The sequence below is a fragment of the Hypanus sabinus genome, chromosome 19 (assembly GCF_030144855.1).
Source record: "Hypanus sabinus isolate sHypSab1 chromosome 19, sHypSab1.hap1, whole genome shotgun sequence".
Classification (NCBI taxonomy): Eukaryota; Metazoa; Chordata; class Chondrichthyes; order Myliobatiformes; family Dasyatidae; genus Hypanus; species Hypanus sabinus.
In genome coordinates, this window is record NC_082724.1 from 48,252,875 (window position 1) to 48,397,053 (window position 144,179).

General features: G+C 41.9%; 1 long non-coding RNA gene across 1 annotated transcript; it reads right to left on the minus strand.

Moving 5' to 3' along the window:
• Positions 1-46,654: 46,654 nt before the first annotated feature.
• Positions 46,655-100,183, minus strand: LOC132377907 (uncharacterized). The gene is made up of 6 exons (XR_009506837.1): positions 100,058-100,183; positions 99,120-99,463; positions 75,430-75,541; positions 56,780-56,839; positions 53,682-53,763; positions 46,655-47,772 (listed from the first exon to the last, which is right to left on the minus strand). It is a non-coding gene; the product is annotated as an uncharacterized LOC132377907 (long non-coding RNA).
• Positions 100,184-144,179: the final 43,996 nt, after the last annotated feature.

Here is a 144,179-nt window from a genome sequence, read left to right on the forward strand (position 1 = left end):
AGGTAATTAGTTTGGAGATGGTGGCCAGAAAGATTAACACATTCTGGTGTAAAATCCTCAGTTTTGGTGGGATTTGCACTTGAAAATGATAAAATGACTGTTCAGGCACTTTGGGAGACAGAAGCTAGGACGCAAACCTTTTAGATCAAACATGTAATGCATAGATATGTGTTTTGGAGCGAATAAAATATAACTTGATAGTGCATCTGTGAACGCACCTGTACAAAGTAATGCTCCGTGGGAGCACAAGAAAGCTACTGTTCTATCTGAATGAGATTTACATTTGGTTTGCAAATCTCTCGACACAGAGGAAAACAAGTTATTTTGTTCAGCAAAGCAACACCGAAGTTACAAGCTTATTTCAGCAATACATTATCAGGGCAGCTCAATCACTTACCAAGAGTATGGAGACTCTGAAAATAACTATTCAGGTGCAACCCTCGGTTCTAGGGGATGATAGCCCCCAGCCTGGCCAAGTTTAAGAAATCTTCTTTGGGTGGATGTTGCATGATGTGTCACCTGTTACAAATCAGTACCACAGAAGTAATGCAGACAAGTGTGAGGTGTTGCATTTTGGAATGACAAATCAAGGTAGGACATACACAGTAAATGGTAGGGCACTAAGGAGTGCGGAGGAACAAAGGGATCTCGGAGTTCAGATACATAATTCCCTGAAAGTGGCATCACAGGTAGACAGGGTCGTAAAGAATGCTTTTGGCATCCTGGCATTCATAAATCAAAGTATCGAGTATAGGAGTTGGGATATTATTGGGAGGTTTTGTAAGACATTGGTGAGGCCAAATTTGGAGTATTGTGTTCAGTTCTGGTCTCCTAACTATAGGAAGGATATCAGTAAGATTGAAAGAGTGCTGAGAAGAATTACTAGGATGTTGCTGGGTCTTCAGGAGTTGAGTTACAGGGAAAGATTGAACAGGTTAGGACTTTATTCCTTGGAGCGTAGAAGAATGAGGGGGGATTTGATAGAGGTTTGCAAAATTATCAGGGGTATAGACAGAGTAAATGCGAGTAGATTGCGAGTAGTAAATGCCCTGTCCACTTAGATTAGGAGAGAAAAATACAAGAAGACATGGCTTCAGGGTGAAAGGGGAAAGGTTTAGGGCAGTGGTGGGCAAACTTTTTGACTTGAGGGCCACAAAGGGTTCTAAAACTTGACAGGGGGGCTGGACCAGGAGCAGATGGACGGAGTGTTTTGGTAATACACCTCATAAGAGAAAATAAAATATCATGGGATATGTAGAAAACATGTGCTTTAATTTCAATTGAAAATGAACAAATGCATTACAACAAAATATCTGTCTTTGAAGTCCCATGGTATTTAGCTATTTATTGAAATGTCTTTTAAAACACTGAAAATTAAATGAATAAAATACAGCTTTTTTAATAGTAACAGTTATTATTTTAAAGCACTGAAAATTCTGTTATCCTTCAAGATATTATCATCATCACTCTCCTCCTGACTGTCTTTATTTCAAAAACGGTAGGAGATGCAGGTCTACTTGTCCTGTTCCTTCTTATTCAATTGTCCCCTGTGCCAAAACTCAACAACGACCCGCACAATTGCAGAACAGTGAGAGCGCACCAATATGCGGAGCTCTGTGCTCGCAAATCCCCGCAGGCTATCTCCCTTAGCCGGAACGCTGGCTAATTGTGAGCCGGTTCGGATGTGCCAGGAAATGGGTCGCCACAAGGTCACAAAGTAAAGCGCAAATGCGGAGTAATACGCTGCACCTCAACAAAGGTCAATGTATATAGAGTGCGTCATCTATTGGGAAGACGCCAGAATTGCGGGGAATAAACGTTAACAAGGTTTATTAATATAATTTCATCAAGTTCTGCAGGCCGGATTAAAAAGCCCGCGGGCCGTAGTTTGCCCATGCCTGGTTTAGGGGGAACACTAGGGGGGACATCTTCACTCAGAGAGTGGTGGGAGTGTGGAATGAGTCACCATCTGACGTGGTAAACTCTTAAATTTTAAGAATAAATTGGATAGATACATGGATGGGAGTTGTCTGGAGGGTTATGGACTGGGTACAGGCCAATGGGACTAGCAGAATAGAAGGGCCGAATGGTCTGTTTTCTGTGCTGTTGGTGTTCTATGTTCTATGGTTCTAATAACAAATGGTACACATCATGTGATTAAATGATTGTGCTTTATAATTCTTAATTTGACTATATGGTTAGTAAAGAAACAAATAAAAGAAAAGGGCCCATTCTCATGAAACAGACTAATACACAAACATTGGAGCTCACAGTTTCATCCATTTGTTCCCATCGACCTCTCTGAGTGTAGCGGACCCTTGGACCCTCACTCCTCAGTCCTCTCCATCCGGCGGTCTTTCAGCTCCCTCCATTTGCGTCCTCTCTCTTCATCTCTCCCTGACAAAAGACTGCAAGATGCCTGCTCCCAGACCCGCAAGAAAGAACAACATCTCACTCATTGGCTAACACACATTCTGAAGGCCTCGTTATCTCTCATCATAACCCAAACATTGCGGCTACAAAGAAGCCATTACCTTAAAAGTGGAACATTACAGAGCGGTCATTACATTAGCAGGGAAACCTTACAGCATGTTACACAGGCAATCGATTAGACACAAAAGAAGTAATTTATCATGAGTTATAATAGTTGGAAAATTTAACTACTAAAGAATGTCTCTGATTATACTGATCAAATAACACTAATGAGCCAGGTCTGGAAAGACATGCTGCATAAGGATACTACTGAATCAGAATCAGGATCAGTTTTATAATCTGTCAGATGATGTGAAATTTGTTGACTTGCAGCAGCAGTATACTGTAAAGACATAAAAATCAATAAATTATGAAAAGAAAAAAAGATAACTGGGTTTATGGACCATTCAGAAATCTGATGGGGGAGGAAAAGAAGCTGTTTCGATTTCATGGGCCTTCAATCTCCTCCCTGACAGTAGTAATGAGAAGAGAGCATGTCAGGGATGGTAAGAATCCTTATTAATGGCTGACATCTTCTTGAGACATAGTCTCTTGAAGATGCCCTCTATGGTCGGGGGGGATTTGATAGAACTGGCTGAATATGTAATGCTGTGCAGCCCCTTGCATTCCTGTGCTTAGGAGGCTGTATCTAGACTGCAAAGCAATGAGTCAGAATGTTCTCCACCATATAAAATCTTTTGGTGACTTACCAAATCTCCTCAATTTCTACTGAAGTTTAAGATGACAATATGTGATCTGTAATCAATCAGTGATCAATAACCTGTAACTTCTCTTTCAGAGTTGAGCTTTTAAACTGCTGAAACAACTTGGCATTTTTGCGGTGAGAACTGGTCTCGATGATGCAAGATGGTTGCAGCGTGTTGTATACAGGCCAAATGAAGGCAGCAGGGCCTGGACCAGAGAGTCAGAAATAAGCCAATGTTTAGCCATTGCTGGAGTGGACTTGCAGGCGATTTGATGTGGCAGAATGGAGGCAAGATAGAATTAAAGTGGCAGGGCTCAGGCCTGGGTCCAAGAGTGAGGAAAGACCTGAGTTTTAAGTGCCTGACCGAATTAGGAAGGTCAGGTATGGGCTGAATTGAGGCATCAGGGCCCAGGCCTGAGAGAATATCGATGTGGTAGGGCCCAGGTCCAAGTGTGAGGAATGACTCCATGTTTGAACGATTTAAGAACAGTGCCAGATTGAAAAGTTCAGGGGAGCTGGAGGCGAGGGATGGGCCAGTTCAGCTCGCTGGTCTGCAAGGTTTACTCACCTCTGCACCGAAGTGAGGCTGTGGCCTACAACTACTGGGTTCCTGAATTGCCTGCAATAAAAACTGCCCTTGTGACTGTGGACTCACTTTCATGTACTTCAGTTCTGAATGTTACTTGCTGACTTTTATTGTTTGCACAAAATTTTTTTTCTGCACATTTGGCATTTGTTGCTCATTTTTCAATTGGATCTATTGGGATTCTGTGTTTTAAGAACATTCTGTGTTGTAAGAAGACAAATTTCAAGGCTGTACTGTATATAGTATGCATACTTAGATAATAAATGTACTTTGAACTTAGAATTGCAGCCACTACTGTGTCTTCTTCATGGTTGCCTCAGTGTGTTGGGCCCAGACGTTTTACCAACAACAGTGATGTCATTGACAAATGTATATGTGGCATCTGAGCTGTGCTTAGCCGCACAGTGATGGGTGTAGAGGGAGCAAAGCAGTGGGGGCTAAGCACATATCATAAGATCTATTTATCGGCAGGAGTTACGGTAATTCTGTCACTAAATGGGATTGGTCATATACATATGCTCAGCTGAATTTTATAAAGGGATACAACAATATCTGATAATTAGTACATCTGAGGACCTGACTCATACTCAAAAATAGTTTGTGGAATGAAATCATCACCAAAAACATTTCAAACAACAACATTCAAGATCCTTTAAGTTATGATCTATTTTGAGAACAATTGAAATATTGTACTAATAAGATAAAGCACCAAAGAAGAAAATCTTGAATTATTTGATGTGGGAGCTACCTGAAAAAATGTAGTGCAATGCGATCACTCGAGTCAAGAATGATATTCTCCTTGAGAATTGTCTATTGGTGGGCCGTCCGGTCAATCTAGAATCCACATATTCTGGTGCAGTGTGGGCAAGATTATAAGACCATAATATTTAGGAGCAGTATTAGGCCATCTGGCCCATTGAATCTGCTCTGCTATTTCGTCATGGTTGATCCACTTTCCCTCTCAGTGCCAATCTCAAGCCTTCTCCCCATATCTCTTCATGACCTGACCAATCAAGAATGTATCAACCTCTGCCTTAAATATACATACAGACTTGGAATCCACTGCTGCCTGTGGCAATGAATTCCATAGATCTACCACTCTGGCTGAAGAAATTCCTCCTCATCTCCATTCCAAAAGGATGGCCCTCTGTTCTGAGGTTGAGTCCTCCGGACTTAGACTCTCCTAAAGGAAGCAATACCTTGACATTCACTCTATTAAGACCTTACACCATTGAATAGGTTTCAATTAGGTCGCCACTCATTCTTCTGAATTCCAGTGAATAATGGCCCAGAACCATCAAACGCGCTTTATATGTGTGGTAAACTATGTATACCTGTCTGGACACGCCCCTCTTCTGACTGCTCCTGTGGCTCTTCCCACAGACCCCTGTATAAAAGCGATTGGAGGCACTGCTCCCCCCTCAGTTTCCGAGATGCCGTGCTCCGTTTTGCTGCTAATAAAAGCCTATCGTTCACCTCCCGTCTCTGAGCGTTATTGGTGGTGCATCAATATGACAAGCCGTTGAACCACAGAACCATTGAACCATAGAACATTATAGCACAGAAACAGGTCTTTTGACCCTCCTTGGCTGTGCCGAACCATTTTTCTGCCTAGTCCCCCTGACCTGCACCTGGCCCATATCCCTCCATACACCTCTCATCCATGTACCTGTCCAAGTTTTTCTTAAATGTCAAAAGTGAGCCCACATTTACCACTTCATCTGGCAACTCATTCCACACTCCCATCACTCTCTGTGTGAAGAAGAGAACACCACCCTAATGTTCCCTTTAAACTTTTCATCCTTCACCCTTAACCCATGTCCTCTGGTTTTTTTCTCCCCTGGCCTCAGTGGAAAAAGCCTGCTTGCATTCACTCTATCTATACCCATTATAATTTTATATTCCTCTATTAAGTCTCCCCTCACTCTTCTACACTTCAGGGAATAAAGTCCTTACCTATTCAACCATTCGCGGTATCTCAGTTTCTCAAGTCCTGGCAACATCCTTGTAAAACTTCTCTGCACTCTTTCAACCTGATTAATATCCTTCCTGTAATTCAGTGACCAAAACTGCACACAATATTCCAAATTTGGCCTCACCAATGCCTTATACAACCTTACAACCATTTCAACTCTTATACTTAATACTTTGATTAATAAAGGCCAATGTACCAAAGGTTCTCTTTACTACCCTATCTATCTGTGACGCCACTTTTAGGGTATTTTGTATCTGTATTCCTAGATCCCTCTGTTCTACTGCACTCCTCAGTGCCCTACCATTTACCTTGTAAGTTCTACCTTGGTTTTTCCTTCCAAAGTGCAATACCTCATACTTGTCTGTATTAAACTCCATCTGCCATTTTTCAGCCCATTTTTCCAGCTGGTCCAGATCCCTCTGCAAGCTTTGAAAACCTTCTTCACTGTCTACTACACCTCCAATCTTCGTTTCATCACAAATTTGCTGATCCAATTTACCACATTATCATCCAGATCATTGATATAGATGATAAATAACAATGGACCCAGCACTGTGGCACACCACTATGGTTCTATGGTTCTATGGTTCTGAATTCCAGTGAATAATAGCCCAGAACCATCAAACATTCTTTATATGACAAGCTGTTGAAACCTGGAATCATTTTTGTGAACCTCCTTTGAACTCTCTCCAGTTTCAGCACATCCTTTCTGAGATAAAGGGCACAAGCCTGCTCACAATACTTCAAGTGAGGCCTCACCAGTGCATTATAAAGTCTCATTATAAAATCCTTGTTTCTTATATTCTAGTTCTCTTGAAATGAATGCAAACATTGCATCTGCCTTCCTTACCACAGACTCAAGCTGCAAATTAAACTTTAAAGAATCCTGCACAAGAACTCCCAAATCCCTTCACACCGCAGTTTTTTTTTCTTTTTTCTCTCCATTTAGAAAATAGCCAACCCTCTCATTACTTCTACTGAAGTGCATGACCATACACTTCCTAACACAGTATTCCACCTGCCACTTCTTTACCCATTCTTCTAATCTAAGTCTTTCTGTAGCCTCTCTATTTCCTCAAAGCCACCTGCCTCTTCAGCTTTCTTCATAGCACTTGCAACATAGCCATCAATTCCATCATCTAAATCATCAGTAATTTTAAAAGAATCAGTTCCAACACAGGCCAATGAGGAACACCACTAGTCATTGGCAGCCACATGGAAATAGCTCCCTTTATTCCCACTTTTTGCTTCCTGCCAGTTAGCCATTGATTTATCCATGCTGGAATTTTTCTTGTAATACCGTCAGCTTGTAACTTGTTAAGCAGCCTCATGTGTGGCAACTTGTCAAAGACCTTCAGAAAATCCAAATATACAACATCAACTGATTCTCCTTTGTCTATTCTGCTTGTTATTTCTTCAAAGAATTCTAACAGATTTGTCAGGCAAAATTTACCCTTCAGGAAACCATGCTGACAACAGCCTATTTTATCAAATGCCTCCAAGTATCCTGAGACCTCATCCTTGATAATTGACTTGAACTTCTTCCTAACCACTGAGGTTAGACTAACTGGCTTATAGTTTCCTTTCTTCTGCCTCTCTCCCTTCCTGAAGAGTGGACTGATATTTGCAAGTGTAAGTAGTTACCACAGTTAGTGGTTGAGTCTTTGGTTTGTTTAGCCTCTCCATTCGCAGCTGCTGCTGGTTCTCTGTGGCACAGCGAAGGTCATTCTAATGTATCACAGCTGCCTTTAGAACAGATTTCCTCCAGGTGTATCTGTTGAATGCACCATCTCCACAATTTTAGATGTAATTCTGAATTTCTTTAGGCTGATCTTGATGTTTTCTTTGAAGCGATTCCTTTGCCCACCAGGGGCTCACTGACCTTCCATCAACTACATTCTGGCTTCCTTCAAGCTAGATTCATCTTAGATTTGACAGAAGTATTGACACCATTAAGTCAGTTATTGAAGAAGCTCAGAAAATGGAATTAGGTGAAAGAACAGCAAATTGATAACTAGTTCAGCAGCTGAAGTCTGAGAGGTGAATGGCAACTGAATGAAGGCACCTTGGAACGCCAATCTGAATGCCTCAATATTGCAGCAGAGGATGGATCTGAATAAACAGGAAGAATGCTTTACCCTTGCAGAAGGCAGGGTGGGTGAATGTATAGTTGAGATAGCTGTGGGAGTCTGGTGCCTGTTTTGTTGACATGAAGGAGCCACAATACAGTCATTTCCTACAGCTGAAGGAGGGATCCGACTGAATTGAAACAAGAACTGCCCCATCTATTCTTCATAGAGACATGCCTAACTTGAGCCCGGGCATATTTTCACAGCTACTGCTTTGATTTAGACTCCTCCCTCTATTTACACTCCCTTAAACATATCAGCAATGATTAGCAACTATCGATCACCCTCCGGGGTGGCATTTCTGGATGGAGAGCAACTTTGGTCTCTGTCCTGTCACAGAAATTCCTTTTAATGTTACCATCACTTCCAATTTCAGCAACTTGAAATGTGCTTATTCTCTTATTTTATCTTTTCATATAACCAGCCACTGAGCCATAACAGTAACTCTGTTTCTACACAGATGCTGCCAGAATGCTTGCTGTCCACCACATTTTCTGGTTTGCAGCATGTGCAGTATTTTGTTGTTTGACCTAATAAGTATTTGATTCACTACAATGATGCTTCAAATTATGGATAGAAACTCTAGTCAGTCATTCAATAGAGAAGGAAAAAAATGAGACATTCAATTTACATTCATTAAGACAGAGTAACAAAAGCTATCAATTTGAGGAAGAGACATTAGGAAAGCTCTTTGCAGTGAGGTAGTTTCATCATTTCCTATTGGGCCTTCATTAGTAGTTCAAGACCTTGAATCAGGATTACTGACAATGGATCTGGTGAGAATATTTTTTCCTTATCAGAATATGAACACACAATGTAAAATAGAACTTCAAAAGAAAATAACTTTGCATGAAAATTCAGCAAAATTATTCATACTGAAAGTAGGGAGAGATGGTTTTCCAGTTACAACAATGGAGATGGTGAAGATCATTTACAATAATACTAATCTGAAAGAAATGTACACAGAACTTTGAAAGGCTTGTCTGAATCAAGCGAATCTGAGAATAAGATATCAGAGTGTATGGCAACAAAAAATGAAATGAGGTGTTGACTGAGCAAGATTGTACAAAATTAGAATGCAGGGTTGTCATATTGAAAAGACTGATTTGGTAAGGAATTTAGGCTGAATATTCTGGCATTGTGAGCATGACGACATCAGGATCAGGATTCAGTTTATTGTCATTTAGAAACCACAAATGCAATGCAGTTAAAAAATGAGACAATGGTCCTCCAGAATGAAATCACAAAAGCACATGACAAAACAGACTACACCAGAAAATTCACATAACGTTTGGCAATCCCCAATCCAGAGTCCGGAGAGGCTGCTGCATATTAATATCGCGCTACCATCTTAATGCGTTCCCCGGAAAGGAGCTCCAAGACCAAAAACTAAAGCTACAAGACCTGCACAAAACCACATAGTTACAACAGTGCAAACAATAGCATAATTGATTAAAAAACAGACCATGGGCACAGTAAAAATAGTCCAAAGATGTTAAAAGACTATAAGTTCGAAGAAACCACCACAGTTTCCACAAGTCCTCAGAGTCCCAATAGACTTGTCATCCCACGCAGGCGGCAGAAGGGAATACCCCCGCTATGGACTTCCACGGTGCTGCGGGACTCAGCTTTGCAGACGTAGCATACAATGAAAGCTCCATTGAACCCAGCCTCACAGACACAGCACACAGTGAAAGCGCCCTGACCACAGCGGACTCCGAGTCCATCGAACCTCCGAGCCTCCGACCATCCCCTCCGGCACAGCTTCTCCCAGCACCGTCCTCTGCCGAGCGTATTAAGCCCCGGCCAATGGCCACCGGCAATGCAACCCTGAGGACTGGGGGACTGTTCTTCTCAGCAGAGACCTGGACTTCACAGCAGCTGTAGCAATGATGAGGACCCTCCTGGAGATTCCCAGATGTTCCTTCATGCTCCCATGTCCGTTTATCATCAGATTAGGATTGTGCACGGCACCCCGCTTTACAAATACCAGATATCAGCTCCGGAGTGGCCACTGCAAACTGCGTCGCGCCACCATCTTGGCGTGAGAGTCAATAATTTTGTTAATTGGCCAGAATTAAAAATAGATCACGAAGGATTAGTAAACAAGTATTAAATAGAACTTAGGGCACAGAACAGTACAGCAAAGGACCAGGTTCTTTGGCCCAACTAATTCAATTAATAAAAAAAAAGCCAATTAAACTAATCCCTTCTACCTCCCTATTAACCTTTGTAGTGACTTTCAGGCAACTATAGACTTGAACCCCAGCAACATAATGTAGTTTCTTCTCTCCAAGAGAATCCAAACACACATTGGATGACTGCTTTGTAGAGAACCTGTAGTCACTCTGCAGAGATGACACTGAGCCTCCAGTTACTTTTCATTTTAAACCCTCATTAACCTTATTCTTGACTGATCTGTCTATGGGCTCCACATGGTTGCATCCATGCCCAACATAATCTTGAAGAACAGCTCTTCATTTACCATCAGGGAATGTTGCAGCCTTGTGGACTCAATATCAGATGCAGTAACCTGAGGTAACTTACCTTTTCTTTTGTAACAAAACTTGTAAAAAATTGTCTAAGTTATTCATCTGTAATATTAACCAGTTTTTTTTCCTCTTCACCTGATCTACTAGGCATTTCTTTGCTTCAGCTGAGGTGTTATATAAGCTTTTTTTAAACCTAGTTTATAATTTAAATGTCTGAATATCATGCCTCTCTGTTTTGAAAAGCAAGCATCCTGATTTTGCACATCAAAAAGATTATGAAAATTAATATTCTAAGAGCGTGGGCTTGTTGGGTTGATAGGGCCTGTTTCTGTGCTGTGTCTATAAATAAATAAATAAACCCACCTGAGCATTTCTTGTTCAATCACTTGTATTGCTTTTCCCTGTTTGTCTTACAGCTCCAGTTTTTCTTAAGTGGCTGTTGAGGCCCGAGGCGAGGTATGGGCCGGTTTGGATTGCTGTATACTCATCTCTGTGCTGAACTATTGAACTCTCTTGTGGACTTCAGTTCAGACGTGCTATTTTGCTTGTGGTTACCGTTTGCATGATTTTCTTTCTTCGGCGTATATTGGGCATTCAATGGGTCTTCTTTTTCATGGGTTATTTTATTCTTTAATTTTTTATGGTTCTTTTTTTAAGGGCATGATATGGTTTAAAGTAAAACTCTAATAATCCAGCATCCTCAGTGATTTGGGTTTTTCAGACTATTGGATATTCATTCTATAATTGTCCCAATACCCTTACAGTTCACTTTCTTTTAAGTGTTACATGGAAGTATAATAGATTTTCCAGTGATCTGGGTAATTTCTAAGAAAGAACAGGATTATGTGAATGTGACCCTGCTGAGTTTATAAAGAGTATGCAATGGTGGGAGGGAAACATAAGTAGGTCAATCAGATCCTGAACCATCAGACTTTCTGAACAGTGGAATAGCAGAGTATCAGAGTTTTATTGTCATCCTATTATGTTTGGTCAGTGATCACAATTGTTTGTCTATGTCTTGAGCACTTAACTCACATCGAGCTACATATGATAATGAGTGGACAAGTAGAAGGGAAAACCCCTTTAATTTTGGATACAGCATTTACTGAAGAAAACCTTGCATTCATTAAATGAGATATAAAGAACATTGAACTGGACATCAGGCACTAAAGACTGCTTTGTTAACAGATTTATAAAAGCAGGTTTATTTTTAAATGAATAGATGGCATGATTGAAACCTTGAAAATGAAAACATTTAATGATGGCTTTGCAACATTTTCTTAACTCTAATTGTAATTATAAGATGAGGCAATATGGATTTCAAGTGATGTTGTGCCTCAGATGTCTATCAAGGTCAGTTGGCCCTAATTCACTGAACTCTCAGAAGAAGATCTAACATAGATACATAAATTTAACAGTTACAAAGCAATTGTATTTTGTAAGAAGATGACATAGAAATAGAACAGAGTAAGTGGTTGTCTGTTTTATGGAAGCTTTTAGAAGATTAGCTTTATTTGTCACATGTACATCGAAACATCAACATTGAAATGTGCATTTTTGCACCAAATCAAATCAGCAAAGATTGAGCTGGGGACAGCCAGCAATTGTCACCACGCTTCAGGTGCCAGCATAGCATGTCCACACTCTCTAACCCTAATTCTACATCCTTGAGATGTGGAAGGAAACACAAGCACCCAGAGTACAGCCCGCTAGTCACGGGGCAAATGTATAAACTCCTTACAGACAACGGCAGAAATTGAACACCAATCGGTGATTACTGGCGGTAGAGGGCAATAGCATTAATTGCTATGCAACTTTACCAGGTAAAAATCAGACATTTAAAGGTATCTGAAGGATTTTCAAAAGAATTACACTGAAAAATTCTGGCTTGCTGAGCTTGCAGTGCATTGACTGAACAATCCTCTAATTTTTAATTCCATCTGATTACATGAGATAATGAACGATAAACAAAGCTCAGCTTTATTACATATCTAGAATATGTTGCTTGGTGGTCCATCTTTGCTGGTTTCCCGTCTGGTTACCCGCACAACCAGACCCACGTTTGGACTTAAAAGCCCGATTCACTGGCCCTCCAATTTGGTATCAAATCTCGAGACCAGGCACCACGTTGTTACGAACCCCGTAACTGGGTGACTTACCAGCAAAGATAGGGACATCCGTTGAAGTCTGATGATACTATTTTTAACAGTATTTATTAGTAAAAATACACAAAAATAATATCAATGCAAACACACAGATAATATACGTCGTCAATACTAAGACTAAAAGTGCGGGTATAATAATAATCAATAAGAAATAAGCTCTATCGTTGTCTAGGGGATAATGAATTGTCCGATGGAAATATAAAGTTCGTTTCAGTTCACACAGGCTGCAGCCTTTGGTCGATCACTGGTGAGATTGTTGGAGAGAGAGAGAAATAGAAAAACTTGCCGGCTTTCCTTGTCACAATCTTTATTCGTATTCGTCCTTTAGCGAGGCCGTTCCGTGGAGGACTTGTCATCCAGGCAAGGATGGACACACACACACAAGCCCCCACCGGTCTCATATGTTTCTCCTGGTGTGTCTAAAGGGGTTGTTCCCCAGACCCTCTTTTATTCTTACTCACAGGGTCTCAGGTGTCAATCAGGTTGGGATGATGCAATCCCTCAACCAGCCCACCCTTGTCGTCCCCTGAGGGCTTCAATGAATAGTACAGTACTCAGTACACAATTCCATCTCCAAGAGATAATGGCAGTAATCAATGGTTCTGTCCCGCTTTTGTTAGGAGACATTCCCCCTACCTTGTGTATTCTGCGTTGTCTATGGCAACTGCCAGGGCTGTGATGTGGTGTCTCGCTCTCTCTCATTATTGCCATGATGGGTATTTCTCTCATTTCTTGGGTCCCAGACCCGAATTAATAGCGATCTTGCGATTCTCAGAAAGGAGGGTGCGACTTTGTACCCTTCAGCCCCTCAGAGTTGTGGCACATTCGTAACAGTGGGAGGAGATAAAAATTAGCAAGGGACCAGTAGTGAAGTTACATGTGAATCTTCAAGCTCTGTAGAAGACTAAATTGATCTGAAAAGCTTGAGCACAATGCTCCAGCATGCTCTTGGGAGCGAGTGGATGTTCTTCAAGTAAATGCAGTTTTAAAGAATGCACAGAGAGGAGAATGGATGTAAATATGCCATCATTACATCATGCCTTCCAAGTAAGTACAATTCTGGCAGTAGGTTAGAAACCACTGTCCATCTTGTCTGGAGTGCAGCGGTGTTCTGGGTTCAGTTTCTGCCCTGGACTCTTCCCAGGAACCCTCACATGGCAATGATCAGTCAAGGGTGACAGTATCTTGATGGTCAAGGTTGGCTGACCTAAGTGGAAAAAACATTTTTCTTCTGCACAATTGAGCAAACCAAGCATTTGCCAATTTTCTTTGGGAGTCGGACTCCATTGGCCTTCTCAAAGGCAATCCTTAATTGCCTTTGAGAAGGTATTGGTGACAAACCAACTTCTTGAAGTTTTGCAGTTATGTGAAGATGCTGAACCAATGCTATCAGACAGGAACTTCCAGGATTCAGACTATGCGGTGGTGATAGATTGACAAAATAGTTCCAAATCATGGAATCTACATTAGATGGTTTTCCAAATTCACTTGCTGCCTTGTCTTGGTGACAAAAGTTGCATATTTGATATGTGCTGTCAGAGAATAACTGCAGTGCTATTTGGAGATGACAAACACTGCAACCACTGTGTACTGATTATGGAAGGAATGAATGTTAAAGGTAGTTGATAAGGTGAACCAGTCTGAGATAAATCAAGCAGGCTGATTCATCCTGGATAGTATCAAACCTCTTGATAGTTGTGGAGTTGCACTCAACAAGGTAAGTAGAGATTATTCCATCACAGTTCTGACCTACCTTGTAAATGGTGGAAAGACCTTGGGTGTCAAGTGGTGAGTTATTCACCACAGGATTCACAGCCTTTGCGAATGACTGTCCCATTGGGGTTCTGCTCATCTGTGACCTCAGGATATTGAAGCTGGGAGGTCTGGCAACGATCATATTATTGCATTCATGGATGAAGGATTAAAATATTCTTTGTCAGAAATAGCCATTGCCTAGTGTGTGCATTATCATGTGATGCCTGAAAGCAGCCGAGGTCTTGTTATGTGCAGGCAAGGACTGCATCAGTTGTTGGGGTGTTGGAAAGGAGTTGAACTTTGTGTAATCATTGGCAAACATGCTATATTCATTTATAATCTTATGAGAGATGAAGTAATTGAATTTAGCTTGGCCCAGGTCCAGATCTAATGAACTTTTGTGGTTTGGATGATTGACTACCAACAACTATACCATCCTTCTTTATTCAAGATGGGACTCTAACCATTGGAGGATTGTCCACTAAATGCCCAGCAACTTCAGGTTTTCTAGGATCATTGACTTTACACTTCGTCAATTGCTGCCTTGATTTCAAGGGTGCCCCTATCATTTTACCTCTAGAATTTAACTTTTTGGTCTATCTTTGAACCAAGACTCTGACAGGGTTGGCAAAACCCAAACTGAGGATCAGTGAGTAGATTATTGTTCAATGATTGCTACTTAAAAGATGGTCAAGCCCTAAGATTGTTCAGAATTCGAGGCTCAATGGCCGGAGCCCCAAGTCCATAGGAGGCTGAAGGCTGAAGCCGCCTGTAGTGGGGTTGAAAGACTCTTTGTGTACACAGGCGAGTGGAAAGGAGAGAAGGCTGAAGCCGCCTGTACTGCGGTTGAAAGACTCTTTGTGTACACAGATGAGTGGAATGGAGAGAAGAACTGGGCTTCCTTTGCTGTTGTGATCATTTTTGTTGTGTTCTGTGCTGTTCCGCCAAATATGTCAGGCATGCTATGATGTGCCAGAATGTGTGATGATGCATGTGTGCTGCCCTGGAGGGATTGGTTGTTAATGCAAATAAGGAAGTTCATTGTATGTTTTGATGTATATTTGTTAAATATACCTGAATCTGAATCTGAATTTGATACACCTTTGGACAAACAGTCCAGCACTTTATGGATGATTAAGAGTGCTTGGTCATATTCTAGGGTTAGGGCATATAACAAATATTAATGTCAACAGTAACCAGTCTTGCGTAATGTAGATTGAATTTAAAACTCAGCTCAGAATAGTGGCCTTTCTGGGGCTGCAGACTGGGGTTGATCCACCTGAGATGTCTGCATATGCATGAACAAAGCTAGAGGGAGTCGATAGGAATTAACATTCTTTTTTGGGTGTCTCGAGGTGAGGAAGGAGGTGTTTGGAAATTATATATAATTTGAAGGAGGCATTGTAGCTATATTGTGACCATTGAATTTTCCTGCTGTTACCTTTGATCTTTAGCATATACAAATGTCATGTAATACTGATGCACCATCAATAACTCTCGGAGTCTGGAAGTGAAGAAAAGGATTTTATTAGCAGTGAAAAGGGAGCACGACATCTCGGAGACTGAGGGAGGAGCAGTGCCCCAGTCACCTTTATACAGGGGTCTGTGGGAGGAGCCACAGGAGCAGTCAGCAGAGAGGCATGTCCAGACAGGTACACATGGTTTACCACATTCGCCCCTTTTTGTTTTAAAAGAGAGTCCCCATGGGGCAAGGTTTCTTACAAGTATATTTACAGGTTAAGTCTATCAGGTGGTCGAGTCTGTCGCAGCGATCTACGTAGACAGTGGTTGTGCTAACTCCGGCCTAACTTGAGGTGCCAGCCCGTTAGGCATCAGTAATCCCTCATGCGTGTGTGAGGCACCCGGTATGGGAGTGTCGTGAGGAGCCTGTGTAGGGCTTGGCGTGTGCGGTGTCTCGTGCGTACATACATCAGTGTGTACGGGGTTCATAGTCCCCGTGGAGTGTTCGGGGTAGGGGTCTGGTGCTCCTGCGGGCACCAGGTCGCGGACGGAGACTGAGTCCTCCCGCCCATCAGGTAAGACCACGTAGGCATACTGGGGGTTCGCATGAAGTAGGTGAACCCTCTCGACCATCGGGGAATATTTATTGCTCCTCGCATGTTTCTGGAGCAGCACTGGCCACAGGAGCAGTCAGCAGAGGGGCGTGTCCAGACAGGTATACATAGTTTACCACAAATACCTATTTATCAAAAGTGGGTATTGAATATGGTGTCTGTGGCTTGTTTTTGCTGAATAAGACTTGGATCTCCATTAGCTTCAGTGTCTTTCCAATGACAATTACAAGAAAGTGTAGACTGATAAATAACCAATCAGACTGGATTATGTTGTAAGCAGGACAACATTCTACATTGTCAGTTAGATGGAGCAAAGGTCATCAGCATTTTAGCCAAGCATTACCAGGTCCCATAACTTTCATTGTATTCAGTTCCCTCAACCATTCCTCGAAATAATGTTAACAACTCAATAGTTTTACAAAAGCAGGGATCTTTGTAGGAAGTCAAGATGGGTCATCTATTTAGTATTTCTAAGGACAAGGCTGAAGTGTTCACAATATTGTTGACCTTTTATTCTAACAGCAGCCTATCCTCACTTAGGGCGAGGGTAAATTCAAATGCAAAGGACTCAATGAATTATTTTGCATTTGTAGATTACCTTTAAAACCAGGTTTATATCAGGTGTTAAGATGAAAGCGTTCATTGAAGTATGCTTTACTTAATAGGTCAACCTCTGACTATTCATTTTCGTATGCAGCAATGTCCACTAAAGAGAAAGGGAGGAAGATAAAAGGGAGGGGGTATTGGCATTGCAAATCAGGGAATAGGTGTTGTGGAGGAATCGTCTACTGAATCAGTGCTTGTGGAAGCAGGAACGGGGGGGGGGGGGGGGTAATCACTCTATTTGTAAGTATTGTATAGACCTTCTCCGATTAGCAACAGGGACACTGAGGAGCAGATAAATAGGCAAATTTCAGGAAGTTACAAACATAATAGTGTTGTTGTCAGCTTCTCTAATTGGCACCTTCTAAGAGCAAGAGGTTTAGATGAGGCAGCACTTGATTGGTGTGTTCAGAAAGGATTCCTGACATGATATGTGAACAGGTAGACAATAGAAGAGGCCACACTGGATGTAGTATTGGGCAATGAAACTGATCAGGCGACAGTGTTACTGGTGGGTGAGCATGTTGGAGATAGTGACCACAGTTCCCCGACCTGTAACAAAGACACGGACAAGGACAGGAGCAGACAATGTGAGAAAGCATTTAACAGGGGAGGGCTAATTATGATGGTATTATGCAAGAATTTGGAAGTGTAATCTGGGAACTGATAGTCTCAGGAAAATGTACGGCAGAAATGTGAGGATTATTTAGAGAGCACTTGCATGAGGTTCTGGATAAACTTGTCTGAATGAAACAGAGAAAGGATGTAAGGTAAAAGAACAATGGATGACAAGAGAGTTGGACCATTTAGTGAAAAGGAAAACAGAAGCATTTTTGGATTCCAGACCTAACCAGTTCCCCTCCACAACCACTCTCCACCATCTGGTGGAATTAGTCCTTACTCTAATAATTTCTCCTTTGCCTCCTCCCACTTCCTCCAAACTAAAGGTGTAGCCATGGGCACCCGTATGGGTCCTAGCTATGTCTGCCTTTTTGTTAGCTTTGTGGAGCAGTCCATGTTCCAAGCCTATACTGGTATCTGTCCCCCACTTTTCCTTCACTACATCGATGACTGCATTGGCGCTGCTTCCTGCATGCATGCTGAGTTTGTTGATTTATTAACTTCGCCTCCAACTTTCACCCTGCCCTTAAATTTACCTTGTCCATTTCTGACACATCCTTCCCATTTCTTGATTTTCCTGTCCCTATCTCTTGAGACAGCTTATCTGCTGATATCTACTATAAGCCCACAGACTCTCACAGCTACCTGGACTATTCCTCTTCCCACCTTGTCTCCTGCAAAAATGCCATCTGCTTCTTGCAATTCCTCTGTCTCTGCCGCATCTGCTCTCAGGACGAAGGAGCTGTCTTCCTTTTTTAAAGAAAGGGGCTTCCCTACCTCCACAATTAACTCTGCTCTCAAATGCATCTTTCCCATTTCACACACATCTGCTCTCACCCCATCTTCACACCACCCTACTAGGGATAGGATTTCCCTTGTCCTCACCTACCACCCCACCAGCCTCAGGGTCCAACATATAATTCTCCATAACTTCCGCCACCTCCAACAGGATCCCACCACCAAGCACATCTTTCCCTCCCCCCCCCCTTTCTGCTTTCCACAGGGATCACTTACTATGCAACTCCCTTGTCCATTTGCAGCCCCATCCCTTCCTGCCAATCTCCCTCCTGGCACTTATCCTTATAAGCACCTGCCCTTACACTTTCTCCCTCACCACCATTCAGGGCCACAGACAGTCCTTCCAGGTGAGGCAACACTTCACCTGTGAGTTGGCTGGTGTTATATATTGTGTCCGGTGCTCCCTGTGTGGCCTTCTATTTATTGGTGAGACCCGACGCAGACTGGGAGACCATTTGGCTGAACACCTATGCTCTGTCCGCCAGGATCTCCCAGTGGCCACACATTTTCATTCCAAGTCCCATTCCCATTCTGATATGTCTATCCATTGCCTCCTATACTGTCAAGGTGAAGGCGCACTCAGGTTGGAGGAACAAGGCCTTATACTCCATTTGGGTAGCCTCCAACCTGATGACATGAACATTGATTTCTTTAACTTCCAATAATGGCCCTCCTCCTCTTCTCTTCCCATCCCTTATTTATTTATCTATCTATTCCCCCCTTTTTTTCTCTCTCTGTCCCTCTCACAATCACCCCTTGCCTACTCTCCATCTTCCTCTGGTGTTCCCCTCCCCCTTTCTTTCTCCCTAGCCCTCCTGTCCCATGATCCTTTCCCTTCTCCAGCTCTGTGTCCCTTTTGCCAAACAACTTTCCAGCTCTTAGCTTCATCCCTCCCCTTTCTGTCTTCTCCTATCACTTTGGATCTCCCACTCCCCCTCCCACTTTTAAATCTCCTGCTATCCTTTCTTTCAGTTAGTCCTGATGAAGAGTCTTGGCCCGAAACGTCGACTGTACTTCTCCCTATAGATTCTACCTGGCCTGCTGCTTTCCACCAGCATTTTGTGTGTGTTAAAAGGAAGCAAACTTAAAGTTTGGGAACAACAATCAGATAGGGCTCTTGAGAATAGGGCTCTTGTAGTAGGAAAGAGCTTAAAAAGGGACTCAGGAGAGCCAGAAGGGGACATGAAAATGCTTTGTTGAGTAGGATTAAGGAAATTCCGAAGGCATTCTTCACATAGGTGAAGAAGAGGAGGATGATTGGTTAATTAAAGTGAGTGTATGATCGATCAGGGTTAAAGAGGGAATCCTGTGCTAGGAGTCGGAGAAGGTAGGGTAAATTCATAGTGAATACTTGATTTCAGTGAGATCAATGAGCTGGCCGTGGATGACTCTGAGGTCAGTGTAGAACAGACTAAATGCTGGAGCTTGTTGAAGTTAAGGAAGAGGTAGTGTTTGAGCTTCTGAAAAACAGTAGGGTAGGTAAGTCCGCAGAGTTGGACAGGAAATACATCAAGTTACTAGAGGAAACAAGTGAATAAATTGCGGGGGCATTGGTGATGATCTTTCTGTTATCCCTGGGCAAAGGCGTGTACGAGAGGATTGGAGGATGTCAAATATCATTCTGCTTTTCAAGAAAGGTAAGAGGGATAATCCTATTTAATCCTATAATCAGAGGTCAGCACAATTACATAGCAGTTAGTGTAATTCTATTGTAGTGCTAGCAACCTGGGTTAAATTCTGTCCAAATCTGTAAGGAGTTTGAACTTTCTCCCCTTGACTGCACGGGTTTCCTCAAAGTGTTCCAATTTGTTCCCACATTCCAAAGATGTATGTGTTGGTCGGTTAATTGGTCACATAGGTGCAATTGGGTGGCACAGGCTCATTGGGCCAGAATAGACTGATAGATAGATAACAATCCTTGGAATTATTGCCCAGTGAGTCTTACAGTAGTGCTGAGCAAGCTATTGGAGAGGTTTTATAGGGACAAGATTTATAAGCATTTGGAGAAGTATTGTCTTGTTGGAAACAGAATCGGGTTTATTATCACCGGCATGTGATGTGACATTTGTTAACTTAGCTGCAGAAATTCAATGCAATACATAATCTAGCAGAGGGAGAGAGAGAGAATAATGTTAAAAGATAAAACATAATAAATAAACAAGTACATGAATTATATATATTGAATAGATTATTTTAAAATGTGCAAAAACAGAAATACTGTCTAAAAAAAGTGAGGTAGTGTCCAACGCTTCAATGTCCATTTAGGAATTGGATGGCAAAGGGGAAGAAGCTGTTCCTGATTCAATGAGTGTGTGCCTTCAGGCTTCTGTACCTCCTACCTGATGGTAATAGTGAGAAAAGTGCATGCCCTGGGTGCTGGAGGTCCTTAATAATGGATGCTGCCTTTCGGAGACACCGCTTCCTGAAGATGCCCTGGGTACTTTGTAGGCTAGTGCCCAAGATGGAGGTGACTAGATTTACAACCTTCTGCAGCTTCTTTCGGTCCTTTACAGTATCCCCTCCATACCAGACAGTGATGTAGCGTGTCAGAATGCTCTCTAAGGTACAACTATAAAAGCTTTTGAGTGTATTTGTTGACATGCCAAAACTCTTCAAACTCCTAATAAAGTATAGCCGCTGTCTTTCCTTCTTCATGACTACATCAATATGTTGGGACCAGGTTAGAGATCTTGACACCCAGGAACTTGAAGCTGCTCACTCCCTCCACTCCTGATCCCTCTATGAGGATTGATATGAATTCCTTCGTCTTACCCTTCCTGGTCCACAATCAGCTCTTTCGTCTTACTGACGTTGAGTGCCAGGTAGTTGCTGCGGCACCATTCCACTAGTTGGCATATTGTGGTAACTATGTATACCTGTCTGGAACTGTCTGGACACACCCCTCTGATGACTGCTCCTGTGGCTCCTCCCACAGCCCCCTGTATAAAGGTGATTGGGGCACTGCTCCTCTCTCAGTCTTCAAGATGTCATGCTCCCTTTTGCTGTTAATTAAAGCCTATCGTTCTCTTCCAGTCTCTGAGTGTTCTTGATGGTGCATCAATTTTATTAACAGCAATTTTAAAACATGGACAGCATTTTACGACCCTACAGATTGGATCTCGACCCTCAATCCCAGGAAACCGGCGACGCTTTCGAACTCTGGCTAGCATGCTTCGAATCGTACCTGGGGGAGATTCACGTGACCGATCCTGCCACGATGCGCAGAGTTCTCCTCTCCAGGGTCAGTCCAAGGGTTTCCTCCATGATCAGGGACCAATCGAACTACCAGGGCACACTGGATGCCCTCAAAAGACAATACCGGCAGCCGGTGAACACCGTCTACGCAAGACATAGCTGAGCAAAATGGCAGCAGCGGGCCAGAGAGTCAAGCGCTGAGTTTGTCCGGGCCCTACAGACACTCGTGCGGGCCTGCGACTGCAGGGGGCTGACTTCGGAACAGCATGCGGAGCTCCTCGTAAGAGACGCCTTCGTTACGGGGATCAGGTCAGTGTACGTGCGCCAGCAGCTGCTGGAACACGCCGATCTTACCTTACATTCGGCGATCGAGGAGGCTGCTCTGCACAATGCTGACGCTGTCCAGGCGCGCGATCTCCCGCCGGCCTCATGGACACTGAAGACCCCGCAACCCGCCGGTGAGTCAACCTCCGCTGCTGCCAGTTGCGAGTCCATGAAGTCCCTACAATCCGCCAGCGAATCGACCTTGGCTGCTGCCAGTCGCGAATTCGGGAACTGTTACTTCTGCGGACTTGAGAAGCACCCCCGAAAACGCTGCCCGGCCCAAGAAGCGACCTGATCCAGCTGCGGAAAAAGGGGCCACTTTGCCAAGGCCTGCAAGTCCAAACTGTGAGTGGGATTGAGCAGCGCCGCGTGCGAGGCATGGGGGCAGCCATCGTGATCACTGCTATCTTACCTGCCCCTTGAGTGCAAGGCATGGGGCGGCCATCTTTGTCGGCACCACCTCACCCCGCCTCTGATCCACGGGTGCTTACTGGGCACCAAGATGGTGATGCCACTCTGGCCTCCGTGACCCTCGACCAGAGCGTTCCACACCAGCTCGCAAGCCCTGGTGGAGGGGCACAGGACTAGCTGCCTGTTTGACACGGGCGGCACAGAGAGTTTTATTCACCCAGACACGGTGCAACGCTTCAGACTCGTGACACAGCCGGTAAGCCAGAGAGTCACCATGGCTTCTGGATCCCATTGCATAGACATCCGGGTGGGTTGTGTAGTGACATTGTTGGTGCTGGGCACAGAATATCGGAACTTTGCGTTACTGGTCATGCCTCAACTGTGTGCCCCTGTGCTATTGGGGCTCGACTTCCGGAGCCACCTGAAAAGTGTGACAATGGAGTATGACGGGCCCCTCCCACCAATCACTGTCAGAAATCCTCAGTTTTGTGGGAATTCATCACATATCCTGCTACTGTCCACACACACACACCGATCCACACGTCCCACCCAACACCATGCCAACAGCCGTGCTACAGACACCACTTGCAGCCTCTCCACCCTCAAGATCCCTCCCCCACCACTGTTCGCCAACCTGACCCCCGACTGTAAACCTGTGGCAACTAAAAGCAGGAGGTACAGCGCTGGGGACAGGGCCTTCATTCAGTCGGAGGTGCAGCGGCTGCTCAGGGAGGGGATCATTGAGCCAAGCACAAGTCCTTGGTGGGCCCAGGTGGTCGTTGTTCGGACCGGGCAGAAAAATAGGATGGTCGTGGACTATAGCCAGACCATCAATAGGTTCACACAGCTTGATGCGTACTCCCACCCCGCATCGCGGATATGGTCAATCAGATAGCCCAGTACAAGGTGTACTTGACCATAGACCTGAAATCAGCTTACCATCAGCTCCCCATCCGCCCGGAGGACCGCCCCCTACACTACCTCCGAGGCGGGCGGCGGGCTCTATCACTTCCTGCGCTTCCCCTTCGTTGTCACGAATGGTGTCTCTGTCTTCCAGAGAGAAATGGACTGGATGGTGGACCAGTGCCAACTGAAGGACACGTTCCCATATCTGGATAACATCACCATCTGCGGTCACGACTGGCGGGATCACGACACCAACCTGCAACGATTTTTCCAAGCGGCCAAAGCTCTTAACCTCACCTATAACAGGGACAAGTGTGTGTTCAGAACCACGCGACTTGCTAACCTTGGGTATGTCATGGAGAACGGAGTCATTGGCACTGACCTCGACCATATGCTGTTGGAACACCCTTTTCCCACCACCCTCAGAACCCTCAGACAGTGCCTGGCCTTCTTTTCCTATTACGCCCGATGGGTTCCTCACTATGCAGACAAGGCCTGTCCCCTGGTTAAGTCCACCACATTTCCCCTCTCAGCCGAGGCCTGCGTGGCCTTCAGCTGCATTAAAGGGGACATTGCCAAAGCAACGATGCATGTGGTGGACGAGACCATTCCCTTCCAAGTAGAGAGTGATGCCTCCGATTTTGCGCTGGCTGCTACCCTCAATCAGGCTGGAAGGCCAGTAGCATTCTTCTCTCGTCCCCTTCAAGGCCCTGAAATTTAGCACTCCACGGTGGAGAAAGAAGCCCAGGCCATAGTGGAAGCAATTAGGCACTGGAGGCACTATCTCACCAGCAAAGTTTCACCTTGCTGCCCGACCAGCGCTTGGTTGCATTCATGTTTAGCAACCAACAGCAGGGCAAAATCAAAAATGATAACATTTTGCAGTGGAGAATAGAACTCTCCACCTACAACTACGGCATCCTGTAACGGCCTGGAAGGCTCAATGAGCCCCTTGATGCCCTATCCCGGGGAGCGTGTGCCAGTGCGCAGGGCGACCGGCTATACATCCTCCATGCAAATCTTTGCCACCCGGGGGTCACCGGACTTTACCATTTCGTGAAAGCACGGAACCTGCCTTACTCGCTTGAGGAAATCAGGACGATGACCAGGGACTGCCAAGTCTGCGCTGAGAGCAAACCGCACTTCTACCTTTCTGAAAAGCCACAACTTATCAAGGCCACCCGCCCCTTTGAGCGACTGAGTGTCGACTTTAAGGGCCCCCTTCCCTCCACCGACCGCAATGTGTACTTTCTCAACATAATTGACGAGTACTCGCGGTTCCTCTTTGCCATCCCCTGCCCCGATACCACTGCCACGTCCGTCATAAAAGCCCTGTGCCAGCTCTTCACTCTGTTCGGATATCCCTGCTATATCCACAGTAATAGAGGATCCTCCTTTATGAGTGACGAGCTGCGCTAGTACCTGCTAGCAAGGGGTATTGCTACTAGTAGGACCACGAGCTATAATTCTCGGGGAAATGGACAGGTGGAGAGGGAGAATGCCACTGTGTGGAAGGCCACACTCTTAACACTTAGGTCAAAGGGATTGCCAGTCTCTCGCTGGTCGAAGGTCCGCCCCAAGACACTGCACTCCATCCGCTCCCTGTTATGCACGTCCACCAATGCCACCCCTCATGAGCGACTCTTTTCTTTTCCCAGGAAGTCTGCTGCTGGGACCACCCTACCGGCTTGGCTGACGTCCCCAGGGCCAGTGCTGCTCCGGAAACATGCGAGGAGCAATAAATACTCCCCGATAGTCGAGAGGGTTCTTCTACTTCATGCGAACCCCCAGTATACCTACGTGGTCTTGCCTGATGGGCGGGAGGACATGGCCTCCATCTGCAAACTGGCGCCCACAGGAGCACCAGACCCCTACCCCGAACACTCCATGGTAACTGTGAACCCCGTACCCACCGAGATATATACCCACGAGACACCGTGCACGCCAAGCCCTGCACAGACTCCTCATGACACTCCCATACCGGGTGCCACGCACATGCATGAGGGGTTACTGATGCCTAATGGACCGGCACCTCAAGTCAGGCTGAAGCCAGCACAACCACCGTCACTGGTGCAATCATCACCGGTGCTACGTAGGTCGCAGCAACAGACTCGACCACCTGATAGACGTGATGTGTAAATATACTTGTAAGAAACTTCACCCCGTGGGGACTCTCTTTTAAAACAAAGGGAGGGTGATTGTAGTAAACTATGTATACCAGTCTGGACACGCCCCTCTGTTGACTGCTCCTGTGGCTCCTCCCACAGACCCCTGTATAAAGGTGATTGGGGCACTGCTCCTCCCTCAGTCTTCGAGATGTCACGCTCCCTTTTGCTGTTAATAAAAGCCTATCGTTCACTTCCAGTCTCCTAGAGTTATTAATGGTGCATCACATATCTTACTCTTATACACCCTTCTCGTCAGCACCTGTGATTCTACCAACAATGGTTATATTGTCCACAAATTTGTAGATGGTATTTGAGCTATCGTAGCCACACAGTTGTGTGTATACAGAGAGTAGAGCAGTGGGCTAAGCACACACCCCTGAGGTGCCCCAGTGTTGATCGTCAGCAAGGTGGATATGTTATCCCAAATCTGCACAGGCTGTGGTCTTCCGGTTAGGAAGTCAAGGATCCAATTGCAGAGGGAGGTACAGGGGCCCAGGTTCTGCAACTTCTCAATCACGATTGTGGGAATGATGGTATTAAATGCTGAGCTATGGTCAATGAACAGCATTCTGACATTGGTGTTTGTGTTGTCTAGGTGGTCTAGAGCTATTGAGATTGCATTTGCTGTTGACCTATTGTGGTGATAGGCAAATTGCAATGGGTGCAGGTTCTTGCTGAGGCAGGAGAGGTAACCAACCTCTCACTGTAGATGTGACTGCTATCAGGCGATAGTCATTATTATTCTTCAGTCCAGTCCACCAATTCAAAGCAGTCCCCTAGGTGCTCTTGTGCTTCTATTGTCCATACTTCCTTGGTCCTCACTATTGGTGCTGCAGTCTTCAGTCTCTGCCTATACTCAGGGAGTAGAAGTAAAGCTAGGTGTTCAGACTTCCCCAAGTGAAGGTGTAGAATACCACTGCAGGCATTCTTGATGGTAGTGTAACGATGATCCAGTGTGTTGTTTCCTCTGGTATTGCAAGTAATCTGTTGATGATAGTTGCTTAGTGATTTTTTTCAAACTGGCCTTGTTAAAATCCCCCGAAACAATGGTGAAGGGATTAGGGTGTGCTGTTTCGTGCATGTTGATCCCATTGCTTAGATCATCTAAAGTCTGCTTGACCTTGGTCTGAGGTGGAATATAAACTGCTACCAGAATCACCCCAGAGAACTCCCATGGTGGGTAAAAATGGCGACACTTTACTGCTAGATAACCCAGGTCTGGTGAGCAGAATTGAGACAGCACTGATATATTTGTGCACCAAGGAGAGTTCATCACGAGCCATACTCCTCCAACTCTGCTTTTGAGAGACTCTATAGATCTACCCTGACGGTGTATAGTAAACCTGTTGATTTGAATCGCAGCTTCCGGTACGGAAAGGGTTAACCAGGATTCCATGAAACAAAGGACACACGTGGTCCTAATATTCCTCTGATAGAGCACATTGGCTCTGAGATCAACAACTTTATTCACCAGAGACTACATGTTCACCAGCAAGATAGTGGTATTGGGAGTTTAAAACCCCCGTTTTCTTAAATGCACTTGTAATCCTGATCTTCGCCCACTCTTCCTCTGAGGTTTTCTCCGTGAGCACTTCCGACCACAGACTGCATTGTTTCCATTGGTTTTAAGCAGCAATAGTTCATATAAATGCAATAAGACATCTTTTTTGACTGTATTGACCTTGGAAGCAGTTGTGCTTTTTAGCTGTATCAGGCTGAAATGGGAATATTTAATTGTATCCATTGAGAGTTCTGCTGCTACTTGAGTTGCCCCTAGGCACCACAAAATAATCAAAATAGTTTACTGAGAGGCAGATCATGCGTCACAAGCCAAAGATTTTTTTTGGTGGAGGTGACAGAACAAATTTATGAAGGAAGAGCAATGATGTAATGAATGTGGATTTTAGTAAGGTGTTTGATAAGGTTTTCCATAGTATGTGCATCCATAATGTCATGAGGCATAGAATGTATGAAAAGATAACTGTATGAATTTGGAATCAGCTTACCCACAGAGGGTGGTAGTAGATGGAGTATATTCTACCTGAAGCTTGGTGTTCCACAGAGATCTCTTCTGGGACTGCTGCTCTTTAAGACTTCTATAAATGACTTGGATGAGGAAATGGAGGAGTGTATTAGTTTGCAGACACAAAAGTTGGAGGTGTTTTGGATAGTGCAGAAAATAGTAGATTACAATAGGATATAGATTAATGCAAAATTGGATGGAAAAGTTGCAGGTGGAGTTTACTTTCCAGAAAAGTATGATGATGTCATACAGTACTGTGCAAAAGTCTTAGGCACATATACAGCATACAGCTGGGGGATCTCAAACTTATGCAAGGTATTGTTTAACAATATTAACAAAAACTCAAGATTCACAGATTTTGCTGATTCAAGGGCAAACTAAGAGAGAATGGAGATAGATGAATTTCCACCACGTGCTTCAAATCTAGTCAAAATTAACCCACACAGGAAATGACAGCTTACAGTACTGTGTCAAAGCCTTAGGGATGGTATTTATATACCGTATATGATCCTAAGACTTTTACACAGTACTGATCACTTTGGAAGATCAAACTTGAAGGTGGCATACGTGATTATGGCATGATTCGTAGCAGCGTGGAGGAGTAGAGAGATATTGCGGTCCAGGTCCATATATCCTTCAAAATTACCTTGAAAATCGGTAGGGTGATTAAGAAGACACATGTGTGCTGGTATTCATTAGTTGGCGTATTGAGTTCAAGGGCCACAAGGTAATGTTGCGGCTCGATGAAACTCTGGTTAGACCACACTTGGAGTGTTGTGTTCAGTCCTGGTATTTCATGATAAAAAGAATGTGGAAACTTTAGGCTGAGCACTGTGGAGACTTACTAGAATGCTGCCTAGATCTGATAACATATTTTACAAGGGAAGGTTGAGCAAGCTGGGGCTTTTTTTTCTCTCAAACAACAGAAGATAATATGCAACTTAGTCGAGGTGTGTAAGATTATAAGATACATACAGCAAATAGAGTGGATAGCCAGCATCTTTCTTCAAGACAGCATTAGCCAATATCAGCTTAAGTGACTGTAGGATAGTTTAGGGGAGATATTAAAAATAATATTTTTATTCAGTGAAAACCTCAAGTGAGTGGAGGGTACATGGAACAACTGCTAAGGGCGGTGGTGGAGGCTGATAAAAAAAAAGGAGCATTTAAAAGGATCTTAGGCACCTGGATGCAAGAAATGAGTTGAGCAGGAAGAAAGGGGTAAATTGATCGTGGAGTAGGTTTATATAGTTTGGCAGAGCATGATAGGGTGAAGGGCCTGCACTGAGCTGTACTGTTCTATGTTTTATATAAATTAATTGCCATGATTTTGCAGTTTATGTTCATCAATCTAATAGGTTTGTAGCATATGATCAACACAAGAACCTTTACATTTTGGTGTATCTAATGTAGTAACATTCTCCTTGTTTCAGGCAAAGTCTGTCCTCTATTACACTTCACAAATGAACGAGCAAAGCCTTTTGTGAACATTTCATTGCAGATATTGCTATAATAATGAATTCCATTCTTCTCTAGTCCCTCTAGTCTTCTTTATCTGTGGTCAGGCAAGTAAAGTGATTAATTTGTCTGATTCAATCCAATGAATGCAGACTGAAGATTCAGTTTAGTCGCTGTAGTTTACTAATTATTTCTGACAGTATTGAGTGAATGCATTCATTAGGATGAATAAGAATAAAATCCAAAATCATGCTCAGATAAATTCTTCCATGTAATATTATAATCAGTATTCATCAGTATAATGGATCTGCATCTTACAGATAAATTCCAGGTCATACAATATGTATTTAGAGGTGGTAATATTATTGATGAAGTCTGCTTTTTTGACTTATTTTTAATAATTAATGTTCCTTGTTCTTACTGATAACAGAATAGCAGGAAGTATATGAAAAATATAAATTAGTCTGAAATATTAATTATATTCCTCACATCATTATAGAATTTGTTAAATTGTCTAACAGTAGAACATCATATAGAACATCAACTCTTTGAGCTGGATCTCTGCTCCAATCACATTTTCTGTTCTGTCTGTTGTTTCTATTTCCTGGATTATGGATGCTTAGGCTATCATTATTAGATTGCAGATACTCAATATATTAATTATCCAGCTGTTGAATTAATTTTAATCTATCATTCAGTTTAATGCATGCATATATTGAGTGCTGCAATTTTAAATAGTGATAATTGCCATCCATGTTATGAAATTGCAGAATGATGTAGACAGGTGTGGTGTGGTGTGACGGTAGGTTATAATGCTTTTCTTTTTCCACAGAGCTAGAATCAGAGAGTGGAGAATGAGGTCCTTTGGCCCAACCACCAAGCACAGAATTTTAAAGTTCATAGTTCAAAGACAATTTATTATCAAAGTATATGCCACTATATAATACACTACGATTCACTTTCTTGCAGGCAAGAAATTGAATTAACCCTAAATTTAATTTTATTCTAATCTGATTTTACTCTCCCATGTTCCATATAACCATATAACATATAACCATATAACAATCACAGCACGGAAACAGGCCATCTCGGCTCTCCTAGTCCGTGCCGAACTCTTAATCTCACCTAGTCCCACCTACCCACACTCAGCCCATAACCCTCCACTCCTTTCCTGTCCATATACCTATCCAATTTTACCTTAAATGACACAACTGAACTGGCCTCTACTACTTCTACAGGAAGCTCATTCCACACAGCTATCACTCTCTGAGTAAAGAAATACCCCCTCGTGTTTCCCTTAAACTTCTGCCCCCTAACTCTCAATTCATGTCCTCTAGTTTGAATCTCCCCTACTCTCAATGGAAACAGCCTATTCAAATCAACTCTATCTATCCCTCTCAAAATTTTAAATACCTCGATCAAATCCCCCCTCAACCTTCTACACTCCAATGAATAGAGAACTAACTTGTTCAACCTTTCATTGTAACTTAAGTGCTGAAACCCAGGTAACATCCTAGTAAATTGTCTCTGCACTCGCTCTAATTTATTGATATCTTTCCTATAATTCGGTGACCAGAACTGTACGCAATATTCCAAATTTGGCCTTACCAATGCCTTGTACAATTTTAACATTACATCCCAACTTCTGTACTCAATGCTTTGATTTATAAAGGCCAGTGTTCCAAAAGCCTTCTTCACCACCCTATCTACATGAGACTCCACCTTCAGGGAACTATGCACTGTTATTCCTAGATCTCTCTGTTCCACTGCATTCCTCAATGCGCTACCATTTATCCTGTATGTTCTATTTGGATTATTCCTGCCAAAATGTAGAACCTCACACTTCTCAGCATTAAACTCCATCTGCCAACGTTCAGCCCATTCTTCTAACCGGCATAAATCTCCCTGCAAGCTTTGAAAACCCACCTCATTATCCACAACACCTCCTACCTTAGTATCATCAGCATACTTACTAATCCAATTTACCACCCCATCATCCAGATCATTTATGTATATTACAAACAACATTGGGCCCAAAACAGATCCCTGAGGCACCCCGCTAGTCACCGGCCTCCATCCCGATAAACAATTATCCACCACTACTCTCTGGCATCTCCCATCTAGCCACTGTTGAATCCATTTTATTACTCCAGCATTAATACCTAACGACTGAACCTTCTTAACTAACCTTCCATGTGGAACTTTGTCAAAGGCCTTGCTGAAGTCCATATAGACTACATTCACTGCCTTACCCTCATCAACATTCCTCATAACTTCTTCAAAAAATTCAATAAGGTTTGTCAAACATGACCTTCCACGCACAAATCCATGCTGGCTACTCCTAATCAGATCCTGTCTATCCAGATAATTATTAATACTATCTCTAAGAATACTTTCCATTAATTTACCCACCACTGATGTCAAACTGACAGGTCTATAATTGCTAGGCTTACTTCTAGAACCCTTTTTAAACAATGGAACCACATGAGCAATACGCCAATCCTCCGGCACAATCCCCATTTCTAATGACATCTTAAAGATCTCCGTCAGAGCTCCTGCTATTTCTACACAAACTTCCCTCAAGGTCCTGGGGAATATCCTGTCAGGATCTGGAGATTTATCCACTTTTAAATTTCTTAAAAGCACAAGTACTTCCACTTCTTTAATTGTCATAGGTTCCATAACTTCCTCACTTGTTTCCCACACCTTACACAATTCAATATCCTTCTCCTTAGTGAATACCGAAGAGAAGAAATCATTCAAAATCTCTCCCATCTCCCTCGGCTCCACACATAGCTGACCACTCTGATTCTCTAAGGGGCCAATTTTATCCCTCACTATCCTCTTGCTTTTAATATAACTGTAGAAACCTTTCGGATTTACTTTCACCTTATTTGCCAAACCAACCTCGTATCTTCTTTTAGCTTTTCTAATCTCTTTCTTAAGATTCCTTTTACATTCTTTATATTCCTCAAGCAATTCCTTTACTCCATGTTGCCTATATCTATTGTAGACATCCCTCTTTTTCTGAACCAAATTTCTAATATCCCTTGAAAACCATGGTGCTTTCAAACCTTTAACCTTTCCTTTCAACCTAACAGGAACATAAAGATTCTGTACCCTCATAATTTCACCCTTAAATGACCTCCATTTCTCTATTACATCCTTCCCATAAAACAACTTGACCCAATCCACTCTCTCTAAATCCCTTCGCATCTCCTCAAAGTTAGCCTTTCTCCAATCAAAAATCTCAACTCTAGGTCCTGTCCTGTCCTTCTCCATAATTATATTGAAGCTAATGCTATTGTGATCACGGTACCCGAAGTGCTCCCCAACACATACATCTGTCAGCATTCCCTAACAGGAGATCTAACACTGCCCCATCTCTAGTCGGTACTTCTATGTATTGTTGCAAACAACAATCCTGCACACATTTCACAAACTCTAAACCATCCAGCCCTTCTACAGAATGAGCTTCCCAGTCTACGTGTGGAAAATTAAAATCTCCCACAATCACCACCTTGTGTTTACTGCAAATATCTGCTATCTCCTTACATGTTTGTTCTTCCAACTCACGCTCCCCATTAGGTGGCCTATAATACATTCCCATCAGTGTTACTACACCTTTCCCATTCCTCAATTCCACCTAAATAGCCTCCCTAGAGGAGCTCTCTAATCTATCCTTCCAAAGCACCGCCATAAGATTTTCTCGGACAAGCAATGCAACACCTCCTCCTCTGGCCCCTCCTACTCTATCACACCTGAAGCAACTAAATCCAGGAATATTTAGTTGCCAATCACACCCTTCCTGCAACCATGTTTCACTAATAGCTACAACATCAAAATTCCAGGTATCAATCCACGCTTTAAGCTCATCCACCTTTCTTACGCATTTCCTAGCATTAAAATAGATACATTTAAGATATTCTCCACCTCCTCCTCTCTTTTCATCCCTAACAATGCATTCAAATTTATTATCCTTTCCTTTCTTCTCCCTTACATCTTTGGGCTGAGCACATCCCTTGTCCATCACCTGCCTTTCCTCCCTCACACACTGTCTACTTACTTGCTCTACTGGTGAACTAACCTCCTCTCCCATAGTTTCCTCAAATTGATTCCCGCCCCCCCATCTTACTAGTTTAAAGTCTGCCCTGTAGCCCTAGCAAACCTCCCCACTAGGATATTGGTCCCCCCAGGATTCAAGTGTAACCCGTCCTTCTTGAACAGGTCACGCCTGCCCCAGAAGAGGTTCCAAAGATCCAGAAACTTGAATCCCTGCCCACTGCTCCAATCCCACAGCCACACATTCATCCTCCACCTAATTCCATTCCTACACTCACTGTCGTGTGGCACAGGCAGTAATCCCGAGATTACTACCTTTGCGGTCCTTCTTCTTAACTGCCTTCCTAACTCCTTATACTCTCGTTTCAGGACCTCTTCCCCTTTCCTACCTATGTCAACAATTCCCTTGTCTCTCAGATTCTACTTTTCATGAACACCATCAGAGCAGTTTAATGCAGCCATTTAACCTACTAACCTGTACATTTTTGAAATGTGGGAGGAAATCAGAGTATCTGGAAGAAAGCCAAGTGATACTAGAGAAACCACGTAAACTCCACAGAGACAGCACCTGAGGTCAGGATTGAATGTGAGTGTTTTCAGATGTTAACTTTTTTAAAATTTTGATTTTCAGCAATCTTTGCTTTTGTAAGCATTTTAATTGACTTAAACATGCTAATTTTTGGTATCTTTGAAATGCCATTGAAACTAATTTTGTGGAAGGACTAAAACAGTCAAATCACTGTCCAGTTCCATTTTAATTAATTTATTTATTACTTCTGGTGTAAGCCAAATTACTTATCTGTTTTTAATTTTCACCTTGTAAATCCAAGGCTACACAGTCCGGGTGTCATTCTTATCAGATTTTTCATTGACAGGATGCAGATTAGTGCTTATTTTGAAACTGCAACTTCACTTTTTTTTTACCAGTTTCTCTTCCTGTGCATTCCATTTAGTTTTGCCTGTCCAACATGCTTTTTCTATGTGCCCCAATTTGCTGCATTTTCTACAATTTTCACCTTTAAATTTGCATTGATCTGGAGTATGTGAGCCCCTGCTACAATGGTAACATAACTGTTTGACCAGGCCACTTTCTGTTTAGACATTTCAATTTTGTTCATGCTCACTTTCATTCCTGACTGCAACTCAATTGTGTCTCTGCAGTTTTCATCGAATCAGCAGTTTCAACTACTCTCTTAAATGTAAGCTGTGCTTCAGTTAGGAGCTATTTTTGAATGTTTTCTTGTAAGATTCCACAAACTAAATGATCTCTTAGTGCATTATTAAGACTGACAATGCTCAGATAATCACTTTGTTTTCCCTTTTTTTGGTTCTGCTTATGAATTCTGTGAAACATTTTGCAATCAACAATTGTTTGGGTTCTAAATGTTACTGCATTACTTCGATTATATCTGCAAAGACCATTTCTGCTGTTTGGTTGGAGCAATGAAACTTTGAGGTAAGTGGCCTTTAAACCCAATACACTCAGCAAAATTGGCACTTTTTTCTCATTGGCTATTTCTTTTGCTTCAAAATGCTGTTCAATCCATTCAGTGTATTAAATTCAGTTATCTATTGTGTAATCAAACACATCAATCTTTCTGATGTAGCCAGCCATTTCTGCTGTTATTTTATGAGTATTATCATCTCGTACTCAGTCTTTATGAACCATGAATTCTTCTGTTACCGGCTTTTTTTTTAAAACTTGATTTGGCCTTCTCTTCTGACGGACATGGGCTGCATGACTTTTTTTTTCAACTCAGCTGTCTCTACATATACTGGGTTTCTTTTCACTCACCATTTCTTGCTGTATTTTCTTTAGCTTGAACATTTCACTGCGCTTAACAGGATGATAGCTGTCTGGGTTAATTTTGAATATAACTTGTTGCCAATGTTATGTTTTGTAATTTCAAAAAAATAAACTAATTCAAAGGAAGACCAGGTCATATGAAATGTGTGCACATATCATATGGTTGCATGATGATATATGTAATTCAATGTTTTTACATATAACCCATAATTAATTATTTAAACAAACAAGAGTCTTTAATCAAACAATATATATGTATACAAAATATTCAAGGATTACTAAAATATTAAATACACACTAAAAAATTACAGTGTAAGATAAGTAAATTCAGAGCAAGAGAATTTTTCCCGCATCTCACAGATGAGCCAGTTGGTGGATTGCTGTAAATTGCCCCTGGGTGAGTGGCAAAATCGGGGGGATGTTGAGAAGAATGTGGGGGGAGAATAAATAAAGCAGAAACAAAATGGAGAACAAGATTGACGATAATGCTCTGTTGGGATCAGGAATGGATCCATGAGGCCAAACAGTAAACTCCAAGCAAAGACTTGGGATCACAGCTACTGTGCACTCTCAACAGAATGGTGTGTGCTTGGAATGGGCTGCCACAAATAGTGGTGGAATGAGATATGATACTAATATTATAAGGACTGTTAGTTAAACAAATGAATAGGCAGGGAATGGAGGGATAAGTGAAGACAAAAGAGCTTTAGTTTAATTCACTGTGAAATGGGACACCTCTTTTTTCCCTTTATTAAGGAGAGAGAGATCCTTTGGTATATCAAGTTGTTGGATGAATGATTAGTTTTTGTTGCACTGCAGATCATGGTCTTTTTGAGGGCTTTGCCTTTGCTTGCTTGGTGGGAGGAGGGTGCTGATGCTTCTTTCCAGTAGTAGGTGGGGGTGGGGGAGGGCTGATGCTTTGGCTGCTGCTTCTACATGGGGAGGGGATATGGGAGGCTTTGGAGTTCTAACATTTTGACAATCACTCATTCTTCGGGGCACTCTGCAAAAACAAGAATTTCAGGATATATAATGCATACATTTCTCTCTTTAAATTGAACTATTGTTATACTCAGCACATGCATTGTGTAGCTTTTATATAGTAAACTGCCTTACCTTTGTCCCTCTCTTTTCTCTGTTTCAATTCCACATATCGTTTGCTGGCACTTACACCAACCCATCCTTTACCCTCTCTATACATGCTATTTCCTTTCTTTGTTTTAAGCCAGATGAAGAGACTCAGCTTGAAATGTTGCCTGTCCATTACAGATGCTGCCTGACCTGCTGAGTTCCTTCAGCTTCTTGACTTTTTTTTGCTACTGCTGCTCAAAGCTCGAGTGTCTCAAGTTCAATCGCAATCTCCAGCACTGACTTTTTGAGGTTTGTATGATCTCCTTGTGACACCTTTGGTTTCCCCTGGGGCTTCAGTTCCTCCCACGTCCCCCATCACCTTCTGGCTTGTAGTTTAATTCACCATTTTAAATTACCCCTAGAAGATCTGAGTGGTACAAAAATGAGGGCAAAGTCAACAAGCGTATGAGATAGAATAGCATGCAAGGAGGAATGTAGTTGATGTTATGACTTAAAGATCAAGTTAAGAAAAAAGTGCCTCTGACTGCCTCTGTTTGTCAATGGAGTAGCTGTAATTCTGTGCTGCTCGTAGTTTTCTCTCTCTCCCCCCAGCTTAAATTTTGAATGTAAATTTTTTAATTTCTGATTCTTGAAGGGAAGTAATATGTCTGAGTCTATGAGAAGTGGGAAGAATCCACATGAACCTACTGACAAAGGTAATGGGAAAGGGAAGGTGCTGAAGGAAAGATCTGATGAAATGCCATCATGGGCTGAAGATATCGTATGGACACGGAATTCAATTCAAGATCAGAATAAGGCAATTAAAGATCAACTGGAAAAGAATAATAATGAAATGAAGTTATTTCTGGGAAAACTTAAAGATGTGGAAACTCAAGTTACTAAACATGAAGAGGAATTGAAGTTAACTATGCAAAAACTGTCTGAAACTACAACCCATTTGGAAAAATATCATAATAAGATTATTGATCCGGAAACTAGGTCTCGCCAAAAGAACATTGGATTGCAAGAAGGAGCTGAAAATGGAGACTTAACTGTTTACTTTGGTAAGATCTTTCATAATCTATTTCCGACTATTTTATCACAGCCGCCTGCTATTGAAAGAGCATACAGACTGTCCACCTCGAAATCTAGAGATTCAAACAGACCAAGATTTATTTTGGTTTTTTTTCATCACTTTAAAATTAAAGATCAAATAATGCGACAGGCAAGAAAACTGAGTTTTCAGATTCAACGAGTCTGAGCTCCGTTTTTATGAAGATTATCTGAAAGAAGCAATGGAACAAAGATCAAGATTTGCTGTGGTAATGAAACAAGCATATGATAAGAAACTATTTCCCTCTTTGAGTTACCCGACAAAGATGAATTTTTTTTCTCCTAATTCTTCCCCACGTACTTTCTTTGACCCAAAAGTCATGCTGGATTTTGTTCAGGCTATACCTGTCACTGTCACTGATGTTACTACCAAATTAACTATCTGAAAAGCTGTTTGATTATCTGTATATTACTCACATTTCGAAAAGAAGATATATGATGGTTATTTGGATAGGTCATTGACAGATTAGTAAAAGAAGATAAAAAAACCTGCTCATTATTACATCCTATTGGATTTGGTTTTTGGAAAGAAGAGTTGCGGTTCAAGTTTGACTATTTAAATGGTTAATTACATATTTGGCTGAGAAAAGAGGATAAAAGGATTTGTTCCTTTTTTTTGATTTTATTTTATTTGATTTGATGTTTTTTTTGTTGTTTCTTAACTTACTAACTGGTAGTTTTTTTCCTACTAATTGGGTTTCTTTCTAGGAGGGTTTAGTTACTATGATATTACTAATTAATATTTTTGTAAATTTAGTTTGGTTAAATATACTATTAACTTTTTTTATCTGTTTTATTATAGCGCCCTATAACTGAATTTAAAGTTTTCTTAAGGATTTAAAGCTAAACTTAAGATGGCGCTGGTTTTTCTCTCTGAGAGGTTATATTATTTTGGTTCTTTTTTTGTTTAGTACATGATGGAATGTAAACACTCTCCTTTGTTGAGACGTTACTCTCTTTCTTGCAAGGTAATTTTATTTTTTTGTGTACTGTCTGGAGGGAGGGAGAGACAAGTCTGACAGAGCGGCCCATGGTTTCGCATCTATCTTAGTTTGTTTGCCTTTTTTTCGGGATTTTGGGAGGGTGGGTGGGTTTAGATTTAGGAGTTTTTTCCAATTGGGTGGTTCTGGAGCATGCGTGTTTTCTATATGGTTGTATTCTTCATCACCGCCATCTTTGACAATCCCGTACTGGTATGTGTTCTGCGCATGTATAAAGCAAATTGGAATAAAATTATAGTATGGCAGTTAAATGGATTAATGTAATAAGTTGGAATGTACGTGGTTGGAATCATCCTATTAAACAAAAAAAGACTTTTTAAATTATTAATCGATTCCTACCTGATATAAATTTTGCTCAGGAGACACATGTCAGGGTGGGAGATCAAAATAGGTTTTTTCGCTGGTGGAATGGAATACAGCTCCATGTTACTTCAAACAGCAAAACTAAGGGCATATTAATCTTTATTAAATCTAATATATTTACTCAAGAGGATATTGAATCAGATTCTAATGGTAGATTTTTAATTGCTAAAGGAGTGATCTGTAATAGAAAGGTTGTTTTGGATAATTTGTATGGTCCTAATTTAGATGATCCTTCTTTATTAAAAAAGTATTTGCTTTATTGCCAGATTTAAGTGAGTATATGTTGATAATGGGTGGGGATTTTAACTGTTGTTTAAATCCTGTGATTGACAAGAGCTCAACTAATCAGTGACTTCCAAATCATTCTGTGTCAGTTATTAACTCCTTTTTGACCGATCTTGAGTTGATCGAACTATGGAGGCATTTACACCCTGATAACAGAGAATATTCCTTTATTCACATGTTTATAAAAAATATTCATGGATTGATTATATTATAATTGATCGCTGCCTTTTGCCTCATGTTAAAAACTGTGAATATGACGCTGTTGCTATATCTGATCATGCACCTTTGAGTTTGTCCTTTGAATTTGACGATGTCATTTTTGCCCGTCCACCATGGCGCATGTCTCAGACTTTATTGCAAAACTCTGAATTTATCAGTTTTATTGAAAGCCGGATAAAATAATTTTTTTCTTTTTAATGATATAGGAGGTATGTCTGAATTAATTATATGGGATACATTCAAAGCATTTTTATGTGGTCAGATTATTTGTTATTCAGCTAAACTTAAAAAAACAGACTAAAGCAGAATTAGATAAAATTTCAAAACAAATTAAAGAGTTAGATAACATCTATGCGACTTCACCTAATATTGGCTTATCTTGTTGAAATGGAAGGATATATCAGCTCCTACTTTGTCATAGTGGTTCTCTCAAGTGATGCTGTGTCTTAGCCTGGAGAAAATTAGAAGTCGAACCTTTGAACCTTTATTTGATTTTGAGAAGAGATGGGGCTCACTTGCTCGTTATTATCATTTCAGTTAACTGATAGATTTCCTCCATGATCTAAATGTAATTTTTTTTTGATATATATTTTTTTCTTGTTGGCTGTTTGATGTTTATTTTTAGAAGCTTTCTGTATGACGCATGGCTCCAGGGTTGTACCTCCAATGGGTTTTTTTTCTTCTCACCTGTCTTGCTTAGTAGGGATTTTTTATTCACAAAAATTTTCAGTCTTTAAGATAAGTTCTTTTTTGAGGCATTGTAAGTGTTGTTACTTTGATGTACTTGTGCTACTTTTGAATAATAATAATAATAAAGATCTGAAAAGAAGAAAAAAGTGTACTATCCAAGTGCATGTAATTGACCATATATAACACTGAGATTCATTTTCTTGTGGGCATTCACAGTAGACATAAAGAAACAAAAAAAACAATAAGTAAACAAGCAATAAAATATCAAGAACATGAGATTAATGAGATTAATAATCTTTGAAAGTGAGTTCATGGGTTATGGGAACAGTTCAGTTTTGGGTTGAGTGAAGTTGGGTGAAGTAATCTCCTCTAGTTCAAAAGCATGATGGTTGAGGGGTAATAACTGTTCCTGAACCTGGTGGTGTGAGTCCTAGGAAAACTCCTGTACCTCCTTCCTGATGGAAGTAGCAAGAAGACAGTATGGCCTGGATGTTGGGGTTCTTGATGATGGATGCTGCTTTCATGTGACAGTGCTCCACGTAGATGGGGTGGAGGGCTTTACCCGTGGTGGACTGGACTGTATCCACTTCTTTTTGTAGGGTTTTCCACTTGGGGCATTGGTGTTTTCATACTAGGTCATGACGCAACCAGTCAATATACTCTCCACTGCACATCTACAGTATAGAGGCTTGTCGAAGATTTAAATACATTTGGCCCTCCTTATCTGCGAGTTCCGCATGCGTGAATTCAACCAACCACGAATCGAGAAAACCCAGAAGTGCTCTTCCAGCGCTTGTTGTTTGAGCATTATAGATTTTTTTCTTGTTATTATTCCTTAAACAATGCAGTATAACAATTATTTTACAAACGTTGTACATAGTATTTACATTGTATTAGGCATTATAAGTAATCTAGAGATGATTTAAAGTACGTATATGGGAAGATATGCGTAGGTTATCATTGAACGGGATCGGAAAAAAAAATCAGAAGTTCTCTTACTATGTAAGTCAGAACAGGTACATTCGGAATTATTTAGCGTCAGTTAGTCAAATGTTTGTCTTAGTATATAGTATATATTTTACCTTTCTATGCATATAAAACACTTAAGAAGGATTGTTTCAGCGCCTAGCTCGGGAAGTTCCCGAGTTCGATCCAGTGACAGACAACTTCCGAGCGCGCTCTCCATCCGTGCCGGGTTGATGTGGAGGATCAAAAACCCAAAATCCCAAAACCCAATAATTAAACCACTGCGTTGCTTAGTAATAATTGTAGCTTTCATCGGGCAGGGCCTTTCTCACTTTATCCTTTAAAATTGTTCCGATCATTGACTGACTGTAGCCTTACACTTTTCCAATGACTGATGGCATTTCACGTCTTTTTGATCGCTTTGTTATTTCCATTTTATTTTCAATTGTGATCATGATTATTTTCATGAACAGAAACACTGTGGATTCAGAGCTCCGCCACTGGGTCCTAATATTCACCGCACTGAGACAGGTTAAATAACGTCTGGGGTTCCACTGGGTCCTAAGGTCCACTGCATTGAGATAGGTTGAATAAGGGACTAGAGCGTCAGCAGTTTTTGGTACCTGTGAGGGGTCCCAGAACCAATCCCTCGCGGATAAGGAGGGTCGATTGTACTATAACATATCTTCACAAGTTTCTAAGAAAGTAGAGGTACTGTTGTGCTTTCTTCATAATGGAACTTACTAGGGCAGATCCCCTGAAATGATAACACTGTGGAATTTAAAGTTGCTGACCCTTTCCACCTCTGATTCCCCTGATGAGGACTGGTTCATGGCATCAACTCAATAGCCACTTCCTATTTCATATAAGATAGCATTTTATTCTAAATCTCAATAAATATAATGTTTCCTTATATTGAAGCTGAAATACAGAAGCACAACAGGACTAGCATTAACCATAATAATTAATTTTTCAGAATTTCTAATATAAAAATTATTTACAAGAAGCTGTCCTTGATTTGGGTCTACTCTTCACATTAGAAATAACGAAATTGAAGCACTTTCTGTCAGGTTTTCCCAGTTTCTACAGTCCTGACCTGCTTCTACCCTATTGACGAATATACCTTCATTAGATACTGAGATCAGACATCCCCTGTGATAACCGGTGGTGATAATTAAGAACCTGGCAGAGGAAATGTCATTGAGATGTAGATGCCAATTTCTAACTATAGCAGCCAATGACTCTCTCTCCTGTCACAGCTATAGGAAGATTCATAGATCCCATCCTTTACAGTACATTCAAGTCTGCTGCTTTCATTTTATCGTTCCCTCATTTATTTTTGCTCCATAGGAAAGCAGGTGTCACATCTAATGCTTACCACATTCAATGCTGAACTTCCCCAAGGATTCTGACACATAGGTTCTCTTGAGTCAGAGCAATTAACTTTGTTTTGAACAAAGATATTCAGGAGAATGGGTTTGAATATATATACTTCTTATATTTCATTGGGGCTTGTAAGTGGCAAAGTTCTCTGCTTCTTTCTTGACAACAGACCCAGTCACCTCCTCTCCACCATCACCCTCCCACAAATGTCTGGCCAAGCCAGGCTATATGGACCTTCCTGAAGAACCCTATCTCTGGAGAAGTTGCTCCCCAAAGAGCACAATGGGACATCATTGTGACCTGCATCATTAATATTTCAAGCCAGCCCAATCTGCCTGTGACTTAACACGCAATATCTCAGGCCCACTTCCATTTATAGCTTTCCACATAAAAGATATTCCTATGACCTCAAGCTATTCTAACAGTACCCTGTCAAAGTTCCTAATTCTGCCCCAGCTTTCTCAGCTCGTCTCTTTAAATCATCTTCACCAATCTTAGTCAGCTTTTGATATGATTTAATTTACTTCATGATCATTGCTAGTTTCCAAAGCTGAAATCTGAGATCAGTGATTAATTTGAAACCAGTTTTAATTTGTTGCAGTTTAAAAGAATGAAAATGAAAATAAATGTTTATATTGCAAAACCTTCCTCATTATGAACAATACTAACAATCTGTACGTCATCTACAAGCTTGATAATAATATCTTCTACTCTTATATCCAAATTGTTGAAGTATATAACATACATTACGGGCCCCAGACTTGACTCAGTGGTACAACTAATCACAAAGCAACCATCCATCATCATCCTTTGTTTTCTGCGACTAAATTTCTGCGTACTATTTCCTGGATATTTATACTACCGGAGCCTATAATTGTATTAGGATATATGATATCTGTTGAAAAGATGGAAGTTTTTTGGAGGGATGCAGGAAAAATTATTTGTATAAACACCTCAAAAGTAAAGGATTAGAGGAATCTCTGAGCAGATTGATTTGAGTGTTAGTATCCTTGATTTAAAAAAATTACAATCAAATCTCCAGGCAAATATGCAATAGGAAGGATTTGTTGGCTAACTGTAGAGTCACATGTAAAGCTAAGGATATCATCAAGCATGTATAAATCTTGCCCGATTCATAAGACTGTTGAGCGAGAAGGGAACCTCGGAGTTATATCTCTCTTTAATACACTTGTGGTTTATGAATCGTATTGCAATACAAAAAGCTAATCAAACCTAAGGAGTTATAGCTTATGAAATTCAATATTAATAAACAGTATAGGTCCCAGAAAGAGATGTAGGCTTATTTTCTTCTAGCTTACCATGTCTAGTTTTGGTCCTCCAGCAGATTAGCTGATTTAAAAACCCTGAAAATAGATTTGCACCGAGCTTGGCTACACATGCTCAGTGAGACAGGTTTTTAACATAAGAAAACTGAATGCCTGTTAAAGAATATATGCACCTAAAATCATAAAGATTAAAATCCAATGGATTTGACTAACTAGCTTCACCAGATTAGTGAAGAATTAATCTCATTACATTTTACATCATGAAGTGGCCATATACGCTAAAAAAAAACAGCAGGTACTTGAGATGCATTTCTGGTGAGATTTGCAGTGAAAAGATAAGGTCTCCCCATCTGCAGAGTTCCACTGTTATGCTCTCAGATTGATTGCCTGGAATAAAGAAAACAGCAAAGATACAATTCTATATCCATCCAAACTCACCTGTCACTGTGTAAAGTGACAGATCAGGGTAAACCAAAGGCTCAGCCAAGCAAAGAGCTCAAAAAATAAATCAGAGTTTTTCCTTTCATTGTGTTTTCTATAAAACTGAATTATCAAATAAAGCAAAAAAAAAGCATCATATTTGAACAGTTAACACTGGCTCAGATTTTTCTGGGAACTGCTGACACTTGCCATAATTGCTGAAATTTGTCCCATGTAAGTGTTTGGAAGTTTTATTTAATTTGTTTAGATATACAGTATAGAACAGGCCCTTCCTGCCCAGCAAGTTGCACTGCTTGGCAACACACCTATTTAACCCTAGACTAATCACAGGATAATTTACAATGACCAATTAACCACTAAGCAGTACGACTTTGGGATGTTGCAGGAAACTGGAGCACCCAAAGAAAATCCATGTGTTCTCAATGAGTAATGTACAAACTCCTTACAGATGGTGTCGGAACTGAACTCGGAAGTCCGACGGCCTGAGCATTGCACTAACTGCTATGTTACTGATGCAGTTCAAGAATGTAAAATCTAAACATCTTGATAAGTGTGTAATTGCCAGGAATTATCTGCTGGGGAAAAGTAAAAGTATGTGAGTTTTCATTCATAATGCTGGGCACTTGGTCATCCCCAGCTCCTTGCCTCAACCCCCATCAACTCTCACTTCCTCTTTTCCCCTCACTCCCCGTGCCTGACCCCCATTTCTCCCAGAGGAATCTACAGCAAGTCAGATCTGGTACAAATTCCACAGCTCCATTCATTTCAGGAGAAAGGAATGTCTGCAAGGGACCAAGGTAAGAATTGAGTCATTTATTTTCTTTTTAGATCTACCGAATGTTGAAAGGACTAGATAATGTGGATGTATTGAGGATTTTGCCTCTGGTGGGAGTATTGAGGATAAGAGGAACCAGCCTCAAAATTGAGGGGTGACTCAAGAACAGAAGTAGGGAGGATTTTTTTTTAGCTGAAGTGTGGTGAATCTGTGGATTGCGATGCCACAGACTGTGGCGAAGGCAATGTCCGTGGGTATATTTAAAGCAGAAGTTGATAGATTCCTGATTGATTAGATGACAGGTGTATGGAGTTGAGTGGGATCTGGGATAATAGACAATAGACAATAGGTGCAGAAGTAGATCATTCGGCCCCTCAAGTCTGCACTGCCATTCTGAGATCATGGCTGATCATTCACTATAAATACCCAGTCCTTGCCTTGTCCCCATATCCCTTGATTCCCCTATCCATCAGATATCTATCTAGCTCCTTCTTGAAAGCATCCAGAGAATTGGCCTTCACCGTCTTCCGAGGCAGTGCATTCCACACCTCCACAACTCTCTGGGAGAAGAAGCTCTTCCTCAACTCTGTTTTAAATAACTGACCTCTTATTCTCAATCCATGCCCTCTGGTACTGGACTCTCCCAACATCTGGAACATATTTCCTGCCTCAATCCTATCAAATCCTTTAATTATCTTAAACGTTTCAATCAGAACCCCTCTCAATCTCCTCAATTCCAGGGTGTACAAGCCCAAACTCTCCAATCTCTCTGCGTAAGACAACCTTGCCATCCCAGGAATCAACCTAGTGAATCTACGCTGCACTTCCTCAATTGCCAGAATGTCCTTCCTTAAACCTGGAGACCAAAACTGTACACAATATTCCAGGTGTGGTCTCACCAGGGCCCTGTACAAATGCAAAAGGACATTCTTGCTCTTGTACTCAATTCCCCTTGTAACAAAGGCCAACATTCCATTTGCCCTCTTCACTGCCTGTTGCACTTGCTCATTCACCTTCATTGACTGGTGAACTAGGACTCCTAGGTCTCTTTGCATTTCTCCCTTACCTAACTCTACACTGTTCAGACAATACTCTGCCCTCTTGTTCCTGCTTCCAAAGTGGATAACTTCACATTTATTCACATTGAATGACATCTGCCAAGTATCTGCCCACTCACTCAGCCTATCCAAGTCTCCCTGTATTCTCCTAACGTCCTCTTTGCATGTCACACTGCCTCCCAGTTTAGTATCGTCAGCAAACTTGCTGATATAGTTTTCAATGCCCTCATCTAAATCGTTGACATAAATCGTAAAGAGCTGTGGTCCCAATACAGTCACCTCCAGCCAGTCCGAGAAACACACATTCACTGCTACCCTTTGCTTTCTATCTGCCAACCAGTTTTCTATCCATGTTGAAACCCAGCCCCCAATGCCATGAGCTCTGATTTTACTCACCAATCTCCTATGTGGCACCTTATTGAATGCCTTCTGAAAATCTAGGTACAGAACATCCACTGGCTTACCCTCGTCTAACATCCTTGTTACACCCTCAAAAAACTCCAACAGATTAGTCAAGCATGATTTGCCCTTGGTAAATCCATGCTGGCTTGGCCTAATCCTATTTCTGCCATCAAGATGTGCCACTATTTCGTCCTTAATAATGGACTCAAGCATCTTAGTTCTCCGTTTTCTCCTTCCCTCCCTTCTTGAAAAGTGGGATAACATTAGCCACTTTCCAATCTTCAGGAACTGATCCTGAATCTAAGGAACATTGGAAAATGATTACCAATGCATCCGCAATTTCCTGAGCAACCTCTTTTAGAACCCTCGGATGTAGACCATCTGGACCCGGGGATTTATTAGCCTTCAGTCCTACCAGTCTACTCATCACAGTTTCTTTCCTAATGTCAATCTGTCTCAATTCCTCTGATATCTTATGACCCTGGCCCATCCATACACCTGGGAGATTGCTTGTGTCCTCCCTGGTGAAGACAGATCTAAAGTACACATTAAATTCTGTTGCCATTTCCCTGTTTCCCATAACAATTTCTCCCAATTCATTCTTCAAGGGGCCAACATTGTTCTTAACTATCTTCTTTCTCTTCATATAGCTGAAAAAGCTTTTGCTATCCCCTTTTATATTCCTGGCTAGACTGAGCTCATACCTGATTTTTTCTCTCCGTATTGCTTTTTTAGTTAAGATCTGCTGTTCCTTAAAACTTTCCCAATCATCTGTATTCCCACTCATCTTAGCCCTGTCATACTTCTTTTTCTTTAATGCTATACAATCTCTGGCTTCCTTTGTCAACCACTGTGGCCCCTTCCCCCTCTTTGAATCCTTCCTTCTCATTGGAATGAACTGCTTTTGCATTTTTTGTATTATGCCCAAGAATATCTGCCACTGCTGATCCACTGTCTTTCCTGCCAGGGCATCCGCCCATTTAACTTTGGCCAGCTCTTCCCTCATGGCTCCGTAGTCTCCTTTATTTAATTGCAACACTGACACCTCTGATCTGCCCTTATCCCTCTCAAATTGTAGATAAAATCTTATCATGTTATGATCACTACTATGATCTGCCATAATGAAATGGCGGAGCAGACTTGAAGGGCTGAATGGCCTAATTCTGCTCCTATGTCGTATAGTCTTATGGACTAATACAGTCTCCTCAATCTTCCATTGGTCTTAATTATTTGAAACAATTTTAATTGTCTTATATACTTTATTAATTAGATATTTTTAATGGCTTAATTAATTTTTAGTGACCAGAGCTTGTCATCACTGGCTCACTGACATTACCCCTTTTTCCCGATCTGATGATGTTTACTTGCTGATTGATAGATAGATAGATAGATACTTTTTTGATCCCAAAGGAAATTACGGTGTCACAGTAGCATTACATGTGCACAGATATACAAATATTAGAAGTAAGAAAGAATAAAATATAAGTTATCTCAAACAGTCTAATAGGAGGGGGTCATCTCTTCCCCGCCTGTATTTTGACTCATTATAGAGTCTAATAGCCAAGGGTAAAAATGACCTCATGTCACGCTCTTTGAAGCAGGACAGTTTTCTTAGTCTATCACTAAAAGTGCTACTCTGTTCAGCCAAGGTGGCATGCACAGGGTGAGAAACATTGTCCAGAATTGTCAAGGATTTTCTGTAGGGTCCTTTGTTCTATCACAAACACCAGTTTGTCCAGTTTGACTCCTATAACAGACTCCTTTGACTCCTTTCTAATCAGTTTACTGAGCCTCTTGGCATCAGCTGTGTTGACGGGTTGTCCCAGCACACCACCGCACAGAAGATATAATCTGATTCAAAGCGGATTCATTGATCTGATCCAAAATGGTGAGGTTGCTGTAACATAGTGCCATGCCTCTTCGGTTGTGGTGGGGGAAACCAATAAAACAGCAGCAAGCACAAAGAAAAAACTGCAAATACTGGAAATCTGAAATACAAAAAGAGAATTCTCAGAACATGCAGCAGATCAGGCAGCATCTATAGATATATAGATAATTAACTTTTCAGGTCCAGAACACTTTATTAGGAAGGCCCCAAACCTGAAATGTAACTACTTTACTTTCTGCATATGCTTTAACAGACAACTAAGTTATACCTCAGTGTTCTGCTAATTACCAGAAATATCAGGGACTTCGACTGTCTCTGCAGTCAGTACATCCAAAAACTGTTAAACATTTACCAAAATTGTTAGCTTTCAGAAAATCTGATGGTAGAGCAAATGAAAATTAAACTGTTAGCTGTGGTCACTTTATTAAACCAGAAAACTGGGAAATCATTAATCTGATTGTGTATCTGACTACCTACATGTAAACAAAACAATTATGTACATAATCTTGGCGTTTGGGCAATATCCTCCTATTATTATTAATATTATTATTAAATAATGGACATTCCTGAAAACACAGCAATATAGACCATGATTCAATAACAGGACAGTCACTTGCATTAGTTTTTTTTCAGTTAAGACAATAACAAATTTTGCACTCATAATAGATGACTACATGAGAGATTAAATAATTATTAATTAGACAGATGCTTTTTTACAGGATTTTGGCACAGCTGCCTGGCAGTTCAACTACATAAAGCAGTGATTTGTGACATTTCCTACAACTTCAGGCTGTGCAGATTAATTTGATTATGACAACAGACAGAAAATAGGAATTCTGAAGTTTATAATAAAACTGCAAGGAGGTTCAAGATAGTGGTTACAATTGTGTTTTCATCCCAGATTTGAGTGTTTCACAATTTTTGCATAGAACAATTATGACTGCACATTTTCATTATTGAATGACATTGAGTGGAATGTAACAAAAAGTTGAGGGCTCTGTCACCCCTAGTGGTACTAACTTTGAATTATAAAAGCTGCAAGCAACAGATTGTTGCATTGGGGTGTAGAATTCTTCTTCTTCTTGTAGTTTATATTTTTATACAATCATCTTCAGTATGTACATGTAATTGTCTGGTGAATGTTCCAGTAATTAGGGTACAGTTGCTTTTGGTTTTTTCGAGAAACTTAGTTTTCGGTAAAACATGCCATACTACTTAAATCTGGTTATTTTGTTGGTTAACTGTTATCACAGAAATTTTCTTTAACTTGAGTCTAAGTCTGAGACCAAAACTACCTTTTCCTTTGATATTTTCTTCTCTCTCAGGTTTCACTCTCTCGTTTATTTTCTGCTCTTGTAACACTTAATAAAAAGAGCACGTGCAATAACTTTTATAACTCATTCTCAACTTCCAATATGCTCTTAGATCACAAAAGCATCAGGATCCAACAAGACATGATTTTCTGAATTTATGGAGGTTTGCTAACATTATTCTGTGGAATTAGCAAACTTTATGTTTCTGAATTTAATGTATTTGAATACTTCTAAGTGTTTGTAATTCCTTTACGTTTTTCATTTTTTAAGTTGTTATTAGTTTTTTAGAAATTTTGAATTGCTTATTAATTGTTTTTAAGGCACAAGACTGTTTACACACAAGGCCAGATCAACTACACAAAAGAAATTCCACCTACAGTGGTATCATAGCTGAATATAAATTCTCCCTAATTTTCAACCCTCAAAGACTATGAAATGAAAATGATGCAAACACGAGGAAGTCTGCAGATGCTGGAAATTCAAGCAACACACACAAAAGGAACGCAGTAGGCTAGGCAACATCTGTAGGAAGAAGTACCGTCGACGTTTCGGGCCGGGACCCTTCATCAGGATTAAGTCCTTCGTTAGTCCTGATGAAGGGTCTCGGCCCAAAACGTCGATTGTACTTCTTCCCATAGCTGCTGCCTGGCCTGCTGTGTTCCACCAGCATTTTGTGAGTGTTGAGTGAAATGAAAATGAGTTGCTTCCAAGTGGATGGTTGATAAGGACTTTACAACAGCAGTTTCAATTCACATCGCTGCCTGTAAGGAATTTGTACATTCTCCCCAGGACCACATGGGTTTCTTCTAAGTGCTCCAGTTTCCTCACGTGCTCTAAAGACTAGTGTTTGTGAGTTTTCGCCATGCTGTGTTGGCTCTGGAAGCACAGTGACACCTGTGGGCTGCTCAGCACAATCCTTACTGATTTAGTTTGATGCAGAAGATATATTTCACTGTACTGCATGTTTCATGTACATGTGATAAATGAAGCTAATCCCTTTAATCTCTTGCTTCTGTCTACAAGAGTTGCTTATGGACTCTACTTGGGCTGCTTTTCCACTGGCAATTATTCCTAATAATTCAGTGAAAGTGTCAAAACGTTTCAGTCAATAGTTAAGCACAAACTAGTTCCAAACTATCAAAGCATAATACTGCAATACAGTAAGTGCACATATTAAATAATTAAATTAAATAAGTAGTGCAAAAATAGAAATAAAAAAGAAATGAGGTAGTGTTCATGGGTTCAATGTCCATTCAGAAATAGGGAGGCAGAGGAGAAAAAAGCTGTTCCTGAATCACTGAGTGTGTGCTTTCAGGCTTCTGTACCTCTGTGACAAAAATGAGAACAAGGTATGGCCTTGTGAGAGGGGTCCTTAATGATCGATGTCGCCTTTTGGAGGCATCAATCCTTCAAGATGTCTTGGATACTACAGAGGCTAATACCCAAGATGGAGATGGATAATTTTACAACTCTCTGCAACTTATTTCCATCCTGATGATGCATCCAGTTAGAATGCTCTCCATGGTATGTCTGTAATGTCTCTTGTGACATACCAGAACTCCTCAAACTCCCAATGAAATATAGCCGCTATTGTGCCTTCTTTGTAGCTACATCAATATGTTGGGACCAGGTTAGGTCCTCAGAAATATTGACATCCAGGAATTTGAAATGCTCACTCTTTCCACTTCTGATCCCTCTATGAGTACTGGTGCGTGTTCCTTTATCTTACTCTTTTTGAAGTCCACAATCAGTTCTTTGGTCTTACTGACATTCAGTGCAAAGTTGTGGCTGCGATGCTGCTCAACTAACTAATATATGTTGCTCCTGTACATCCTCTCGTCACCATCTGAACTTCTGCCAACAATAATCAGAATCAGAATCAGGTTTATTATCACCGGCATATGATGTGAAATTTGTTAATTTAGCAGCAGCAGTTCAATGCAATACATAATCCATCAGAGAGAGAAAAAAATAATAAATAAAACAAAACATAATAAATAAACAAGTAACTCAATTACATATATTGAATAGTTTATTTTTTAAAAATGTGCAAAAACAGAAATATTGTATATTAAAAAAAGTGTGGCAGTGTCCAAAGCTTCAAAGTCCATTTAGGAATCGGATGGCAGAGGGGAAGAAGCTGTTCCTGAATCACTGAGTGTGTGCCTTCAGGCTTCTGTACCTCCTACCTGATGGTAACAGTGAGGAAAGTGCATGCCCTGGGTGCTGGATTGTAGCATCAGCAAATTTATAGATGACATTTGAGCTATGCCTAACCACACAGTCACAGGTGTAGTGGGAGTAAGCAGTGGGCTAAGTGCACACCCCGAGGGGCCCCAGTGCTCACTGTCAGTGAGGTGGAGATGTTATTTCTGATCTGCACAGATCATGGTCTTCCCATTAGGAAGTCAAGGATCCAGCTGCAGAGGGAGAAACAGAGGGACAGGTTCTGAGGCTTTTTTGATCAGAATTATAGGAATGATTATGTTAAATGTTGAGCTGTAGACAATAAACAGCTCCTGACAAAGGTATTTATATTGTCCATGTGATCCAAGGCATAAGTCATTAGCTGCCACAAAACCATTCATACTTGTTTTTCATTGATAGGATACGAATTGTTTATTAGATTTTCTTTCAACCAAAGTAGGAAGGTAAACCTTACAGGCCTTTACTAACTTCTGATAAACTCTAAAAAAAAGATTTTGGGGAAGTGGCTATAGCAAGGCAAAAGCAAGACAATGCACGATCAAAGAAATGAAGGAGGAGCATTTCAAGGCATTGATCAAAAAGATGTAAAGATTGGTCGTAAATGCTCCTAGTTATTTAATTTATTTGTGGTAATCTTACTTTTGTGTGTGAGTGATATGTACTGTGTTGTGCACCTTGGTCAAGAGTTTTGTTTGGTGATATAAATGAACATGGTTCAATGACATTAAACAGAGCTTGAACTTGCTCTTGAACTAAAGAGGGAGAAGTAGATAGAGAGAGAAGGTGAATGTATTCCAAATACAAATACAAATACTTTATTGTCACCGAACAATTGATACTAGAGTGTACAATCATCACAGTGATATTTGTTTCTGCTCTTCGCGCTCCCTGAAATACAAATAAAAACAGTGAAGACATGGTCATTAATACAAACTGAGCTGTTGATAGCATGCAAGGAGCAAAGTTCACATCTTTTGAGTGGCAGAAAAAATTATGCCAAGCTCTGTATTCACTGCCAGTGCTTTAATTATTCCTTCATTTCTGTAGTTTATTGGACATTGCAAAAACCTGCTGGCAGAGTCTTGGAGCTGAGTCCTGATCTGTGAAATACTGCTACTGATCATGCCAACAGGTTGTGATGACAGGGAAATCCTGACACTGTCATTTCTGGGTGAACCTTTGGCCACTTCTCCTGACATCTCCTCCTTTGGCTCAATGCAAACCTTTGCCTACTATGTGTGCTGTAAAGGGGCAAGAGAGATTTATCACATTCTACTACAAATGACTTCAGTGAATTGGCTGCATGGGTGATAATGGGGAGGAAAATTCAAACTGGAATAGAGTGCTGCAGTGGTGCAGCCTCACTGACAAAGGCTCAACTGTGACTGCATTGCTGTCCACGTGGAGTTTGCATGTTCTACCTTTGGCTGTATGTGTTGCTTCCAGGTCCTCTGGTTTCCTCCCACATCCTAGAAATGTGTTGATTCATAGGTTAACTGAGTAGCATAAACATTGTCCCTGATCTTTCCCAGTGAATTGTGAAAGCTGCAGGGAAGTTGATCAGAATGTGGGCAGCTTAAGACTGAGATGCTTATGAGGGGGCATGGACCAGATAGGCTGAAGGATATGTGCTTGTACCATGTGACTTCATCATCAAGGTCGTGCAGTTGAGCAATGGATTTCAAACAGGACGAGTGTGAAGTGACGTACTGGGGCTGGTGAAATGAGGGAGCCGGAACAAGCCAAGTGAATAGAGAACAAACAGGATAAATAGAGGGATCTCCCAGATACCTGAAGGTTTCAGCACAGATCAATAAGTGATGGTTAAAAAGGCAATATAGAGTATCTTTCTTTATTTGTCAAGATACAAGTGGTTAGGTTATGCTGGAAGATTATACAATACACGTCAAACCACAGTGAAAGTGCTCCATTCATTTCTGGTCACAATATTACAGGAGTCACATGATTGTTCCTCAGAGCATGTTAAGGAGTTGGACAAGCACTTATTTAGGAATGGAAAGTATTAGGAATGAAGAGCTCTTGTTACTTCTTTGGACAGAGGAAACTGAGGTGTATAAGATTATAGATTAAATAATGATTGATTTTCCTTCGAAGATTGTTCAAAAGCCAGAGGACGTGGATTTAAGCTATCAGAAGGGTTAGGGTGGATATAAGCACTGAAGGTGAGAAGGGTCCAGAAGTCACTACGTGAAGGATGGTAAAAACGTTACCAGATTTAATCAGTACATGGTTACAAATGACATGAAAATCCCACTTCATACAAATTCTCCCATATACTGTATGTTTAAATTATTTGTTCAAGCTAGTAATAACAATAATAATTAATAACAATGTTTCATGGTATGCATTAATTACCATGATCTCATTTAATCATTAGAATAATTAACCAATTAAATGAATCAATTATAGCAAGCGTATATCGAGTGAAACAATATTGATAGCTACAGGAGAAAATGGTATTTCTGACCTTATGGATAGCTCTCAGGAGTGGAATCCTTATGTAACCCGGAAACTGCCTGCACTTGGAAGTGTACACAAAGAGTTGTGATCTGCAGGATAGGGACAAAATGCGAGAAGATGGGATCACGTTACTTTGTTCATTTTCCACCAAAATCTAAGTTCAAAGTTAAAAGTAAATTTATTATCAAAACACATTTATGTCCCCATGTACAACACTATGAGTAATTTTCTAGTGGGCATACTCAATAAATCCATAATAGAATAATATCCATTATAGAAACAATGAAAGACTACAGCAACTGGGCAGAATATGTTGAATGGGCTCCTTACCTACTGCATTGATTCTGTGAATTTTGCTGTATAAATACAAGTTATCACAATTGGAGCAATAACACAATTGATATTCTCAATGTGATGTTACTAAGCATTTTACTCCTATGCCTTAATTTTGTGATCTACATCTCCTTTTCTTCATGTGAATGATTACATTTATGTATAACTCTTTTAATATTCTATTTACCATTATGTCTTCTGAGCATATGGACAGACCATAGAAGTCTCTTATTGGTATTGCTCCTGTCTTTAATTTATTAATATTTTCCTCTTTTCTACATAAAATGCAGAATTGACCTACCTTACAAAATGTCCTTGCTTTGGTCTATTAGTTAGAGCACATTGGGCAAAATTCTGCTTGGCTCTGGTGTGCTCCTTTCAATAATCTGTGGAAATTATTGTTGCAGACACTTTGTGAATGCCTGCAAACTTCTCTTTGCTCCTGACAAACTCCTACCTCCTTTGTAGGTTGCACAGACTCAACACATTTGAGTCAGTATTAGAGAAAACCATAAAATTTTCCATAAGCATGCAATGTTGAAGCCAAAGATAAATGTTTGTCTCCATAAAATTCATATAATATTTAATGGTGAAATAAGAACCTTGTTGCAACTTGGGCTTAAATATTGTTTTTATAATCATATGCATTCCACTTTATTTATGTACAACCATATGCAAAATCATGTGGTATAAGTTAATGAAGGGTATATGGGAAGGCATATCAGCACGTTATCTCAGATCAAATTTTTCGCTTAATAAACATCAGAGGAAATAAGCAGATTAATTGGAAGTCACTATATTGATGTATAGGTGTTTAGTGTGTGTTAGTGTTTTGCTGAGTTTCCTGTGTTTTGAATCTGCTTTACAAATTCAAGTCTTTTCTGTGCATGTGAGATGATGTTTCACCTTCCAATTTTAGCAGATGCAAACTTATTTTTAAGAGTATATTTTAGGCTAAGACAACTAGAAGTACAATGTTCTTGGTTCCACTAATTAATTACCCCTTGGGTGTTCCTTTACTTTTTCTATTTGAAAACAAAACAAACACTGTTAGTGTATGATCCAAAGGTACCATTCGGATTGATTATTTTTTAACTTCTGGAAAGGTTGGGTTTGGGCCAAATTGAGGCAGTGGGTTCTGGGCCTGCATGCATATCGAAGCAGCAGGGCCTTGCTCTGAGAGCGAGGAACCACCCACTCCTTGGCCGGGTTAAGCAGTGGGGTAGATTGAAAAGGTCAGGGTGTCAGGGCCAGAGGCAAGGGATGCACTGGTGTTCGGCTTGTTGTTCCAAAAGTTTTACTTATTTCGGCCCTGAACTATACCTGAATCACAATCAGAATCAGGTTTAATGCACCGGCATATGTCATAAAATTTGTTACTTTAGTGGCAGCAGTGTAATGCCCTATGTGATAAAATAGAGAAAAATTAAATCAATTACAGTAAATATGTATAAAATAGTTAAATTGACATAGTGCAAAAACAGAAATGATATTAAAAAGTGAGGTAGAGTCCATTTGTTGAATGTCTATTTAGGAATCAGATGAAAGAGGGGAAGAAGATTTTCCTGAATGACTGAGTGTGTCCCTTCAGGCTTCTGTACCTCCTTCCTGATGGTAGCAAAGGTAAGCAAGTGTGTTGAAGGTGATGGTGGTCCTCAATAATGGACACTGCCTTTCTGAGGCACTGCTCTTTGAAGATGTATTGCATACTATGGAGGCTAGTACCCAAGATGGAGCTGACTAATTTATCTACTTTCTGTAGCTTGTTTTGAACCTGTGCAGTAGCCCTCCATCCCCCTCCTCTCATACCAGACAGTGATACAGCCAGTCAGAATGTTCTCCACAGTACATCTGTAGAAGTTTTCAACAGTTTCAGGTGATAAACCAAATCCCTCAAACTCCTAATAAAATATGGTCACTGTCTTGCCTTCTTTATAGCTGCATAAATATGCTGGGACCAGGTTAGAGCCTCAGAGATCTTGATACCCAGGAACTTGAAATTGCTCACTCTCTCCACTTCTGATCCCTCTGTGAGAATTGGTTCATGTTCCCTCATCCTATCCCTCCTGAAGTCCACAATTAGCTCGTTGGTCTGACTGATGTTGAGTGTAAGGTTGTTGCTGTGACACAGCATGGTATTTGATGGTATTTATAGATGGTATTTGAACTATACCTAGCCACACAGTCATAGGTATTGAGAGAGTAGAGCAATGGGCTAATCACAGATCCTTGATATGTGTCAGTGTTAATCGTCTGTGAGAGGAGATATTATTACCAATCCGCACAGAATGTGGTCTTCTGGTTAGGATGTTGAGGATCCAATTGCAAAGGGAGGTACAGAGACCCAGGTTCTGTGGCTTTTTAATCAGTACTGTGGGAATAATGGTGTTAAATGCTGAGCTATAGTCAATGAACAGTATCCTGCCAGAGGTGTTTGTGTTGTCCAGGCGATCTAGGACTGTGTGAAGAGCCATTGAGATTACATCTGCTGTAGACCTACTGTGCTGTTAGGCAAATTGCAGTGGGACCAGGTCTTTGCTGTGGTAGGAGTTGATTCTAGCCATGACCAAACTCTCAAAGCCTTTCATCACTGTAGATTTGAGTGATACTGGATGATACTCATTAAGGGAACTCACACTACTCTTCTTGGGCACTGGTACAACATAATTGTCCTTTTGAAGAATATGGAAACTTACAACTTTAGCACTGAGAGTTTGAAAATGTCCTTAATTACTCCCACTATTTGGTTGGCACAAGTTTTCAGAGCCTTACCAGGTACTCCATCAGGGCCTGCTGCCTTGCGAGTATTCACCTTCCTGACAGATCAGCCTCCTATCAGAAATCACAGGGTCAGCGGGTGCAGCAGGGATTGTCACAGTTATAGTTACATTCTCCTTTTCAAAGCGGACATAGAAGGCATTGAGCTTGTCTGGGAGCAAAGCATCACTGCCATTCATGATGTTGGGTTTCACTTTATAGTAAGTAACGTCCTGCAAATCCTGCCAGAGTTAAGGGGCATCCAATGTCACCTCCAACCTCACTTGAAATTGTTTCTTTGCTCTCCAAATAGCCCTCTGCAAATCATACCTTTATTTTAAGCCTGGGTCACCAGACTTAAATGCTATCGATCTGGCCCTCAACAGACAACAGTTGGTTTGAGAATGTACAGTAAGTTTTCATAGGCACACACTCATCCACACAGGTTTTAATGAAGTTGGTAACTGATGCACCATCAATAACCCACTCTGAGATGTAAGGCGAGATATTGGCTTTTATTGACTGGAAGAAGGAACCAGAAGTGAGTGACCATCATACTACGTCCTGGAGACTGAGGCCGAGCATCAGGCCTCAGATCGCCGTTATACAGGGGCCTGTGGGAGGAGCCACAGGAGCAGTCAGCAGGGGCCGTGTCCAGACAGGCACATGTAGTTCACCACATTCACCCCCCCCCCCTTTGTTTAAAAGAGTCCCCATGTGGCGAAGTTTCTTACAAGTCAAGTCTATCAGGTGGTCGAATCTGTCGCTGCGATCTACGTAGCACCGGCTGTGATTGCACAGGTGCCGGCGGTGGTGATTGCACAGGAGACGGAGGTTGTGCTTGTTCCAGCCCACTAGGCGTCAGTGATCCCTCACGCATGTGCGAGGCGCCTGGTATATATGTGTACAAAACGCCCGGTATATAAGTGTCGTGAGGAGTCTTTGTAGGGCCTGGTGAGCACAGTGTCACCTCAGGTGCAGGGTTCATAGTTGCCGGAGAGTGTACAGGGTAGTGGTCTGCTGCACCTGCGGGCGCCAGGTCGCGGATGGAGACCGTGTCCTCCCACCCATCAGGTAAGACCACGTAGGCATACTGGGGGTTCGCATGTAGAAGGTGAACCCTCTCTACCAGCGGGGAGTATTTATTACTCCTCACATGTTTCCGGAGCAGCACTGGCCCCGGGAACGTCAGCCAAACTGGTAGGGTGGTCCCAGTGACAGACTTCCTGGGAAAAGAGAATAGGCGTTTGTGAGGCGTGGCATTGGTGGACGTACATAACAGAGAGCGGATAGAGTGGAGTGCCTCAGGGAGGACCTCCTGCCATCGAGAGACCGGCAACCCTTTTGACTTAAGGGCTAAAAGTGTGGCCTTCCACACTGTGGCATTCTCCCTCTCCACCTGTCCATTTCCCTGGGGATTATAACTCGTGGTCCAACTAGTAGCAATGCCCCTAGCTAGCAGGTACTGGCGCAGCTCGTCACTCATAAAGGAGGACCCTCTATCACTGTGAATATAGCAGGGATATCCGAACCGAGTGAAGAGCTGGCACAGGGCCTTTATGACGGATGTGTCAGTGGTGTCGGGGCAGGGGATGGCAAAGGGGAACCGTGAATACTCATCGATTATGTTGAGAAAGTAGACATTGCGGTCGGTGGAGGGAAGGGGGCCCTTAAAGTCAACACTCAGTCGCTCAAAAGGGCGGGTGGCCTTGACAAGTTGCACCGTGTCAGGACGGTAGAAGTGCGGTTTGCACTCAGCGCAAATTTGGCAGTCCCTGGTCATCGTCCGAATGTCCTCCAGAGAGTACGGCAGGTTCTGAGCTTTCACAAAATGGTAAAATCGGGTGACCCCTGGATGACAAAGTTGTGCATGAAGGGCGTACAGCTGGTCGAGCTGTGTGCTAGCACATGTTCCCCGGGATAGGGCATCAGGGGGCTCATTGAGACTGCCAGGCCAGTACAGGATATCATAGTTGTAGGTGGAGAGCTCTATTCTCCACTGCAAAATCTTATCATTTTTGATCTTGCCCCGCTGTTGGTTGCTGAACATGAACGCAACTGAGCGCTGGTCGGTCAGCAAGGTGAACCTTTTGCCAGCAAGATAGTGCCTCCAGTGCCTAACAGCCTCCACTATGGCCTGGGCTTCTTTCTCCACTGTGGAGTGCCGAATTTCAGAGCCTTGGAGGGTGCGAAAAAAGAATGCTACTGGCCTGCCTTCCTGATTGAGGGTAGCAGCCAGAGCGAAATCGGAGGCGTCACCCTCCACTTGGAAGGGAACGGTCTCGTCCACCGCATGCATCGTAGCTTTGACAATGTCCTCTTTAATGCAGCTGAACCTCAGCAGAGAGGGGAAACATGGTAGACTTGACCAGGGGGCGGGCCTTGTCTGCGTAATGGGGGACCCATTGGGCGTAATAGGAAAAAAAAACCCAGGCACCGTCTGAGGGCTTTGAGAGTGGTGGGAAGAGGGACCTCTAACAGGGGGCGCATATGGTCGGGATCAGGGCCAATGACCCTGTTTTCCACGACATACCCAAGGATAGCAAGGCGGGTGGTTCCGAACACACACTTGTCCCTGTTATAAGTAAGGTTCAGAGCTGCGGCCACTTGGAGAAATCGTTGGAGGTTGGCGTTGTGATCTGGCCAGTCGTGACCACAGATGGTGATGTTATCCAGATAGGGAAATGTGGCCTGCAGTTGGTACTGGTCCACTATCCGGTCCATTTCCCTCTGGAAGACAGATACCATTCGTGACACCGAAAGGGACGTGCAGGAAGTGATAGAGCCTGCCGCCTGCCTCCAAGGCAGTGTAGGGGAGGTCCTCTGGGCAGATGGGGAACTGGTGATAAGCGGATTTCAGATCTATTGTCGAGTACACCTTGTACTGAGCTATCTGGTTGACCATATCCACGACGCGGGGTAGGGGGTACGCGTCAAGCTGCATGAACCTATTGATGGTTTGACTATAGTCCACCACCATCCTATTTTTCTGCCCGGTCCGAACAACAACCACCTGGGCCCTCCAAGGGCTTGTGCTTGGCTCAATGATCCCCTCCCTGAGCAGCCGCTGCACCTCCGACTGAATGAAGGCCCTGTCCTCCGCACTGTACCTCCTGCTTTTAGTTGCCACAGGTTTACAGTCAGGGGTCAGGTTGGCAAACAGCGGTGGGGGAGGGACCTTGAGGGTGGAGAGACTGCAAGTGGTGTCGGTAGCGCAGCTGTCGGCATGGTGCTGGATGGGACGTGTGGGCCCATGTGTGTGTGTGGTCAGTGTGTGACTGAATGAAGTCCCACAAAACTGAGGATTCCGGACAGTGAGTGGTGGGAGGGGCCCGTCATATACCATAGTCACACTTTCGAGATGGCTCTGGAAGTCCAGCCCCAATAGCACAGGTGCGCACAGTTTAGGCATGACCAGTAGCGCAAAGTTTCGATATTCTGTGCCTTGAACCACCAATGTCGCTACACAACCCGCCCGGATGTCTGTGGAATGCGACCCAGAAACCAAATGGATCTTCTGACTAACTGGCCGTGTTGCGAGTTCGCAGCGTTGCACCGTGTCCGGGTGAATAAAACTCTCAGTGCTGCCTGTGTCAAATAGGCATCTAGTCCTGTGCCCCTCCACCAGGATGTCCATCATGGACCTTGCAAGCTGGTGTGGGGCGCTTTGGTCGAGGGTTACAGTGGCCAGAGTTGAGCCGTCGGGGTACCCGGTAAGCATCGGAGGATCGGGGGCGGGGCATGCTGACTCCGACAAGGATGGCCGCCCACATCCGGACATGCAAGATGGCGGCCCCCACGTCTCATCTGCAGCGCTGCACTCCGCTCATAGTTTAGACTTACAGACCTTGGCGAAATGGCCCCTCTTTCCACAGCTGGAGCAGGTCGCTTCTCGTGCTGGACAGCATTGTCGGGGGTGCTTTTTGAGTCCACAGAAATAACAAAGCACGGGCTTCTGACGGGCCGCAGCCGTGGTCAGGTTCGGGGAGCTCGTGGAATCGCGACTGGCAGCAGCATTGGCGAATTCGCTCCAGGGAGCCGCCGGTGGTGGGGTCTGAGGTGTCCACGGAACCAGCGGGGAATCGCGCGACTGGACAGCATCAGCATTGTGCAGAGCAGCTTCCAGAGCGTTGGCCATCTCGATCGCCGAGCGTAAGGTCAGATTGGTTTTTTCCAGCAGCCACTGGCGCATATACACTGACCTCAGTCCCGTCACAAAGGCATCTTGCACCAGCAGCTCCGCATGCTGTTCTGCCGTGAGCATCTTGCAGTCACAAGTTCGGACAAGAGTCTGTAGGGCTCGGAGAAACTCAGCGCACAATTCGCCAGGCCGCTGTCACCGGGTAGCTAAACGATGTCTTGCGTAGATGGTGTTCACCGGCCACAGGTACTCTTTTGAGGGCATCCAGTGCCCCATCGTAGATTGGCAGGTCCCGGATAATGGAGTAAACTTTTGGGGTGACCCTTGAGAGGAGAATTCTGTGCATAATGGCGGGTTCAGTTGCACGAACCTCCTCCAAGTATGATTGGAAGCATGCACGCCAGAGTTCAAAAGCTTCAGGGTCGTGAGGGTCCAAATCCAACCTTTCCGGACGTAAAACGGTTTCCATGTTTTATGCACCATCAATAACCCACTCTGAGACGTAAGGCGAGATATCGGCTTTTATTGACTGGAAGAAGGAACCAGAAGTGAGTGACCATCATACTACGTCCTGGAGACTGAGGCCGAGCATCAGGCCTCAGTTCGCCTTTATACAGGGGCCTGTGGGAGGAGCCATAGGAGCAGTCAGCAGGGGGCGTGTCCAGACAGGCACAAGTAGTTCACCACAGTAACAACTATGGCATACTCATCCAGATTTGATGATGAATCCCTGTACACAGTTCTGTCCACTGATTGCAAGCAGTTCTGTTGGAGCTCCTGTGCTTCCTTTGTCCATACTTTCTTGGTCCTCACTACTGGTCCTGCAGTCGTCTGTCTCTGCCTATACTCAGGGAGTAGAATTACAGGCAGGTGATCAGACTTTCTGCAGTGCAGGTGTGGAATAACACTCTTGACGGTGTTGTAACAGTGTGTTGTTTCCTCTGGTATTACAAGTGATTTGCTGATAGTAATTATTTAGTAACTTTCTTAGGTTGGCCAGGTTAAAATCCCCCAAAATGGTGGTGAAGGCATCAGGGTGTGGTGTTTTGTGCATGTTGATCTCATTGCTCAGATCATCTAGAGCCTCTTTGACATTGGCTTGAGGTGGAATGTACCCTTCCACCTCAGTAATTGCTGAAATCTCCCACAACAGGTAAAATGGCCGACACTACACGGTGCAAAATTCTAAGTCTGATGAGCAGAATTGGGACATCATTGACATATTTGTGCACCAAGAGAGCTGATCAGGAGGAATATGCCTCTACCTGTGTTGAACACAGAAGCACCACAGCGATCGGTACTTAGCTCCCTGCTCTACTCATTTTACATCTATGACTGTGTGGCTAAGTACAGCGCCAACAGTATGTATCGGTTTGCAGATGACACCTCTGATGTGGGATGTCTCAAAGGCAGTGATGAATCAGCATACAGGATGGAAATTAAAAAATTGGCTGAGTGGTGTAATAATAGAAACCTCTCACTCATTGTCAATAAGACCAAGGAACTGACTGTAAACCTCAGGAGAGAGAAACCAGACGTTCATGAGCTAGCAAGCACCAGAGAATCAGAGGTGGAGAGAGTCAGTCACTTTAAATTCATGGGTTTCACTATCTCAGAGGACCAGTCCTGGAGCCATCACATAAATATTACTGTGAAAACAGCACAACAGCACCTCTACTTCCTCAGGCACCTGCGGAGGTTTGGCATGTCATTGAAAACCTTGGCAAACTTCTAAAGATGTGTAGTAGAAAGTGAGCTGACTGGCTGCATTATGGCCCCGTATGGGAACACCAATGCCTTTGAGTGGAAAATCCTACAAAAGGCAGTGGTTTTGTCCCAGTACATCACAGATAAAACCCTCCCAACCACTGAGCACATTGACATGAAACATTGCGATATCATCAAAGACCCTCACCTCTCAGGCCATGCTCTTTTCTCGCTGCTGTCATCAGGTAGAAGGCACAGGTGCCTCCGGACTCACACCACCAGGTTCAAGGAACAGTTACTACCTCTCAATCATCCAGCTCTCAAACAAAGGGGGATAGCTACACTCATTTAAGAACTCTGTTATCTTGTTATTTCATGCTCGCCATTTATTTATATCTGCTTTTGCAGTATGCTTACAGTTAACATTTCCTGATGTTTGCAGTTTACAGTTACTGTTCTATAGATTAGCTAAGTATGCCTGCAGAAAAAGAATCTCAGGGTTGTATGTGGTGACATATATGTACTCTGATAATAAATTTTACTTTGAACTTTGAATGAAGATTCACATCATGAACTCATCTCTGTAGCATCATGTTCATTTAGGAAGAAAGACATGCATTTTGTAGCATCTGTTATGATCTTATTAGTATATTCCCAAGTGCCCTATAAGGCAATATTTTATGAAGTGTAACTATTATTGCAATATTGTGAATCAACAGCCAGTTTGTTTACAGTGAGACTCCAAACACAGTGATGTTAAGATGGCCAAATAATTTTGGTGATATCACTGAAACACACCAGCCAACTAAATAAGATGCTAATATTGTTTGTATCACCCACTGAAAATAAGTAAAATGCTGAGGGCTTTTGTACCAAATCTCATTGTTTAATTTGTTACACAATGCAGAAATGCTGCTGTCTCCCATCTTCCATCTGTTGGAGCTCATTGGTAATATGTTACCCTTTCTCTGCCAATTTGGCATTTTTACGTTTCCTTTGGTTGTTTGACATCTGAAGGTATAGGCCTCAGATTTGACAATAGACAATAGACAATAGGTGCAGAAGTAGACCATTCAGCCCCTCGAGTCTGCACCGCCATTCTGAGATCATGGCTGATCATTCACTATCAATACCCAGTCCCTGCCTTGTCCCCATATCCCTTGATTCCCCTATCCATCAGATATCTATCTAGCTCCTTCTTGAAAGCATCCAGAGAATTGGCCTCCACCGTCTTCCGAGGCAGTGCATTCCACACCTCCACAACTCTCTGGGAGAAGAAGCTCTTCCTCAACTCTGTTTTAAATAACTGACCTCTTATTCTCAATCCATGCCCTCTGGTACTGGACTCTCCCAACATCTGGAACATATTTCCTGCCTCAATCCTATCAAATCCTTTAATTATCTTAAATGTTTCAATCAGATCCCCTCTCAATCTCCTCAATTCCAGCGTGTACAAGCCCAATCTCTCCAATCTCTCTGCGTAAGACAACCCTGCCATCCCAGGAATCAACCTAGTGAATCTACGCTGCACTTCCTCAATTGCCAGAATGTCCTTCCTTAAACCTGGAGGCCAAAACTGTACACAATATTCCAGGTGTGGTCTCACCAGGGCCCTGTACAAATGCAAAAGGACATCCTTGCTCTTGTATTCAATTCCCCTTGTAACAAAGGCGAACATTCCATTTGCCCTCTTCACTGCCTGTTGCACTTGCTCATTCATCTTCATTGACTGGTGAACTAGGACTCCTAGGTCTCTTTGCATTTCTCCCTTACCTAACTCGACACCGTTCAGACAATACTCTGCCCTCTTGTTCCTGCTCCCAAAGTGGATAACTTCACATTTATTCACATTGAGTGACATCTGCCAAGTATCTGCCCACTCACCCAACCTCCCTGTATTCTCCTAACGTCCTCTTCACATGTCACACTGCCACCCAGTTTAGTATCGTCAGCAAACTTGCTGATATAGTTTTCAATGCCCTCATCTAAATCGTTGACATAAATCGTAAAGAGCTGTGGTCCCAATACAGAGCCCTGTGGTACCCCACTAGTCACCTCCAGCCAGTCTGAGAAACACCCATTCACTGCTACCCTTTGCTTTCTATCTGCCAACCAGTTTTCTATCCATGTTGAAACCCTGCCCCCAATGCCATGAGCTCTGATTTTACTCACCAATCTCCTATGTGGCACCTTATCGAATGCCTTCTGAAAACCTAGGTACACAACATCCACTGGCTTACCCTCATCTAACATCCTTGTTACACCCTCAAAAAACTCCAACAGATTAGTCAAGCATGATTTGCCCTTGGTAAATCCATGCTGGCTTGGCCTAATCCTATTTCTGCCATCAAGATGTGCCACTATTTCGTCCTTAATAATGGACTCAAGCATCTTCCCCACGACTGACGTTAGGCTAACAGGGCGATAGTTCTCCGTTTTCTCCTTCCCTCCCTTCTTGAAAAGTGGGATAACATTAGCCACTCTCCAATCTTCAGAAACTGATCCTGAATCTAAGGAACATTGGAAAATGATTACCAATGCATCCGCAATTTCCTGAGCCACCTCTTTTAGAACCCTCGGATATAGACCATCTGGACCCGGGGATTTATTAGCCTTCAGTCCTACCAGTCTACTCATCACAGTTTCTTTCCTAATGTCAATCTGTCTCAATTCCTCTGATATCTTATGACCCTGGCCCATCCATACATCTGGGAGATTGCTTGTGTCCTCCCTGGTGAAGACAGATCTAAAGTATGCATTAAATTCTGTTGCCATTTCCCTGTTTCCCATAACAATTTCTCCCAATTCATTCTTCAAGGGGCCAACATTGTTCTTAACTATCTTCTTTCTCTTCATATAGCTGAAAAAGCTTTTGCTATCCCCTTTTATATTCCTGGCTAGACTGAGCTCATACCTGATTTTTTCTCTCCGTATTGCTTTTTTAGTTAACATCTGCTGTTCCTTAAAACTTTCCCAACCATCTGTATTCCCACTCATCTTAGCCCTGTCATACTTCTTTTTCTTTAATGCTATACAATCTCTGACTTCCTTTGTCAACCACTGTGGCCCCTTCCCCCTCTTTGAATCCTTCCTTCTCATTGGAATGAACTGCTTTTGCATTTTTTGTATTATGCCCAAGAATATCTGCCACTGCTGATCCACTGTCTTTCCTGCCAGGGCATCCGCCCATTTAACTTTGGCCAGCTCTTCCCTCATGGCTCCGTAGTCTCCTTTATTTAATTGCAACACTGACACCTCTGATCTGCCCTTATCCCTCTCAAATTGTAGATAAAAACTTATCATGTTATGATCACTACTTCCTAATTGCTCCTTTACTTCAAGATCACTTATCAATTTCTGTTCATTACACATCACCAAGTCCAAAATAGCCTCGTTCCTGGTTGGCTCAAGCACAAGGTGTTCCAAAAATACATCCCTTAGACACTCCACAAACTCCCTATCCTGGGGTCCAGCACCTACCTGATTCTCCCAGTTCACCTGCATGTTGAAATCTCCCATAACGATCACATTACCTTTAGCACATGCCAATGTTAACTCCCTAATCAACTTGTACCCAATATCCACGCTACTGTTTGGGGGCCTGTACACAACACCCATTAGGGTCTTTTTACCCTTACTGTTCCTCAGCTCAATCCACACAGACTCTACTTCCCCTGTTCCCAAGTCACCTCTTGCTAAGGACTGAATCTCATTCCTCACCAACAGGGCCACCCCACCCCCTCTTCCCATATTTCTGTCTCTACGATAGCATGTATACCCTGGTACACTCAATTCCCAGGCCTGATCCCCTTGCAGCCATGTCTCCGTTATCCCAACAATATCGTAGTTCCCCATTTTCATCTGAGCTTCAAGCTCATCTGTCTTATTTCTGACACTACGCGCATTCAAGTATAGAATTCTTAGCCCATTCCTCCTCTCTTTGCTTAAAACATTGTCTACTGTACCTAACCCAGCTCCTTGAACTTCCATCGGGCTAATTGCACCCTGAATTTTGATGACCTTCTCAAGATCACCCAAACCTTCTACACATTTAACCCCATGCTCCTTCTGACCAACCCTCTGCATCTGGATCCCTGCCCCCTGCACATCTAGTTTAAACCCCCCCCGAGCAGCACTGGCAAACACTCCTGCAAGAATGTTAGTACCCCTTCGGTTCAGATGTAGATCGTCCCTTCGAAACAGATCCCAACATCCCTGGAACAAAGACCAATTATCCAAAAACCTGAACCCTTCCTTCCTGCACCATGCTCTCAGCCTTGTATTAATCTGCATAATCATTCTACTCTTTGCCTCACTCGCACGTGGCAGAGGTAGCAATCCCGAGATTGTCATCCTGGAGGTCCTGCCTTTCAGCTTCACTCCTAACTCCCTGAACTCACCTTACCTACATTGTTGGTCCCTACATGGACCACTACATCTGGGTTCATGCCCTCGTTCTCAAGAATAGCCTGCACCCGATCTGAGATGTCCCGGACCCTGGCACCAGGGAGGCAACATACCATCCGAGACTCCCGATCTGCCCCACAAAATCTCCTATCTGTCCCCCTAACTATAGAATCCCCTAAAACTATCACTCTATTCTCTTCCCTCCTCCCCTTTCTAGTTGAGGGTTCAACTTCTGTGCTAGAGGCAGGACCACTACAACTCATTCCTGGTAGGTCATCCCCATCAACAGTATCCAGTACGGTATACTCATTGTTAATGGGAATGGCCGCAGGGGTGCTCTGCTCTCTCTGCCTGCTCCCCCTGCCTCTCTGGACCATCACCCATCTGCCTACTTCTTGGTTTTTTGGTGTGACTACCTCTTTATAACTCTTATCTATCTCTGCCTCTGCCTCCCGAATGATCCGTAGTTCATCCAGCTCCAGCTCCAACTCCCTAACTCGGGCTGATATGAGCTGCAGCTGGACGCACCTTTTGCAGGTGTGGTCATCAGGGACAACTGTGTTAACCCTGACTTCCCACAAACTGCATACGGAGCACACCACTGCTCTGACTGTCTCCCCCATACCTGAACTGGATTGATAGAATAAGTCTAAAAAGCACCTAGCGACCTTACCTTCTTCCCCTCAGCGAGCAATCACACAGCCTTACCGAAGTCCCCTTACGCCAAAGCCCACTTAGCCAAAGTCCAGGACTCAGCTTCCACGGACTCCGCTGCCCGCTCTGAAAAGAAGTCCTGCCTTTTAAAGTGCGCGCTCGACGCTGACATCACTCACGCCTGCGCAGTTCCCCCTCCTCCACAGGTATTGACCTCATATTTGCTGTAATTATGATGGTTAAGCTATTCATGTTCACCATCATTAAAGCAGCTTTGGAGTTTGGCTGCTGTGTGGTTTGCTGTGCACAGGCTGAAGCTGCATCCAGTGCTTCTGCCGTCCTCCGTGAGCTACGCTGTTTGCAGCCATTTCCACCACAGTCAAACGAGATCACGCTAACAGATGTGAACACAAATTAAAACAAGAGCAGCCCAGGCCTCTCAAGCCTGCCTCGCTGAGCTATGCCGACTCAGCTGTGTGTCATCTCAACCTATGTGACAGTGATGCTGCTGGAAGCAGGGTGTCATTGTACCGGCATTTCACACAGCTTGCACAATAGACTCGACTGGACTTGCCTAGAGTTCCATGACATTAAAAACATGAAAATTCAATCAAAGGCTATAAAACAATGTCCATGGAAATAAATATTTACGTTTTTAAAAATTACTGTTAAAATTAAAATTAATGATCTCACCTCTCATTAATGTTCTCCAATCTATCTTACTCCAGTGGAATGAATGGAATTGAAGGACTCCGACATGGTCATACCTGGTACAGGTTAGTGGACCACCACTACTTTATCATTTCCTGTCAGAGTCACCTTACCTACAGACGTTCCTGTGCCCAGTGTCACTTTCTTCTGACATACAGTACATCAATCTATCTTATGTTTTTACATATATTCATTGTGTTTTTCTTTATTATTTTGTTCTTTATATTATTGTGTTTTTTTTTGTGCACTTTTTTCTTTCTCCTTTACACTTGTGGACTGAAAATGACATCAAATTATCTTGCATCTTGAATCTTAAAATGCAAGTAAAGTTCAAAACATTTAAATACATTTAGGTGAACATTTATGTCACTCAGATAATTAAAATAAATCACAATTGACCAGGGAACTTCCTTAACTCCCTCAGTGATGTTCCTCTCCAGTGCAATGAATGAAGTCAAAGAACCCAGACAAATCATACCTGGCAGGGTGAGGGGATAACTATCCCATGGTAACTGCTAGAAAACAGCAGGAAGTTGGCTGTTCATCATTGGAGCTTGAAAGTGTTTTAGATTGTCAATTAGACTCTCTTGCAAAATGAACTACTTTTAGGTCATAGGGAGCTATGGAGTCATCCAGCACAGAAATAAACCATGCTAATCATCTGACCTTGTTCAACAATCCCTTGTACCAACACTTGTTCGGTTGAATTCCATTGATAAACTTAACTGTTCATCCCATGCGTCTTAATCATTGTGAGAGTACCTGCCTCCACCAGCACTCAGTGTGTTTCAGGTTGCAACCATCTTCTGGATTACAGGAGGAATGGAGACAGGTTAACCCCTATTGACATCAATGGATCTGGGATTGAGAGGGTATACAGCTTTAAATTCCTTGGCATCTACATCACTGAGGACCTCATGTGGTCTATACACACCAGCGGTGCGGTGAAAAAAGCACAACAGCATCTCTTTCACCTCAGACAGTTGAGGAAGTCTGGTATGGGCGCCCAAATCTTAAGAAATTTCTACAGGGGCACAGTTGAGAGCATCCTGACTTGCTGCATCACTGCCTGGTATGGGAACTGTACCTCACTTAATCGTAGATCTCTGCAGAGAGTGGTGTGGACAGCCCAGCGCATCTGTAGTTGTGAACTTCCCATGATTCAGGACATTTACAAAGACAGCTGTGTAAAAAGGGTCCGTAGGATCATTGGGGTCCTGAGTCATCCTAACTACAATCTATTCCAGCTGCTACCATCGGGAAATGGTACCTCAGCCAGGACCAACAGGCTCTGGGACAGCTTCTTCCACCAGACCATCAGACTGATTATCTCATGCTGATTTGAGTGTACTGTATATTACATTGTTCTATTCATTATAAATTACTATGATTGCACATTGCACATTTAAATGGAGACATAACGTAAAGATTTTTACTCCTCATGTATGTGAAGGATGCAAGAAATAAAGTCAATTCAATTCAATTCTTCCTCCAATCCCCTACTGAAACCTCTGGACTTTACAGTGAACTACTGCCATTTGAATTTAGATATCCATTTTGCTTTGCTGTTTCCTACTATCTTTGCTTGCACCTTTGCTCTTTCCTACCATCTGCTACATGTGTGTCCCTCATAATCTTAAAAATCTCTGTCAGATCACTTTTCAGCCTGTTCTGACCCTAGGAGAACAAACCCTTTATATCCAGATCGCCTCATTAGTGGAAACACTCCATACCATGCAGCATCCTGGTGACTCATCTCTTCACTGCCCCCATTGCAATCAAAGTCGAAGTCAAGTTCACTGTCATGTGCACAAATACGTGCATGCACAGTTGCAACAAAAAACTTACTTTCATGAGCAACGCAGGCAAATAGCATTAAATAAACAGAAATCACAAGAAAAACACACAAATGGTACACATTTTTCCAAGAAATAACACAAGTAGAACCAAAATCAACAAAATCCATTTTAATGCCAAGAGATCAAAGTGATTATGCTGTTGTTAAACTGTAGGGATAAGAGTTATGCCGGATGGTTCAGGAACCAAATATTTGCAGGGTAGAAGCTATTCTTGAACCTGCTGATGTGACACTTCTGAGTTCTGTACATCAATAGCTGCAAGATCGTGGCATGGCCCAGATGGTGGGGTCTATGACAAAGGATGTTGTTTTCTTGCGGCAGATACTACCAAAGGCAGGGATAGATGATGTGCTGGTCCACTATTCTCTGCAGCTTCTTAAATTCCTGTACATTTAGATTGCTGAACCAGAACATGGTCTATCCACAGAGGAAATATTCAAGAGTACATCTGCATGAGTTTGTTAGAGCATCCAGTGACAAGCTGAACCTTCTTGCCCATCTGAGAAAGTAAATATGCTTGTGATTTCATACATATGCTAGGTCCCAGACAGGTCATCTGATGTGTTAATGCCCTGGAATTCAAAGCTGCTGACTCACTCTACTGCAGATGGATTCCCTAGTGTAGTTGCTCATCCTTTGCTCTTCTATGGTGTCATAACCAGAATTATGCACTGTTCGTCATTGGACCATACACTAAGTTATACAGCTGGTCTAATATTTTATGCCCTGGCTAATAAAGGCAAGAATCCAATGTGTCCTTTTGAGCACATCTAAGATTAACCGTTTACTGTTCACTCTTCCATATTAACGTACAGTGAAAACTGTTGATAAAATGATACAAAATATATACAGTATCTGATTTAAAAGAACACAAAATGCTGGCAGAACTCAGCAGGCCAGACAGCATCTATGGGAGGAGGTAAAAAGACTGGAAGTTCAAAAGCCGGAGTCTCTGTTTCATTCTTGAGACCACGCGCTCTCTTTTCTTTTAGCAAGTGTCTTCAGCCGCCCGGGGAGGGAGGGGGTCAAGTCAAACCGCTGGTGGGCTCGAGCCGACCCTGCGTTTGAAATTGAAAAGCTGCCAAGCATACCACTCCAACCACTGCTTCCTTTAACAGAATCTGTGTTAATACTTATATCTCAAATGCAGTCATATGAATTTACGGCATTGCTTCTATAATATTTCTTTGTGGGTAGACACAGGGCTCTTCACATTGATCCTGCATGCACGGCCCCCACTTTTCCACTTTCTCCGAACCAGAACTTATCCACAAGATGAGGCGAAACCAGGGGTGACGTCATCACATGCCACAATACATCACAGACAATGAACTTTATCTTTAACTTTAACTAGAAATAGTTGCAAACAAATTATTTAAAGCAGAAATGTTATGAAGTTAAACAAATGCCTTAAGGGCAACACAACATCAATTTGATCCAATTCAATAATCAGGAATGATGTGTTATAGGAAAAGATAGGTATGAAGGCTACTTTTTGAACAAATTTAAGACCAGACAACCAGGCACAAATTCATAAATTAATTAATATCCACACCTTGCAGCAAGAGAGCTCCATTCACATTTAGAAATAACCTGTGAATATACTGTGCTAAGAGAGACATCTACCAGTCCCACTGAGGCTTGTGTCAGTAAGAACATCAAAGGTTATAGGGAGAAGACAAGAGATTGGCTTGTGAGAGATAATAAATCAGCCGTGATGGAATGGCGGATCAAACTTGATGGGCCAAATGGCCTAAGCCTGCTCCTGTGTCTTATGGTCCTATGGTCTAAAGGGAAATAAAGGCTTGTTAATGTGTTGCCCTTCATGACAGCTGAAGTAACAACTTTCTACATGTAACTTTTGCCATACAGATAATTTACAGAGATCAGCACTTAACAACCACTCATAGGAAATTGGGTCTTGCTCTAAATAGTGACAGCATCTTCATGCCCTTCAATTGGCAATCTATCATGATAGCAAGAATATCTGTCAGAAGTCCATTTCAATCTCATTGGAAGGATTTAAATTTTGTAAAGCTTTAACATTATTTCAAATGCATTGCCTTAGAGTTTACATGTTCAGCATTTCATGTCCTCAATATACACCCGACTTAATTGGCAGATTTCCTGTTAATATCTGTCAGGGTAAATGTTTTTCTACTATTTTCATTTTGCAAGAAATGGATTGAAGTAAAGTAGCAGTTTCTCCTGTTACCAAATACTCCCACAAATTTCTATATTTGTATAGTGGAGACTGGTTGCATCACAGCTTGGCACAAAGGCACCAATGCACAGATTCACAAGGGAATACAAGGTGTTATAGGTTTAGCCAGTTCCATCACGGACACATCCCTCCCCATTATCAAGCATAAATTGAAGTGGTGGTTCACAGTTTAAAGTTCAAAGTAGATTTATTATCTAGGTACATATATGTCACCATATACAGCCCTGAGATTTATTTTCTTGTGAGAACTCACAGCAAGAATCACAATAGAATTAATAAAAGACTACTCCCAATATGACAGCTGTGCCTCAAAAGGGTGGTATCTATCATTGAGGATCAACACCATCTAGGTTATTTCCTCTTCTCATCATTACTCTCAGGGACGAGGTATAGGAGCTTGAAGACTGACACTCAATGATTCAGGAGCAGATTCTTCCCCTTTGACATCAGATTTCTGAAGGTTCTGTGAACACATAAACACTACCTCATTTTGCTCTACTTATTTATTTTGTAATTTATAGTCACTTTATTTCTTAGTACTGCACAGCTGCCATAACACGACTAATTCCATGTTATATAAGTCAGTGGCAATAAATTAGATTCATCTTTGTCACTTATAAGCTCTCCTATTCTATTTGTACTTCACATTAATTTAGGAGCTTACTTTCAGTGATACTGTGCTGTATGGGCAAGTAGGGCTGCCAACATAGAGGAAATCTACCGTCCATGAAAGAGTAGGGATAACTCATCAGATTGATAGAAACACATTGATGTTAGTCCATGAAGAACAATGATCTCTTTTTCAGTTCTAGAGGGAAGTGAACAATAACCATGGCTACTTACTTCAAAGGGACGTTTTAAAGGGAACGGTTTGAAGTCATTGTAACTAAGGTCCTGAAGTGATGTAGGTCATGCAGGTTAAATGGCACCTATTTTGGAGGCTGCTGAAGTTCTAAAGTGAAATGTGATCCAGCCAACCTGACATGTACCTTTAACAGAAAATGAGTGATAATTAATAGTAATTTACTCATCATGACAGAAGACAAGTAAACTGGAGGAGTGCAGGGAGTTGGATTAATAATGGGTTTGTAAATTGGAACCAGGTTGCAAATTATACAAGCTGCTGCAATTTGCATTCCAAGAACCTCTCTTCATGCATGTTCCTATCCCTGGCTCTGTTGTGTCAAGTTACCATTTTCTTAAAGGAAATAAAACAAGATTTTCTGCCTGTTTAATATAAATGGATGAATGACGTAAGTTAACTTTAAACGATATGACTAAATCGAATTGAATTGAATTAACTTTATTTCTTATATCCTTCACGTACACGAGGAGTAAAAATCTTCTCGGTATGTCTCCATCTAAATGTGCAATGTATAATCACAGTAATTTATAATAAATAGAACAGTCAATATAGCATAGAAATACACACAACATGAGTTAATCAGTCTGATGGCCTAGTGGACGAAGCTGTCCTGCAGTCTGTTGGTCCTGGCTTTTATGCTGCAGTACCGCTTCCCTAATGGTAGCAGCTTGAATAGATTGTGGTTGGGTTGGTTTGGGTCCCCAGTGATCCTACGGGCCTTTTTACACACCTGATCTTGTAAATGTCATGAATCATGGGAAGTTCACAACTACTTGGGCTGTCCACACCGCTCTCTGCAGAGGAGTCCTGCGATTATGGGAGGTACAGTTCCCATACCAGGCAGTGATGCAACCAGTCAAGATGCTCTCAATTGTGCCCCTGTAGAAATTTCTTATGATTTCAGGGTCCATACCAAACTTAGTCAACTGTCTGAGATGAAAGTGGCTCTATTGTGCCTTTTTCACCACACAGCTGGTGTTTACAGACCATGTGAAGTTGTTAGTGATGTGAATGCCCAGGAACTTGAAGCTGTTTACCCCCTTAACCCCAGATCCATTGATGTCAATAGGGGTTAGCCCATCTCCATTCCTCCTTTAGTCCACAACTAGCTTTTTTTTTGCAACATTGAGGGAGAGGTTGTTTTCTTGACACCATTGTGTTAAAGGGATGACTTCTTCCCTGCAGGCCACCTCGTTATTGTTTGAGATAAAGCCAATGAATGTAGTGTCATCAGCAAACTTAATTAGCAGATTGGAGCTGTGGGTGGCGATATAGTCATAGGTGTACAGGGAGTAAAGGAGGGGACTCAGAACGCAGCCCTGAGGGGCTCCCGTATTGAGAGTCAGAGGGTTGGAGGTGGGGGACCCCACTCTTAAAATCTGCTGCCCATTGAATTATTATTCTTGTAACTTTCTGTACCAGTGACACAATATGTACAATCCACAGGGCAAAGATTCCTTCCATACTCACACTTTGTGGGCTTATTGTGTTAGAACAAGTGCTGGGATTGCTTTTCCATCATTATCCTTTTGCTCAATTGTCACCAACTGGCTTGAATGTAACTTTTTGGCTATCTGAGCAGAATGGGAGGTAGAATTCTGCGGAGCATTGGAGGGGGAGCACATTATCAGAAGGCCTCTTCAGTTTGCAAATCAAAAGCAATCACAGGTTGATCAGGAAGTGCGACTACATGATTAGATCTGGGTGAAGTGTCATCTTTAATGGGGTCAGCACTGCGGCTGGTCACAAACTCATAGGCTATCACTTTCCTCTGCTGCCCAATGAACTCTGGTGCTGGCTAGTGTCCTACCAGGCTGCTGTTGTCGTCTCTGGCTCTTTTATCAGTAGCTCCCTCTCAGCAGTGGCTGTCCTGCAATGTGGTTGTGTACCGTGAATAGCCATGAGGGAATGGGGGCAGTGCAATGCTGCTGAATAGCTCAAAATATCAATCATTGGATATGGAGCAGCTTGATGGGAAAAGGAATGTTAGAGTGAAGAGCTTGTTTTAGTTGAATGATGATCTGTCCAACAGGAACTAAAGCTTTTTAGTTAAGTCCCCACTAGGTTGTTATCAAATACAACATTGAGTTATACTACCTTTCTGTTGAGCAGAATAGAAATGAGAAGAAATAATGTTCTTGCTTATTTTTCCTTGGTAAATGAGATTGTTCCTCTCCAGTGTCATCTGTTCAACCTTGAAGATTTCCTCCTGGGGAAAAACATCATTAAGTTTTGGGGCTTATTTTATGTATTTTGTTCTTTGCTCATTGCTGAGAAAAATTGCCAAAAATTGTATATTTATTAAACACATGAGATACTGCAGATGGTGGAAATCCAGAGCAAGTTACACAAAATACTGAAGGAACTCACTAGGTAGACCGCATCTATGCAGACAAATGAACAGTCAATCTTTTGGGCTGAAACCCTTCTTTTTTCACTCTCAGCTATTGTTAGCAGCCAGTGACTTTCAGAAACACACAGCTTTTCACTGCATTCAGAAGCTCTAAGAAAACCTTTTAGCACATGTTAAACGTGAAGTTCCTTTTCTTTATTGTTTTAGTTCAAGCTAACTCTTTGGAAATCATTGATTCAAGTTATTCTACCACTGTATTTGAATTATTCCTCATTGCAATATGCAATTTTACCCAATCATAATCTATCACCAAATATTCCCTCTGAAAACCTAAAATTTAATTCTTAGTAATTATTGGTAGTAACTACAGGTGATGCTGCCTCAAGAAGGTAACATCCATATCAAAGATCCTCACCATACGGGCCATGCCACCTTCTTGCAGGAGGTACAGAAGCCTGAAGTCATACATCACCAGGCTCGTGAATATCTACTTCAGCTATCCAATTATTGAACCATCTGGCAATATGCAAATCACAACTGTTTAGCAACACTGATCACTTTGCCCTAAAATAATTTTTTTTTGTTCCAATTGTATTCTTTCTTGCAAAAATTGTTTATATTTTATGTTTAATTTATGTTTCTCTTGTCAATGCTGCTTATGTGACACAATGCGCCTGTGATGCTGATGCAAGTAAACATTTTGTTGCACTGTGCATATTATATTTATGCACATAAAAATAATCTCGACCTTGACTTTCACTTTAAGCCATCTAGTGTTTCAGAAGTGATAATTGCCTTAATGATTTCTGCTTCATAGTCCTTACTTAATTGTTCTAAGAATTCCATCAAAAATAGTCCATAACTAATGCTGGAACTAAAGTGTAAAGTAAATTAGAATTGAGAACATTTTACCTTTACCTTGGATGTTTACCAATAATCAAGGTGAATTGAAATTTGTTCTGAGGAGATGAAACACTGGATAATTTTTCATGTACACATTTCACAAGACTAATTTTGAACCTCCCTTAGGATGCTTCAGCTAAGATCTGTGCATTAAAAAAGCAGTGTGGGTTGGTCTCCTTCCTATTCCCTATAAACATCTTTGTGTTTTCATGTTGAGTTTGCTGGACATTGCTCCATGGTGATGTATTTGGTAATGCGTGCAAAATTTTACAGAAATTTATGGCATTTATCTGCTAATAGTCAACAGGGGAATGCTTCCACAGAGAGCCCCCGGTTGCTTAACTCTGCAATCCAGGTATAGTTTACCTGCCTCTATCCTGACCAGAGCACCCTCAAGGACTACAGTAATTTCAATATACTGGAAAATACAGATTGTTCATGGAAATTCCGGTGAGTCATGAGCAGCTCTTTGAACTTCACACAGGTGAGTCCGCCACACTCTGTAACATAAAAGCTATGGGGAAGTTTGCAAGCATGGACTTCGGATAATGACCAACATGTTTTGTGTAGCTTATTGACTGAACCATGGAATCCTGTTACTGCGCAAGTTTAGTTATCAAACTTGTGCAAGAATTGGTAGATGTCGGTTATGTCAAAAATTAGCCCAGTTATTTTCTTAGTGCTGCCTTGATGTCAATCAGGCGCTCCCATTATTCTGTCCAAGATGTTGTCCTATGTATTCCTTCATACTCGCAGATGTTGATCCAAGCACAGCCATAAGACTATAAAACACGGGCAGAAATAGGCTGTTTGGATTATCACATCTGCTCTGCCAATTAATCATAGCTGATTTATTTTCCCTCTCAACCTCATTCTCCTGCTTCCTCCCCATAAGCTTTGACTCCCTTGCTAATCAAGAACCTATCAACTTCTGCTTTAAATATACCTAATTCAAGATTTAATATTCATGGTTGTTTAATGTCATTTCCAGTACACGTGTGAAGGAGAATAAAGTAATTGTTACTGTGCATCCGATATAGCACAAAGGTACACACAAGATAAAGAACACAGTAATAAAAAATGCACAATAAATATAACTACATGAGATAATTATGCACATAGATTGTTTGTATTCACATAAAGCGACAATAGTCATGATCAGACCTACAGACACTTGGGAAACTATCAACACTTTGCATCCATACAATCATCCTCTATACATAAGGTGACTCTGACAGGAAATGAGAAAGTAGAAGTGGTGCAGGTTATGGTGGGGTAGGTTAGTGGATGGATATGTTAACTTTTTTGAGTCTAATGACCCTGGTGTAGATGCTTCATAGCCTTCACCCTGATAGGAGTGGGATAAACAGTCCATGAACAGAGTGGGATCCTTTATGGTGTTCCTGGCCTTTCTCCAGCACTTTCCTGGATATATATATCTTTGATGGTGGGTACACTGGTACTGGTGATGCACTGGGCAGTTGTGCCTACCCATTGTATAACCTTTCTGTCCACTGTAATACAGTTTCTGTACCATGCATTGAGGCAGCATGTTGGGATGCTGTCTCCCTTAAGGAAACCATGCTGACTTCAGCTTATTTTACCATGTGCTTCCAAGCACCCTGAGACCTCATCCTTAACAATTGACTGTAACATCTTCCTCACCACTGATGTCAGGTTAAGTGGCCTATGATTTCCTTTCTTCTGCCTTCCTCCCTTTTTGAAGAGTGAAGTGACAATTGCAATTTTCCAGTCCTCCAGAACCATGCCAGAATCTATGGATTCTTCAAAGATCATACCTCCATAATCTCTTCAGCTACCTCCTAGTCCATCTAGTCCAGGTGACTTATTTACCTTCAGATCTTTCAGCTTCACAAGCACCATTTCTCTAGTGATAGCCATTGCACTCACTACTGCCCCTGACACTCTTGAATTTCCAGCATACAGGTAATGTCCTGCACAGTGAAGATGGATGCAAACTACTTACTTAGTTCATCCACCATATCCATGTCCCCTATTATTACCATTCCAACAGTTTATATCAGTTTATAACATCTCATTTTCCAACAGTCTGATATCTCCTCTCACCTCTCTTTTACTCTTTATACAGTCTATCTGAAAAAAAACACACTAGTGGTATCCTCTTTGACATTACTGGCTACCTTACCTTCGTATTTCATCTTTTCCATCTTTATGGCTTTTTAGTTGACTTCTGATGGTTTATAAAAACATCCCAATCTTTAAACTTCCCATTCGTTTTTGCTCTATTATCTTGCTCTTTGGATTTTATGTTGTATTTACTTCTTTAGTCCGCTGTGGGTGAGTCATCCTACTTTTAGAATACTTCTTCTTTAAGTCTTATGAACTTCTCCCAAACTCTGGCCTTTTCCTTTTCTGTCATCATCCCTGCTAGTGCCCTCTTCCAATCAACTTTGGGCAGCGCTTCTCTCATGCCTCCATAATTCCCTTTACTCCACTATAATATTGATACATCTGATTTTAGCTTCCCTCTCTCTCTCAGGGCAAAACCTATCATATTATGATCATTGTCTCCTAAGGGTTCCTTTACCTTAAGCCCCCTAATCAAATCTGGTTCATTACACTACACCAAATCCAAAATAGCCTTACACTTAGTGGGTTCAACCACAAGCTACTCTAAAAAGCCATCTGAACACGCTAAGACGGTAGCACCATATTAATACGCACCAGCCTCTCCGGACTCTGGATTGGGGATTGCCAAACGTTATGTGGATTTTCTGGTGTAGTCTGTTTTGTCATGTGCTGTTGTGATATCATTCTGGAGGAATGTTGTCTCATTTTTTAACTGCATTGCATTTGTGGTTTCTAAATGACAATAAACGGAATCTGAATCTGAATCTGAATTCTACAAATTCTCTATCTTGGGATCCAGCAGCAAACTGATTTTCCCAATCTACCTGTATATTGAAGTCCCCTATGACTACCATAACATAGCCCTTTTGATGTGTTTTTTATAATCTCCCATTTTAACTTGTAGCCCCATCCTGGCTATTGTTTGGAGTTTTCTTTATAGCTCCCATCAGAGTCCTTTTACGTTCAGTTTCTTAACTGATGTTGTGGCCATCACTGAATCGTGGCTGAAGGATGGTTTTAGTTGGGAACTGAATGTCCAAAATTACACATTATATCAGAAGGATAGGAAGGTAGGCAGAGGGGGTCATGTGGCTCTACCGGTAAGGAATGGTATCAAATCTGTAGAAAGATGTGACATAGGATCAGAAGATGTTGAATCCTTGTGGGTTGAGTTAAGAAATAGCAAGGGTAAAATGATGTTAATGGCAGTGGCTGGGAGGTGGACTATAGGTTACAACAGGAAATAGAAAATGTGAGTCAAAAGGGAAGTGTTATGGTAGTCATGGAAGATTTTAACATGCAAGTTGATTGAAAAATCAGATTGGTAAATTATCTCAAGAGAGTAAGCTTGTTGAATGCCTAAGAGATAGCTTTTTAGAGCAGTTTGTAATATAACTGATCTCCTAATGACAAACTGCTCTAAAAAGTTATCTCTTAGGCATTCAACAAAAAGGCTTAAGATAAAGGAACCCTTAGGAATCAGTGTTCACAATATGATTGTGTTCAACCTGAAAGTTGATAGGTACAACGTAAAGTCTGATGTAGCAGTATTTCAGTGGAGTAAGGGAAGTTACAGTCATATGAGAGAGGAGTTGGCAAGTAAATTGGAAGGAACTGCTGGCAAGGATGTCCGCAGAGTAGCAATGGCATGTGTTTCTGGGAAAAATGAGGAAGGTGCAGGACATGTGTAATCCAAAAATGAAAAATAATACTCAAATGGTTGCGGATTGGCAGGTATGATGTTGCAGGCATCACAGAATCATGGCTGAAAGATTTGAGCTGGGAACTTAATGTCCAAGGAACTTCAAAGGTAAAAAGTCTCTGATAGGAGTTGTGTATAGGCCCGCTGACAGTAGTAAGTATGTAGCCTACAAGTTACAATGGAAGGTAGAAAATGCATGCCAAAACAGCAATGTTATAATAATCATGGGGAACCATGGAGGAAGATTGGGAAAATCAGCTTGATGCTGGATTACAGGAGGGAAAAATTCCTTAGTGCTTTCAAGATGGCTTTTTTAGAGGAGCTCGTGGTTGGGCCCATTAGAGGATCAGCTATTCTGGATTAGGTGTTGTGCAATGAAACAGAATTCATTAGAAAGCTTAAGGTAAAAGAACTCTGAGGGGCAAGTGATCATAATACGATCGAATTCCCCCTGAAATTTAAGGAGAACCTAAAGTCAGGTGTATCAGTATTATGGTGGAGTCAAGGGAATTACAAAGGCAGGAGAGAGGAGTGGACCAGAAATGATTAGAAAAGAACACTGGCTGGATTTTGTGGAATTAATTTGGAAGGCACAGGATATGTACGTCCCAAAGTGGAAGAAGTATTCTAAAGGAAAGATGACACAACTGTGGCTAAAAAGAGAAGTCAAAGACAAGATAAAAGCCAAAGAGCTGGCATATAATAGAGCAAATGTTAGTGAGAAGTTAGAGGATTTGAAAGTATTTTAAAAAACAAACAGAAGGCAACTAAAAAATTAATTAAGAAGGTAAAGATGGAATACAAAAGTAAGGTAGCCAATAGTATTAAAGAGGGTACTGTAGCGGTGTGCTACACGCAGCACTGAAGTAACGACATGTAGTCGGTGAGCTGCAGTTGCAAAAGAGGTTTATTCAAACTTTGCGGCCTCGCTTTAAAGCCTTCCTGATTCCGCGGGAATGCTGTAGGGGGCGCGTATTCACAGTCCCATCCCGCGCGCGGGCTTTCCCCCTTGCTGGTGAAGCAGGCTTGGTGCCCTCTTTGGGACCGGCCTCAATGCCGGCGCGCGCCGCTTTGTGAGCCGGTTCGAGTGCACTGGAAAGTGGGTCGCCGCAATACCAAAAATTTCTTCATATCCATAAGGTCTAAAAGAGAGGTGAGAGTGGATATCGGACTGCTGGAAAATGATGCTGGAGAGATAGCAATCGGGGACAAGAAAATAGATGAACTGAATAAGTATTTTGCATCAGGCTTTACTGTAGAAGACATTAGCAGTGTGGTGGAAGTTGCAGGTGTCAGGGGGCATGAAATGTGTGACATTACCATAATTAGAGAGAAGATTCTAGAGAAGCTGAAAAGTTTAAAGGTAGATAAGTCATCTGGACCAGATGGCGTACACACCAGAATTCTGAAAGAGGTGGTTGAAGAGATGATGGAGGCATAATTAAAGATCTTTCAAGAATCACTAGATGCTGGAATGGTTCCAGAAGAGAGAAAAATTACAAATGTCGCTACACTGTTCAAGAAGGGAGAGAGGAAGAAGAAAAAAAACTGTAGGCCAGTTAGTCTGACGTCAGTGTTTAGGAAGATGTTGGAGTCAATTATTAAGGATAAGATCACAAGAGTACTGGGAGGCACTTGATAAAATAGCATGGTTTCCTCAAGGGAAAATCTTGCTTGACCAATCTGTTGGAATTCTTTGAGGAAGTAATAAGCAGGAGTGACAATGGAGAATCGTTTGATATTGTGATTTTCAAAAGGTCTTTGACAAGGTGCCACACATGAGGCTGCTTAACAAGCTACTGGCCCATGGCATTACAGGAAAGATTATAACATCAATAAAATAGTGGCTGATTGGCAGGAGGCAAAGAGTGGGAATAAAGAAGCCTTTTCTGATTGGCTGTCAGTGACTAGTGGTGTTCCACAGGAGTCTGTGTTGGGACCGATTCTTTTTACATTTTACATCAATGATTTGGATGATGAAATTGAGGTTTTGTTGCAAATTTTGCAGGCAATATGAATATAGGTGCAGGGGCAGATAATTTTGAGGAAGTAGAGAGGCTACTGAAGGACTTAGACAGATTAGGAGAAAGGCCAGGACAGTGTCAGGAAGTATATGATCATGCATTTTAATAGAAGAAATAAAAGGGTTGGCTATTTTCTAAATGGAGAGAAAATACAAACAACTGAGGTGCAAAGGGACTTGCAAGGCCTGTACATGATCTCCTAAAGGTTAAGGTGCAGGTAGAGTCTACACTGAGGAAGGAAAATGCAGTGATAGCACTAATTTCAAGAGGACTAGAAAATAAAAGCACGGATGTAATGCTGAAACTTGATAAAGCACCGGTGAGGCCTCACTTGGAGTATTGGGAGCAGGTTTGAATTCCTTATCTTAGAAAGGAGGTGCTGAAACTGAAAAGGGTTCAAAGGTGTTTCACAGAAATGATTCCATGACTTGTTATATGAAGGGTGTTTGGTGGCTCTGGACCTGCATTCACTAGAATTCAGAAGAAAGAAGGGTGAAACCCATTGAAATGGTGAAGGGCCTTGATAGAGTGGATGAGGAGAGGATGTTTCCTATGGTGGGGAGTCTAGGACTAAAGGGAACAGCTTCAAAATAGAGGGGTGACCTTTTAGAATGGAGATGAAGAGGGAAGAGGAATTTCTTTAGCCAGAGTGTGGTGAATCTCTGGAATTCTTTGCCACGGGCAACTATAGAGGTCAAGTCTTTATGTATATTTAAGGTAGAGGTTGATAGATTCGTGATTGATCAGGGCATGAAGGGATTTGGGGAGAAGGCAGGAGATTGGGGCTAAGAGGAAGATTAGATCAGTCATGACGAAATGGTGGAGCAGACTCAAAGGGCCAAATGGCATAATTCTGCATCTATATCTTATGGTCTTTATGCAATTGAAAACAAACATATCAAGAGTAAAATAATGTTAATTGAAACTGCCACACCCAAATTTAACAAAGCCCATCTGGTTCCTTATATCATCTGTGATAAAGTAGACAGCAAGCTAGATTACATGGAAGCTGAAGAAATCAAGGAATTCTTTCCAAGGTTGAGTGTAGCCCATGGGCAATGTCAGTGCTCTCAGTAGCCAAGAAGAATGGATCTGTCAGAATCTGTGGTCACCATCAACACAGTACTGAAAGTAGATCAAAATTCCCTGCCCAGGTTAGAGGGTATCTTTGCAAAACTTCCTGGAGGGAAACTTTTCAGCAAAATGGATTTAGCTGAGGCCTATCTAAAGATGGAAATGGAAAAAAGGTCTGAAGTGTCCCATACCATAAATGTTCAGAAATAGCTTTATTGCTATAATAGGCTTATTTTTTGAGTAGCATCTGCACCTACACTCTGGGAGAAAGGGACCAGGAGCTGCAAGGCTGTCCAGGCACTCATTATTATCCAGATGACATCATTTTTACCAGTGAGGATGACAAGGAACATCTCCAAAATCTCACAACAGTGTGAAAAAGATTTAAAGATTGTGGGCTCAGAGCACAATGGAATGTGTGAATTCTTTAAACCAATCATCACTTGCAGTGGTCACACCATTGATACACAAGTGTGGTGGTAAAATTCAAGCAATGAAGGATGCCCCAAGACCAAAGGACATGTCACGGTTGTGATTCTTTATAAGATTTGTCAATTACTATACCAGGATCCTTCCAAACCTGGTTACTGTGCTCCACACCTTGACTCATTACTACAGATTGGAAAGAAATGGCAATAGACAGCAGTGTGAGTTGGCTTTCCAAAAGGCAAAGGAAATGGTGACATCAACCACTGTTTATCCTCGTTACTGATTATCAACCACTAGTGTCCATTTTCAATCCACTAATAGCAGCAGCACAAATGCAGAGACGGGCTTTGTTTCTTGGAGGACATTATTACAAGATCAATTTCAAAAGGACAGCTAATCATGGAAATGCTGATGGATTCTTCCATTTACTCTTGGATAAGGAAACACCTGAAAATTTTACAAGAAAAATAAACTCCTCTTGACGTATTCTCCCTACACAAGGTCTGGCAGAGGTAATCCACTGTGAAAGATTTGGGACCCCACACTGTCTCAATTCTACATGCCATCCAAAATCGATGGAATGGGCAGCAGAAATTCCATTTCTGCCATGTTTACCAGCCCTTGCACATGCCCTTGATGTAGGTTGTCTTATGTGGCGATTGGGAGCTATTGTATCATCCATACTGAGAGCTGAACCGTTGGAGCAGCTACATGAAGGCATTGGCTCAAAGTTTTATCTGGTGACCTGGGATAGAACAGCAGATCTTACAGCTTGCCATGCACTGTTCGGGATGTGAACACTTCCAGAAGATGTCAGGAACAGTGCCTATCCATCCTTGGGAATGACCCTCCATGCCGTGGCAGAGGGTTCAAGTGAATTTTGTCAAAACGTTTATGGGCAGAAATTCCCACTATGATCCCTCAAATGCATTTCAACACAAGAAAATAAACAGTGGTGGTCATTAGAAATGCAGGGGTGGGCTGTTGTTTGATTAAGCATTCTTTGTTGTTTACACAATTGATTATGGAGTATACAGTATGCAAAAGTACATGAGTGGCATATTTCATTATACAAAGCACGTCATAAATGTGCACCTCACCAAAGCAACAACAAAGCACATAGTACATGTTCTCGGGTGCTTTTTCTATCAAATAAATTTTGGAGTTACAAAATATAACAGTTACCTTGAAAAAATCATAAAATGCTCCTGAGGCTGAGCTGCCCCTCACAAATCCATGGTGAATATACATAATAAGACAATACTTCTTCAAGTGCTCATGAATCCTGTAGCTAAGAATTATCTCCATTAGTTTACTCAACATTGATGTAAGACTCACTAGTCTATAATTCCCAGGAGCATCCTTAATACCAAACAGTAACATTTGACAGCCTCCAGTCACCTGAGACTACACCTGTGGCCAGTAAAGATGAAAGGATTTTCGTCAGCAGCCCAAAATTTCCTCCCTCACTTACCGTAGAAACCTATGGTATATCCTGTCCAGACCAGGGATTTATCTGAGCTAATGTTTTTGAAAAGTTACAACACATTTTTTTTCCTAACTTCAACATGTTCCAGCTGAACTCACATTTCAAGTTCAAGTTCAAGTTTAATTAATTATCATCCAACCATGCATGAATACCCATGAATATAGCCAAACAAACCAGCTTTCCTCCAGGGCCAAGGTGCAAAACACGGAGCCAACAGTCATACACAGCGCAAGGCCCATAGACCACACAGACAGACATACTTTATTGATCCTGAGGGAAATTGGGTTTCATTACAGCCGCACCAACCAAGAATAGTGAAGAAATATAGCAATATAAAGCCATAAATAATTAAATAATAAAGTTAATCATGCCCAGTGTAAATAAGCCCAGGACCATCCTATTGGCTCAGAGTGTCTGACTCTCCGAGGGAGGAGTTGTAAAGTTTGATGGCCACAGGCAGGAATGACTTCCTATGAGGCTCAGTGTTACATCTCGGTGGAATGAGTCTCTGGCTGAATGTACTCTTGTGCCTAACCAGTACATTACGGAGTGGATGGGAGTCATTTTCCAAGATGGCATGCAACTTGGACAGCATCCTCTTTTCAGACGCCACCGTCAGAGAGTCCAGTTCCACCCCCACAACATCACTAGTAGTAAACAGACAGTCATACAAACAAAAAAATATATATATATAACCCAAGTCCCTGAGTGGCATGTCCTGTAAATTGATGGTGCATGCTGTTGTCAGCAAGAACAAACAGTTCTCAGCAGTTCGCAAACTAATGTACCCACACATGCACACAATCCAGTTTATCTTCCACTGAGCCAACTAGAGGGCAACACTGACAGGAGTTGTCAGCCCCCCAAACCGGTTTTTACCCCGCTGCACACTGCCTCCAGCATCACCCTCCTGAAATGCTGCAACAGGCAAGCTTGCAGCATGAGGCGTAGTCCTCGCTACCACCCAGGGCATGCCGCTTCACCACCATCAGCCCCGCCAATAAACCAGTCAACATGATTTGCAGTACTTTTCATTACCAAGGTCCAACAGGGTCTTGTGTTCACAAGATAAACATCCAAGGCAATCACTCACTGTTAGCCTTCACACACCAACTTTGATGACTTTCTGTAGCAGGCAGCAACACAATTTGCTCAAGTCCAGCTCCTTCACTTTCTCTGCCAATGAGCCACTCAGTGATGGAAGTACTTGAAGGTTTTAATGTCCAGCATTGTCTTAAAAATGTTAAAAAAAAGATGTTATCATTGATTAGCAATGCCTACCCCCACCTCTTTTATCTCCCTCTCAGTCCCATTGGTCATTGTAAATTGTCTTGTTGAGGTTAGGATTAATCATGTGTTGATGGGGTGGAGGGGCCTACTTCGTGCTGTATCACTAAATAAATAGTAAATAAATAAAGAAATCCCAGACAATTCAGCTATCATTTCAGCCCTTGAGACAGCAAAGTCTCTGTAATGGCCACATTACTGCAGTTCCATCTCTCTGCATATTTGTTCTTCATAATTCCCAAACTATCTGCGTTCCGAAATAGTTTGAGGTCACATCAATGTGATTAACCTTATTTCTCAGCTCCCCCCATAAAACCTCACTAGATGATCCTTCAGTAATTTTTTCTCTGACTGCTGCTGGGACAACCTCCTTATTCAAAAATACTATAGCACCTCTCTTTCCTCCGCCTCTATCCCACCTAAAGCACCGTAAGTTGCTCATCCCATTCTCCTTTAGCCATGTTTCTGTAATAACAGGAATATTCCCTTCCCACGTAGCTATCCAAGCCGCAGGTTCTTCTACCTTATATCTGACATCTCGCATAGAAATAACTGCAATTTAATCCAATAGGTTTGCTTCACTCCTGGCCTTTCTCTTACCTGTCATCCTTTGCAACATACTGTCACTGGCTTCTGCATCGCTTTGCAGCCACTCATTTGCCTCCCTGATTACCAGGATCCTACCCTCTGTCAGTCTAGCTGCATTCACAACACTCTACACTTTATATTAGTGGTCATCAACCTTTTTAAGCCCAAGATCCCCTACCTCGGTCTTAGTGAAAGGCAAGATCGACCCCAGATCAATTAGTTACATGCAGGCGCACCAGGGCAGAAAAGACCGGAAGTAAAACCCCACAACCCGGAAGTAGAAATAATGTATGTACACCAGGGGTACACACCCTTTATTGCACCGTGGACCGGTTTAATATTGACAATATTCTTGCATTCTGGCTGATGGGGGTGGGTGTTAAACACAACCGGAATACAGTGATACTCGAAGCAGGTTCCTTACGTCCAGTCTATTCCACAATTTCGTTTTCGCGGCTCTCAGCACTTAGCTTCTGTCCCACGCTGCTCACATTTTTTCCGCTCACAAAACTCAGTGGGTTTGTCTTTAAGTGCTTGGTGCTTGGACTCAAGGTACCGAAGCAGTTTTGAGGGCTTCATTGCCTCATTAGACAGCCTCCTGGCCCAAACCCCAGCCTCCCTCCTGCCCGCCCGCCGCCAGACGCCTTGGCCAAGTGCAGCTGGTCATGCATGGGATGAGAGGACAAAGTAAGGGCCGGAGGTCCCCGTACTGGGGCTGCAGCGGTCACAGTCCAGAGAGAGTGACCAACCGAGCGAGGAGTGCGACAGGGCACTCACCCGCCCCCCTTGTAGGATCTATCAGCCAACAAAAGTTTGTTTCAGTAGATCGCAGCGCGGTAGCTGCTCTGCTACTTACAAAACGCTGAGCCCAAATTAGGTCGTCTACGAATATTTTAGCACCGGATTCCCCACGAACATTCAGTGTGGTGAACAGGTTTAGAGGTGGCACCCACCTGTCTGCGCTCAGGTCAGTAGTGACGGCACTTCCTGCCAGCTGGTTACCTGAGGCCAACCAGTGATCCCTGGCACGAGGGTATCACTGCACTTAGGCAATTGATGACCTTGCGTAGGTTCAAGTTCAACAGTGGGCGTGACAGGGAATGAGGAAAGGTGCAGCTGACTCCTTATCGTTCCCTCGTGGCCCGGTGGTTGGGGACCATTGAAGAACACTGTGTAATGCTGGGGAGCTACATGCATGCGCACTGGGCAGAGAGAACGGAACTAAAATCCCGCAACCCAGAAACAATCACTCAACAGTATTTATGTATTTATTTTTCTTTTTTATCGGGATCTACTGGGAAAGTCTCAAAGATTGTCTAGTCGATCACGATCGACGGGTTGGCGACCACTACTTTATATTATCTTAGGCAGAGCAGTTACCATACCAATCTATAATGCATCTGGATAGGATGGTCCATCTTTCAAAATTGGTTAGAGCAGCATTTTTCTCAAGAAAGTTAATGGTTAACCAAATACAATAGTATAAAGATGAGCACAGCTCTTCAGTGTTCTTAATTCAGATACTGTAGATGGTTTATATCATTAAGAGATAATAATTGAGTTGACATAAGCTGGACACAGCATACTGCTGAAATTCTCAACTCACTTCTGCAGGTTGATATACATTTTCCAGATGGGGAGAGTTGAGCAGCTTGGTTCTCTGCACCTGTACGTGAGGTAGCAAATGGTTCCAGCACCAAGTAGGCCTCAGTTCCTCATCCTGAGACCCCACGTCACTGCTAGGTAGACCTTGCCAGCTCAACAGCAGCCAAAGCCTGTTAAACTGTTTTAAAATGTCTTATAGATATTTAAAAACTATTCAAATAGGTTTAAGTATTTAAAAAGAGCTTAAAAATAAAATAAATCATAGATACAAATAAGAAATTTTAAAATGCATTGAAGTAAATGAAATAATTCAAACTTAACCACACCTACCTCTCTCTAGAGCAAGGATTCCCAACTTGGGGTTCACGAGCCCTTCAGTAATGGTAAGGGTCCATGGCATAAAAAAGGTTTGGAACCCCAGCTCTAGAGAGTTAGTGACTATATCACATTACTGAGTCACTAGTTATATGCTGCCCTTCCATGGGATAAAGCTGATTCAAGTGCAAGGTGCACCTGACCCTTTTCCTTGGCATGTCAGAGCTCTGCCACGGAGCTCAATAGCAAATCCAGCGGGTGAGAGGGAGGTCAGATGTCCACATCAAATCACATCCAATAACTCAACATCTCATTTGATTTGACAGCAGTTCTACTGCATGCCAAAAATATTCAATTTTTTGCAGAAGTCTCTCTGCATTAAAAGACGGTCAGTTAATCTGTTAAGGAAGAATATTATGATGTTTAATATTGAATCTTGCCTCTAGGTTTTAAGCTACAGCTAGCAGGCTGTATAGTTCCAGGGTAATTATCTGAGAGATTTTAAATATGGTGTTCTTCTAAACAAAACAGATCCATGCAATTGAAATTCCATTCTGGTTTACTGTACACTTTTGAAACAAGTCTGAGTTATCCCTTTATGTCTTGATGTTTGTGCTTTAATATTCAGTAAAACAACCTCCTTGAATTATGTCCCCTCTTCATTAAAGGAAATTATCATTTATTGTTCTTCTGTCAATTGGCTACTCAGTGCAGATATTACATAAGATGGCAGGTGTGTTAACTGTGTGATGCTGGGATCCACACACTAATCTGTGTGGGATAAACTAAATTCATGTGATAAAAAGAGAGGTGTGTAATGGGGATCCTATACAAAACAACGAGATGTAGATTGGTACACATAATGTTTGTATTTGCAAGTAGAACCCCTTAAAGAACTGAATGTGTCACTGATTGACTCCAATACATCACTGAATCCAGATATTGTTGTTTAGTTGGAAGATATTGCCTGCAGTAACTGTGACACAGTTAGTAGCATTGCTACCTCACAGCCCCAGCATCTGAGGTTCACTCCTACCTTTGGGCTCAGTCTGTTTGGAGTTTATACATTTTCCCTGCAATTACATGTCTTTCCTCCAGGTGTTCTGGGTTCTTCCTATGTCCCAAAATGACTCACAGTAAATGCTCCTAATGTACAGGCGAGTGGTACAATTTTGGGGGAATTGATGTGTCTTTAGGGAGAATTAAATGTATTAATAGTTGCTTGATCAGCAATGTGGATTCAGTGTGGCAAAGGACCTCTTTGAATGTGACATTAATTTATGCCTCTAAAAGATAATCTCTCTAATTCTGTATGAGTCAGAATGAGTTCTTGACCTCACAATCCACCCTTGCACCTTTTGTTTATCTGAATTGCACACTCTCCATTACTAACACTTTATTCTATATACCATACTATCTCAATGCACTGTTGTTGTAATGAAATAATCTATATGGACAATATGTAAGACAAGCTTCTCACTGTTCCTCAGTAAACGTGCCAACAATAAACCAATTTACCAATTTGCATGGCCTCCTCTAATGCCATGACACCACTCCCAAGTTGGAAGAGCAACACTTAGTATTCCTTCTAAGTAGTCTCCAAACTGATTGCATGAACATCGATTTTACCTTCCAGTAACTTATTCCCCCACTCTCTTTTTCCATACTCCGTTCTGTCTCCATTATTTCCCTTTCTCTTCTCTCCATCTGCCCATCACCTCTTTCTGGTGACCCTCACCTTCCCTTTCTCCCACGGTCCACTCTCCTCTACTATAAAATTATTTTTTCCTCAGTCCTTTATCTCTTCCACCTATCACCTTCCAGCTTCTCACTTTATCCCCACCTCGTCCATTCATTCAACTTTCCCTCCTCCTGGTTTCACATATCACCTGCCAGATTATGCTTCTCGGCCTTTTCTCCTTGGAGCGATGGCGGATGAGAGGTGACCTGATAGAGGTGTATAAAATGATGAGAGGCATTGATCATGTGGATAGTCAGAAGCCTTTTTCCCAGGGCTGATATGGTTGCCACAAGAGGACATAGGTTTAAGGTGCTGGGGAGCAGGTACAGAGAAGATGTCAGGGGTAAGTTTTTTATTCAGAGAGTGGTGAATGCGTGCAATGGTCTGCCAGCAACAGTGGTGGAGGCGGACATGATAGGGTATTTTATGAGACTTTTGGATAGGCACATGAAGCTTATAACCCATAGAGGGCTATAGGGTAGTAATTTCTAAGGTAGGGACATGTTCAGCACAACTTCGTGGGCCGAAGGGCCTGTATTATGCTGTAGGTTTTCTATGTTTCTGTGTTTTCCCTTCTTATTCTGGCTTTTCCTTCCTTCCTTTCCAGCTCTTGACTCAAAACATTGACTATCTGTTTCTCTCCATAAATGTTGCCTGACCTGCTGAGTTACCAATTTACTTGATTGCCTACTGCAACATTGTAAAATAAAAACCACAAGCACAACACTTAATGAGGATGGAGAGTAACAGCTTTCTGATCCAATGCGAGGGAACTGATTCAAAGGGAAAAAATTGGTACAATTCCACCATTTGATAAGAAATAATGGGATCCTTATAAGATGTTGCAGAGAAGGGATATCATCTGGGTCCAGCAAAGTTAAGATAAAGGTGGAAGTTGAAACTGAAGATATTCTGCAGAATAACACTGAATCTACAAGACACTTGCTATTTGCAGTTTTGCTGAATAGCTGGACTCAAGCACAGACCAAGTTCATTGCATTGAGAAAGAACTGTTTTGAAAAATGGAAGCAGTTCCAAGGATCTGAACAGCCCCAGGTAGATGTCACAAATGGCATAGGCTTTCAAGTGTCAACACAGTGCAATCAGACACTAAAGATCATGAAATGGCATGTTGAGATACTTCTAGATTTGGAAGACTCTTGAATGAGGGGTCATACTTAACAAATCTTTGGGTGGTCATTTACAACTGAATTGTGTACAAACTTCCTCCTCCATAGGATGGTGAATCCCTGGAATTCTCTACCCATAATGGTCGTGAAGGTCAGATAAAAGTAAGAGAAAGGAGGGCTATGGAGATGAGGTCCAGGGCAGATCTGCTATATTGAAAGGTGGGGTAAGCTTGAGGAACCTGATGGCCTACTCCTGCTCCTGTTTTCTTGTGTTCAAGCTAGAGTGAGCCAGTGCAGACTGAGAACTATTTAAAAGTCACGGTGACAGAATGGGCAAAGGAATGTAAAAAAGATGACCGGAATAGCCCCAGTGACTATTTGAGTCAGAGTGGGGGAAATGGAAAGCCATGTAAAAACAGAAGAACAAAGATGGGAAGCTTCAAGAAGACACAGAAAAATAGAGACTGTTAACAACTGAGCATCATAGTTAGTATATACCAGTTAAGATTGTGACTACTCAGTTATTGTAAGAGTGAGAGGACCGGCTTAAGTTATATGTGGTTGGTTCAGTGCGCTCATCAGCCACAAAAAGACCAGTGGTCCAGAATACGTAATGGCTATAAGAGGTAATAATGCAGCTCAGGATGTAAGATAGGATGCACTTGGGACTTACTGAAGGAAATTATAATCAATAATGCCTGGAGTGGGCACTTCAGAGGTGTTAAGTATAGCTTACACTGTAGGGATCAGTGAATGAAGAGACTAAGCAATTCATTGCCTTCACATTGAATACATTAATATAGTGTCAAAGAATTGCATAACATCACCTGTGGAATACTTAAATGCTTGTATTTATTTCTTTTCTAAAGAGGGAGCAGTCTAGTATATAAGACTACATGCTTGTCTTCTTGTGGTGCACAATAGAGACTCTGCAGATGCTGGAAATCCAGAGCAACATGCACAAATTGATGGAGGAACTTAGGTCAGGCAACATCCATGGAGAGAAGTAAACAGCCAACATTTCAAGTTGAGATCCTTCATCAAGACTGGAAAGGAAAGGGACAGAAGTAAGGACACATTAGGTGGGGGAGGGGAGCAGCACTTGCAGGTGATAGGTGAGTCCAGGTGATGGGCAATGTAGTTGGGGGAAGGTGCGTGAAAGGGAATGTTGTGAGAAGATGGGAGGTGATAGGTAGAAGAGGTAAGGGGCTGAAGAAGAAGGATAACACAGTCCACCATGTATTAAATGGAAGGAGGAGGGAATCAGAAGTTGATGGACAGGTCATGAGGGTAGGGGAGGGGAATAAAGGAGGTGAAATTATGGAAAACAAAGGGATGGTGGCGGTGTGGTTACCAGAAGTTAGATAAGTCATTGTTCATGCCATCTGACTGGAGACAACCAAGGCAAAATATGAGATGTTGCTCCTCCAACTAGCATCATAATGGCAGCAGAGGTGTGGAATTGGTGACCAATGATAGATCCTGGCTGTTATGGCAGATAGAGCAGAGGTGTTTAATGAAATAGTCCCCCAATGTGCTTTGACACAGATATCAAACACAGATGACTTGTCCATTGCTGCCTCCTCTTCATTGTCTCTTCCCCAACTTCTAGCATGACCTCTCTGTCCCTGAATCTCTTCCCTTTTGAGTATTAGGTTTAGGGTTGAATTAATTCAGCATTGAAATATCTAATCTCTTCCCTCAGATTCCCTTCCACTCCCCCAGCCACACCCCAGCTCATGATTCCTGATATTAACCTCGCCTCATTCCCCACCATTCTCCGGCTTCATACCTGGAGGCTCGCTCCAGACCACCTTCCGTTCAAGTTTTCACCCTACTCCGGCCACAGATTTTCCTCAATCCTGGAACCACTCCTGCTACTCTCCTGTTGCCTTTGGTGCAAGGCCATTTACTGAGAGTGTAGGGTTCAGGCAGAAAGAGGTGAGCATGATGAGATAGTGCTAGCCAGCTTTCCCCTAGCATTGTATATTGTCAAAGCAAATGCTGGGGAATTTGAAGACAAAGCACCATTCTAAGATACATCTTTGCTATAGATACCAAGGCTGGAAAACCTTACATGCTGAACAAAATCAAGCAGTCATCCTTTTCCTTGCGGGGGAGTGGGCCGAAGGGGTATGCTGTGCTGCAATGGTCTTTGACTGGAGTTTCGGTCCACTGTTCTGATATCCCTTAATACATCCTTTTAGGGCAGCATAGAGATGTAGACAGTAGAGCTGTTGCCTTGCTCAGTTTAATCCTGACCTCAGGTACTATCGCTGTGCTGTTTGTACCTTATGAGCTCCCCCAGGTATTCCAGTCTTCTCTCACAATTAGTCACTGTACCTGTGTCAGAGAGGTAGCGTTTCAGCTGGGAAAAAGTGAAATTTCTTGTAACGTGGGAGATTTTTCTGTGATTAGGCATTCACTCAATGGTCCAAAAAATGCCTCTTTCCTTGTTAAGAAATGTTCCTTGTTAAGAAAATGCCTTGTTAAGAAACTTCTGTGTCCACATCAAACTACAAAATACTGAGGAGTATTTTTTAAGAATAAATTCCCAAATGTTGTTTAATAAGAGGTTCTCTAACACCACACCACATATTAAATATAAATTTTTAAGTTCTGCATTAAATTTGTACTGGAAATATTCAAACTAAGCAAAATCTATGTGACAATTTAAGGATTTGAGGAGCTTTCAATTTGTTCTTTTTGTTTTCAAATGAATGCATTGAAGAAGAACTGCTCTTTTCAAAGAAACAAAAAAAACATTTAAGAATTTGACAAGCAATGATATATATTTGAAATGTGATCACTGTTGAAATGCCAGGAATTCTGAGTACCAATTTGCTCATAGCAAGGTTTAACAATCAGCAATTATTCAAATTACAGAGGTATCTTTTTTTCTCCATTATTGGTGATTGAGAGAAATGTTGTCAGAAGTTCGGAGAGACTGTGTTTGGATTTCATCCTTACTGTGGGAGTTTGTATTTCTGTCTCAGTGCAAGCTGGATCCTAATTGAACATTTGATTTGAAAACTGGGGCACTCAATTGACAGCTAACTCCTGTAAGTTCAGATCATGTGCTTAAGTATCTGAAGTGGAATTTGATCTTAATACCTACTAAATAGATGCCGAGGATGTTAGCACAAATCCACAGCAGACACTTAATGAAAATCTCAAAGCACTTTATTGGGTGTGAAGGAGCTTAAAACTTTGGAAGATTTAGAATGTGCTTTATGTATGGAAATTGGTTTTAAGAGTTTGTAAGCTGCTGCCTTCATTAGTTCTGTAGCTTTTCTCTGTCCTTCAGGTCCCCAGATCTCTCAATGGAAAGCCATGCAAACATCTTCCTTTGTCATTGGATGTTCTATTGATTCAGGAAGCCAGTAAGAGGTCTGTATCACATTTAGAGAGGAAGAACAGTGTATACTTCTTACATCCTAACAGAAACACAAGAGTTTTTGCAGATGCTGGAAGTCAGAACAACAAACACAAAATGCTGGAGGAACTCAGCAGGTCAAGCAGCATCTATGGAGAGAAATACACAGTTGTAGTCCTGAAGAAGGGTCACAGCCTTAAGTATTGACTCTATTCCTCACTATAAACACTGCCTGACCTGCTAAGTTCCTTCAGTATTTTGTGCTTGATGTGACCTAACAGGCATTGTTGACCCAGTCATGAAGATAGTTTGCTCCTTGGCTGCTCATTTTGATCTGGTTAACATTCTCAATACCAATATTATCGAATGATAGCTGCAAACTAAGTTTTAAACTATGTTAACGTGAACCCTTTCATACTTGCTGGAGTAGTTTGCCTTCAGCAAAAGTCTGGAGTGTCAGTTCAAGTAATGCCACTTCTCATGAAGCAGGTTATTAATAACATAGCTTGTCTCAGCATCTTGGGAAGGATGAATACAAATCTCCCATGCTCTTAGCAAAGAGGGAAAGACATGAAGCAACCACCATCAAGTAATGGGCACAGATGATCTGCAGTGACCGTAAGTTGTGTGGTGTATATTTAGTGCCAAGCAGCAAGATGACAGAACATTTCATGTAATGGGAGGCGATTGTTTATTCCAGCAATGAGCAACTGAACAACCTCAGTAGTAGATAACTTTCAAATGCACTTCATGCATAAGCAGATAAATGTTTTTAATACATTCAGTGGTTATTTTATTAGGTACACCTGGTAACCTTCTCATTAATTCTAATATCTAATTAGCCAATCATGTGGCAGCAACTCCATGCATAAAAGAATGCAGACGTAGTCAAGAGGTTCAGTGTTGTTCAGACCAAACATCAGAATGGTGCTGAAATATGATCAATGTGACTTTGACTGTGGAAAGATCATTGGTGCCAGATGGAGTGAATTGAGTTCTCAGAAACAGCTGCTCTCCTGAGATTTCCATGCACAATTGTCTCCAGAGTTTACAAGGAATGGTGCAAAAAACAAAAAAAAAACAATGAATGGTAATTCTGTGAGTGATGATGCCTTGTTAATGAAAGAGGTTATAGGAGAATGGCTAGACTGGTTCAAGCTGACAGGAAGGCAATAGTAATTCAAATTACTACGTGATAGAGCAGTTATGGTGCAGAACAGCATCCAGTATGCAAAACTTGTCGAAGTGGATGAGCTACAGCAACAGAAGACCAGACTGGTTTCCACTTCTGTACCTAATGATGTGATGACTATTTATATATACATGATTTACAACCAAATGTTGGCATTACCATTTTTTGGTCAATATTTATCCAACCCAGCCAGTGGAAAGCACTTTGATCTAAATGCAATGCCCATGTACGTTCACTCTTGAATGACATCAATGTAGAACAATATTGGGTGAGTTATAAACTGGCATTTCACCAGGTGGCTGGTTGCATAGATATCTCCAACTGCAGTAGCAAGGAGAGAACACAATTAATAGAAGCGAAGCCAAAGGTTTCCATGAGGGACAGGTCTAATGCAGATGTCCTACATAACAATTTTATGAAACCAACTTCTCTTGTCTCTGTTTTGCTGGTGGGTTTCCTAACAAGCCTAGGATGGCTTATGGCATGTTGAGTCTCTCTGCACTACAGTTGGCTGATCAGAGTGGCAGTGATGAGATCAGGCCACACTTTATGTTTTCTTTATGTTGGTATTCCACATTCTTCCCTTTTCCACCAGTCATGAAAGGTGGATAATTGAGTCTTGGAAATCAGTAAATTACCTGTTTAGATTTTGTTCTGAATCCAGTGTGTGTTACATTTTATCATAGCAGTGATTATCCTTCTAAGAGGCTGAATCTGGGTGTGAATTGTTTTGTGATGCTGATGTCACAAGTCATATAATCCAAAGGGCTTTGCTTGCTGTTTCAAAATATTACAGAATTCAAACATGGTGCATCACTTCTGCCTGACTATGTGGGAAATGTCCAGCAAAAATTGTGTTGTGCTTAAGCTAGATGTCCTGCAAGAGGAATTTCATTGATGACATCAAAGGTAGCAAGTAAACATTGTTTTGCCATAAACTGCATTCTCCTCACCTGCCCATCACCTCCTTCCAGTGGTCATCCTCATTCTCTGTTCTATCAGATTCCTTCTTTTTCAGCCTTTTACCTCTTGTCCCATTGCCTCCCAGCTCCTCACTGCATCCCCCTCTCCCACTCACCGACCTTTCCCTCAACTGATTTCATCTATCACCTGCTAGCTGCTATTTCTTCCCTGTCTCACTCCTTCTTAATCTGGCTTCTCCCCTCTCTCCTTTCCAGTCCTGATGAAGGGTCTCGGGCCAAGTGTCGACTGTTTATTTCTCTCCATAGATGGTGACTGACCTGCTAAGTTCCTCCAGCCTTTTGTGTATGTTGCTCTGGATTTCCAGCATCTGTGATTCTCTTGTGCCTATGTCTTCCTGCTTGTAGAATGTACCCCGATATATGCTCTTTGATCTGTATTGGGGGGTGTCTACTTCATTGCTGACTGGATAATAGAATGGCCCTAAGACTTTATACTGGATATTTAGCTTGAATATAGATAAACAGCCACTATCTCAGTCACTTTCACACCCAGCCCTTGATGCTTTGTATCTTTCGTTCCCCTCCTCCCATACCTCCGACAACACTCGTATCTTGGATATATGTCTGTCCACATTCACATACACAAAGTGTATCTTATACTTTATGTCATTTATTGGAACAGTACAATGATGAACTGCACAGGCATTATCTGCTTCCCAGAATTAGGTTAGGGGCCTGAAAGCATTTATGGATAGCACTGCTGCTCTTGTTGATATCTGCCTAATGACATCCTACCAAGAGTCAATGGTAGGAGTTCCCTAGGGCTTTTGTTGCTAAAGAATCACAATCGTACGAAGTAGAAACAAGCCCTTTGGTCACCACATATATGCTGACCCTCACTCTGATTCCAAATTGCCTCTATTAGCTCCATATCCTGTCCTTCAAGTACCTGTCCAGATGCCTCTTAAATATTGTAACTGTTCCTGGCTCCTTTATCTCCTATGGTAGTTGATTGTAGACACCAGATGAAAAATTTTCCCCCTAGATTCCCTTTAAACATCCTCTCTCTCACTTTAAACATATTCCTTCTAGATTTACAGTCCACTACCCTAGGAAACGGATACAGGCTACCTATCCTATCAATACCTCTCTTCATTTTAAGTGCCATTGTCCCTCAGCCACCTACATTCCAGGGTAGCAAGACCTAGCCTTATCCAATCCTACTAACTGAAACATTCATATCCTTGTGAATCTTTTTTGCACCCTGTCCATGGGAGGAAGTATAGACTCCTTACAGCTGACAATGGAACAGAACTCCAAACTCCGACACCCCAAGCTGTAATAAAGTCGTGATAACTGTTACACTACTGCGGCTACCCCAATGCACTGCGTTAATGAAATGATCTCTAGGGATGGTGTGCACAACAATAGATGTACTTGCAACAGTAATAAACCAATTTGACAAATTTAGACAGAAATGTCTAGACTAGCAAATTCATACAAACAACAACATGATAAAGATGTGATATTCTAAAAGAACTTACTGAAGTTGACTGAAGAATAACCGTTAGCTAAGATATTGGGCATATCTTCAAACCACTTCATGGGATCTTGTCATTTCATCCTGAGAGGGAATATAAAACCATCATCTCACATCTGTTTCCAAAATTCGCCATCTCCAGTAGTGCAGAACTCCCTCTTTTCAGGAATGGAACATAATTTCAGAGCCTGTTGCATCAGTAACCTGAGTACGCCAGACTGAGCCACAGCTAGCCCTTTAACCAAATTGTCAAAGCACCTGCCACTGATGTTATTAAGACATAAATCTTCAAGGCTCTCTTGCTCCACATAGAGCAAAGTTTACTTTAAAAAATCTTGATGACCATTTCTGCAAAAAGAAAATCCTATTTAAAAATCTGCACAAATCAGAATCAGGTTTAATATCACTAATGTAGTTCATGAAATTTGTTATTTTGTAGCAGGAGTACAGTGAAATACATAAACACTATAAGTTATAAAAGTGATGTATTTTTAAAAATTAAATTAAATAAGTAGTGCAAAAAATAGTAAGGAAGTATTGTTCATGTGTTGGTTCATTGTCTGTTCAGAAATCTGACGGTGGAGGGGAAGAAGCTGTTTCTAAAGCACTGAGTGCTTTCAGAATCCTGTACTTTCTCCCTGATGCTAGTAGTAAGAAAACAACATGTTCTGTGCATAAAAAGTAGTCAATGTATCCCATACACCTTAATATTTTCAATGCTTAAATCACAATACAAAAATAAAGAAATGATGTGTAGATTGAAGACCTAACTTAATAAGTTTTATCAATTGCTGTTGTGGCTATCAGAATGATCCAAGTAGAACATTTTCTCCTTAAAACAGTCTAATCCATTAATCTTTCTTTCCATCCATCTTTCTGTTGGTTGTCAATGATCACAAGATGCAATTGATATTACACTAATTGTTATATTAGATTACTTACTGAATTAAAACTGGAGCGAAACTACCACAGAGAGACTGAAGTGGGATATTATCCATCAGCTACAGTAGTTAATTAAAGATTTATCCTCTAACTTGTTCGATAAGATTTTCAAAACTTTGGTCTCTCTCAGTCAATATTAACTGTGCTGAATTTCAAAATGTCAACTGATAGTGTATGCAATAAAACAGAATTAATTGACTGGTTTATAGGGTCATGTATTCCATGCTGTAGAACATTTTTTAAATGCCCTTTGTGCAAGTCACTGACTTAATCATTAATTCACCTCATTAATATTATTATCCCTCCCTCTCAAAGTGAATCCTTTTCCCCTGAAAATTTTAATTTTCTTTCTTTAGTTCTAGAAATATTCTGCTGCATTTTCTGAATTAATTAGCTATTCCCCAAACTACGGAGCTACCATACTGAGTTGTATCCATTTTCTTCTTATGGAATTCAATTGCAGGCTTGATGCATTCTTTAAAATTGGACTGTTGGTTAGTTAGTCATTGAAAACTAGGTAAACACCAAGAAGATCACTAAAGAGAGATAATACTGCAAAGGAAGCTGGATATAGAAGAGTGATATTATAATATAAAACCTTGAATCAGCAAATTTAAAGCACTGTTTCTAGGAGACAGTTATGTGGAACTCTGTCTGCCCAGGAGAAATTAGGTCTGGAGACCTCTGGGTTTGTGCATCTGTGAGACTAGAGACTGAGGTCTGGTGTTGTTGCCGGAATATGCAGAGACACTTGTGGGCTGTACCCAGCACACCCTTGGATATTAATGCAAATTACTCATGTTATTGTATGTTTTGCTGTACATGTGAATAAAATTGAACCTTGAATATTCACTACTCTGCTATTGTACAGGCAGCATAGATCATTTAAATTTTATATGGACTGGTTCTGCGATAGATATTCACTTCCTGAGCCAGGGGCCTTATGTTTTGCCAAAATCTATCTATGGATCAGACTGCAATACAACACAAAGGGTTATTTTGTTTGGCTTGTGACAAACAGACAAGCTGACTAAGTTAATTAGTTCTAGGAAGCTTGCAAAACCAGATAAATGATATAATTTAACTTATCAAATAATTGATCTATTAATGTTGGAAGTTTTATGTACTCAAGGAAGTTAGCTTTACAACATTCACTATGGATAGCTGGGGTCTATATCTCTAAAAGGCTTTTAGACGATTTATGTAAAAAAGGGTATCTGAGGAATCATTATACACCTGTGAAATCACCCAAGTGATATTAGGGCAAGAGAAACTGAGTGAGGTTTTCCATTTTGGTACAAGAGCCGGATTCTTGAGAGGTAATAACTTAGATTCAGATTCAGTTTATTGTCATTTAGAAACCACAAATGCAATGCAGTTAAAAAATGAGACAACATTCCTCCAGAATGATATCACAAAAGCATATGACAAAACAGACTACACCAGAAAATCCACATAACGTTTGGCAATCCCCAATCCAGAGTCCAGAGAGGCTGCTGCGTATTAATATCACGCTACCATCTTAGCGTGTTCCCCAGAAAGGAGCTCCAAATCCACCAGACAAACAAAATCAAAAACTAAAGCTACAAAACCTGCACAAAATCACATAGTTACAACAGTGCAAACAATAGCTTAAATGATTAAAAAAAAAACAGATCATGGGCACAGTAAAAATAGTCCAAAGATCTTAAAGGACTATAAGTTCAGAAGAAATCACCACATAGTTTCCACAAGTCCCCAGGGTCCCGACAGACTCACCATCCCACGCCAGTGGCAGAAGGGAATACCCCCGCTATGGATTTTCACAGCGCCGCCCGACTCAGCTTTGCAGACGCAGCACACACTGTAAGCGACCTGACCGCAGTGGACTCCGAGTCCATCGAACCTCCGAGCCAATGACCATCCCCTCCGGCACAGCTTCTCCGAGCACCATCCTCTGCCGAGCGTATTAAGACAACCCCGCCAACAGCCATCGGCAATGCAACCCCAAGGACTGGGGGCCTGTTCTTCCCAGCAGAGACCCGGACCTCACAGCATCAACAGCAACAAAGAAGGTCTTCCTGGAGATTTCCTGATGTTCCTCTGTGCTCTGTCCATTTTCAATCTATTAAGATTGTGCATGGCACCCCACTTCACAAATAACATTCAAAAATAACAGATAATCAGCTCCGGAGTGGTCGCTGCAAGCTGTGTCGTGCCGTTCCTAAACCTAGTGTTGTGAGTCCTGAGGTTCTTGTACCTTCTTCTTGATGACACCAGTGACAAGAATGATGGGAGATGGGAGTCCCTGATGATGAATGCTGCTTTCGAGCAACAGTATTTCATGTTGTTGAGCTGAATACTGGGGAGGGTTTTACTCATGATGGACATTAACTTATCCAAAACTTTCTGTAGAATTTTCCATTCAAAGGTATTGGTGCTTCCGCACCGATGTGTGAAGCATCTAGTCAATATATGCTGTACCACACACCTACAGAAGTTTGTCCATGTTTCAGATGTCATGCTGAATCTTTCCAATCTCCTCAGGAAGAACTGCCGTGCTTTCTTCATAATTGCCCTTATGTGCTGGGCCCAGGACAGATCCTCCAGAATAATAACACCGAGTAATTTGAAGTTACTAACCCTCTCCACTCTGATTCTCCAATGAGGATGGGCTTATGGACTTCTGGTTTCCTTCTCCTAAAGTCAATAATTAGTTAGAATACTCCTTACAGTTATATAGCCTACCACTGGCCTTCCTCAAGACCTTCCCAAGTCTACAGTTCTTCCTTAAGTTCAGACTGTAGTTTAAGATAATCAGATCACATACAACCAAATTAGAATTAATTGAGATAAGTTGTTGTAGTTTAATGAGAATTTGTTCAAATCTCAAAGTTCAGAGTAGATTTATTATCAAAGTGCCTATGCCTGTATGTTATCATACACTATTCATTTTCTTGCAGGTAAGTAAAGAAATACAAGAAAATTTATGGAAAATCTTAACTGACAATCTGTAAGTAACAAAGACTGACAACCAATGTGCAAAAGAAAAAAAAATTGTGCAAATAATTTAAAAATATGTGTTGACTCAACCTTCCTTAATCTTTCTTCTGTTGGAACAAAATACTTCACTCAGAGCGAGTTGTGAGTGCAGAACAAACTGCCAGTGGAAGAGGTATATGCGGGTTGGTTTGCAACATTTAAGGGAAATTTGAATTCGTACGCAGATGGAGGTCTATGGCCCAGGTGCAGTTCGATTGGATAATGGAGAATAAAAGTTCGGGTGAAAGGGACTGTTTCTATGCTTTATGACTCTATGGCTCTAAAATCCATTAAATTAATTTTCAGAATGAATGCCAATGTTATAAAATTCCTGAGATATTCAGATGCGCTAATTTGTATTCAACACATCATAATGAAAAAAGATATCTATTTTTGAAATAACTCCCTTAGTGACCTTTGAATAATGTCCAGCAGTCACTGGCTGATTGAAGTCTGTGGAAACACTCTGTACTCTAATGCTCTGAGGTCTAATCTGTATTCATGGCAAGACCTATAATACCCTCAGCAATGTGGATCCATTCTTTTATGTATGTTCCATATCTTCATGTTTATTTCATACTTCCTTATGACATGGAAAGAGACCATTTGGCCAATTACACCTCAACAGGCTCTCAATTTTTCTGCCATCATTCCCAGTTCCTGTGTTATTTCCCTATAACCTATTCTCCCTCACATAATTGATAGCTGCACCCTGATCCTCCTGTATGAGAGATATTTTAGAATAAATGTGGGCATCCATTATAGAGGTTTATAAGATCATGAGCAGCATACATAAGGTGAGTAGCTGGAGTCAGGATGAGTTGGGCCAAACAGGTTGTTTTCTATACGTGTAGTTCTATGACTATATGACCCAAAGGAAGCCAACACTGAAATGTGAAAACTCTCAATAGAATCAAATTGAATTCAGATTCATATTTATTTTTCACATGTACATCGAATCATACAGTGAAATGTGCCATTTGAGTTAACAACCAACACACCCAAGGATGTACAAGCCCGTAAGTGTCCTCACTCATTCCGGTGCCAACGTAGCATGCTCACAATGCTTGATAGAACTACACAGAATGCAACAAGCAACAAATCAGCAACACCAAATCAAGCTCCATTTCTCCCTCTCACCCACCCACCCTCACAGACAGACAGTCCTCAAACTCCAAGACAGCATCACCACCAGAGGTCAGTTCAGACCCCAATTGAACCGAATTCTGTTTTTGTTAAGTCCACATATTTCTGTATTAGTTTCTTCTATATATGCCTGTGTGAAAGTAGCACCAATTTCTTCTTCACTGCAGTATACGAAGAGATTTACAAGATTTTTTATCATGTTTTTGAACTTCTTCTTATACCAGAAGTTATGGTCGAAATGACAATAAAAAGTGACTTGACTTAACTTGACTTGATCTTTCTTACAACTGAAACAGAAAGGAAGGAAAAAGAGGATGGCATACAGAAATTGCAAAGCACCACTAGATTGTCTTGGTTTCATTCCACACAGCACAACAATCTCATGCAGCCTGTTCAGTTATATGATTGGTTTGCTGTGCTTAGTCGATACTAACTGCAATACTCATTGGCTCATTGGCTCAGAAGATGCCCAATTACAGTACATGAGTGCTAGATGACCCTTTTAGCTAGCTTCCTTATTAAAGTTAACCTGCACCACTAAAACAGTAGAAGCTCTTTGCCATAACAGATGTGTCATTGGTTCTGGACACCAGCAAAGGGGATGGTTAAAGGATATGGGGAGGAGGAAAATTTGCACTTAAAGACCTTGTTTCAAGATCTGTGAAATGGAAGATTACCTCTATTTAAGAGGGAAACAAAGCCTTCTAGTAATTCCCTCAAAAATCAGTGCAAAGAAATGGTTGTGGGGTACAATTTCTCAAAAATATCCTTCAAGGTCAATTCTGAAGGTCAATTACATTCCCAAAACCTCTAGCATTGTAGTTGGACCCAGAAAAGCAGTTATCAAATGGAACATATGGAATTGTAAACAAGGCCACGGGATTATTAAATTCTGTTTCTGGTCAGTTTGGAATGCTTCAATTTATGAACATTGTTTCAGATTTTATATTTTGTGTTGACTTTTCTTGTAGGTGTCACAATCAAGCCAACATGGTAGTGGTAGCTGAGCATCAGAATTAGGTTCATTATCACCAACATATGTTGTAAAACGTATTTTGCAGCAGCAGTATAGTGCAATACATAAAATTTATTATAAATAATAATAATAAATCTGAAACATATACGCAAAAGATAAAATTAAATAAGTAGTGCAAAAAGACGGAAAATATTGAGGAAGTGCTTGCAGGTTCATTGTTCGTTTGAACTCGAATGGCAGAAATCTGAAGCTGTTCCTAAAACTTTTGAGTGTATGTTCTTGGTCTCCTATATCTCCTCCCTGATAGTAGCAATAAGAAGAGGGAATGTCCTGGGTGGTTAGGAGTCCTTAATGACAGATACCATCTTTAGATGATATCCTCCATTGGAGGAAGGCTGGTTACAATCCTCTGCAACTTTCTCCAGTCCTGTGCAGTGGCCCCTCCGTACCAGATGATGATGCAACTGGTTATAATGCTCTCCATGGAACATGTTAGAGTGATTTTTGGGTTTAGGTCATTTACATTTAGCAAATGGCTTTGGCTACCGGTCTTCTGTTCCCTCATAATGTATTGTGAATTCATTTTGGGACAGTGCATTCCTAAAAGCTGTGGATCTCGGTCCAGATGTTGCTGGCGTCTGTGGGATGGATGCAAATCAGAAGACGAGAAGTTTGTATATAGCTTCAAAAAAAAGCATTGTCTATAATTTGCAAGTATGGAATTGCCTTCGTGTGTAGGCAAATAAATATCAAGCCCAACGCTGGGTCACCAGACCTTTCCACTGAAAGTGTCTCAGTCCGTATGATGTCTGTGGAACCTTGTTTAATTGAATAAAGAAGCTGCTTTGTATCTACCAGTAACTCCCTCCGGCGATTTTATTCACACAACATTTGATGTCAGGAATGGGATACCTTTGTGATCCATCATGTGACCAGCAATCCTCGCAGTCTAAGTGAGTGAGTATTTTCTAAAATAGCACTCACACTTGGATCTGTTTGGGTCGGTGGCACACAGGAACACGAGGTATCATGAACGCGGAGAGCTGAACAGGTAGGTATAAAAGTGGTGTGTGCGCGTACATGTGTGTTTATGTAAGAGACAAAACTTTGCACGTTAAATTTGGTGAGGCGGAGCCACCAGTTGCAAAGGGTGGTTACTGACGCCTCAGGGTCAGGTGAGAGCTGGGCACGTGTGAATGACTTTTTTAATCAACTTAAAGAGTTGAAGGACCAAATAAAACAACAGCAGCGAATCGCTGATCAGAGAGAGCCAGAAGGAAAGGAGATAGTCCTTCCACAGCCCAGTGACCAAGTCACAGGGAGGGTGCTGCTGAAAAGGCCTGGGTTTGCCCCCAGGTGGATAGAACCACAGACGGTACTGTTAACCAATGATACTTGTGTCTGTGTGCAGACTCGGCGAGGCAGCCAGTGGAAACACTGGACTCAGGTTAAAGCATACGACTCATCCTCTTGTTGCTCTCACAGACAGAGCGGGGGATCAAGTACACCCAGTAACCATATAATTACAAAGAACCTAAGAGTGGAACACCAACCGGCCATGCCAGAGCTGATGAAAACACACCCAGAGGAAACGCAGAGGCAGATGACCCCAAGAGCATGGCGGAAGACACAGAGAGGGTGACAGAAAACCGTGTGCTACTCTGTAATGAAGGCTGGTTGCTGAAGGTAGATGCTTAATTTAATAGCATAGAATAGAACAGATATTGGAAAATAGATGGGGAGAGATTAAAGCAGAGACAGCAAGTTCCACAACTTCGATGGCATTTCAGACTGCACACTGGTACATCTGTAGAAAATTTGCGAGAGTCTCGAGGAAGTACTGCTATTGAGTGGGGAACAGGGATGGTGCGTAGTATTATCAAAGTCAGTTGAGATAGGACCAGATTGTAAACCCATATTGATTACTCCTCTTCCTTCCTGTCCACAGGCTCCCTCACGTGAAAGGATGGACTCCAGGCTTCATTTTCTTGTTGTTGGAACAAACGTGCAGTTATTCTTGTCAGTACTTCTGCTCTTCTAGCTGTCACAGTGTCATAGCATTTTAAGACCACAACACACAAACAGAATTAAGCCATTCAGCCCACTGAGTCTGCTCCACCATTTCATCATGGTTGATTTAATATCCTGCTCAACCCCATTCACTGGAATTCGCCCTGCAACCTTTCATGCCTTTATTAATCAAGATCCTACTCACCTATACTTTAAATATACCTAATGATTTGGCCTCCACAGCCTGCTGCGGCAAAGAATTATACAGATTCACCATTGTCTGGCTGAAGGAATTCCTCTTCACCTTTATAAAACGTGGTTAATGTTTGCAATAGAAAAGCTGCAGACTTCTTACAGTGACTAACGGCTGATCCCTCAGCTTCTTGGCAACACTGTAACAGTGAAAGGAAACAGCTGGGGAAAGTACAGGCAGTCCTGTTGTAGTTGCTCTGCAGTACAGTTTTGTTTGGATTGTTTCTCCTTGAATGATTTTACTTAGAGTCATAAGTGAAATGCAGCAGAGAGTGAATGGAAAGTTCAGATTATGTTTACTGATACTGCAGTCAGATTACTTGTTCTGTAAAAAAAGGTAAATTGAATGGCTGGAGATATGACTGAGTCCTGGTAAGTGAACATTTGTTCAGCACACAGATATATCATTTCAGAATTTTCTGTGTTACAACAAATTCTCCTCATTTTCCTAAACTCCAAAGGATATGGATTTAAATTCTTTATTACACCTTGAGTTACCGGGCTTGTATTGCATTGAGGAAATACTAGCAATTGTGGTTGTTTGTTAGTCATTGAAGAAATAACAGGCAGAAGAAGCAAATGAGAGTGGTTTTAACTTATTTGGGTTGTCTGAAGGCCTTTGGCAAGGTGGTGCACATGAGGCTGCTAAACAAGGTAAGTGCCCATGGAAAAGACAAAAAAGATATAGCATAGATAGAATATTGGCTGACTAGCAGAAGGTAAAGAGTGGGAACAAAGGGAACTTTTCTCGCCAGCTGCTGGTGACTAGTGGTGTTCTGCTTTTTTTCACATTATATATCAATGATTTGGATGATGGCTTTGTGGCGAAGTTTATGGATGACAAGAAGATAGGTGGAAAGGAAGATAGGGTTCAGGAAGTAGGGATTCTACAGAAGGGTGGAGACAGATTATGAGAATGAGCTAATTAGTGGCAGATGGAATATAGCATAGGTAAGTGCATGGTCAAGCAGTTTAGGCGAAGGAATAAACTATTTTCTAAGAGGAGAGAATAATTTAGAAATCAGAGGTGCAAAGGGAATTGGGAGTCTTCATGTAAGGTTCCCAAAATTTAACTTACAGTTTGAGTTGGTGTTAAGGAAGGCACATACAATATTAGCATTCATTTTGAGAGGAATAGAATATAAAAGCAGGGATGTAATGCTGAGGCTTTATAAAACATTTGTCAGACTGCACTTGGATTATTGTGAGCAGCTTTTTCCCCTTATCTAAGAAAAAGTGCTGACATTGGAGAGGATCCAGAGGAATATCTCAACAATGATTCTGGGAATGAAATGTTTGACGTATGAAAAACTCTGTACTTGTTCTTGCTGGAGTTTAGAAGACGGAGAAGGCATCTCATTGAAATCTAACAAATATTGAAAGAGCTAGATAGAGTGGATGTAGAGAAGGTGTATCCTATAGTGGGGAACCAGAGGGAACATCCTCAGAATACAGGGACATCCATTTAGTCCAGAGGAGCTTCTTTAGCCAGAGGATGGAATTCATTGCCACAGACAGCTATGGATGCCAAGCCATTGGGTACAGGTAGTCCTGAGTTACGAATGTCCGACTTACGGAAAACTCGTACTTATGAACCGAGGAAGGAGAACGCCGCCCGCCATTTTAAGTTGGATCGCGATGACGTCCACTATTTTAAGTCAGATCGCGATGATGTCTGCCATTTTAAGTCCTTGTCATTGACACTGTGTTGAGTGTTTAACTTTGTATTTGGCTTAAATTTTTCTTAGTAAGATTCGTCCTGACCCCGCCCCCCCCCCTTCCGGTCGGCTGGTGGCGCAGTGACATCAGCGCCGGGCTGGAGAACGGAGGTTTCCGAGTTTGATTTAGTGACAGACCACACCCGTGCCGGGTTGATGTCGAGCACACAACTCGACCTCGTAAAATAAAACACTGCCACTTCCAGTTTAAATTCCCACGTGGAATATTGTGGAGGATCAAATACCCAAACCCAGCACAGCCCCCACTTGTCCCATTTAACCTGTCTCAGTGTGGTGAAGTTTAGGACCAGGGGAAATCAGTGCGGTGGTCCTTAGGACCCAGTGGACCTCGGGAGCTGGTGGTGCTGGGGACCCGCCACACGCAGTGTTTCTGTTCCATTGACAAGAAGCGAACGTGATTGAAAATAAAGTGGAAATAGTAAAGCGTTTGGAAAGAGGTAAAACACCATTGGTCATTGGAAAATCGTTAGGCTACAGTCGGTCAACGATCGGAACAATTTTAAACGATAACAGATAAAGTGAGAATAACGGAGCATGTGAAAGGCCCTGCCCCGATGAAAGCTACAATTATTACTAAGCAACACAGAGGTTTAATTATTAGAATACATACATTTCTTAAGTGTTTTATATGCATAGAAAGATAAAATATATACTATATACTAAGACAAACGTTTGACTAACTCAGGGGTGGACAAACTTTTTGACTTGAGGGCCACAAAGGGTTCTAAAATTTGACAGGGGGCCGGACCAGGAGCAGATGGACAGAGTGTTTTGGTAATACACCTCATAAGAGAAAATAAAATACCATGGGATATGTAGAAAACATGTGCTTTAATTTCAATTGAAAATGAACAAATGCATTACAACAAAATATCTATCTTTGAAGTCCCATGGTATTTAGCTATTTATTGAAATGACTTTTAAAACATTGAAAATTAAATGAATAAAATACAGCTTTTTTTAATAGTAACAGTTATTATTTTAAAGCACTGAAAATTCTGTTATCCTTCAAGATATTATCATCATCACTCTCCTCCTGACTGTCTTTATTTCAAAAACGGTAGGAGATGTAGGTCTACTTGTCCTGCTCCTTCTTATTCAATTGTCCCCTGTGCCAAAACTCAACAACGACCCACACAATGACAGAACAGTGAGAGCGCGCCAGTATGCGGAGCACGTTATTTGATCTGGAGCGCATTTTTTATTTTGAGAACGTACGTGCACCTGCTCACTACTCATGTCCATCACTTAACAGAAATGACATGTAACATGTAAGGCTTATTGAAAAAAATATTTTCAAATGCATTTTTTACAGAACACAACAAAGAAACTTATTTTTAATTTCAGTGGGAACAGTGTTGTTGGTCTCCCTTTTTAGCCAGCACATCAAAGTCTGGATTTAGTTTTGTTGTGGCGATTCTCAGGATGGATCTGAGGTGTTGGTCAGTTAACTTGGATCTGTGGCTGGCTTTGTTGATGTTCATGACGCTGAACGCCTGTTCACACAAATAGATCGAGCCGAACAAAGAGTAAAGCGCAAATGTAGAGTAATATGCTGCACCTCAACAAAGATCAATGTGTAGCGGTGTGCTACATGCAGCGCTAAAATTACGACACGGAGTTGGTAACTGCAGTCGAAGAAAAAACTTTATTCGAAATCCCCAGCCTCACTTTTAAGCCTCCCTCAACCTGCCCCCCTGCGCAGAGACTCCAAAGCTCTGTGCTCGCAAATCCCCGCAGGCTATCTCCCTTAGCCGGAACGCTGGCTAATTGTGAGTCGGTTCGGATGTGCCAGGAAATGGGTCGCCACAAATGTATATAGTGTGCGTCATCTATTGGGAAAATGCCAGAATTGCGGGGAAAAAACGTTAACAAGGTTTATTAATATAATTTCATCAAGTTCTGCGGGCCGGATTAAAAAGCTTAACGGGTCGCATATGGCCCACGGGCCGTACTTTGCCCATGCCTGGACTAACTGATGCTAAATGATACTGGATGTACTTGTTCTGACTTACGTACAAATCCGATTTAAAGACAGACTCAGGAACGGAACTCGTACGTAACCCAGGGACTGCCTGTATATTTAAGGTGGAGCTTGATACATTCTTGATTAGTAGTGGTGACAAAGGTTACAGGGAGAAGGTATGAGAATGGGGTTGACAGAGATAATAAATTACCTATGAGTGAATGGAGGAGCAGACTTGATGAGCCAAATGGCCTAATGCTGCTCCTATGTCTTATAGTCTTATAGCATGGACTCTGTCCATGCATTGTCCATTCAAGTCACAAACCATGTTGTTAGTGGACTGCAGATCTTGCATTGTATACTCTCCCTGTTTGTCCTGTTGGTTTAAAGCACTCGGCATGGAATGAAGCAATTCACCTGCTATTGGAATACAAGGCATGTGCTGTGTATAGCTACAGATGAGGTAGGCATTGAAAGATCTGAATCAGTTCTAGTTGGAGTACATTAGTGGTTGTAAGTGCTCAATCCATTGTAAATGATGTGCTTCACAATGGGAATAATGCACACATCCACTCCCCTGGTATTCTCCCACAAAGGAGAGTCACAGGTAGTATGTTGTCTTTGAACATGCAGCATCAGTAAACACCCTGGTGTAAATCCACGATATGGTGTATACTTCATCAACTCAAGGTTAAGCCTTTGTGGCTGTTGTATCCACAGGAAGATGAGCAAGAGTAGGCCACTTGTCCGTCCTGTCATTCAATATGATCCAGGTTGATTCATCCCAGTCCTCAATTCTTTATCAATGCCATTTCTACAAAGCCTTCAATCCTCGATCGTTCCGATATATCTACCTTCAATGATCTAGCTTCCTTAAAATCTCCAGGGATTCCACAGATTCACACCTTCTATGAGAAGAAATTCCTCACCTCCTTAACGTGTAATTCTCTCCTGCTATTTAAGACTCTCCCATGCAGGAGAACAATCCAACATCTACCTGTAGTCACCTCCTTGTACATGTGATCTAGGAACTGACATTCAAGAAATATTCTCTGTGCAGACTTGCTGACACAATCTGATAAATCATACCCTTTATATTGCCAGTCTTCTGCAGTCTCAATGCACTGCATTACAATTTCCCTTCAAAAGTTATTACTTACATCGACAATTTCACTCTGTTGTCTGGGATATTATTGAACTCCTGTTGCATCAGCTGTCCTATTTTAGCTCTTTATTAAGAAGTTGAAAGATAAATGAGGTCCAGATAAGGACAGGCAATATGAGCACAGAGCATCAACTTATCTGATACAAGATACTAAACTAGTTTTCCCTTATTTATTTTGATCCATTGCACAAGGAGCCACAGAGTGTAGAAACAAATACTTCAGCGTATTGAGCCTGCACCAGCCATTAAGCACCTGCTTATCCTATTGTATTCTCCTCATATTTCCATCATCTACTCACCTGTATTTTACCACTCACCTATAGAGGACCTGTAACTTACAGTGGCCAATTCCCCTACCAACATGCACAGTTTTGAGATGTGGGTGGAACCTAGAAACTGACACATACAAACTGCACTCATGCTCATCATTGAACCCCTGAGCTGTGAGACAGTGACTCTACTAGATGCATGCCAAACTGCACAATACATCCAGCACTTCAATGTCAACCATTAATCAGTGGGTAGGAATTGAGCCTCAGGATTGAGTAATGATCTGAGTAAATATCTCACATGTTTCAGAAAACTGGTTATGTTGTTGGCAATGTCAACTTTCAGGTATGTGTTTTGATTAAGACTCTTTCTACTCTTGGTCATATGCCAATGCTTCTGTTTGTAGAAGAGCAGGGACTTTTTCAACAGTATGCTGGAAAGTGTTTTTTTGCTCTTTATCAAAGCATATTGACCATAAATTGATTGGATTGTTTCTTGTTTTGCAACTGTGGCTGCTCTTCTAAAGTCTTTATAAACTGTCAAGCGGTCTTGCAAGATGTTTCACAAAAATCTACTTCTTTGTCTATGCTTCCGTTTTACATTACTTCTCCGAGGAATATCACCTTGTCATAGTGGAGCAGCTTGTGATTTCCTGAGGTTCTGAGAGTGATACCATCTGGAGTTTAGGTCCTGGTAGGGTCACCATGGCGTCAAGGTTCAGAGGGTGGTTCCAGACAAAGATGATGAAAATTCACAACAGGCAGAGAAGATGGAGGAAGGCTGCCACAGTGAAAGGTCTGTAGTCATCTTGCATTCCATGCCACTGGACCCTGACCCTGATCTATCAAGGACTGTGTGGTTGGTGCTCATGCATCAGCCTCCCCATGTTAAACTAAGTCACACACAAGCATTCTCCATTAAGGCAATAAACCCTTAGGAGAACATCACAATCAACTTCTGTGATCACACCACTACTACTATTTCACATCTATCTTGCAGTCCATTTACTGCTCCATCCCTGACATGCAACCAAACAACAAGAGGACAATGATATATTCCCTTTAGTATTCCTAATGGATTAATATATTTTCTGAAGTATTTATATACATGTTAATTTCTTAAGCATCAGTTCTATGGCTGGTGCATTTATATTGCAGCCAAAGATTTATAAGATGATGATTGTATAAGGTTGGTGAAATCTGAAGGGTAGAAGAAACCCCCCCCCCCCCCCCCACTTAGTGCTGCCTTGTGATTTGGTATTCTCCATGCATTCAGCACGAATGTGCTGTTTCTTGCTACCTTGTGATTATAGGTGGAATTTGAAAAACTATAGCTTCAACCCTAGAGTGGATTTCACACCATTAAATTTTTGGGCACAATGCATATAAATTTGACTGAGATCCATTTCAAGGTCAAACCACAACAGAAGCAACACTGGAACGGGCACTGCTGTGCACAATTCATCGGAGAGTATCCGAACCTTTTCAAGAGTCAGATGTACACCTGAAGTTATTTTGATTTTGCTAATGTTCCTTCCACCCATTCAGGATTAAAGAGGAGCAGAAAACGTGTTGGAACAATTAATGCAAGTCGAGGAGCATATAATATGAGGCCACCTTGTCAGGAGCGGGGCCGGATGGACCCAAACGCAGGATGCAGACACTGAAGTACTAGGGGGAGGACAGGATGGGGATGCCATGGCATTTAAGGGTAGAGCTGGGGTTCAGGTAGATAGAGTGTCAGGCAGGCAGAGCGGAGCAGGCTCCCGGAGTTCAGGCAGGCAGAGCGGAGTGGGCTCCTGGAGTTCGAGTTCAGGTAGATAGGTCTCCAGGGTTCAGGCAGGCAGGCAGGCAGGTCCCCGGGGTTTGGGTAGGCAGGCAGACAGGTCTAGGTGGCTAGATAAGCTGACGGAGAGCCCACCCTGTGTGGGCCGCATGTATCCCGGGTAAGGCTGCCTCCCAGGCGGAAACACTGGAGGCCTGGGCACGACATAAACCCCTAGACGGGTGTGGGGCACAATCCCAGAGTTCGGGCGGAAGAGGAGGATGGGGCAGATCCCTCGCCGGGCAGCGGCAAACCTGCCGGGCCTGCCCGATGGGGGCAAGGGATAGGAACGGTCAGAACCACTGCCGGGCAGAGGCAGGTCGGCAAGGGTAAGGAACGGGCATAGGTCTAGGGTGACCAACACAACAGCCATGATAGCAGGAAAGTCAAGAAAGGCTGGCTGACAGCGCGACCGCGCAAACAAAACAAACAAGCGGAGAAGCGGGACCAGCGCATAGGAAGAAAGGTGGGGGAGCGGACCAACCTGGCAGTACTGGTACGGGCAGAGAAGCCTGATGAGGTGTGGATCTGAGCCCGGGTGGGATAACTGAATGCAGAGAAGAGTTCAGAGCCAGCGGAGAAACAGAACAAAACGACCACCCGTCTGGTCCCAGTCCCAAGGCCCCTTATAAACACCTGCAGCTCAATGAGTCACAGTTGTGCCTCCTTGAGCCAGGAGGGTCCTAACTAGTTCATGGGTGACGGGAGGGACAACTGCAGGACCCGGAGTCCGGAGCACTTGGACCGGATCGAGACCCGGAACGCGGATTACGGACCGGACTGGACCCTGACACACCTATAGACTTTTTCTTGTTTGTGATGTAATGTGAGTTTATGGTTTTGATTGCTACCTATTGGGAGACTTTACTGAAATATTGAGACCTGACTAGACAGCTTCAGAAGTGACTATACAACCAGTTTCCAAAGTCATGTTAAGACCTGGTGCGTTTTCTGGCATTAAGCTACTGAGATGCCCATTCAATAAGTGCCTTAGTCATGACATTGCTAATGTAGTCTGTCACAGAATGCATAAATATGAACAAGATTGCACTCTCAGCAGTGGGGAGGTGGTTAGGTATTTTGGGATCATGAGACATATTCATGAGACATGAGACGTGTGACATAAGCCCATTAGTCCAAAGCGTACACTCACTGAGCCTTCAGTGATTTTCTCTGTTGAACAATGCATTGGCAGTACCTGGGCTCATCCAAGACAGACTTAGAACTTGCTCTCATAGCTGGACTTCCATGGAGGTAAAAGTTTTCAACTTCCTCATCAAAGTATCCTTTCCAAAGACCCTCAAAATATATCTCTAAAGTCTCAAGGATGGTCATGCAGGCAATATACTTGTAATAAATGATTTAACGTACTTTGATTTGCATGAGACACTGAAGACTTCTTATGCATAGGGATTTTCCAGCCTTCCTAGTTCCCCTCAGATGTCTTCACCTAGGAACAGGACTACACAGCACCTGTTATTTGGGAGCCACGTAGTTCAGATTTGACCTTATTGGAGGTGATTTCCAGGTGAAGTCACAGAGTATGCAAAATTGGACCAGATACTGTTCCCAATGGTAGCTATGCATCATTAGCCACAAAGGTATCACTATGAAGCCTCTTCTGTAAAACCTAGAACTTTAGGTGAATTTGATAGATCACCACTAGACCATAAGAATTCATTGCTCATGGTAGGCACTGTATTTCTGGGAAATGTACAGGTATGTACTGGGAGAATCTGAGCACCTAGTCATCTTTAGCTGGTAGTGGGAACAAGGATTTCTCTACCTTTGTGGCTGCCATGTCAGCACACCCTCTAAACTTAAAATCTGAGCATTATCACAAAAGGCACATGGGAAAATGCTACTGGTATAATGTTACTGCATTAGTTCTGGAGGCTCCCTGCAGTACATGCTCAACAAACACACAGACATTGTCATTGTCTGGCATAGGCTGTACAACATTGTCAATCAAGATCTGTGCTGGAGGAGTCCTGGATCTCAATGGTTTTGAGGGAGAGCCTGGAGAGGAGATGGACAGTGAAGGCTACTCCCAGGAATTTGTGACTTCATGATCTTGCCTTGCAACAGAAATATGAAGTTGGACAGATGAAGGGTCTCAGCCCAAAAAGTCAACTGTTAACTCTTTTCCATTGATGCTGGTTGACCTGCTGAGTTCCTCCAGCATTTTGTGTGTAATTCTTGAGCTTCCAGTATCTGCAGATTTTCTCATTTTCATGCAAGATTGGAGAGGCAGTTCTCTGTCATAAAGTTGATAAATCTCAGCCAGTCTAGGTTCAACAAAAAGATAAGGAGCAGAGTGACATGATACATTTGCTCTTCACTATCTGACACTAAGCCCAGCTCTCCCATGTACGCTAAGTCCTGGAAGTACTGCAATTTAAATAGTTAAAAACCAGCCATTCCATCAGGAATTACAAATAATAGTCAGCCATATCCAGCCCTATACCTCATGTTGAGCTTCTTGTTATGTGCACAATTCAAGGAGGTACATGTAAAATTAAAGACTTCCTTGCAGTAGTGTCACAGTCACATAGTTTCAGACAACACAAAACACCCCAGAAGAGGTTGGTATGGTAGCATAGTGGTTTTTGTAATACTAATAATGAGTGGATAGAGTAATACTGCTAATGAGCTAGTGACCTGGGTTCATTTCCCGCTGTAGTTTGTGAGGGGTTTGTACATTCTGCCTGTGAACACATTGGTTTCCTCTGGCTGCTCCAGTTTCCTCTCACATTCCAAAGATGTATAGGCTGGTAGATAAATTGGTCACATGGGTGTAATTGGGCAGCACAGGCTCATTGGGCAAAAAGGTCCTCTTATGGCTCTGTGTCTCTGAATAAAATAAAAGTGAACACAAATCATAGAAACATAGAAAACCTACAGCACAATACTGGCCCTTCAGCCCACAAAGCTGTGCCAAACATACCATTACCTTAGAAATTACCTAGGGTTACCCATAGCCCTTCATTTTTCTGAGCTCCTTGTACCTGTCCAGGAATTTCTTAAAAGACCCTGACGTATCCGCCTCCACCACTGTCGCCGGCAGCCCATTCCATGCACTCACCACTCTCTGCATAAAGAAAACTTACTCCTGGCATCTCCTCTGTACCTCCTTTCAAGCTTAAAACTGTGCCCTCCCGTGCTAGCCATTTCAGCCCTGGGGAAAAAAGCCTCTGATTATCCACATGATCTCATCATCTTATACACCTCTATCAGGTCACCTCTCAACCTCCATCGCTCCAAGGAGAAAAGGCCGAGTTCACTCAACCTATCCTCACAAGGCATGCTCCCCAATTCAGGCAACATCCTTGTAAATCTCCTCTGCACCCTTCTATGGTTTCCACATTATTCCTGTGGAGAAATCTCCTCTGCACCCTTTCAATGGTTCCCACATCCTTCCTGTAGTGAGGTGAACAGAACTGAGCACAGTTATACCACACAGTGATGAAAATAAAGACAGTAGAGAACAAAACATTACTGCAAGAAAAAGTACTTTCAAATGTAAGTTCATGGTAATGCAAGATGTTTGTCGCTAAGGTAAGATAGGGTTGTTTAGGCTGGTTCAAGAAATTTTCCATCATAGGAAAGTTGCTGTTCCTGAACCGGGTGATACAGGACTTGCAGAATATGACCTTGTGGGTACAAATTTTGCAGAAACTGCAAAAGCACAAATTTGCACAGAAATCCAAAACAAAATAAAGATTGTTGGGGTTGCTCAGCAGTTCAGACAACATCTGTGGAAAGGAAAAGTAAATTAAGATTTCCGGTCAATAGCTCTGGTTGTCCAGATAGATCATACAGTTCAGACAGACAGACAGACAGACATACTTTATTGATCCCGAGAGAAATTGGGTTTCATTACAGCCGCACCAAGAATAGTGAAGAAATATAGCAATATAAAACCATAAATAATTAAATGATAAGTTAATCATGCCAAGTGGAAATAAGTCCAGGACCAGCCTATTGGCTTAGGGTGTCTGACACTCCGAGGGAGGAGTTGTAAAGTTTGATGGTCACAGGTAGGAATGACTTCCTATGACGCTCACTGTTACATCTCAGTGGAATGAGTCTCTGGCTGAATGTACTCCTGTGCCTAACCAGTACATTATGGAGTGGATGGGAGTCATTGTCCAAGGTGGCATGCAACTTGGACAGCATCCTCTTTTCAGACACCACCGTCAGAGAGTCCAGTTCCACCCCCACAACATCACTGGCCTTGCGAATGAGTTTGTTGATTCTGTTAGTGTCTGCTACCCTCAGCCTTCTGCCCCAGCACATGACAGCAAACATGATAGCACTGGCCACCAAAGACTCGTAGAACATCCTCAGCATCGTCCGGGAGATGTTAAAGGACCTTGAAGATGTTAAAATTCATTTAGTTATGAGCAGCAGATGAGCTGAAGTACTGAAGAAAAAGGGTGTTTATGCTTCAGTATCTTTGTAAACCCTCATTGACTTTATCTACAAGAAAATGACTTAAAAGATTTCCAGTGACTAAAGTAAATGGAAGATTCAAATCACACCCTAACAGCCATGTGAGCTTTTGTCTGAGTTATCTTTACAGCTTCCCACTTAACCAATAACTTCTACACCACAAAGATAGGATGTCTGTAGCATGAAAAGCAAAGACTGCTCTTTTATAAAACTATTTGATCGTGAAAATGTCAAATGTCTGTCTCTAAAAAAAATGGTTCTGCACACAGTTGATTGATATTTTACATTGAGTGTAGGAGATAAAGCCAATACTCACCTTTCATCTGAGGTTAATTCTTTTATCAGTTCAGTATGGCTGTTCCTTTCACAACTGATGATCATTGTTATCGGTGTGGGTTTACTTGCTAATCCTATCACCATTGCTGCTCATAGCTGTCACCTAGATTTATTGTCTCTTTTGGTGTAACTCCTGATGTTTATTTTAATGGCATCCTATTTTAAGGGATCATTCCCTGCCATTATTCCATTCTATTTAAAGCCTTCTATTTTTAAAATTTTATGAACACTCTGTGGCACCTTTATGAGGTACACCTGTATATCTGCTTGTTAATGCAAATATCAAATCAGCCAATTGTGTGGCAACAACTCAATGCATTAAAACATTCAGGCCTAATCAAGAAGTTCAGTTCTTGCTCAAACCAAGAATCAGAATAGGGAGGAAATGTGATCTAAGTGACTTTAACTGTGGAATGATTGTTAGTGTCGAACAAGGTGGTCAGAAACTGCTGATCTTCTGGGATTTTCCTGCCAGCAGTCTCTAGGTTTTGCAGAAAATGGTGTGAAAAACAAAAAAAAAGGACATCCCGTGGGTGACAGTTCAGTGTGCAAAAAATGCCTTGTTAATGAGCGAGGTTAGAGGAGAATGGCCAGACTGGTTCAAGCTGACAGGGAGAGGATGATAATTCAAATAACTATGTGCTACACAGTGGTATGCTGAGTGGGATCTCACAATTGAAACTTGAAGTTGATGGGCTATAGTAGCTGAAGACCACGAAGTTCCTAATAACGTGGCCACTGAGTGTATTTTCCAGTTAAACAGTGGTGTGCTGTAAATTTTCAAGAGAAAATGTCTAAGAAGACTGATACTGTCATTGTCAGGTTCCTGCTGCCTTTCAAGAATAAGAGCCTTGATCCAATCTGCACACAAGACCCATAAGGCCATAAATCATAGAAATAGAATTAGGCCATTCAGCACACAGTTTCCCCACCTACATCCGGGATACATCCCATGTCCTCCACCTCCTCAATAGCTTCCAGTTTCCTGGTCCCGACCGCTTCATTTCCACTATGGTTGTCTAATCCTTTAACACTTCCATTCCCCATCAAGAAGGCCTCAAAGCCCTCCGCTACTTTCTTGACAATAGACCTCACCAGTTCCCAAACACCACCACACACCTCTGGTTGGCAGAACTGATACTCACACTTAAGAACTTCTCTTTTGACTCTTCCCACTTTCTTCAGCCCAAAGGTGTAGCTATGGACACTTCTATGGGCCCCAGCCATGCCTGCCTCTTCATTGGTTATGTGGAACAGACTATGCTTCAAACCTATATTGGTACTGCTCCCCAACTTTTCCTTTGCTACATTGATGACTACATTGTTGCTGCTTCCTGCACCCATGCTGAGCTCGTCAATTTCATCGACTTTACCTCTAACTTCCAACCAGCCCTCAGATTTCACTTGGTCCATCTCAGACACTTCTCTCCCTTTTCTTGATCTCTCAGTCTCTATCTCTGGAGACAGACTGTCCACTGACATCTTCTATAAACCCACTGACTTTCATAACTACCTCGACTATACCTGTTCCCACCCTGCCAAATGCAAAAATGCTATTACCTATTCCCAGTTCCACCATCTCTGCCGTATCTGCTCCCAGGATGATGCTTTCTGTTCCAGGACATCTCAAATGTCCTCTTTCTTTAAGAATCATGGTTCTACTTCTGCCATCATCAATGATGCCCTCACCCACATCTCCTCCATTTCCCGCACTTCGGCCCTCACCCCATCCTCCCGTCACCACAACAGGGACCAAGTTCCCCTTGTCCTCACCTACCACCCCATCAGCCTCCGGATCCAGCACATTATCCTCTGCAACTTCTGCCACCTTCAACAGGACCCCACCACTAAGGAAATCTTTCCCTCTCTACCACTCTCCGCTATCTGCAGGGAACGTTCCCTCCATGACTCCCTGGTCCACATGTCCCTCTCCACGGATCTCCCACCTGGTACTTATCCCTGCAAGTGTAAGTGCTACACCTGTCCCTACACCTGCTCTCTTACCACCATTCAGGGCCCCAAACATTCCTTCCGGGTGAGACAACACTTCACCTGTGAGTCTGTTGGAGTAATCTATTGCATCTGGTGCTCCTGGTGCGGCCTCCTCTACATCAGTGAGACCCGACGCAGATTGGGGGACCGCTTCATCGAGCACCTTCTCTCCGTCCACTACAACAGACAGGATCTCCCAGTTGCCACCCACTTCAACTCTGCTTCACATTCCCATTCGGATATGTCCATACATGGCCTCCTGTACTGCCATGACAAGGCCAAACTCAGGTTTGAGGATCAACACCTCATATACCATCTTGGTAATCTCTAGCCCCTTGTCATGAACATTGAATTCTCCAACTTCTGGTATTCCCTCCCTCTCCCTTTCCCCATCCCAGTTTCACTCTGCTTCCTCCTCCAGCTGCCTATCACCTCTTTCATGATTCTGCCTTCTACTACCCATAGTGCTTTCCCCTTACATTCCTTCTTCACCTTTCCTGCCTATCCCCTCCATGCTTCCCCTCCCCCACCCATTGATCTTTCCCCTTACTGGTTTTTCACCTGGCACCTTCCACCCTACCCCCACCTTCTTTATAGGGTCCCTGCTCCCTCCCTCTTCAGTCCTGACAAAGGGTCTCGGCCCGAAACATCGACTGTTTCCATGGATGCTGCCTGACCTGCTGAGTTCCTCCAGTGTGTTGTACATGTTGCTTTGACCACAGCATCTGCAGTGTACTTTGTGAGCACACAGATTCTGCTTCACCATTTCATCTTGGCTGATCCATTTCCCTCTCAAACCCATCCTGCTGCCTTCTCCCTGTAACCTTTCATGCCCTGACTAATCAAGAACCTGTTAATCTCTGCCTTAAGTACACCGGCTGACCTGGTTTCCACCATAGCCTGGGGCAATGAATTCCACAGATTCACCACCAACTGACTAAAGAAATTCCTCCCTGACTCCATTCTAAATGGACGTCCCTCTAGTCTGAGGCTGAACCCATTGGTTGCAGACTCCCTCACCATAGGAAACATCCTCTCATATGCACTCTTTTGAGGCTTTTCAATATTCCATAGCTTTCAATGAGATTCCCCCTAATTCTTCTAAATTCCAGCCAGTACAGACCTAGAACCATCAGTCGTTCCTCATTAGATATCTCTTTCATTCCCAGAATCAATCTCATGAATGTCCTTTGAACCTTCTCCAGCACCAACACATCTTTTCTTAGATAAAGGGCCTAATTTGCTCACAATACTCCATGATGCCTCATCAGTGTAATCCTTAGCATTACGTCTTTGCTTTTATGTGCTACTTTCAAAATGGATCCTAACACTACATTTGCCTTTCTTCCCACTGACTCAACATGCAAATTAACTTTCAAGGAAACCTGCATGAGGTCTCCCAAGTCCCCTTACACCTCAGAGTTTTGAATTTTCTCCCCATTTGGAAAATAGTTTATGCTTTTACTTCTATGAAAGTGCATAACCAGGACCATACACTTCCCAAAACTGTCACTTTTATGCCCATTGTCCTAATCTGTCTAAATCCTTCTACAGCCTTCCTGCTTCCTCAACACAACCTACCTTTGGCTCTTTTCTTGTTAAGGAGTCTCATGTGTGGCACCTTATGAAAGACCTTCTAAGAATCCAAATACATAACATCCACCTGTTCTTCTTTATCTATTCTGCTTGCTATTGCCTCAGATAATTCCAACAGATTTGTCTGGCAAGATTTTCCCTTAAGGAAAGCATGCTGACTTAGGTCTATTTTAGCATATGTCTCCAAGTATCCTGAAACCACATCCTTAACAATCAACTCCAACATCTTCCCAACCACTGAGGTTTGGCTAACTGGCCTATAATTTCTATAATTTCCTTTCTTCTGCCTTCCTCCCTTCTTGAAGAGTGAGTGACCATTGCAATTTTCCAGTCCTCTGGAATCATGCCAGAATCTATTGATTCTTGAAAGGTCATTACTATGCCTCCACAATCTCTTCAGCTTTCTCTTTCAGAACCCTGGGGTATAGAGCAGATCAACAGATATTTTACTAAATTATAGAACTAAAGCAATTGTGAAGTATATAACACATTTTACAAATTCAAAATGTTTTATATTTTCATAGTGCTTTATATTCAAAGGTTGGCTTTATTTGTCACGTGTGCATTGAAATATACAGTAAAATAAGTTGTTTGTGTCAACAACCAAAACAGTTTGGAATGTGCTAGGGGAAAGGAGCAAGTGTTGTCATGCCAAGACAGTAACAAGATAGCACATCCAAACTTACTAACTCTAAATTGTACATCTTTGGAATGTGGGAGGAAACCAGAGCACATGAAGGAATCCCAAGTGGTCATGGGGAAAAATACCCCATGACCTTACAGACAGCAGTGGGAAATGCACCCCGATTTTACAACTTTTGCTGTAAACATTACACTGATTGCTACCCATCACTGGATGGAATTCAAGAAGTAATCAAAATATTTACGCTAAGTGCCACTAGAACATACAGAAATAAAATGCAGCCGGTGTTTGAAATTTAAATAAAAACTAAAAGTGTTTAAAAAGTTCTGGCAGTTATAATGCTTTAAATATAAAGTGCAGCTTTTTTTCTGATCTTATTGAACCAGAAAAAGGATTATTGGACATTCACTTCATTCTATGAATCCTAAACAATTTCAGATAAAAATTAATCTGCAGAAACTGACAAATTCAGCCAGTTAATTTTTTTAAGTTTGTTACTCCTTGTTCTAGATAGGAGGAACTGCTGAAAACTCATATCAGGTCAATTACTTCTGACAGGAAAATAATGGTTCACTTGGAAACTTCAACAAATTTAGAGGGAACATGTGTCAGAAAATAAGAGAGCCAATTTCATTCATATAGTGACCAATTTCTCAGGTGCTAAGTCTCTGGAAAATGTTTAAAGATATGATCAAACCAATGGAAATATATTTTTTCAGAATTAGGCTTCTGAAAGACCAATTGTATAATTAATGAATAGCTGCTTTATTCAAATCTGGACAATGAACGGTACCTAATAAAGCTTTTTTTCCCACAAAGGAGGTAATTTCTGCAGGAAGTGACAACGACAATCTATTTGCTTTGGAGTGTTTCTCCATAACAACAATGACAATGTGACAGCTGTTGCTTCTTGAGCTGATACGCAATTACGTCCCAGTTTTCTCATCAAGTCCTCAGCAGCTTCAATTTAAGAACTTGAATTGTTACCTTGACAGATAAAAGATATTAATTTTTCACCCCCAGCAGGATTAGATTTCCTCTGTAACATTCTTCTCACCTTCCAGCCAAGGTCTGTTTAAGTAAGCCATGCTCTCAGCCGTCTGCTCATTATTAAGCAAGCAATGCAAACAGCAAACAGGATTTAGACCCTAATCATTGAAACTATCATTCTGAATGCTCATGGTATTTTTGTGTGGCAATTAGTTTTGCATGTGCTGCTGCTCCTGTGAGTCACCCATGCACAGTAGGTAGCACACCCGCCTCTGAGTCAGAAGATGGTGTCTTCAGTCCACTCCAAGATAGAGAGGAGGTCAGAATAAGAATCAGATGACATATGATGTGAAATTTGTTGTGTAAAGCCATGGTTCACATTTATTGTTATGCTGTATGTATGTCATTTTGTGCTGTTCTGTGAAAGCTGCTTAAATCAGGTTATGTTTGGGTTATTGTTGAAAAGAAGAGATGAGGAGAAACATGTACCATCTAATTAGGATGGTCGAATTGAAGGGGAGTTTTCTCTGGTGAGGGACATTAGGGTTAGGCTTGTTTTTTTTTGTTGGAGAGGAAATAAAGAGGGAAGACGCCGGAGAGAAGAGGCTGTAGGATTTGATCCAGAACAGGACTGTGATTTGACGAAGCTTGGGGTGAGATTGATTGAGGAAACTGTGATTTGGGGAAACTGTGAGCTCCAACTTGTGCATTATAAAGGCTGATTTACACTTGTGTGTATGGGCTATGCCGCAGCCTACGTTGTAACCCTGATTTTCACTTCTGCATCACTCTACGCCATAGCAAGCATGCGTTAGTGTGTGCCAAAATGCTAGTTGGCGGTGGGGTTTCTATGCCACTGTATTGAGTTTCTTCATGAGAGACATGGACGAGGAAATGCATTTCAAACATTTTCGCATGTCGGCAGGTAGATTTGACGATTTGGTTCATCTATTTTGCATCGGTGTACAGACATGGCGGAGAAGAAGCAAATGGAAACGCGATGCTACCAAGTGGACCAATCACAGTTGTTGCAGTCTGTGTCGCCGCGACATGTGAGTTAATTTTTGGGGGAAGTGCACGTCACACTACGGCGTAGGGTAAGCAGTACCTATGGCATAGATGAGACGCACAAGTATAAATCAGCCTTTAGACTGTTTCATTAAAATGTGTCCTTTTCTTTTTTTTTGTTCTTTTCTTTACTAACCCTTTAGTCAAGCTAAGAACTATAAAGATAAATCTTTCAATCGTATCCAGTGTACTGTTTGTTATTTTGTGGCATTAATTTGTAATTACACACCATCCACACAAACAGGGTGTTTGGGGTGGGATTGCACCTCAGTCTCACAAGTTTGGTGGGGCTGGAGATTGTCTTCCCTAGACTTATACAGCTGAGGAAACCAGAGTGTTTCAGTTGTATTGTGATAGCAGTGCAGTACAGTACAGAAATAAAACAAATCTGTTAATTACAAAGTGACATAAGTAGTGCTATGGTAGAACTTGCTGCCTCTTCAGACATCTGAGGGAGATGGGGAAAAAGCTGTTACTGAATTGTTCAGTCGGAGTCTTCAGACTACTGCACCTCCTTCCTAATGGTAGCAACAAGATGAAGCCATGTCATGGCTGTTGAAGGTCTTTAATGATGAATTCCACCTTCTTGAGATACTGCTTCTTGAAGATGTCCTCAGTGGTGGAGAAGATTGTGTCCATGGAGTCTGCAGACTCTTGAGATCCTGTACATTTGAGGTTTCACGCCATGCAGTAATACAACCAATCAGAATACTCTTTGTTTGAGGTTTGGGGTCCTACTGAATCTCATTTAACCCCCATTGAATTAGAGTTGCTGGTGTGGCTTCTGCATTATAGCATTAGCTAGGCCTAGCATAGATCTAGGATGTTGATGCTTAGGAACATAAAGCTGCTCACCCTTTTCACTGCGGATCACTCAAACAGGACAATAGACAAAGGAAAAACTGATAGGCAAGCTCAACAGTCTTGAGGGGGATAAGTCACTACATCCCAGATTCTGAGAGAGGTTGCTCAAGAGATAATGTATGCATTGGTCATGATCTTTCAAGAATAACTTGATTCTGGCATGGTCCTGGAGGAATAGAAGATTGCAAATGTCACTCCACTCTTTAAGAAGGGAGGAAGGCAAAATAAATGAAATTATGGGCCAGTTAGCCTAACCTCTGTGGTTGGGAATGTGTTGGAGTCTGTTATTAAGGATGAGGTTTTGGGGTACTTGGAGACTGATGATAAAATATCAAAGTCAGCATGGTTTCTGTGAAGGGAAATCTTGCCTGACTAATCTGTTAGAGTTCTTTGAGGAAGTAACAAATGGGGTGGACAACGGAGAGGCAGTGGATGTCATTTACTTGGATTTTCAGAAGGTGTTTGATAAGGTGCCACACATGAGGTTGCTTAACAAGATAAAATCCTATGGTGTTACAGGAGAGATACTGGTATGGATAGCAGGATGGCTGACAGACAGGAGGCAGCACATGGGGAAAAAAGGGGCCTTTTCTACTGGTGCTACTCAGGGGTCAGTATTGGGACTGCTGCTTTTCACATTGTTTGTCACTGATTTCGATAATGGAGTTGATGGCTTTGTGGCAAGTTTGTGGATGATACAAAGATTGGTGGAGGGGTAGGTAGTGCTGAGGAAGCAATGCAATTGCAGCAGGATTTAGATAAATTGGGCAGAAGGGGCAGATGGAATATATTGTTGGGAAATGTATGCTAATGTATTTTGGTAAAAGGAACAACAGAGTGGACTATTATCTAAATGGGGAGAAGGTTCAAACATCAGAGGGAAGAGGGAATCAGAGTGCAGAGGGAATTAGGAGTCCTTGTGCAAGACTCCCAGAAGGTTACTTTACAGGTTGAGTCTGTGGTAAAGAAGGCAAATGAAATGTTGGCTTTTATTTCAAGGGGAATAGAATATAATAGCAAGGAGATAATGCTACACCTTTATAAGACACTAGTCAGGCCACACTTGAAGTACAGTCAACAGTTTTAGGCCCCAAATTTCAGAAAGGATGTGTTGTCATTGGAAAGAGTCCATCAGAGGTTCTGGGAATGCTGGGGTTGACATATGAGTAGTGTTTGGCAGTTTTGGGCCTGAACTCACTGGAACTTAGAAGAGCATGGGGGGGGATCTCATTGAAACCTACCAAATGATGAAAGGGCTAGATAGGGTGGATATGGAGAGGATGTTTCTATGGTGGGGGTATCCAGAACTAGAGGGCATAGCCTCAAAGTTGAGGGGCAACCCTTTAGAACAGAAGTAAGGCAAAAATTTTTGAGCTGGAGAGTAGTAAATCTGTGAAATGCTCTGCCACCGACTGTGGTGGAAGCCAAGTCCGTGTGTATATTCAAAATGAAAGTTGATCGTTTCCTGATTGGTCAGGGCATCAAAGAACATGGCGAGAAGGCAGGTCTGTGGGGTTGAGCGGAATCTGGGATCAGCCATGATGGAATGGCAGAGGATTTTATGGGCTGAATGGCCTAATTCTGCTCCTAGGTCTTATGGGCTTATGGTCCTACAGACTGGTGTGTGTTTTCCCAGCTTCCTTTTCCTGAAGCCCATTATCAGTTCCTTGATCTTGTTAATGCTGAGTGCAAGGTTAGTCCTGTGATTTTCCCAACAACAGTGGTGACATTGATGAATTTATACAGGGCACTTCAGCTGTGATTTGCCACACAGTTATGACTGTAGTCAGAGTAGCGCAGTGGGTGTAGCATGCATCCTTGAAGTACACCTATGTTGATTGCCATCAAGGAGGAGATGTTATCTCTGATCCATACTGATCGTGGTCCCCTATTGAGAAAGCTGAGGATCCATTTGCTGAATGCTATCAGTATGAAATGTTCCTTTTCATACTTGCTGCCTGACCTGCTGAGTTCCTCCAGCATTTTATATGTGTTACCTGGGAGGTACAAGAGTTCAAGTTCTGAAGCTTGTTGTGTAGTAGTGATGGGATAATGGTGTTTTAAGTACCCACCCATGTGTACTGTTGGAGTTTGTCACCTTGCAAGAGTTCACCCTCCTAAAGAACGTTTAGACTTCAGCCTCTGAGCCAGAAGTTACAGGGTGCTAGATGTTGTGGGGATTCACAGGGGTGCAGTATTACTCACCTCTTGGAGGTGTGATAATAGGTGCTGAGCTCATCAATGAGTGATGCATCACTGCCATCTATGCTGTTTGGTTTTGACTAATGACGTGCAAATCCCACCACAGCTGTTGTGCATGTGATTGGGCCTCGACCTTCACATGGAGTTGCCTTTTCACTCTTACAATAGTCTTCTGTAGGTCCGATTGTCGTACTGGCACCTTTTGTAGGATTCTGAATTGCCGGTCTTGAATGCCGCATTTCTAGTCTTCATCCCCTGGTTGATTCCCTGGTGCAGATTCTGTGTGAATGGTGAATCTTGATGCCCTAACTGTCAATCATTCAATCATATTACCTGGTCTTTTCATTACAGTTTTTGTGGGATCCTGCGATGCACCAGACTCTATCAATACTGATTGCAGCACTTCATTGGTTGCGGAACGCTGCAAGACATTATAAGACCTTAAGGCACGGGAGCTGAATTAGGCCACTTGGTCCATTGAGTCTTCACCATTCCATCATGGCTGATTTAATATCCCTCTCAACCCCACATTCATGTCTTTTCCCTGAGGTCATGTAAAACAAAATACAATTCTTCAAAGGCTTTCTAACCTCTTCTCTGCTTAGTTCTTCATTGATCTTGCCTTTAACTGTTTTCCCTCTCCTCACTGTAATATTTTACCCTTGAGTATTCTTGTTCTTTCTTTTCATTTTGCATGGCTTTCTACCACTTTCTGGTTTCCTTGAAACGTTCTGTTCTGTGGACTCTTTTTATCTGATGAGTTACATACTTGTTTTTAATTGCATTCTTTGTCTGTGCCATTGTTCCATTTTCTTGTGTCAAAGAGAAAAATCAAGTTTATTTTTAAGTATTAACCACACTAGCTTCCAGCACACTCTGTTCTCACCCATGCTTTTATCTTCTCATTGCATTTTCTTTCCTGTCACTTTATATTTCTAGTTTCCTGCTTGTTTTTCTCTTCTCTGTCCAATACAGACACAAATTCAAATGTTCAATGGGTACATGATAATAACTATCAGTAATAAGAAGCTGTTTCATTGATACCTTGGTGTAAGGTGTTGACCAATCTGACTTTATAGCTACTTGACATTTTTAACTACCTTAACTCCTTGAAAGGCCTCCTACGAATCTCTGTGTGACACTATCATCTGCTTGCTAGATTTAGCAAATCACTTTCACAGACTAGTGTTGCCAGAGATGTTTTATTAATAGGACAATTGCTTCTATTGATAGTCTTTCCAGCACAGCATATTGAACCGCATAATTTAATAGCAATGTTACCATCTGGCACATTACTGATATAACACTTTTGAGTTTCACTTGCTCAAATGCCTTTATGAGGTGCATTCAGGTCAGTATTCATACATAACGGTAATTAATTGAAACTAAAATAACTTTAGGTACTTTCTGCAAGATTTTGTATCAATTATGATAAAATTTAAATCTAATTTTATCTTAAATGACTACTATGCAAGTGCCTGCCCAATTTCTGATTAATAGTCATTGATGTCCAACACAAAACACAAGAAATTCAGTTCTAGTGTACGCATTACCGGATGTACTTTCATTGGATGAAGGATTCTAAATTATTGCACTTCCGACGGAAGTGGATTTCATCCTGAGAGCAGGCAATGGAAAGGAAGACCAGCTCTATGCTAGTTCCAATATATTAAAAAAAACTATAGACTGCATGCATAATATCAAATCAGAAAATACTGGAGTAACTTGGCTGGCCAGCCAGCATTTGAGGAGAGAACATTGCAGAGAGAAGATTTTAAGTTGAAGACCTTTCATCAAACATTACGATCTAAAATGTCTGTTTTTCTCTCCATAAGTGCTGACTGATTTACTGTGCATTTCCATGAAAAATAGATGCAGAATTATACCATTTGGCCTATAGAGTCTGCTCCACCTTTCCATCATGGCTGACTTATTTTCCTCCCTCAACCCCATTCTCTGTGGCTTAAACTTAAGCAATTCCACAGATGCTGGAAATCCAGACTAAAACAGAACAAAGTCTATATGTTTATCGCTTGTACACAGTGCACTATAATCCATTTGCCACTTCTTTGCTCATTTTCTTAATCTTTCCAATTTCTTCTCCAGACGTCTTTCTTCCTCAACCTAACTGCCCCTCCTTATATCGTTTTTAATCTTGGGCACAATCATCTTTCCGTCAATGAGATCATTAACATGTAACATGAAAAGTAGCAAATCCAGCACTGATCCCTAAAGAACACTACTAGCTATGTACAGACAATGAGAAATGTCTCCTGATTGCCACTCTTTACCTTTTGCCAGTCAGTCAATCTCTGCCCATTCTATTATCTTTCCAATAATACTATTGGCTCTTATATTATTTAGCAACCTCATGTGTGGCACCTTGGCAAAGACTTTCTGAAAATTCAAATATAGAACCTCCACAGACTCACTTCTGTCTTTCATGCCTGTTATTTCCTCAAAGAACTCCCAACAGATTTGTCAGGCAAGATCCCCCCTGTCCAGGAAAACATGCTGAGTTCAGCCTTATATTATTGTTTTTCTTCAAGTACCTCACAGCATTAATATTGGAATCTAATTCCTTGTCAACCACTGAATCTGAACTGGCTAGTTATTTCTTGTCTTTAGTATCCCTCCCTTCTTAAAGAGTGGAATGGCATTTGCAATTTTCCTCTCCTCCCAATCCTTGATTGCCTTTTCTCATGGCTATCACAACATTTATCATCCATTGATGATTAATTCCCTGAGCCTGGTGATTGCTGGATCTTTTCATCAAAGATTAAGACTGATAACTATTGGTCAACGGGCATGTATTGATCAGAATGGCAGAGGATGTTAGTGAATAAAATAAATTTTTATTTCAATTTAGTAGTTCCATGGTTAAATTTTTATTCCAGATTGATTTGAATTTAAGATCCTAGCTGTCTTTTGAGGTTTGAACCCATGTTTTAGAAAAATAGTTAATACTATAAAATTGTGCTCAGCAGCTTGAACAGTTTGATGCTGATCTCCAACTGAACAATAGTTCTAAGCAATTTCCATTTTTATGCATGCAGAACTGCTTCCACCCACTGTAGCAGTGGATTCCAGAGCCACAGATTCATTGACACTATACGCACATCTTGGGGTTGTTGCAGGTAGAGAGCTGATGTTCATTATCCAATGAGTGATAACTGCAGGTTTTGCTTGTACCAGCCTCGTGCTCAGTGCAGCCATTTGGTTTCTCATGTTTGCAAATAGGGGACTTAGAGAGAGTGGACATAGAAGATATTTCCATTAGTTGGAGTTTAAGATCCAAGGGCACAGCCTCAGAATAAAGCAACGTCCCTTTAAAATTGAGATGAGGAAGAATTTCTTCAGCGAAAGGTTGGTGAATCTATAAAGTTCATTCTCAGTGTGGTCTTGAGGCCAAGCCATTGTGTCTATTTAAGACAGAGATATGTACATGGGTTAAAGGTTTTGAGATTAAGGTGGGAGAATGGGGTTGATGAGAAAAATCAGCTATGATTGAATCCAGAGCAAATTCAATGGGCTGAACAGCCTAATTTTGCTTATTTATATTGTGGACTAGTAACCTAATCTGTGCTTGAGGTCCCCTTTGGAAAATCACATTGCCCTAATGCCCACCAACTCCATAAATAGGATATTTTTAGAGACGACTGATGGCCACTGCTAAAAGGGCACTTGCATTGAAACGTTCTCTGATGTCTTGAAAATATCCCTTGAGTTAGCTAATCTCTCTGTTGGTACTTCAGGTAATACGAAACTGCAGCAGTTCAGAATCTCTGGAGACAAGCCATCCATTGCAGTCCACAGATTTGAAGGTGCCACAAATTGTTCAAGAGGATTCAATGCTTTATGAAAGGCAGCCAAAAGTAAGCAGCCTGACCTGAGAATCATCCATACCTGCCTTCATACTGTTTGCCAGTAGATCTACTGCCCCACAATAAGACATTACTTGACTTTTTGGCCTATTTGACATTGAGCCATGTAGCAATGGAGTTGATGGAGACTCCCTGAACTCAAATAGAACCAATACTTTTACAGGCCCAATGACAGTAAAGCTGTGTGATTGCCACCATTACAGTGGGAACCTGCCAGCTGTTTCTAGAGTACAGGTATGCACAGCTACACACAGATATCTAGAAGTTACTGCCTCCATACTTCCTCCTGTTAGCAAAGGTTCACAGCCTACTTTAGAAAAATCCTCAAAACTCATTGATGTAACTGGAAGATTTGCAAAATAGTCTCACTATACCGACAACATATTACATGTTGATTAATGAAGTGTAAATCAGTTTTTTAATAGTGTCCTAAACAACATTTCTGGCTCTAATTTTACAGGAATAAACTCACCCATTCAGATAAATATCTTAAGGCATAATGTATATGTAAATTCAGTTTCTACCCTAATTTCACATACATGGTATGATATTAGTTTCATGCTCTGTAAAGCATTTAAAAGATTGCTTTTAAAATTGTGCCTGTAACTGCATGGTTTGCTATCAGTGATAATTCTTCAATTTAACACATACACAAATTGCTGGAGGAACTTAGCAGGTCAGGCATCATCTATGGAAAGTAATAAACAGCTGATGTTTCAGGCAGAAATTCTTCATCAGGACTCATCAGTAGTGAGTTCCTCCAGCATTTTGAATGTGTTATTCAGGATTTTCAGTATCAGCAGAAGCTCTTGTATTTATTAGTTCTTCATTGTGATTGACTTTCAAACAGCCTGATGATCTCATGGATATTATACGCCAGGTGAAACGTTAACTCAATGGCCACCAGGAACCAGTAGACTTTCCATATGTTTACAAGGCCCAATTGCTAGGCAGTAGTATTAGCAGCCATAGTGAGATAGTGTCGAGAATGGTGCAATGTTATGCTCATGTTCCTGGGACTAATAATCATTGATAAGGTTACAAGATGATCGTCAGAGGCAGGCAAGGATTTTTAGCTGTCGATCTGCCACTCTCTACTGAGTGAAGATGAATGATACCCTGTAACTATAACAGACCAATGCTGGTTTGAATTTCCTTCTGTACAACCAACTTTCCTTGAGGTGACATTTATAGAAATGAATGTTACTGAATGTCTGAACCAATAGATGTACACATCCTACATTTGAACATGAAACCAAGATGGATATGTTCTCATTATGTGGCCCTCAATTCCCTCCTTCCGAATCACCATACAGTGCAAGCTTTCATTGCAAGTCTTTTGTATTAATTCAAGGAGTGTGCACATTTCAGTATAAGCCAGCATTTAATTGCCCAAACCAAGTTACCTTTGAAGGCCATGGTGAGCTGCCTTCTTGAATCCTTGCAGTCCTTGATTTGTGGGTATACCTATGAAACTACTGGAAAAAGTTCCAGGATTTTGACCTAGTGACAATGAAGAAACTGCAATATATTTCCATGTCAGATGGCATGAAGCACGGTAGGCAACCTCCAAGTTCAAGATCAGGCTTAATTGTCATTCAATCATACATGTGTAATGCCCTGGTTCACATCTTTACTTTGGCAAGGAACAACTCCTGCAGGAGGACCAACCCTAGTTTGGAACTCAGAGAAGACAATATAGTGGGGCAGGTGGTATTGAGGAATCAAGGAGTCAACAGAAGGACAGACAGATTAAGAGAATCGTCAAAGAACTGGCAGATTGAATATGTAATATCCTGGTTCACATCTTTACTGCTATGCTGTAGACATTTCATTTAGCAGCTCTGTAAGAGCTGTTTGCGCTCCTTTCAGTCTGTTTGGGTTGTTGTTGAAGATAAGGGATGATATGGAATGTGTCCCATCCAATTAGCGTGAGGTTTTTTGTTGAGAGACATTATGGTTGGTCTTGGGCTTTTGCTTGGGGGTAGATGAAGCGAGAAGACTCTGGGGAGAACCGGTCATAACAAATAATCTGGTGAGAGACCCTTTTGTTCATGATGGATTGCGAGCACCATTCAGAAGGTGATTTGGGCATCCACGCTGCCCGACAGCCCAGTATGTGAGTGTCAGAAGTTCATGATGAGCTCCAGCTTGTGCACATTTGACTGCTTAATTAAAATGGGCCCTTTTCTTATTGTTATTCATTATTAACCCTTTAGTTAAGATTCATAAATATAATTCCTTTGATCGTATGCTGTGCATTGTCTGTTATTTTGTGGCACTCATTTGTACAGGGTAGCAAATGGTACAGTAACCACACAAGCAAGGGTTTGGGGTGGGACAAGCCATCTCAATCTCACGAGTTTGACAGGACTTGAAAGTGTCTTCACTAGACTTACCCAAGGAAACCTCAGTGTTTCACAAAAATACCCATGAATACAGTCAAATAAAACAGCGTTACTCCAGGGCCAAGTGCAAAACACAGTACCAACAGTTGCACACAACACAAGGCACATATAGCACACATAAGATACCAGTAAATCACAGTCACACAAAAAAAATATAATCCTGAGTCCATGAATGTTGCAGCAGTCTGCAGTCAAACACAATGAGGTCCATATGGTGGTGTACCCGTGCTCTTACTGTGTTTGCTTTTTCAGCTATCGCTGGTGGTGGGTTTGAAAGATGCAACTTAAGGAGTCATGGTGAGATTCTACATTACACAAGAAACTGCTAATGAGTTTGGAACTAAAGAGATCATTCCAACTGTGATGGGCCTCCCCAATGTACTATTTCACTCCATCTGTCATCTCACTTAAGTGATTGCGGATCATAAGGACACAGACATGGAAATCCTACTCACTATCAATCTCTGCCTGGCATTACTTGACTTGGTTCGATGAGATATAGTGATGCGCAAACACTGCTGGCGTCTGGAGATGCTTTGAATGGCATGATCTGCATTGGTCGAAGTGAGACAAGCTATTGGGGATGTTGCTGAAGGGGGGGACTGAGGGAAAGGAAGATCTATTACAGTACCTCATTTCATCACCATCGTGAAATGTATAATGGTCGGCCCTTTTAATGTATATACTTCCTCTGCACTTCCTGCACCCCTACACCCTAAAGACCTGCTCATTTCCTACACTTATTCCCAAAGCTCACATTCCATGAATCTATCATTTCTTTTAAAAGACAGTTTTCCTATTAAACTGTTCTTCCTTATGTCATAGCTATAGATACCAAATGTAATTTGAATCCCATTTGTAGTCATTAATAAAATCCAAATTAATTCAGTACTTCAAAAAGCAAGCATGAGGAAATCTGCAGATGCTGGAAATTCAAACAACAACACACACAAAAATGCTGGTGGAACACAGCAGGCCAGGCACCATCTATAGGAGAAGCACTGTCGAAGTTTTGGGCCGAGCCCTTTCGTCAGGACTAACTGAAAGGAAAGATAGTAAGAGATTTGAAAGTAGTGGGGGGAGGGGGAAATGCGAAATGATAAGAGAGGACCGGAGGGGGTGGGATGAAGCTAAGAGCTGGAAAGGTGATTGGTGAAAATACAGAGCTGGAGAAGGGAAAGGATCATGGGACGGGAGGCCTCGGGAGAAAGGAAGGTGGGGGGAGCACCAGAGGGAGATGGAGAACAGGCAAACAACTAAATATGTCAGGGATGGGGTAAGAAGGGGAGGAGGGGCATTAACGGAAGTTAGAGAAGTCAATGTTCATGCCATCAGGTTGGAGGCTACCCAGCCGGTACATAAGGTGTTGTTCCTCCAACCTGAGTTTGGATTCATTTTGACAATAGAGGAGACCATGGATAGACATATCAGAATGGGAATGGGACGTGGAATTAAAATGTGTGGCCACTGGGAGATCCTGCTTTTTCTGGTGGACCCAGCGTAGGTGTTCAGCAAAACGGTCTCCCAGTCTGCATCGGGTCTCACCAATATATAAAAGGCCACACTGGGAGCACCGGACGCTGTATACCACACCAGCCGACTCACAGGTGAAGTGTCACCTTACCTGGAAGGACTGTCTGGGGCCCTGAATGGTGGTGAGGGAGGAAGTGTAAGGGCAGGTGTAGCACTTGTTCCGTTTACAAGGATAAGTGCCAGGAGGGAGATCGATGGGGGGACGAGTGGACAAGGGAGCCACACAGGGAGCGATCCCTGCAAAAAGCAGAAAGGGGGGGGAGGGAAAAATGTGTTTGGTAGTGGGATCCCTTTGGAGGTGGCAGAAGTTACGGAGAATTATACGTTAGACCTGGAGGCTGGTGGGGTGGTAGGTAAGGACAAGGGGAACACTATCCCGAGTGGGGTAACGGGTGGATGGGGTGAGGGCAGATGTGCAGGAAATGGGAGAGATGCGTTTGAGAGCAGAGTTGATGGTGGAAGAAGGGAAGCCCCTTTGTTTAAAAAAGGAAGACATCTCCTTCGTCCTGGAATAAAAAGCCTCATCCTGAGAGCAGATGCGGCGGAGATGGAAGAATTGTGAGAAGGGGATAGCATTTTTGCAAGAGACAGGGTGGGAAGAGGGATAGTCCAGGTAGCTGTGAGAGTCTGTAGGCTTAAGTAGATATCAGTAGATAGGCCGTCTCCACAGGTGGAGACTGAAAGATCAAGAAAGGGAGGGAGGTGTCGGAAATGGACCAGATAAATTTGAGGGCAGGGTGAAAGTTGGAGGCAAAGTTAATGAAGTCAACGAGCTCACTACTTCAAAATATTAACATGGTCATTTTGTATGTACTATCATTAAAAAGTCAAAAGGAATTTCAAGGTAGTTTTCTTTCATGTTTAGTTTGGAAATGTATTATTTCTAATTATGTTATTTGACACTTACATTCTGGGATTTTCACAATATACCCAGTGATCCACATTATGACACTGATGTTCAATGCCAGATGCATTATAGAGGGAACACAAAACTACTGAGTTTCCTTAGCCTGATCATTTTTTTTGCTATCTGTAGCTTCCAGTGGAAATAATTCCCCCAATAATGCTGTAGGTTTCTCATGGAGCCAGCATGATGGGAATGACTTGGCTGCTTCATTTCTTGGTATTAACTTCTCTTTCCTTGTTCTCTCAGATTTATCTCTTTCTCCACCAAAAAGGACATGCAGCCACCCATGCTTGCCTTGACCATTAGGAAAGGTGGACAAGTCTGATGAGATGATTTATTATGTAATTTTCTTCAATACAGTGGTGACTCCCTTTCAGTCAGTTTCTCCTTCCAGCTACAAATAATCATTCTAGAAACATAAATACTATAATCAGGAGGATATAAAACTGCTGGAGGATCTCAGCGTCAATAAAGACAGAGGGATATTCGGGTTTGGACTTAGCCCCTACATCAGGACAGCCATTCTACTTCGATTATCAGCTGGCTATATCCTTGGTTCTGCAATTTCTTCCCTAAATCATTCCCCCTTTCGTTATGGCACTTTTTGGTAAGACCAGCAAAAGAAACAAAAAGAATTTCTACCCCAAAGTCAGCACTCACCTGGATCCATTTGACTTCAGGGGCTGAAATGTCAAAGTGTGGAACTCTACTGTTACTTTGCAAAGTCTGTTAGATCAATGTGTGCAATGATGTATTTAGCACTGAAGTTCCAAATATCACTTCTTCTTCGTCTTGTTTTACGGCAGTTGGCACCCAGCTTAATGGTGCATTACCGCCACCTTCTGCTCTGGAGTGTGCAATAGACTTGCATTCTAAATCCCTAAAGATGTGCAACTGGTAGGTTAATTGTCACTATGAAATGCCTTTAGTTCATTGTGAGGCACAAACAGGATGCAATTGGAGACTTAGGAAATTGGGAAACACATACCCTAACCTACACTTTATCCTCCCATCTGTGGCCATCCTAGTACACTATTGCTGCTTATCCGTCATATCCTATAAAAAAAACCCTGTATCCCTTAAAAAAGCTAAAAAATACCTTAACGTGCTCTCTCACCCATGCCCAGCAACCCTTTTAATGTAAATTCCTGCACCCCCAGTTCCCTTAGATTAATTCTCATCATCTCACTCTGTATCCCATACTTCCTGCAACTCAGAACTACATGTTCTACTAACTCCTCTTCCTGACATTCCTCGCACAATCCTGTCTGGTGTTTCCCTATCATTTTCAATGTTTTGTTAAATGCACAGTGCCCCAGCCTTAACCTGATCCGTAATCCACTACCTACCCTAGTACCTGCAACACTTTATTGTATTTGATGTAAGTGCCTCCCTTTCCCTTCCCTGTCCCATCTTTCTTCCCACATTTTGTTGATTTGGTTCCAAATATCAGCCATTGGTTTACACTAGTCCTAGTTCCATTTTTACAAGTTTTTCCCCACATCAACATTTTATTTCCCCCAATTTCCCAAGTCTCCAATTGCATCCTGTTTGTGCCTCACAATGAACTAAAGGCAACTCATAGTGACAATTAACCTACCAGTTGCACATCTTTAGGATACAGCAGGAAGCCTGAGCACCCAAATAAAGCTCATGTGATCACAGAGGGAATATGCAAACACCACACAGAGCGTGCTCAAGTTTGGAATTGAACCTGGGACATGGGTGTTGCAAGAAGGGAGCTATTTATTTTTTGGTCACATGGATATTTGACATGCCTTTGCATCTTGAATTGTTTTAGCTGTTTCCTCATTTCAAAAATAAACCTCATTCATAATATTATAAATACAAAAATTGATATTAAGCATAAATGTTTAAAACATAAATGCAAAATTATGAGGGATATAAATAGGGTAAATGCAAGTAGGCTATTTCCATTGAGGTTGTTTGAGATTGGAAGGTGAGGTCATGGGTTAAGGGTGAAAGATGAAATGTTAAAGGGGAACTTCTTTAGTGAAAGGGTAGTGAGAGTGTGGAACAAATTACCAGTGGATATGTTGGAAAAGGTTTTGATTTCACCATTTGAGAGATGTTTGAATCTGTATATGGGGTATGAAGGGCTAGATTGATGGACTAGACAGAATGATAGTTTGATATGGAGTGGATGGATTGAGGGGCCTGTTTCTGTGCTGTAGTGCTTTATGACTATCTGACTCTTATGAATCTATGGCTCCAGAAAGAAAAACACAGATCAAAAGCATTTTTTTACATTCTTGGTGTCTTTTGGTCAAAACATTCAGTTGTGCTCACAGCTTTCTAACATCTGAGGAACTTCTCTACCATGTAGAGCCCCTCAACATCCAGTGGCAGAAGGATGCTAGATTGTGGTCCTTCCCCACAAAGAATTGTGCTGCCTGTACCAAGCTCCAGTGCATACCTCAGGATGTGTCAGTCAGCAGCACTCGCTTACAAACATCTGGATGTGCGGGATGACCAGCATTTTTTGGGCAAACCAAAGAGCATCCTTCACTGCTTTGATGATCTTCTAGCAGCAGCTTATGTTATCTCAGTGTGTGACTCTGGGAACAGCCCAGAGATCAGAAAGTCCTCTGTTACATTTGGGATGAACTGAGACAAGGATCCTTGCATCCTTCTCCACGCCCTCTTAGCTAGTCCATAGTTTGCAAAGAGGTGGCTGGAACTATTCCCTTCCCCCACTGCAACTGTAGTGAGTGCAATGTACATTAGGAATGATGTTTTGACTGTATGATAGGGATCTGACTGGGATGGCTCTCTTCACTGCCAGCCATGTGATATCTTGCCACTTGTTGTTATGTTCTGGTGACAAGGCATTCTGCCAGATAACTTGGACAGCCTGCTCAGATTTTTTTTAACAAATTACAATTGGCATTCCAAGAAAGGGCCAGCTTTCTGTAAGTGAACAGGACTTGTTTTCCTCAGATAATGAACAACATTTTGTTTTTTGTTTTCCTTCTTTACTGATTGCCAGGGTGAAGGGTGAAGCGATGCTTGTTGTTAGGAAGATAATCAGGAAGTGTTGGTCAGAGGGTTTAGTTAACAGGTTTTCAGGAACCATTGATAACATTGCAAACCTCCAATTAAATTGATTGTATCCTAAACTGATATGATCAAGTTTTTGGTCATCTGCTTTTATAAGCAATAATCAGCAATTGAAATCACCAGGACATGAAAGAGCCAACAAACAAATTGCTGTTTATTTTAATGTTCGCAGAAACAGCGGACCCTTGATTAAATTGTTTCTGGAGAATAACCACAATATTTACTAAGATCCCATTAAAGCTAAGGTGGGAGAAGCTCTGATCTTCAGTACAGAGATGTTTATTTCTATACACCGTATAGAATGCCGTACACCATATGGAGCAGACAGTGATGTTAGGTTAAGGCAGGGGTCATAGTGTATTTTTCGTGTTTAACTCATTGTGAAACACAGACAAGGTAGTTTTATCTCAGTCAAACTCACCCAGCTTGGAACGTCTGCCAGTCAAGTGTCACCTGTTCAGTCTGCCGAGGAAGTTTTCCACCAACATCCTGGTACTCTCCACCTGGGCAAAGGTTAACCAGACATTGGAGGAGATGAGAACTATGATCAACAGTTGTGTGGCAGCGCACCGTGATGCCTTCTCGATCATTGTGAGGGACTTCAATCAGACCAGCTTGAAGAAGTCTCTGACATACCACCACAAACATTTCACCTGTATAACCAAAGGGGCCATCATACATGGTCAAAGTTACACCCCCCATCAAGAATGCTAACCATGCCATCCCTCGCCTGCACTTTAGCAAGTCTGATGTACAGGTACCACAGCACCAGGGATGAGGAGCGTAAAGATATGGTGAAGGGAGATAGAAAAGAGCTTACAGGACTGTTTTGAATTATTGATCTGCCTCATATTCAGGGGTGCAACTTCAAATCTGATGTTGACGCTGACTTCAGCAAGACATATGCAAACGAGAAGATGACTTCAAGAACATACCAGGCAAACCTAAACCAAAAGACGTGGATGAACCAGGAGAAATGCAGTCTGCTGAGTGCTTGATCTCTTGATCTGTGGTGTTTAAGCTGGTAACTCTGAAATATACAAGAAGTCCACCTGTGATCTATGGAAGGCTAGAGTAAGAGCAAATAAAGCAATTCTGTGTAAGGTTAGAGATATAATCAGATGCACAACTATGGCAGGGTTTGTAGACCATTACTTCCTATAACAAGAAACCTACCATCATAAATGGCTGTAGTTTTTCACTCTGTTTTATGTGCACTTTGAAAGCGAGAATAAAACAAGGCCTCTGTGAATCTCCACAGCATCTAGTGACCTTGTGACTGTCTCAGAGGCTGACATCAAAATGTCCTTCAAGAACATGAACCCTCACAAAGCATCAGGCTATGATGATGTACCTGGCAGTCTACTGAAAACCTGTACTAAACAGTTGGCTGTAGTTTTCAAGGACATTTTCAATCTCTCAATGTTCATTGTCCGATAAGTGTGTGGTAATGAAGTACTTTAGCTGTGGCTAAAATTAATTCCTGCCTGAGAAAAGACCTGGATCTGCTCCAATTAGCCTGCTGATACAATAGGTTTACAGAGGATGCAATTTGATTGGCTCTCTCTTATGTTTTGTAACACCGCAACATTAAATTAATTCAAAGGAAAACAAAAGAGCCAAGAGATATGAGTCTTGCTTCATCTTTTACATTAAGTGATGCACGTACATATCACATGGCAGTGTCATAATATATGTAATTCACTTATTTTTGCATATAACCCATAATTAATATTTAAACAAACAAGAATGCTTAATCAAACAATACATTTACAATATTCCTCAAATACAACTGAGATATTAAACTCACACTCAGCTCAGTGTTGGACCACCTAAATAATAACTGTACCTGCTGCTGTTTATAGATTACGGCTTGGCAGTCAACACCATCATCCCACTCAGTGCTAATCAACAAGCTTCAACTGCTGGGACTCTTTACCTCTGCAAATGGATTCTTGACTTCTTCATTAGGAGACCACAGTAAGCATGCATTGGTAATAATATCTCCTCTTTGTTGACAATTAACACAGTTGCACCTCAAGGAAGCATGCTTAGCCTAATGCTCTCTACAGTCATCACTGTGTGGCTAGGCACAGCTCAAACACCATCTATAAATTTGGTGATGACACCATGGTTGTTGGCAGAATCTCAAATGGTAACAAGGGGATATATAGGGTTGAGATAAGTTGGCCGGATCAGTGGTGTCACAATAATCTTGCACTCAGTCTTGGCAAGACAATTGAATTGATTATGGACTTCAGGAAGGGAACCAGGAGAACATAAGCTATCATAATGGAGGGGTCAGCAGTGGAAAGAGTGAACAGCTTCAAGCTCCTCCAAATCAACATCTTGGTGTTTTTATCATAGGCACTACACATTGATGCAATCACAGAAAAGGCATGGGAGTTGCTCTACCTTATTAGATGCTTGAGGAGTTTGGGAAGGTGCCAAAAACTCTGGCAATCTTCTCCAGATGTATGGTGGAGAGTTTTCTCGCTGGTTGCATCGCTACCAGATATGCAAGATTAAAAATAAAACTGTAGAGGGTTGTAGTCTTAACTGGCTCCATCACTGGCATAAGTGTCCCACCATCAAAGACATTTTCAAAGGAAGTGACTCAAGAGAGCGGCATCCTTCATTAAGGACCCTCACCATCTAGGCATGCTCTCTTATCATTACTGCCAAGAAGGAGGAAATACAGGAACCAGATTATGCACACTCATTTTTTAGCCTATAAGACTGTAAGACATAGGAGCAGTACCAGACCATTCAGCCCATCCAGTCCACTTCACCATTTCATCATGGCTGATCCCAGATCCCATTTAACCCCACACACCTGCCCACTCACCTTATCTCTTTCTCTCCTTTCTTTCTTTCTTTCTTTCTTTCTTTCTTTCTTTCTTTCTTTCTTTCTTTCTTTCTTTCTTTCTTTCTTTCTTTCTTTCTTTCTTTCTTTCTTTCTTTCTTTCTTTCTTTCATTTTTGTTGTAACTTATTTTTCAATGTCTTCAATTGTACTGATTCTAATTCCAATTCCGATTCAGTAAAGTGGAAGCAATTTGAGGAATTCAATGTGTCAGATCTCATCTGTGGAGGCAAGTGGGAAGTTGACATTTCTGATGGAGACTATTGAAGTCGACAAGGTATGAATGGACCAAGCATTAGAGACACAATACATATGGGAATTAGGGATTAAACATGGATGGAACTGGATCAGGACAAATGTTTTTGTTCAGGGATCATAAGATTCCATTTTAAGACAAGTTAAACTGTCTTGTCACACAAGAATCAACATTGAGGAAATGTTGTTACTGCAAGGCAGGAAATATTGTTGAAAGAAGGGTAAGTGAGAAAAAAAAAACAAATTATTGTAGATAGATGTAAGCAACACATGTATAACGCTGGAGGAATTTAGTAGGTCAGGCAGGATCTGTGGAAAGGAATAAACAGATGACATTTCGGGTTGAGACTCTTTATCAGGATGATGTGAAATGTATTCATTTCTAAGAATTGTAGGTGTAAACAGACATTAGTAGAACCAGAGTGGTGTCACAAGAGATTGCAGATGCTTGAGTCTGGAGCTCCAAACAAAATGCTGGAAGAACTCAATGGATCAGGCAACATCTGTAGTGGGAAATAGTCAGTCAGTAATTAGGGTGGAAACCCATCTAGCAGCAGGGTATAAATGCACAACATTTCAGAATTTGGCATATGACACCATTCTAACATGAAAATGCCAAGAGAAGTCAAGAGAAACACTTTGTCTTCAATGTAGAAGCAAGGTAAGTCCCAGTT